This window comes from Notothenia rossii (genome assembly GCF_949606895.1).
Source record: "Notothenia rossii genome assembly, chromosome: 10".
NCBI lineage: Eukaryota > Metazoa > Chordata > Actinopteri > Perciformes > Nototheniidae > Notothenia > Notothenia rossii.
This window is the reverse complement of record NC_136908.1, coordinates 43697496-43823882: the sequence shown is the minus strand read 5'-3', so window position 1 is coordinate 43823882 and position 126387 is coordinate 43697496. Positions and strand designations below refer to the sequence as shown.

General features: G+C 42.8%; 6 protein-coding genes and 2 long non-coding RNA genes across 12 annotated transcripts; 1 reads left to right on the top strand and 7 right to left on the bottom strand.

Moving 5' to 3' along the window:
* Positions 1-21925: 21925 nt before the first annotated feature.
* Positions 21926-46756, bottom strand: lrig3 (leucine-rich repeats and immunoglobulin-like domains 3). The gene is made up of 19 exons (XM_079653638.1): positions 46263-46756; positions 40152-40223; positions 39995-40069; positions 35417-35551; positions 35106-35249; positions 34382-34525; positions 33859-34002; positions 32893-33036; positions 30499-30579; positions 29908-29979; positions 29181-29252; positions 27473-27636; positions 26498-26833; positions 26110-26391; positions 25177-25653; positions 23180-23338; positions 22953-23093; positions 22577-22831; positions 21926-22499 (listed from the first exon to the last, which is right to left on the bottom strand). The coding sequence occupies exons 1-19, from the start codon at positions 46451-46453 to the stop codon at positions 22255-22257; spliced, it is 3333 nt and encodes a 1110-aa protein (XP_079509764.1). The 5' UTR covers positions 46454-46756; the 3' UTR covers positions 21926-22254.
* A 16525-nt stretch (positions 46757-63281) lies between these two features.
* On the bottom strand, positions 63282-65626 carry LOC307022460. The gene is made up of 2 exons (XR_013803405.1): positions 63651-65626; positions 63282-63430 (listed from the first exon to the last, which is right to left on the bottom strand). It is a non-coding gene; the product is annotated as an uncharacterized lncRNA (long non-coding RNA).
* A 750-nt stretch (positions 65627-66376) lies between these two features.
* Positions 66377-67991, bottom strand: LOC307022771 (general transcription factor II-I repeat domain-containing protein 2-like; the record flags this gene model as incomplete). The annotated part of the gene is made up of 2 exons (XM_079655664.1): positions 66377-67725; positions 67901-67991. The coding sequence occupies 2 exons, from the start codon at positions 67989-67991 to the stop codon at positions 66377-66379; spliced, it is 1440 nt and encodes a 479-aa protein (XP_079511790.1).
* Positions 67992-72692: 4701 nt separating this feature from the next.
* On the bottom strand, positions 72693-76097 carry LOC307022156. The gene is made up of 2 exons (XR_013803318.1): positions 76022-76097; positions 72693-75213 (listed from the first exon to the last, which is right to left on the bottom strand). It is a non-coding gene; the product is annotated as an uncharacterized lncRNA (long non-coding RNA).
* A 10633-nt stretch (positions 76098-86730) lies between these two features.
* On the top strand, positions 86731-89372 carry LOC307021558 (E3 SUMO-protein ligase ZBED1-like). The gene is made up of 2 exons (XM_079653766.1): positions 86731-88160; positions 88354-89372. Exons 1-2 carry the CDS (start codon positions 86925-86927, stop codon positions 88885-88887), a joined length of 1770 nt encoding a protein of 589 aa, XP_079509892.1. The 5' UTR covers positions 86731-86924; the 3' UTR covers positions 88888-89372.
* Positions 89373-93437: 4065 nt separating this feature from the next.
* On the bottom strand, positions 93438-95052 carry LOC307022770 (general transcription factor II-I repeat domain-containing protein 2-like; the record flags this gene model as incomplete). Its single annotated transcript, XM_079655663.1, has 2 exons — positions 93438-94786; positions 94962-95052. The coding sequence occupies 2 exons, from the start codon at positions 95050-95052 to the stop codon at positions 93438-93440; spliced, it is 1440 nt and encodes a 479-aa protein (XP_079511789.1).
* A 10758-nt stretch (positions 95053-105810) lies between these two features.
* On the bottom strand, positions 105811-111580 carry LOC307021481 (zinc finger protein 862-like). Of its 4 annotated transcripts, none has more exons than XM_079653634.1 (13): positions 110604-111579; positions 109685-109750; positions 109331-109538; positions 109042-109227; positions 108583-108758; positions 108328-108500; positions 107774-107943; positions 107449-107687; positions 107101-107358; positions 106788-106994; positions 106328-106546; positions 106100-106252; positions 105811-105995 (listed from the first exon to the last, which is right to left on the bottom strand). In XM_079653634.1, the coding sequence occupies exons 2-13, from the start codon at positions 109748-109750 to the stop codon at positions 105816-105818; spliced, it is 2235 nt and encodes a 744-aa protein (XP_079509760.1). In that variant the 5' UTR covers positions 110604-111579; the 3' UTR covers positions 105811-105815. The 4 variants fall into 4 exon arrangements, with proteins under 4 accessions (XP_079509760.1, XP_079509761.1, XP_079509762.1 ...); XM_079653635.1 differs by having other exon boundaries at positions 109042-109212; positions 110604-111578; XM_079653636.1 differs by lacking the exon at positions 109685-109750 and having other exon boundaries at positions 110604-111580.
* A 5921-nt stretch (positions 111581-117501) lies between these two features.
* Positions 117502-119802, bottom strand: LOC307022632 (general transcription factor II-I repeat domain-containing protein 2A-like). Of its 2 annotated transcripts, none has more exons than XM_079655472.1 (2): positions 118426-119802; positions 117502-118243 (listed from the first exon to the last, which is right to left on the bottom strand). In XM_079655472.1, exon 1 carries the CDS (start codon positions 119786-119788, stop codon positions 118430-118432), a length of 1359 nt encoding a protein of 452 aa, XP_079511598.1. In that variant the 5' UTR covers positions 119789-119802; the 3' UTR covers positions 117502-118243; positions 118426-118429. The 2 variants fall into 2 exon arrangements, with proteins under 2 accessions (XP_079511598.1, XP_079511599.1); XM_079655473.1 differs by having other exon boundaries at positions 117502-118235.
* Between the last annotated feature and the right edge of the window lie 6585 nt (positions 119803-126387).

The window sequence follows — 126387 nt, the reverse complement described above, 5'->3', positions numbered from 1 at the left end:
TGAACGTGGCCTTGAGGCAGTAGAATTCATGTGACATAAGAACACAACAGAAGAGAATCATATTTATTCACAAGTTGGATAAATAGAGAAATGGTTTTAAACAATAGAATTACTGCTGGAGTGGAGCACATATCTAAACATGTTTGATACAATTAGACATCCGGAACAATATGGTGAATGTGTAAGATGTCTTTTGTTGCTAGGACTTGAGAAATACCAAGGACATGAGTAAGTCCTCGCCACAAACCCACTGTAAATCTTATTGAAATATATCCCCTCTAAACTACTGCCGTCAGAGCTGGTAAATAACTCCATGGCAAGTTTCAATTAAGACCATAACTCTTCCAGGATGCTTAATGGCTACTGTTACTGTGCTACGCCCTGACGGTTTGAAGGAATACTTCACCAGCAAAGGGAGTGTTTCTTCAAAGACTCGCCTCGAGTTCACTTGAAAAAAAAGGACATTTTCTCGCATAGGGTGAGCTAAGAATTCTATCTCGATGAGTTCAAGTCAATTGAGGTTGTGTTTCACAACAACAAAACTATATTATAATCAGAATACCTTTATTCGTCCCACAGAGGGACTTTTATTTTTTTGACAGCAAAAGTAAAGATAGAGATAAAAAAATAAAACACGATTAGAATATAAACATATGTTTCAAAACTACCACAATTCATCAAGACCTTTCTCCAACTTTCGATTTTTCATTCACCATGAAGGCATGGGACATAAAGGAGTTACTTCAAGAGTTCAGGTACGTGGGTTATTGTAAAACAAAGTGAAGTATTTGATTAAAAAAAAAGCATTGCTTTAATCAACTATTCTCTTTTCTTAAACATGCAACACATATTTTGTTCACCAGCTGCTGGCTGAGTCTGATATGTGCTGCTTAGCAGGCTGTGTACTGAAACAATGAAACTGAAAGATGCTCCAACACTCTACAACAAAAGGGGACAGTAGCACTTTACAGCACAACACGTGTATGTTAACACATATACATCTACTAATAAGGTAGTCATTACATTATTGATCCTCTATTATCAGTGCTGCAGCTGCTACCTTAATGTCAGCATTTGTTACAGAGCTGTCATCCTATCATGGCTGCAGTACTATCTTCATCCTTTAGATGGCAGTGTTGTCCACTCATCAGAGCATTGAATCCCAACTTGGAAACGGCTGCCGGTGCTGTTTTATTGATACATATAATGAAATGGATTTCACTGAGGCCTGTTCCTGGTGAGTGCTGGGTCTTAGCAGAGGTACGAGCAGGAATGGAGCTGACTTCCATTTCTCCATCTGTTTAAGAGGCAGCACCCACTGAGATGTAATGAGGATGATCCAGTGAGGGCTTCACTGACCTCTGCAGACAGCACAGGAGCCCCAGCCAGAGCACTAATGAACTCATCTACTTAATTAGAATAAGGCCACATTTTGTTGTAGCGCGGTGCAAGGACCCCCATCTGCCTTTGTGAAGTTGTAAAGTGTCTGCTCTTTAGGGGGGGGGGGGGGGATTGCTGAATTATTTAGATGGACTGAGATATTGGTATTTCTGGCTTCATTTTAGAAAGAAGACCATTCATGGTCGTGCACAGGGACGAGCTTCAGGGGGAAATATTTGACATGTGCTTCTCAAGGACTTTGGAAAGAAAGAAGTCCATGGAGAAGCTGGTCGCAATGGCATCCTTCGGCTAAGATGGTCTTTTCTGTGCCCCATCTCCAGCACTCTGGGGAAACACTTGCACAAAGAGAGTCAAAATAGAGTCCTCTCCTTCAGCCTGAGGATAACTATTGTATGATATAATATCACACTGAGCTGATGGAGGACAGAAGTGCACATCTAAAGACGGCCATCTTGGTTTAACAGCTGACATCTGAAGACAGGTTCATGAGGACTCATTTCCAGAATATTTCAAATAAGCATGACAAAGAACAAAAGACAAAATAAGATAATAATGACCTTTATTCTCCAGGAGTGGAAGCAGAAACAGAGTAAGAGTGAAACAAAAGGACAATACAATTAAAAATACAAGTAACTGTTGAAACAAGATACCACAACAACAAGGTCAAACGATGATCTATTGAATGAATACTGAATACATTTGAGTTAGGATTGTTAAATATATTTACATTTTAGTGTGTATTTGTGAGTGCAGGTCATTTGTACCAACAGTGCAGGTTTTCTATAAAGCACAGGTTACTTTTAATAAAGATATAGTTGTATAACAATAGAGGTGTTAGCATGATTAGCAGTTTAGCCTTATAAAAGCTGCAGCTGGTTGCAGTCACACTTATTGCTTGTATTATTAGTAGATAGAGTTTTATTATACTTGAATTAAAGGGAAGTGTAGTTCATTAGATAGTAACGAGCCACAGTGGGATCATTAGAATTCACAGCAGAATCCTCTGAAGGCCCTCCAACCTGACAATTACCCCCCCCCCCCAGCAGGAAGCCCTGTATGAGGCTGCTGCAGGGGGGCGTGGGTATCAATTAATGATGTGTGCTAGTTAAGAATTAATTAAGGTTTTGAAGTTGGCAGGGATTATATTTGTATCACTATCCTTTGAACAACTCTTTGGCTTGATTGTCCCAAAGCAAGGTCATCTGAATAATGCTTGGTCCACCCAAAACACAACAAGCTTTTCTCACTTTCCTTTGGATAACCCACAGTTTATATTTGTATCACTTTTTATAATTGAGATAGATAATTGTTTTTAGATAAATAAACTTACCAGTACAAATATTTCAATAGCCCTTATATAAATCATTACCTCCCAAAAGTTTGGGTTAGGGTTGTATAGTACAAGAGAAAGTCTGACAGATTTCTGCGCACAAAAAATGTTGTGCTTTTAGGTTGTTTAATTGTTGTTGCTCTGTAAGTCCTGGACTGTGTTTTTGAACATGTACCTACAAACAGAGAGGAAAGGAGAGAGCCGGCTTTCCCACGTCGTCTCAAACACAACAGTAAGTCAAGGGATTTGTGGCACTCTGAATGACGTTCATTTGGAATGAAAGGACTAGAGAACACACACACACACACACACACACACTGACAAAACACAAACCACAAACCAATTGATACTGTCAAACATCCTGTGTAACATTGTAGTCCCGGTTTTGAGTTAAACAGTAAAAATACAGAAACATACGTACAATTTTAGGAAAAACAACTATACCAAGTCAAAGTCAACTTTATTGTCAATTCCTCTGTGTGATAAAGCCATCAAAAATAATAATAAAAAAAGCATATATGTACATACATACACACACACCTGTGCATATATATATATATGTTTTAAACACTGAACAAAAATATAAACGCATCACTTTTGTTTTTGCTCCCATTGTTCATGAGCTGAAATCAAAGTTCTAAGACTTCTTATGAACAAAAAAGGCCTATTTCTCTCTAATATTGTTCAGAAATGATTCAATCAGCTTAAGGCACACCTGTACAATAACCATGCTGTCTGATCAGCACCTTGATATGCCACACCTGTGAGGTGGATTGATTCTCTCGGCAAAGGAGAAGTGCTCACTAAAACAGATTTGGACAAGTTTTTGAACAATATTTGAGAGAAATAGGCATTTTGTGTTATGTGTTACAGAACAAAGCTGCTGCTGGCTGTATGTTTTCTCCTCTCCATTATTTCTGGAAACTTTTCCAGCTCACATGAGAGGGATGGCAGACGGTCACCATTCACTGTGGATGACTTCTACAACAGTAATTAACACATGCTGGCATTTGAATCCCCACTTTGCTAATGATATGCATGCTATTAATTAGGCCTAAGTGATTAACATAACAACCGCTGGACAATGTCCTGGGGTAAGAGCAGAGCTGCTTCCCTTTCATTAACTCTCCCTGAAGGCGCAGGCTCATTAATATTTCCCAGCAGCCACCTCTGCTGACCTTGACAAGTTCTGAGTCCCTTTGAAAGTCTCAAACTCTATAGACTGAATTAAAGCTGAGGAACCTGTCGAGAAAGCAGAACAGGACAGAAATAGAAAAGAAACGCAAGAAAACAAACAAAGGAAACAGAAAACAGAAAGAGTATAAGCAAACAATAAAGAGGAAACAAGACAACATCGACCAATATACATTTACAGAATGTACAGAATACAAGAACACCCTGAAGAGAAATACAACTACCCTGAAAACTGAAATGCTGATTTCAATTGAATGTATCATGCCAATTCATTTCACATAACTATACAATAAGCAATAATACTAGTTTTAAATAAAAAAGATTAGGTTCAATTTAATATTATTACTTTCAACTAACATCATACAATTAATATATAAAAAATAGAACAGAATACAAAAAATAAAGATATACATATCAATAATGAAGGATATATATATCGATAGAGTATATATATTAAATAAACAATTGTCACACTCCTAGGTTTATGTCACGGTTTTAGTGTTGTCTGTCTGGTTATGGGTTTTGTAAGTCTGTTCATTCTGTGTTTTGTCTTCCTTCTTGTGTTTTGTCTGGTCCTCTTCCCTGTCGTTAGTTTCCCTGGTGTGTCTGATTGTCTCATCGTGTTCACCTGTTGCCCTTGTGTTTCTCCCTCCCCTGCCCAGCTGTGTCTTGTCCTGTGATTACCCTTCTGTGTATTTAGTCTAGTCTTCCCCTGTGTTCCATGTCGGTTCATTGTTTCCCCTCCATGTTATTCCACGGTCTGTGTTCCTTGTGCTGCTCGTTTGTTTTTGGATATTTTGGATACTGCCTTTTTTGCCACAGCTTTTGTTATTTAAAAAAGCTCATTTTTTGTTAATACTGCTTTTGGGTCCTACCTTTTCCACGCACCTTAACAACAATATAAATATACAAATACACAGGATACAGAATAACCCCAAAACGGAGAGCTGACAGATGTTGGATCACTCTGTGGAGCTGAGTGTTGGGATGACTTCCTATAGAACAGAATGGAGGGATGAAACCCTCTTCAATGGTCACACGTGCAGAGCACACAGCACACACAGTGACATGTGTTCTCTGCTTTCAACCCATCCTAGTACCAGGAGCAGTGGGCAGCTATTGCACAGCGCCCGGGGAGCAATGGGAGTGAGGGGGGAAGGGGGATGCCCTGTGCCTTGCTCAAGGCACTCCTATTGGTCAGTCAGAGTGAGTGACACCGTATCACATCAGCATAGAGTAGAATGGATCTGATCCTAATCAGTTGTCTTCATAGTAAGAATGATGTCAAACACAAAGTGTACAGCAGAGGGTCCCTTCAATGAGAGCTTCAATTGAGACGTCTTTAAGTCTTGGTAGGTCTGGAGACTGGAAGCTCTCCTCTTGAGTTCTTTGTCATTTGAAAGTTGAAGGACATCGGAGGATCACCTCATTCTCCTGTCCGCCCCATTTGATAGATGAGGCCTTCTTCGAGCCGAGCGGGGGGGCCGCTGGAACTTCCAATTCATTGAAGGGAGGAGTGGGAGATTGCCTGAAGGGTGGACTCCCCTCTCTGGTGAGACAATTTAGGTCAACCTCTCGTCCCCAGTCAAGATAACTGTCCTCCAATCTGAGGGCTTTGTCACGGATGAGATGTGGCAGCGTGGAGCAGCTGAACCTGAACACCCACCGGAGGATTACCGTGTGGTCACAGCAGGCCTGTGGGGGGGTGGTGGGGGGGTCTGCGACACGTATAACAGGGACAGCACAGTGGAGAGGAGAAATTTCTTTGCTGTCCGGCAACAAGAAGGTTGGCGGTTTGATCCCTTGTGTGACCAAACTATTATTACACGAGTAATACAACAGAAAGAAAACGACCCACGTTTGCTTATCATCTCATTTGAGTTTTGCCTCACAGTTTTAATTTCTTTGACTATTGTGAAGGCCTATTTTCTTTGTCCAATGTGTGTGGAAAGAATTTCATTTTACTTTGATCAACTGTGAGCAACATAACATTAAGCCATCATCAGCAGCCAATCACAGCTGAGGGAAACTGATGACTAGAAAGATAACATGTTGGAAATGTCTGTTTTAAAAGCTGGCTTAAATGAACAAAAGAAGGTCAACTGTGCCAATCTGCTAACATTTGGTTAAATGTAGGCTCTTTTATTCTTTGAGGTCCACACTGTCCACTTACAAGCAGACAAGGTTATAAACAAAGGTCACATGACCCTAACACTTAATTAAGTGTTTGAGTCCTGAGAGGAGCAGGCACACGAACAAGCTAATGTCACAGTTCCCCCTTTGCCTCTGAAATCAGTTAGTGTGCTGTTCCACCGAGCAGAGCCCGAGGAGCCACGTCTCGACTCCATCTTTTAAGTCTCAGAACAGCGGACAATGCTCATGTTGCTATTATTCTAACTTTCCGCTTAATTGAACAACGACTTAAAACGTAACAACTTGAAAATGTCTGATGCTCTCATAGGAAACATCACCTGATGCATTTTTCCATATAAATGTATATTTTTCAGTTTCAATCCACAATGTTTGGCTGTAGCGCTGTCAATGAAGGATTGTATAATATGATGTTTGTCTATGCATGTTTAATAAAGAATGTGATCTTTGATTGTTGTAGGTTCTGCAACAACTCTCTGCCCTATGCTGCTCCATCCCAGCATCCTTTGGGGGCCGACGGGCCAAATAGTTGGCCCCCGAGTTGGACTAACTTTCGGGGCTGAGAGACTCCACTGAAAAAACTTGTTTGCAATAGCTCACTACCCCTGTGGAAAAGGTGTTGCCATTGATCATCAGAGCACAACTTTACATCTAAATGAGAGAGCATGTTGCAGCTCACAGCAAACTGTCTATATCTTCTCCCTTATAAACATGTCCCTCAGCAGGGGGTTCATTATGGAGGGGGGTGATGCCGCTCTGACCTGTGTGTGATGTGGAAGTACAGTAAGCTGGATAGCGGCCATCAACCGATATCCAGCTTTTAACATGGCACCAGCACTATTGATCAGACTGAGGCAATTTATACTGCCTGAGCGAGCAGGCAATTAGAGAGTAAACAATAAAAAACGGAGAGAATTGAACCTCAACACACTCTGGTTATCTCACATAGTAAAGTAGGAGAAACACATTGATCTTTAAATGAACTTTGGTGACTCGACTACAGAAAGGAATGAAAGTGGAGTTATGTATATGTTATAGTGTTGGTCGGTTGGCAACGAGTCAGACACCTTTCAAATCTTCAAATTCACCAAAGCATGTGTGAAAGCATGATTAAGAGTCCGCATGTCTCTACTCTCTCACTGCAAGTCATTGCAAGCACAAAGAAAAGTTATAAATATTCTGTCAACAATTCCTCAGACATAAATACTGGTCTTTTATGAATTATTCAACACTAACCACTCATGTATTCCACTGCCTATACAAATAGGTTTCTCTCACTGCACCAATATATCAAATGTTTAACCTGCAGCTAAACATAGTAGAATATATTTTTCATATGGTTAAAACGCACTGCTTGTCTTGCATTGGGGTAAATATGAGCTTTGTCTCCCCAAATCCAAACCACTAGAGGTCACTCTGATGCTGCTTCCTGTTTCACACCAGAAGCCTTATGGGTAGTAGTAAGTATGTACCTTCAAATTAGCCTCAGGAACTGACAACTTTATCATAATGTAAACACAAATAAATCCTGTGTTCCCATACGTTGTCTTGTGTGAATAAGTGGATACACACACACAGAAGGCTATGTGTCAGGACAGATGGCTGATGTGTTCTCTTTTCAAACCCCAATAACTGAACAATCTGCACACATTAAAACCTAAAGTCAGACCAACTTTCTTACTAAAGTTAATTATTTTAATATGATATGCCTTCTTCAAGTTGTCACCACCAGCAATAAATCTGAGACTGCATGATTCAAGACTGTGCTGCTAATAAACGTGTGGATGGACCGTACAGCTGAGTGTAGGGGCCGGCTTCTATCTGCAGCCCCCTCTCAGGAAGAGAGGGGAAAAAAACACATCTCCAGAAACCACTTCTGATGGAAAGCGCAGCTGTTTGCAAGTTTACTCGCTGAGAGAGCATGGAAAAGTGTTGTGGCACACAGCCAGCACACAGTCACTGAGCAGGAACATGTCCCGTGAGCCTGCTGAGGCTCGGGACAGGGACAGTAAAACAGGGCTGCGTGAGGACATGTGAGTGACTAACCCTAACCCCTGCAGAGAAACGCATTTTCAATCACTGTGCAAGAAACACCAAGAGAACACTTTAAAGTGGCATGAGAAGTGAAAGGTGAATAGACAGCTTATTTTACTTTCTGTTACTTTAAAATACTTTTTCTGGTCATCAGTTATATCTTTTCTGACTGTAAATTTTTTCGAAATAACTCTACAGACTTGTACAATTTGAACCATGGGTAAGAATAAAAATGTAAAGCTGCTCTACCCAATATATTTAACCGTGTATAAATAAAAATGTATACACGGCCAACAGTTCCCTTCAGCTCTACAGATTTGTTGTGTTTTTTCTTTGTGACAAAATACAGACTTTTAGCAATTAGCAGGTGAACCACAGGGGAGCACTTGGTAGCTAACGATCCAGATATTGCTGTCATCAGTTTAGGAAGAGCAACACTTTGTCAAGGCTTTCTAGGAAGTGTAGCGCCAAAACTATTTACAGATTATCAGTGGTTGTTGTGGTCTCGTCTGAGAATGCAGAACTAAAGCCTCTCCCTTTGTCATCACATTTGACAAAATGAGACTCAATGTTTTTATTTGTGGTGTTGAAGACAGGCACGTTTTTAAATGATGTCCGTGCCAATATTTTAAAGTGACTGGATAAAAACAACGTACTCAGATGAGTTTTGGTAATTACAAACAAACAATGATAGCTAGTGCTTTTCTAAGAACAATAGAGTTTTAAATATCCTATGTTGTGGGTGTCACAGCGATGGGTGCAGCGTGGCGGTGATTAGAATCAGGTGTTTGATGGATGCAGTCTGCGCCACACATGTGCTGCTTTCACACTGGTAATTACAACATGTTCAAAAGATGTGGAATTCGCCTTTTGATGTTGGTTCTTTCAAGAACTCAACGAAGGACCATCTGGGACTGAAAGAAAGCTGCTGGGAAACACGCTCACGTTAAGGTCTGAAAATGGATCGCAGCGTGCAACCAGTTCTTTAGGGGACCTTGATGACTCTGTACTGTTCAAAGTCCTGCAAGAACACACCGTCTCTGCTAAGGCTGCTGGGAACCTTCTTGGCTAGATTTTGTATAAGGCCTCTGCAGCCGAAGAAAACAGGTAATGGTAGGGTTTCAGTATTGGTTTCTTCCAATTGGTTCCATGCAAATCCCATCAATGTGCATAAAATGATAAGCAATCGTAGTACTGTCAGTGCAGAAGAGGCACAGAGATCAATTTGTTCAATATCAGTAACATAGAATAGACAAGCATGCAATGCAAGACAGGTGGGATTCTGAGTGAGGAAGCAGGACAAACACTTCTTTAACGTAATAATCATTTCCTCCTCCTACTTCTTCAAATCCCCAAGGCAACAAGTCTGCACATGTTCTCTGGGGAGTAGTTGCAAGGCATTCTGGGAAACGGAGAAAAAGTCTAACCAAAGTGAAAGTAGACACTAAAATGAACCTTTATTTAAAAAATGATGGACAGGTTCTAAAAGAACTCTGTTCCAGAGTTCAAATGTGTTTCTTTTCATTTCATGAATTAGGTGAGTTTATTGAAATATCCTTTTCTCATAGATTAAATAAAGATATGCCGTCACACCTGACAGTTAAAATCCTCTCACGTTTACTCATTTGCCTCGATTCTGTGAGCCCTTGTCAGGAAAATGCGTAGTCCCAGACTTACAGGAACATCTGGCTGCTTTTAAGAGTCATGGACGGTTTGCCGCAGGTGGCGCTGGGCGGGGGTTCACATGGGTTATATGGGCCGTGGAAGTTTAAAAGGGTCAATACATGCAGATACACCACGACTGTGGCTGCGGGAGCTGAAGAAGGGGAACATGGAGGCATCTCAGGAAAACTCAGCGTTCTTTCCATATTAAAAAGATCTATATCATCAGTGAGTTCAAGTTATCTACAAGTTCAAGTGAGCAGAAACTCTGAATATCTCTTCAGTCGCAAACTGGAAACCCATTGTTTTCGATCGTACCTTGGCAATCAAATCAGAAAAGAAAAAAAATCACTTAAAAATGATAATTTACAATGGTAGTACTTGCCTGAAGTGAATATATCTATCTTTTTGCATTTAATGTAGTCGCTTTGGATAAACTCTTCAGCCAAATGAAATGTACCAGAAGGAGCATCAAATCTAACATTGGTGTGCTGAAATGTGACTGTTGCTCATGGTGTGGGGAAACAGCCACAAATGCCAAGAGTGTGACAGGAGGAGAAGTCTGAGGCCTGATGGTGGTGGGAATGATTATGCCCCCCCCCTCGCTGGAAAGTAATGCTCGGCAGCAATTTGTCCACCTGCACCTCTGAACAGCGGGCTTGGTAACAATTACTGGTCCAGGAAAGAAAACATTAGAGTCATTACAATAATGATAGTAATCCAGGCCAGAGACGGAGCCTCTCTCCTCCTTCTCTCTCCTCTCCCAACTTGACTTTCAATATTTCTTTTTATACAATTATTCCTCCGCCTCCTTTAAAATTATTATTACATTTACTTTGTGTATCTTTGTCATACTGTGCAATGAATATCAGGCAACTCTTTTCATGAATGCTTTGCTTTTCAAAGCCCCCTAAATCACATCTTTCACCCCAGAGACACTTAAAGTCTGTGCAGGAATATCATAGGAGTGTTACAGGGCTTCAAAGCGTTAAATAAAGCAATGCCATTAAAACACAAAAAAGAGCATGTGACAGGAGGGGGCGGTGTAGACGACAAAGGGAGGAGGCCAGCTTAGGAATCGCCTGCCAGCCAGAACTCATAACGGCCTTATTTATGTTTCAGAAAGTGAAGTGACGGTGCCAAGACATTATCCAAGAAGGCTGCTGCCATCCAGTCTGGAAAACGTTTGAAAGTCTTTGTTTGGAAAGTAGCGTAAAGATGGCTCCGTGTTCCATCTGGAGCTGAGGCAGTGTGGGAGGACGTGTGTACGTTTTCAACACAACACAGCCCACGATAAAATAGCTTATGAAAAAAGACGAATGGCTGCAGTCACTCTTCTGGGTGGGCCCACAAGCACATGACATATTAAAGCCAGTGAGGAATTATCTTTGTATTTCTCAGCGCTTTTTTAGGAGAGTTAGACTGCCATTACTCAGACATGATGTTCTCATGTTGCAAATTTCACTCTGTAAGTGAAATTGTCTGTAATAGTTTACATTTTATTCAAACCATTTGCAATCAGCTGAACCTTAAAAAATATACTAAATCAGAATGAGCTCAGCTGTGTAAATCATATTAATACTTTTTATTATATTGTATTATTACCTCTGCATGGGGGTCATGATTTCAGTTCTGTACGTTTGTGTTATGGCCTGAGACCGACAAAGCTCAGTCCTGACTCCTCCACATCTCTGTATCAGTCAGTCAAGGTTCTCTCTCTTGCCCCTTTTCCACCAAACCGGTTCCAGGACTGGTTCCGGGCTACAGCCAGATTTTGCTCTTGTTTTTCCTGTTTCCACCGCAGCGGAGCCGGCTCTAAGCACCGAAAAACGGTTCTTAGCTGACCCCACTTGGCTGCCCGGCAAGAACCAAGAACCAATACTTTGCGCTTACATCGGAGGCGGGGGGTGGGATTAACCTGAGCAATAACAACAAAATGCCGCAAATTCTGTACAGCAACACACACAACTACGAACCAGAATGGATGCCAGTAAATGCAAGCAGCAGTGGACCGCTGAAGAGACAAATGACCTCCTCTTTGGCTTTGGTCAACGCAAGAGGTACAGAGGAAGTTGGACGGCACAACGCGGTCTAAAGCTATTTTCCAGCAGCTGCAGCGGGAGTTGGCCACCGCTGGATACCACCAGACTCTGGAGCAAATAAGCAACAAACAAAAAAAACTCAAGAAAGACTACTGGGATCATTGTTGTTGTCAATATGAGGGATTTTCGCGCCGTGTGGGTGTCATAAGAAGGCACGTAAACATTTATGACGCAGCTTCACTCGAGCTCCACTCGGGCTCTGAGCAGTGGAAACACAATTAGTGTTACAGAGAAGAACCGGTTCAGCACCAGAAAAGCAAAAGAACGGTTATTGAACCGGATCCGGTTTGGTGGAAAAGGAGCATGTGTGATCACTGTTTCTTCCTGAAAAGCAGGGGTGTCCAAACTGTTTTCACTGAGGGCCACATACAGAAAAACATACTAAGGGCTGGGCCCCTCATAGAAGTTAAGTTATAAGTTAGCAAAAGCAATCAAATGTAGGTAAATTATGCTTGATACTTCAATATGCTTTAAGAAAACGAACAGCCCACACTCCGTGAACAGGTTTGAATTATTTAATTTGGTTACAGAAAGTGCTCGCAGCTCATCCCTTAAACAGAAGCCTCAGATGTTTTTTATTTAGGGGAAATAGGAAGGGAAAGCTATATTTCAAGCTTGTTATGTGAATAAGTTATTGGGCTTTTTTTATCCACTTTGATTTATTAGAAAATGTTTTCAACTTGAATTGACTAAATGTATTTGACAAGTGGACTTATAAACACATGTGTAAAATATTTTACATTTACATTTGAATTTGCTGAGGGCCGGTTCAAAATAGACCATGGATCGCAGTTGGTCTCCGCACTGTAGTTAGGACACCCCTGAGTCTGTTTGCTAACCCCTGTTGTCTTCTTTCCTGCAGTTTCCTCCCACCTGGCTCTGAATGATTGGCTGACACAGAAGCTGCTCGTTCCAGAACGTGGCCCAGTAACGTTGGTCCACATATCCTGGAGACTTGGCAACATCACTGAGTGGATGGCTTCAGAAATACTTTAGCTAACGGGCTAACTGCTAACAAGCCAACCAGCCAGAGATACGTCAACCACAATAATTCTCTGAGCTAGCTAGCTAGTCAGGCCTGTTCTCTAACGATACAGTCATGCACACACAGTTCATTCAAACAGGTATTTGTACAAGCAGCTCTTGTACATTTTCAGAAAACCAGGTATCTTTAGTGGAGCAGTTTATTGTCCGCCATTGTAAAATAAAAAGTGCAACTAACCCCCTCTCTTTGGGACTCTTCCCTTGGTGACTGATTTCAAGTGTCAGGCAGTGTCTTCATCTGTTTACATCTGTCCTGCCGTACATAAGAGTGTTCCAATGGGAGGATGGGAAAGTGCATTATGGGTACTGGATGGTGCAACACTCAACACTTCTCACTCTCAACAAGTTGAAGGTCCAGTGGTGATTGCAGTAACTCTGGGGAACACAGCACTTTACGAATAAATATATGTGCTTTATTTACTATTTAGAAAATGCATCACTGTATTGTTGTTGGAAATATGTTACCATTAATTGTATTGGGTTAACAGACACAAATACATTTTTAACTGTAATTCAAGTAATTGATTACAATAAAATGTATTCTATCATTTCATTACATCACACCTTCACATTAACCCCCCCAGCACTGTTAGGTTTACATTGCATTAGTCTGTCCCAGTTGAGTGAGCTGCTGTGCAGTGATGGTGTTGATGGGGTTTCAGGGGGTTTGCCACTGATAAGAACCCTTGTAATGATAAAAAAGATCATCAGCTTTAAAGTTAAAATATCAGTAAAGCTTTAAATGAAGTCATTTGTTATGGCTGTTAAGTTTCAGAGAGAAGGAGCCAGACCTCTCGCTCCTCCCTCACTCTGCTGCTCAGCCGGGCTGTGGGGTGGGAAACCCCCCCGAGCTGCTCTGTGCCGCTGACTGATGTCGTCATCTCTCACTGATAGCTTAACCCAACAATAAATATTGGACAGCTCAGTTGTTCTAAAAAGCTGTTTGCACAATACGGCCTGCCAGAACAAGCCTCACAGCTCACTGTGGGAAGTTTTGACTCAAACACCAGGTTGGAAATGCAGAAGCTAAAGGAGCTCTTTTATTAACAGAGATACAGAATGTGGCTTTCTGATGCTTTAACGTTTGTACATGACCATTTTCTGTTTACTTTGTTGGAGTTTAAATGCCTCGAATACTGCATGAAGATCAAATTCATCGCATGTGGAGGGACCGGCCATGTTTGACTCATTAATGACTGGCACCATGAAGAAAGCATGAGTTAAGACTTTCCAGCACACATATAAACTGCAGCTTTCCAAACCATCTTTCCCAGAGAAGCTGTTGGAAATCTTATTGAGATGTCGGCCAATAATCAGAACAAGCTGACACATTTGTCTGGAAGTGTTCTCCTCTTAGCGAGACAGTGTAGCAGCAGGTTTCACGAACACTCCCCATCAGAGGAAGGGTCTACAAAGGGCTCTTAGGATCAACAGAGTGGGAAATACTTCTTCTCGATCAGCACTGTGCCATGTTAGTCTTTCTCATCCTCATTTCTTTCTTTGCATTCATTTGCTGGAGCTGTCGACAGCAGGCTTGGCCCTGAAATTAAAAACCTTCTGTGTTTGTTTGCTCGTTGTCAGCACACGGTTTTTCCCATCATTACCAGGCAGAGTCTGCATTGCTCACGCCTTAAAACTGCAAACAGAGGGGTGGGCTGCGGGGGGGAATATCAAAATGCAGTCCTCTTTAGCCCCCATGGGAATAAATGTTTAGTTTCAGTGTTAAAGTAATACATCAGGTCTTTAATCAACAGATAACTCTAATGACAGCTGATCCTGCATCTGGTTTCAGCTGAAGCCCCGTGTGTTGTGTCCCGTCAAAAATGTTAAGTCTAGTCATGTTTCATGTTTTTGTTTTGTCATTTTTTTGTGTTGTCTCCCGCTTGCTGTTTTATTTTGGTACTCACCTTTTGTGTTTCATTCCAGGTCCCTTGACTCCCTATCCTTGTGTGTGTTTCCCGCTCTCATCAGCGCCAGCCCCGCCCCTGATTGTTTCCACCTGTGCCCAGTTACCTCTTGTTTAAATCCCCTAGCCTCCCCTTGTCTTGTGTCAGTTCGTCTTGTCCTGTCTCCATGCCAGTAGTCAGCGTACCAGCGACAAAGTATTACGACTCAAGCCTAATTTATCCCCCCGGTAGTCTTTAGTAAGTTTTGTTCCTCACAAGTTTTTGTACTTTTTTTTAACCCGTTTTCAACTCGCCAGGAGTGTTGATCCTTATTTGGTACATCCTTTTTGGAATAAAGTACTTTTTTGCATACTATACCATTGTCTCTCGGGTCGTACATCTGAGTTCAGAGTGTGTGAAGTGTTGATTCTGCAGCAGGTCAAAGGTCAGGGGGACTGACGACTGAGTGGACCGGCTTCATTTAGACTGCTTTCAATTACGTTTCTCTACACATCTAGCAGCTATGAAGTTATTCACTTACATACTTTTTTAAATATGTAAACAATATTTGACATTGTAGTGCTGCAAATGTTGACATCTCACTCTGTGTCTTTGCTATCACTGTTTGCTCCTGGCCACCCTCATCAGTATAGCTTTGTGCAATCTTTTAAACCCAGTTTTAACCACCTGCCAGAAGTGTGGAATGTCCACCAATATCACAAAAACGATCTGTGAGACATTCAGTAAAAGTTACATTTAAGGTCAGCCTGAGCACAAAGACAACTAAAGTGAGTGTGTAGTGTTTGAACGAGGAAATAATTAGGCCAAATAGGTAGGGTATTTTTTTTTTTACCAAGATTGGTAGGAAAATGTTTTCAACTTATATTTACTTATATTTAAGGAGTACAATATATTCCATAATCCATTATACTTTTAGAATTTGCTGAGGGCCATTTAAAAATTAACAATGGGCTAAACTACATGGCTGTAGTTTGGACATCTGTGCTCTACATGAAGTTTCCTTTAGCCAGTTGGAGGGGTGACAGGAATGCAGCGTCACACCGCGTTGACAATGAGCGGAAACAACCTGGAGTTCAAACCAACTCACAAGGTCAACTTTTCCTCATTTTTCTCCTCCTGTGGCTTGTAAAATATCCCCGGGGGGTCAACGCTCCACCAGTCTGGACTCATCCAGGCCGAGTGTTTGACTAAACACAGACAATTTCCTCCTCATTGGCAATTTGTTGGGATTATTCCTGGAGACACTGGAACCAGGAAGGTTTTCCTAAATGTAGCTAATGTGTTGTTACCAGTCTGATTTAGTATGAATCCCAGAAAACAAGTATTTGAGAGATAGTAGGTAAAGCTGTAAACGTTAAACAAAGAATGTCTGGGAGTCCCAGGTGCAGGGAAAAGCTGAGCCTCAGGCGGTTTGTTGCCAGTCTGCTCATAAATCTGTTCTCATCACACCCTGCAAATACACCACAGAATTCCTCAAACCTCAGAAGCTGCCTGGAAATAAAGATGTATCAGAATGAGTCCAACTTTGGGAATGCTGTATAGCAGATGTACACCCAAGGAAAAGTCCATGACAAGAAAGATTATAAAAGCTGCAGCAATAATTGATGTATAGCCTACTAACAAAAACTAAAATTACTCTGATAAGTTTAAAATGTAAACCCATAAGGAACTATCATCACATATCCCAGAACATTTGCTAGTGTGGCTTCTTTTTTATCCTAATATCCGTTGGAGACACATTGAAACATTTAGAAGCTCGGAATTTGGTGAATCCTTTCAAATTTAAAAAAGAGGTTCCTACAATTGTTAAAAGGATCTTCAGTCACCTGGATAGTAATGAGTAATGAGCCCGATTTACATTTGCAAAAATATTCAGAAAACAATTTCTCCTACATTTTCCTAAACATCATTTTGACACCAGGTGTAGGGATTGTGATGACTGCATCAGGTATCATGTGAGCCCCCCAGTTAGAGAGAGTGGTTTAGTGCAGCGCTCAGGAGTTTTGAGTGGAAACGCTTTATGCTGAGTGACAGATGCATGGCCAGCACTTGCATTTATGTAGTGCAATTTGAAAATGTCAACATTCCCCCATTCTGAGAAGCATGTATACACAGATGACACATACTGCTCAGTTCTGGGGTCTGGTCTCTTGCCAGACATGCAGATTTGAGAAGCCACCGATCGGACCAAATGTCTGCAGATATTCCGATGAGCCATCACAAAGCCCTGTGTAGGAAATGTTTTCATGTTGAGTTTCATTATTTGAAACATGTCCTGTTGGTTTTTATAAAACGTGGTGATATTCAGCAGTTAAGGATCAGTTGGATGTAATCAGCGTTAGAGATGGACACAGATTGAAGTGTCAGGTCATGTATTCAGAACCTGCCCACTTCATCGTTGTCCCTGATAGCCAGAACCTTGGTTGAATTCAATTGATACACTGGGGGTCCAAGTCAACTTGATCATGCTCACCTGGGCATGTCCATGTTGTTTTTGAGGTGTCATCTTTGATGTACATGTCAGACCACTTTCATTCCCCTCCTTGTCTGAGCCGTGCACATGTTTTTTTTACTGGGCAGTGTGACAGGCTTGATGTCACTGCTGACAACAACAATGCCCTTCCAAAAAGCCCACTACAGCACCAACATGTTCTGGGTGCCATGTGGAAACTAACCCACAGCTACAGGGGGAGGGAATGTCCACTTTGTACACAATTCTGAAATGAATAGTAATGTTGCTCTATCTCCTGAATGTGTATACAGCAAGCTGTTGATGGTCGCCATATCATATCTCATCTTTCAAAAGAAGACAGTGAATAAGCTTATTACATCATCGTTGGTTACTGCTGCTCACAGACACACCAGCAGTCTGACTGCTTTAGCTCTTTAGATGTGTGTGGAGTTAGTCACAGTGGAGGGGTGGGCAGCAGGGAGGTTCAAACAGAGAGAACTGCAGTGGGCGGGCTTTGTCTCCGTTTTACGAGCCCTCAGGTTTCCACCTGTGCTGACATGGCTGAGACTTTACAATTGTCCTGAAAGAGTTACAAGAACACATTCCAGGCTTTTTTCTTTCCCTTTTACACCCTTTTCTTTTTTTTCTCTTTTACTGGAAGGGTGCGGTGGGGGCCCCAGTTATTGTGGAACATTTGTCAGGCAGCCAGTTGCAGAGGCAGGGCCAGCCGGTGATTTATGGCAACATCTGCAAGATGCTAAGCCCCTGCTTTTAATCATTCAAAGAGCCCTGGCTGAAGAGATTGAAAGGAGATGTTCTGATGGGCTTTATGGAGTCCGTGCTGGAATCACGCTGATGGCAGCTCATGTTATATGACCGTGGGATTTTACAGCCCAGCTGAAGTAGGCTTCATCTGGTGTTTGCACCAAGCAAAAATATTTTTCTATGATTCGATATGGTCTAAATGTTCTCACCAAGCTTCAAATATAATCTGCGAATGATTTGTCCGAAGTCTAAACCAACACAATACTTGTTGGATTTCTGTAAACAGTTGGGAAGTCAAATGCAAAGTGTGACCCAAATGTCGCCACATTTGTATTTGCCACCAACTGACACTCCTCGAACTCCGCTATGTGTGACCGGGCTTCACTAATGTCTGATTTTAGTGTCTGTAATTCGTTGTTATTCTGCGTGAGTTTACGGTATATTTCTTGTCGGAGAATACAGATTTCTTCTTTCATCTCTGTCAGTTTTTCTTTAAACGTGGATAGCCGGTGTGTCGTAGCTCCTGCTTGAGCTCTTTGATAGCATGTCTGTTCTATCCTGTAGCTTCAGTGTCTCTTTTAGCTCTTCCTCGTGTGCGGAGTAGTTGGATGTTGTGGGTTTCAATGAACCGACCTGGGAGAGCTGGTTAACTCGCGCCCGCTCACTCCACCATTATACCGGGAGTACACGGGTTGCATTATTTTTAAATCTGTATTTTAGCACTGACTCAGCATATCTGCTGTAGCTCAGTGGTCATAAAAGTCAGACATCCTTCAGCAGAATTCCCGAGCTTCATAACAGAGGAATAATCTTTTTGCAAGCTGCCTATCGTTATTTAATATAATAAACATCTGTCAGCTTGTCAGCACATCTGGCAATAATGAAGGCAAATTAGCTCCACAATTCACAGTGTCTGGCAGAGAGATAAGAGCGTGGCATGCTGAAGTCATTTTCTCTGGGGTTTGGATCAGAGAGGGCCTGAGGAGCTGACCCCAGGTCAGTGTTTGTTGACGGGAACACACCAGGGTAAGAACATTGAGATTAGAGGCTGATCTGAGACCAGGGGGTAGCAGGCTCCATTAGCCGTCTGCCATTCATTGGTGGTCTGGAAGAATCGTCAACTTCCTGTCTCATTTCTCTGGACGCAGAATCAAAGAGAGGAAATTATTCTGCAATCTGGCCTGTTTTCTTTTCACTCTGGCTGGAAATGTGAAGGCTCCACAGGAGACTCATAGATCCCCAGCGCCTTTAAAAACTTCAACGCCTCTGTCCCTTTTAAGGACACAAATTATTTTTGGGTTGTAGCAATTTCAGAGACTTTCCCTAAGGAGTAAATAAACCCTTCTGAGGGGATTCACATTCACCCACTTAATTGAGAATGGTAAAGCCTTGTCTACAAAAAGGGAAACAACAATTGTTAAGAAGAGCATCTGAATCAACCACACCAGCTGCTGAACTCTGAACAGGGAAGAAACCTTTTCCCACTGTTGCATTCAAGTGACCTTGAGCAAGGCAGCTCAAGGAAGGGTTCGTCTCAGATCACAAACCTGAGTTTTTCAACACAGTCAAGGAGACATTTTGTATAAAACATATGTCTTCCCTCAACTTGCCTTACTTGCCCACCAGACTTTGTAGTTTATCGCGGTCCACCTCAAGTGTCAAAGAAATCAGCTACTGCTGGTTTGAACACTAACTGGACATATCTGAAGCATGTTCCGACCTCCTGCTTCCTGCTTCATGTCGCACGGAAGCCAATCCGCAGGAACACGAATAATAATAATAAATGCACCATGGATTGCTAAGTTCCTGACCAAAAGGTGCTTCACAGCGATGCTAAAGCACCAGAGCTGGACTTCCCCCCCCCCCACTGCTCCAGCACAGAGATTGGGAATCCCCCAATCGGCACAACTACAGAAGTATACTTTTCTGTTCTGATCTGACATCTGTTTTATACACATCTTACACGCATCAATAACTCATCATCATGCATCATTTTGCCCACACAAAGCTTTGAAAATGTACTTCCAAACAACACAATGTGCCAGTCCTATACATATCACCACAATGTGCTCAACAAGAAGGCAATCACAAGCCGCTGAGTTTATCAGTAATCTTCAGGCCTGCAGGGTCGGGGGGGGGGAGCACACATGATTTGTGCTCTAGGCAGACACAACTGGGTCCTGAGATGAGGTGAGGCAGACTGGTCCTTGAATGCAGCATCAGCAGCCTCAGCAGCAGCTGTTCTCCAGGTTTATGGACCATCTTGTCTTAATCACAGCCTCCTCAAAGAACTGGCAACACTTCCAACAAAGCCCTCATTCCTTTACAGTGGGGTAAAGGCTTCGCAACAGCGCAGCAGAGCCGACAGCCAGGTGTACTTTAACATTAGTCAGCCAGAAGGATGGGACAAAGTAACATGGTCTATGAAAGCAAATCTCCTGGGGGGGTGCATAATTCTCCAGTGAACTGCTGGCACCCCCATGGTGTATCTAACGCTCGGTAAACACAACTCCACCGAGGCAGACAGAGAGCCAAAGAAGCCTTCCAAGTGCAAGTTTCAACAGCTAGCCCGGCGCACAAGCACACCTTCTTCCCTCATGCTGGAGAGGGGAGGCCTAAAACAACAAACCGCCAGGCGAGGAGGGCTGGGGGGGTGAGAGAGAGGGGTGAGTCACACAGCAAACAGGGGGAGTTTAGCTATATTGTGCCATACTGTTCTCAAATCAATTTGTGGGTTTAACATGGATTGTATATAATTATATTAAGTATTATTTACTCATGAGCATCATTATTAAAACACTATGGTGGTTAATCTGAGATTTTTAAATAACCAGGATACAGACGATACGCTCTTTTATTAAGTAGTACTGATATCTTCTGTTTGTAGCTTTGTGAAAAGGACTTCTTCCTTCATCTGAAGAGCTAATAGTTGTTGCTAGCAGTGATAACTACTTCCAGTATTAACAGCAGATTTATATATTAGAAGTATTAGTACCAGTATTAGTGACAGTAGTGTAAGTAAGGGATAGTAGAACTCGTAGTACCAGATTTAGTACTGGCTGGCCTTATGGTCAACACCTTTGAACTCAGATTTTTTTACTTAAGTAAAAGTAACAATACTACATTTAATAAGTAAAAGTCCTAAAAGTATGAAAGTAGCAGCATTAAAGTAAAAGTACACCTTGTGCACAATGGCCCATTTCAGAATCGTCTATATATTGAGTTTCTGGGTTACTATTAAGATTATTGATGTGTTTTTATCGCAACTCCTTCTGGATCTCTTAAACTACAAATACATATCAACATTTACTTAATAATACATTTATATTTTGTATTAGCTAATGATATAAATCTTTAAAAAGTCACTAGTAACTAAAAGCTGTCAGATAAATGTATTAGCAAAGATAACAAGTACAACATTGGCTTCCAAACTGTAGTAAAGTAGAAGTCAAAAGTAGCATAAACGGAGAATACTCAGGTATTAAGTACAAGTACTTAAACATTGTTCGGAAGTATTGTGCTTGAGTAAATGTACCTTGTTAGAATCCACCGCTGTTTCAATCACAATATGGGAAATAGAGTCTTCAGCTGGCCTGATATCTTTAGTTTGAAAACATTTGTGGCACGTGATCAGCTGAGAGTGGATAAACTATCATTTGTAAATACTACCCAGCCCTACATGGACCCAGAGTGTGATACCCATCATGCTCTCTGCCTCTGTGTGGGGGCTGACTGATGACAGAGCGAGGCGTCGTTGGCGGTCTGTGGTTCTGTCTCCAAGGCCAGCGTTAACACCCAGCAGCAGAACCCCGTGCTCTGAGCTCTCTCCGTCAGACGGGGGGGGGGGGGGGGGGGGGGGGGGGTGTCAGTGAGGAGTCGGCTCTGAAGGCAGCGCTGCTTTATTGTTTACACGTGTGCAAAACATGGTTTCATTCAAAGCTGGAATAACTGAACAGGCAGGGCTGCAAAATACTCAAAAGGTAAGCAAAAATACTCTGTTTATATACAATTTACAAAATAGAATAAACTTTATATAAAAAATGTATATATTCATCTATATTCTTTAACTGAAGCTGCTAAAACGCTCCCTTTTCTTTCTCTGGAACATCACATTGTCTGTTACATTCACTCGTTGCACATTTGAGGAGTCCTTTATTGCAAAGTGTCCGTTCAGTGAGGTAGAGGTTTCTCTTTTTGGTCCTTAAACCCAGCTCAGCTAGGTGCTGGGCCTGCGCTGCGGGGGGGGTCCGTCCTCAGGAGGTCAAACGGCTGTTCATAGATGCTGTTGCTCTGCTCTGACACAGAGTCCTTGGTGAGACTCTCCTCCAGGTCTGAATCTGCGTCTGGAGCGGCATAAGGATTTTCGTGTAGAGTTATTCCGTGATGCGTCACCGAGTGCGGGCCAAAGCCTGGGTACAGGTCCTTGTGGGGGGTCCAGGGGGCCTTCCCAAACGTTCCTGAGTGAGAGAGAAGAAGTCAGAACAATGTGCAGACACAATCCAGACAGTTGGGGAATGATTATCTGAAGGCGTACCCATGAAGGTGCTGGAGGGGGAGAGACCCTCGTGAGGTTTCCCGTACATGCTGGCCTCCGCCTCCTCCATGGAGGTGCGGAGGTCAGTCTGCTGGTGGGGGGGGCCCAGATGGAGGCTGGCGTTGGGGAGCTGCATCAGGACCGAGGAGGAGCAGAGGTCAAAGTGCTCAGACAGGAAGTAGTCCTTCATTTTAGAGCTGCTCAGGCTGCCGCTGTAGGAGTCCACGTAGACGGGCCTCTGGTCCATGGAGCAGCCTGCCGGGGGGGGGGGGGGGGAGGGGGAGGGAGGGGGAGGGAGGGGGAGAAAGGGAGGAAGACAGATTATAGAGGCTGTACTTTAGGAACACTTTCTATTTGACAGAGGATGTGTCCACACCTGTGAAGACGTCTGACGGCTCAGTGGAGTACATGTTGTCTCGCCGAAGCAGTGAGCTGATTGGTCCTTGATAATGGCAGAGAAGAGGATCGATGGCTGCCTCCATGTCTGTTTCACTTCCTGTGTCCAACTGACAAAATCCTGTACGAATGAAGGAACAGTGTCATGTAGGAAAAACAGAGCAGGAACTACATTTGAGAAGAAAGCAGGATGAGCAGGTGTTTTACCGTTCATGTCTTTGGGCTGCAGGTAGAATCCGCTCAGAGATGAAGACATGTACTGATCACTGCTGCCGCTCTCCGAGGGGATGTAGCCGTCCTGCCGCTCCGCCAGCGTGCCCTGAGAGGACAGGTAGCTGGGGATGTCTGCAGGCAGGTGGGTCTCATCTGCAGCAGGAGGACGTAAAGTTAGTACATGAACTTGAAGTTGAAACAAAGTGAAAAGCAAGAATCCTGCAGGTACATTTCCTGTCTATAAGCCCAACCACATTCAGCGGTACTGCATTAGCTACACAAACCTTTGTCATCAAGTTATATCATACACATTTATTTTCATTGTGAACATATTCAGCTGCACTTGTATGATACCCTTTGTAAGTGCCATTTAGGCGTATTGTTATTTAGGGTAAATGTCTATGTTGGCAAGAAAGTTGTATATGCTTTGAATTGAATTTAAAGGTCACCTTTTGTGCTAAATCTACTTTTTCATGCCTTTTATACAGAGAGTTTCAGGAACAAAGACCCCGCCTCTTTTTGTCCTGATCCATCTATATAAAAACCTGAAAATAAGCCAGCCACAAATCACATCTCAGAGGGGCGGGGCCAGCAGCAGCTCATTAGCATTTAAAGCTACAGACAGAGAATCGGCACTTTAGGAACAGGGCTGAAACAGAGGGGGTTATGGGATGCTGCAATGATCTGTTTGGTGTTTCAGCCAAACACTACAGAGACATGTTCTGTATATATCTGAGACCTATAATATAATATATTGTTGAAATAAAATATAATAGGGGACTTTAAATGAATGTAATAATCAAGAGTAATAATTATACAGTTTTTACAGAGTTATATGTATTGTTTACACCCTATACTAGTTTCATGCAGACTGTAGTGCGCAGGTCCAAGAATTTTAAATGATGCTACGTCGGGGTACAACAACTAATCGACTTAATCGATTAAAATCGATGACCAAATTAGTTGCCAACTAATTCAGTCGTCGATTTGTTGGTGACGTCATCACGTGTGTTTTACGCGCCGTTAAGCTCACACGTTATTGGTCTTTTTATCGGTACTGGAGACATTTAAAACATATATGTCATGTATTATTGCTACAAAAACATTATATCGCAGTCTTAGTGTCGCCAACTCGTTTCTAATATGCAAAAAGACAAACAAATGCGTCTATGATGTATTTTTGATCAGACGAGATCTCTCCCGCGTCTGTGTGCGAGGGGGCGGGGCAGTTTACACACACACGCGGCTGCTACATGCAGCAACACACTGCGGAGATGGCGGAGAGAACGCGCTCCGAGGAGTGGTTAAACTTTACCCATCTCGATGCTCGTTGCCAAAAGTGCAATAAGAGTTTATCATGTAAGGGCGGTAACACAAGCAATTTGTCTAAACATTTAGCAAAAGTGCTCCACATTCAGACGGAGGAATGCACCGGGTTCGACTGTCTTTCTGGTAGCTCTGTAGCCCCCCCATCCACAAGTAACTTTTCCCCGTCAGGTGTTATGCTAGCAGCAACAAACTGAGTTACTCTTTATTTTGTTAAAGTTTCAGCTATTCTGTTTACAGTTCTGTTATCACATTATTTAATACGATTTGTTAAAACACTGTTGTTTCTTTTGATGTGAAATATTATTTATTTAATTTAAATAAAAAGCAATGTTAATTTTGTTCAAAATGTGTTTTGTTAATTTAATAATATATGTATTTTTGAATCAAGTATTCATCTTTATTGTCTTCATTGTCAGTTTCCACATGCCTAAAACAACCTCAAGCTAAATCTAAAAGTTGATGGCTAAATCAGAGCGTTTGAGAAATTGTGCAAGGCATACAGTAATAGTCCGAATAGTTGATTAATCGTTTCATTAATCGATAGATTAATCGATTATCAAATTAGTCGTTTGTTGCAGCCCTAATGCTACGCCAGTCAGACAGTGGCAGGTCTACCACTACAGCCGTAGTTATATAGTACAGAGGTACCAGCATGCACCCACCTGTGTTGGTGACGCTGCAGTCCTCGCTGCGTCTCCGGGTGTGGTAGATGATGACCACCCACACCAGGGACGTGCCCACCACACAGCACACCACAGCGATGATGACGATCCCCACCGTGGTCCAACCATCATTCTCCACTCCTGCCCCGGCCATCATGCCCCCCCCCACACCGCCCTGGACTCCGGAGTCACAGTTGGGGTTAGGGATGACGGCCAGCCGGACGTTCCCCCGCTCTGTTCCCAGAGTGTTGGACATCTCGCAGGTGTACGTCCCCGCGTCGGCCTCTGCAGCGTCCACGATGATGAGGAGCTGGTTGGCCGCCGCGAAGAAGTGGCGCTCAGTCACGACCAATGGGCTGTCGTCTTTTGTCCAGTTCAGCCTGGGGAGGGGGCTGCCGCCGGCGATGCACTGCAGGACCGCAGTCTCCCCCTTGGCCACGGTGCGATCCATGAGGGGCCGCAGGAAGGAAGGCGTTTCTGTAAAAAGGACCACAGCAGAATTATCCATCAGTCAAGATCTGATCTATCATCACACACGCCCTGCGTCCACATCTGCAAGCTCTGAACATTTTCCACAGAAAGATTCTAGCTCCATGCTGGTGCTTCTTTGGTTCGACTGCTGGAGAGTAGTAACGCACTGTCTGACGGTCACAATAGCAACTGATGCATATTTACAATTTTTTTATGAATTGACAGTTTAGCAACACCCCGTGTCTCTGGTATTAGATGGTTCATGTTAAGCCAGCCACCGAAGCTAATCTCTAATGGTCCTTGTTCATTAAAGATATTTCTATTTCTATAACATATTTGGTTTTTAGTTCCAAATGCGAACCAGTTTGAAAACAGGAACAAATGGTTTGCAATCGGGCACTAGCTACAAACTGGCCCTGGAACCGGTTTGGTGGTAAAGGGGCGATTGAGGTTTTTTCTTACCTAGAACCGTTAGCGTAGCATTAGCAGAGATAGCTCCAGCGGTGTTCTGGGCCGTGCAGCTGTAAACACCGATGTCCTCGGCCTTGACGTCCACGATGAAGAACACGTCGTCCTCCGGCATCACGTGCATGCGGCGCTCGCGTGCAGCAGGGAAGTCCGTGCCTCCGTCTTTCTGCCAGGCGATTTGAGGGGAGGGGTGACCCACGGCGGCGCACTCCAGCCTGGCTGTCGCTCCGGCACGGATACTCAGGTCCATTGGCATCTTGGTGAAGGAAGGGAGCACTGGAAAAGAAAAGTAACTTCAATCAGATCATTTAGAACTTTGAAATAAATGGACTTTATAGATCCAGACACAGCAACGTCTTGACTTCCCCCCTCCCAAACCTACTGTTGACGGTGAGTCTGGCCTTGGTGGAGTAGGAAGATCCGAAGTGGTTGGAGATGACACACTGGTACTTCCCCTCGCTGGAGAACTCCACGTCCCGCAGCTGCAGGGTGGTGGTGTACTCCGTCACCTCCGTCTCTCCCACCATGCCACCCTGCACCCTCAGGTGAGCCTGGTTGTGGATCTCAGCGTCATCCAGGACCTCGTTGTCTTTCTTCCAGGAGAAGGTCATGGGCGAGTCGCTGGAGCTGGCCGCGGAGCAGATGAAGGTCACGTTGGATCCTCTCAGAGCGGACTGCGTCTCCGGCTGCAGCGTGATCTGAGGCTTCGGGAAGTCATCTGGGGTGACAGGAAGGTACTATTTAAAAGTGACTATGCTGTAGTCAGAATCAGAATAACTTTATTCGTCCCACAGAGGACAAATGTACATTGTTACAACAAAAGTCAAGAGCCAAAAATAGCAACATATTAATAAATAGAGATAAAAATGGAAATTACACAAAATACAATTTACAAAAATACCCATCCAGGTGAATAACTAAAAGTGCCAATACAAGCTTTTTCAGCATGTGTAATGTAGTGTGATAGCAAAAGTATAACATGACTCTGTAATAAGGTTTGGAAATGGTCATTCAGCAATGTTTGGTATAATGTTTGCATTTTCTTGTCAGAGAAACAGAAATATTTCAGTAGCTCTCCATGACAGTAACCAGGAGAGCTGTTAACTGAACCCAGTACATTTCCACATCGTCTCTTCAGGAGACTCATTAGCTTGTCCAGGAGTCGGGAGGAAAATACTGAACAATCTGGGTCTGCTCGTAAATGGAAAAGCTGTGTGTGTGTGTGTGTGTGTGTGTGTGTGTGTGTGTGTGTGTGTGTGTGTGTGTGTGTGTGTGTGTGTGTGTGTGTGTGTGTGTGTGTGTGTGTGTGTGTGTGTGTGTGTGTGAAGGTGTTGCACACAGTGAATGCCTCACTTACCACACACAAACTGGTCCTGGCTGACAGAGAACACGCTGCTGCCCTTCAGCGTCTGCGGGTGGGCGCAGCTGGCGGTGACGCGGGGCAGGAAGCTCTGCTCTGCCACCCAGACAGGAAGCCACTGGAGTTGGCAGTCACACAGCAGGCTGGAGGTGTTCAGCCGCCTGCAGGGAGACAGCACAGAGCTCCATTCAACGCTCCTACATCTCTGGAAACGGCTGTTCTATATGACATGTTGTACTTCAGTAGATTATGAGGACAATTGGTTGATTAGTGAAACTAATAGTGATGTCGGAGCTGTATATTGATTTATATTATTTTATAGGTAAACATTTGTTTTCTTGTGGCTGAATTTACCTTTTATTTCAGTGTAATTTAAGTAGTTGTTTTACGATTTTTTTTTCAGTGCACCATTATGGCATATGGTTTTTCAATCATGCTAAGCACGAGGAGATCCATAGGAAAGGCCGAAGGGAAAGAATTATAACTGCATTTATGTATGATATTGGACCATTGAAATAAATGTTCCAAAGGATATTCTTGCCTGGACTTCTCAGTTTCCCTGCTGGTGCCCCAGAGGCAGTTAAGAGTTACATATTTATATTTCCTTTCCTTTTCACTGCTACAATGGACTTTAATAGTTGATTTGCTTAATTAAGAGACTAAAACTGCTAAACTGTGTGGAAAATGTGTCCAACATGCAAACCATTCAGTCTGAATAGTTTTGGGAAATATTTGAAATTCCTTTGTTTAGCAACACTGGAATCAATGCTCTAGTGTAGGGCTTCTCAAACTCCGGACCAAGGTCCGGATCCGGACCGAACTGCAAATCAATCCGGACCGAACCCTGTGTCCCATTATAAAAAAAATTAAAAAATTAAAAAATTTAAAAAAAGTATTATTATTTCTGATTCTGATGTAAATTGAAGTGGACCTATTTTGCAATATTGTAAACATATATTGTAGGGCCATACCTATACAAAACATTTCTGTTAAGTTTTTTGCTTAAAATACCAAATAGTTCACCCTTGTAGCCATGCCTCATACTGCTCATACCCCTCTTTTGCAGCCCTGTTAGAGAAATTTGGATTTTGGGTCCTTAGCTTGAAAAAAAAAAAAGAGGAGGCGGACCTAATGCCTGATAAAGTAAAATTCTGCTGTGATAAAACGCCATCCTATTCTAAACCACATCAAGGATTATTTCTGAAACAGTATGAAGCACAAATGCTTTTTCTCTTGCGGGTTTATCATAAGGTGAGTTCCTTGTTTTATTTCCTGCTTTTTAAACTAATGTGCTCGACAGTACAGGTTAGCTCTGAGTGTTAGCGAGGCTTGCTAATGTAAACAAAGACGTGGTTACGTCCAAAACACGTCAGGCATTGTTTCTGATAGCAATTTTCTTTGGGTCCGCCGCCGATTTGACGTCAGATTGGCAGCAAATCTGTATCCGCTCATTGTACCCCCGTTTTTAAAAGATTTGGGTACGGAGGAAAAGAGAGTTTTTTTACTTTAATGGTATGGATCCGGACCATTGACCTTGTATAAAATTCACAAGTGGACCTTTAACAAAAAGGTTTGAGTACCCCTGCTCTTGTGGAACCTGTTGCTGCTGCCTTTCCCAGCAGACCATAATGACTTTCACCTGGTGCTCTGTGCAACATCCACCCTGTCACACTCACTGAAGCTGTGTTTAAACAGTCCTACTCACAGCTCCTGCAGGTTCCTCATTTGAGAGAAGGCGTTGTCCTGGATAGACATGATGGCGTTATTGCTCAGATCTCTGTGGAGAGGAGAAGAGAAAGAGGACTGGTGAGACCCTGAGGAAAGATGGCGTCTCTTTCTGCCAACATCAGCCGTACTGTGAGGGAACGCTGCAACAACTTCAATGGAGAGAAAAAAAGGTCTGGGCTCCAGAACAATAAAACTCTGGGCAGGAGTTTGCTGTGTTAATCAAGAGAGGCCGAGTCTGGGCGGCTTCAGCTTGGCTGGGAAAAAACTCTAATTAGAATCAAATGCAGCTGTTGTACAAACTCTCTCTCTCTCACACACAAACACACACACACACACACACACACACACACACACACACACACACACACACACACACACACACACACACACACACACACACACACACACACACACACACACACACACACACACACACACACACACACACACACACACACACACACACACACACACACACACACACACACACACACACACACACACACACACACACACACACACACACTAGCCTTGGTGATCAATATAGTCTGGCACTACAGTAAAAATACATTGTCTTCATTCCACATGAAAGAGGAGGACTGGGAGAGGACTGAAACAAACAGCCTCTGTGTCTGTGTGATTCACCCTGCTTAGTTTACAGCTCAACTTTTGGAAACAATTAGTGAAACACGAGGCCAACTCACAGGTGGTGCAGCGCGTCCAGGCCAGAGAAAGACTTCTTGGTCACCGAGCGGATCTGGTTGCCCTGCAGGAAGCTGGGAAACAACAAAACTCTGTATCAGCTTCTAACTCTTAGGATTCAGAAATACTCACATCGAGTCTGGCATTGTTCTTGCATCACAGCAGCTCCATTTGCAACATCAAGCAAGGACAAATATAACACGATACAAGGAAAAGACATTTAACATAACATTACAATCACTGAAAAACACAACTGGTTCAAGACCCTCGAACATACATTTGATCCGGGATTTATCTCAGTATTTCATTTTACGAACGACAGGTGCACAAAGGAGTCAGTCATATTCACTGTCCAGGACACAGAGATGATGTTGTTGACTAGCCTCATGTTATTATGGTCTGCTGACCCCAGAGTGTCTCACAGGTTCACCTACAATCAGATTTGACTTTAAAGCGCTCGACAAACACTTGTTGCATTGTTGTATTGCAAAACTGTAGAACACTCAGAATAACAACTGTAAAAAACAAAAGAAGAATTTCTTATTTGCAGGAAGTCACATAGTGAGGGTGAAACACCTTGAGCAGGAACTCACAGTTTGTTCAGCTTGTCCAGAGCAGAGAAAGGGCCGTTCATGTCTTCAATGGTCCAGGAGATTTCATTATTCTGGAGATCCCTTTTGAAGAAACAAAGACAGACCACGTTGTAAAAACCCTAACCCAAAAACACAACTGCACTTACGATGTTAATAAAAACCTAATGCGGCTTCACGTCTCATGTTTGAGACTTTAAAATGATATTCAAAGCCGCTCCATGCCTCACAGGAAGTTCCTTCGTCGCCTTTGCAGCACTTTTAAAGTCTGCCATGGTTTTCTGTGTTGTATAGAAACAGTTTTACAGGGCATGCTATACTACAACATGTGTGCTGCATTCTCAGCTTCTTTGAGGATAAATATACTCTGTGTGCAGTTAGATGTGTGTGAGTTACCCTCAGAGGAAGGGTTGCCGCAGATCTCCGTCTTCCATTCAATATATAACACATCTGAGGTATTTAACACATTCTAAGGGTTGAGTTGTTTTGGTTAACCTGCAGTTTTCATCTTCAAAGACATTGCTCCTCAGAGTGAGACTAACGGATAATGTAGATATTTACTACTTACTGCCAGCAACTGCTTTGTAGCTAACTGAATCCATAAACAGAGCTAACTGAAGCTTGCTAATGTATGACCAATTAACAGTAAAAAGTAGACGGGTACTTTTTTTAATTGCATTCTATTATACAACACAATATACCAAAGATCTATTTGCAAAAAACGAAATACTTCTAACTCTGAAACACCTTACTTCTCAATATATGCAGTAGCACATGTTGTGCTGACTTCATGATGTTCACTTGTACACAACGAGCAAGCTAACGTTACTTTAGCTAGTTGGCTCGGTTAGCACATCTTGCAGATTAGTGTGTGTATGAAGTAACACACCACCTCTTTGTGTGGTAAATCGCCACTTAGCGTAGTCACAGTGTTTTACTAAGCTGACATTGTTCCTGTACTGTGAGCACAGAATTGGTTTCTCTGCCATTACTTGAGTGGATTCCTTTGTGTTTGATCTACGAACGTCAGGACGAAGGAGCAGCTCTAAAGAGCACCTGCACTTTATTTGAGGGTACGACACCAAAACCTGATGATTACGTTCCTATCAAACTCATACAGTGGCCACTGAAAGGAATATGGACACATCACACCTGCTATCCACAGAAAGGAGCAGGAAACAGCATTAAGTCACCGGTTTGGACCCCTCAGCTGCTCTAATACGTTCAAACTGTTCTTTCCTCCTCAACAGGCCTGGATATGGCCAACTGAGATTGAGGAAGGATATGTGTGTGTGTGTGTGTGTGAGAGAGAGAGAGAGAGAGAGAGAGAGAGAGAGAGAGAGAGAGAGAGAGAGAGAGAGAGAGAGAGAGAGAGAGAGAGAGAGAGAGAGAGTGTGTGTGTGTGTGTGTGTGTGTGTGTGTGTGTGTGGTGTGTGAGAGAGAGAGAGAGAGAGAGAGAGAGAGAGAGAGAGAGAGAGAGAGAGAGAGAGAGAGAGAGAGAGAGAGAGAGAGAGAGAGAGAGAGAGAGAGAGTGTGTGTGTGTGTGTGTGTGTGTGTGTGTGTGTGTGTGTGTGTGTGTGTGTGTGTGTGTGTGTGTGCCCTCAGGCTCCACCTCGCTGCACACCTGCCCTGTGGTGACCTCAGCAGCACAGCACACATTTGTTTCCATTTAACCAAAACCCCAACCAGGGGAAATGTTAAGGAGCCCCTCTGTGGAAGAGGGGGGTTGGGTGGGTGTGGGAGAGGGGGTCAGGCTGAGGAAGGGGAGAGATTTGGGGGGGGGGGGGGGGGGAGTCTGGGCTGTGCCTCTCGGAGGTTTTCTTTATGTGTGCGAGGAGACCTCAACACAGTAATCTATTTCACATCCCCAAAACAAATCGGGCAGGATATTTCCACTCAGGTAGGGGATTGATGGAGAGTGAGGGGGGGGGGCTTTTAGGGAAGGGGACCTACATATAGTGTTTCTGTTAGCTGAAAAACGTAATGAAACAGAGTCTACTTAAAGCAATAGTTTGACCTCTCTTCAAAAAGAGGATTGATACAACATGTCTGTAAATGAGAGCTTGACTTGGGACAGGATTAGCTTAGCATCGCACACAAGACCACCAGACTAACTAAGCTTGGATCTGCTCCAAGCAATAAAATCATCTCACCAAGCGTATTCATGAATGTTATAGCTCCTGTACAAAAAACGCTAAAGAGTAAAGAAAAAGCATGTTGCTAAAATCACATTTCAGATTCCATCTGTTCCATAGGGGTTGGGAGTAATAACCTGTAACTACATTCACTGCATATGATATCCTATTAATGAGTGAAGTCAGATCAGATTCACACAGGAGGTGGAAGAACACATGAGTAAACCCTTCCGCCTGGTTGTGCTTCGTTACGTGAACTTACAGCAGGTGCAGGGTGGAGAGGCCCCGGAAGGCTCCGTCTGCGATGAAGCTCACGCGGTTGTTCCCGATGTGGAGCTGGTCCAGCAGGCTGAGGCCCACGAAGCTGGACTCCTCCAGTCTGGACAGATGGTTGGAGGAGAGGTTGCTGTAGAACAACACAAATACAAACAACCAGTCAAAAACATGTAGTGATTTGGTTTTATGATAACATTCATTTTGTACGAGGTGATCAAATGTTGCTACAACACAGCAATCGTGAAAGTAAACATTGTGAGGAGCCAGGTTTTAAGTAAACTCAGATGAGAATGCATCAGATAGGTGGGCACGCTCCCAGCCGGCAGGCGGCTTGTTTACTCTCAGCTGCATGTGATAAGAGCGGCAGAAACAGGGATAAGAACAACAAGCTGTCTGAGAGAAACACTGAGCGGCCCGCTGAAGTAAACAGCAGCCACAACAAAGGGAACTCAATCTGCTGCCAGGAATGTGCTTTGGTATGGAAGAAAATCACTGGAGTGTGTGGGTAACGTAGTGTTTGACAAGGGAAGAAACTACAGTATGATGGGATTGCCAACAGGAAAAATAAGTGGTACTTCCGGAGCCGATGTTTGTGGCTCAAGTGAAGGCAGAGGGCTGGGTAATGTGCTGGCAGAGCATGAGAGATGCTGTGTGAGTGTGTGTGTGTGCGTGTGCGTGTGCGTGTGCGTGTGCGTGTGCGTGTGCGTGTGTGTGTGTGTGTGTGTGTGTGTGTGTGTGTGTGTGTGTGAGAGTGCGTGAGTCAGGAGGAACTGGAGTGTGAGGGAGGGCAGGCAGGAGTGCCCGGGGGGAGAGGACGACACAGAGAAGTATTGGGAGTTCAGAGTGTGAATGGAAAGTGAGGAGGAAATAACGAGAGGGATGGAGGGGGGGAGGGAAAGAGGGTGCAGAGGGGGGACGGAAAAAGTATGAAAGAAAAAAAGGGTGGACTCACAGCTCGCTGAGTTTCTGGCAGAACTCCCAGGCGTCGGGCCGGACCCTGCTGATGGCGTTGTGAGAGAGGTGGAGCTGGTTCAGGGTCAGCAGGCCGTACAGCCAGCCCTTACTCACCTCTGTCAGGTTGTTGTGGTCCAACTGCCTGTAGGACACACACACACACACACACACACACACACACACACACACACACACACACACACATAGTGAGACTCTATACTACATGTAAACCTCCTGTTGTGTTCCTTTCCCCCCCTCACTTTGGTGGTTCCGGTCAAATTTGACCTGTGTTTTTTAAATGCTCTTACATTAGCACAAAACATTTGTATTAAACACCCTTTTAAGCTGTTATATGTCAGACTACTGGTTAAAAATGAGCATGGTTGTCCATGTGTGCGTACTTATTTAAATATTTATTATAATATTTATTATTGAGGAAAGTAGTACACCAGTCAGATTCGACCCGAACCAGCAGGAGGTTCTGGAGGTCAGGACTTTATGCACAGTTCTTGTCAGCTTACAGGACTTCCATGTTGCTGAGGCCCCAGAAGGCCCCGTCCATCAGGCGGCTGAGGCCGTTCCTCTGCAGCTTCAGGGAGCGGAGGGCGTGCAGCCCGTGGAACGTCAGACCCTCCACCCTGCGGACCCTGTTCCTGCTCAGCTCCCTGAAACACACACACACACACACACACACACACACACACACACACACACACACACACACACACACACACACGCACACACGCACACACGCACACACGCACACACGCACACACGCACACACGCACACACACTGCCAGTTAGGTTTGGGAGGGCTTGATGCTACTGGATGGCAGTGATAACCCACTCACAATAAGTCGATAGTGGGGAATTTCTTTATCAGGAGAATCATGAATATTGTCATACATGTGGCTGGAAAATCTTTCTCGTTTCTATCGTGGTAGAGAAGTGAAAGAAGAGTCTCGATCTTAAAACACAGGACTCATTATCTGAGAGCAATGTATTATTATGTTTTCTATTTACACCCCTTATGGAACAATATGATTTATTAAATATTATAGATTTGAACTAAAGAGGATATTGAATTAAAAAATGTATGCATCTTATTGGTAATGCAATGCAAATATTTGTTTCTTAACAAAATGTTAAGGTAAAGAGATTCCAGTTTATTAGGGTATTTGATGATTGTAAGGATAATATCTTCAAAATCTAAAGCCTGATTGAGAGTCAAACGGTGAAGCTTACAGGTGCAGCAGGTGGGGCAGCGTGAAGATCTTGGCTGGGATGGAGGCCAGGCGGTTGCGGTTGAGCCGGAGGAGCTGCAGACTGCTGGACAGGTTGGTGAAGCAGCCCGTCTCCAGGGAGGAGATCCGATTGTTGTTGAGGTACCTGACAAAGAAACACAGAATAATTACATAAAGAAATGTCGTTACAGAAACAGACACATGTAGGTCCATTAAAGCACCACAACAGCTACATCTGTAAGTGGTCAGACAAAAGGATTCATTCAGATTTATTCTGCTCATTCAGGCACAAACACTCTGGGAAACACTCACAGGTTCCTGAGGGCCAGCGCGGGGAAGGAGCCCGCCTTGATTTCCACCATGTTGTTGTTGCTGAGGTCGAGTGTTTCCAGAGCGAGGAAGGGTCTGAGCTGCTCCGCGGAGACCCTGCTGATCCTGTTGTTTGCTCTGAAAACACAGACAGCATCGCTCCAATAAATGACAAAGATACTGTGTATTTGACCAGTGGCTCACACCAGCTTCATGTTTCCAGATATGCAAACAGTCAAGGCCCTCAATTAGCCTGTGGTATAAAAAGGCAAACTCTCACACGCCTGTAAGCTATAACTTACCACCCAGCGTGAAACTCTGTCAGAGGGTTTTGCTGATGTAGCATGCATATTTTAGAGATGACAAACAAATTACTCAGCATGATCAAGTCGCTGCAGTTCAAACAACCTTTGGCTTTAGTGATGTGTGATTTTGTTTATAAGGTAATTACCAACAAGGTATTTTAAAAAGTAACCTGCCAATTACTTGGCTGATGAATGCCATTCCCTCAGTGAAAGCATGCCTCGGCAGAGGCCAGCAATTTCCTGGGCTGCACGCCTCCTAAATTGCAGTGCAGGGACTCTTGGTTATAAACACAGCCGTACAGTGCCCTCTTTGTGCGTGAGACTGGCAGAGAGAGAGTGAGGGGGGGGGGGGGGGGGGGCAGGAATTCCCTCCAGTGCACCAGACTACAGGCCTGGTGTTCAGTATTCATACGATGGGTACAGTCTGCCCCTCACTCAGCAGACCTGTTAGCATTTCTCATTCATTTTCCAGCCACCTCCAAAATAAAAAACGCAAGGACAGATTCCTTGTGAGACTTCATTTGGGAGGTGGAGTTATTCATATTAAACTGACCAAAGCTGTCAATCAGCTGACTCACAGTGTAGACTGCGCTCTGAGAGTGGCAGCTGGCATGTTAAGACCGGGCTGACCATAGTGTGGCCCCCCAGATGTTTCTAGCAAAAATTGTAGAAGAAATATACAACTTTAAATACGCGATATTGTTGGTTATTAATGATATTCCTAATCCGAGTATGTTCGGTAGACTATCCTATAAACTATAAAACATACAGCAGGTGTTTGCTTTGGCCCGTACCCACCATCAAGTCACAGTTTCGGCTCTTTTAAGGGAATAATGTTAGGTGCCTAAGTTTAGACTGTTAATCGATTTACTAATAATCAACAGTTTTGATTTGAATTGGGGGTTTTTTCAAGCAAAAAGATTATAAAGACGTGTCTGTTCACACCCGGGGGGGGGGGGGGGCATTGCTGGTTAGTCTTGACCTCAGGTGTAAACTGGTTAGGTCCACATCAGACTGAGACAGCCCCACACTGCTGAGAAACAGAGATGTCTCCCCCCACCCAACCAGCCATGACCCCTCCTCCACCTGTTCACTGCTTCCTGCACACGCTTCCTTACAAACAGGCGTCTTCATTTAGAAAGTGCAAAACATTTGGAGAGCAAGCTCCTGAGCTCAGTGTAGCATCTCCCCTGGTGCTGCGCCTGAGGTCATCTCTCTAACCCTCTGCACTCCAACACCTAAAGACAGTTGTTGGAGTGCAGTAACTTCCGGGCTCCAGTAGAACACAGATCAGAGCCATGAAGACCCCCAGGCTGCTCTTTTGTTGGGGGTCTGCAGAGGGCTCTCCACGCTCCACAGGTCCCAAACAAAGCTCTGCACACCACCTGTATCTCAGTTTTCATGTTCCCCTGACTGCTTGCTGAGAGAGGGGAGGCCCCCGGTGAGAGAGAACCAGTATTTCCAGTTTCTCTCAGGGGGGAGGGTCTGCGCACTTCCTGTCTGTCGGCGAGGGATAGACCCTGAAGCTCGACTGCTGGAGGCTCTCAAATATGTTTCCATTATTCTATGAGATCCATGCAACGATGATCCCGTAGTCTTCTGTAGTGCACCTGAACACATCTCTGTGACTGCAGGGACACACACTCATACACTCCAACACACGATGTGTTTCTACATTGCCTGTAGTACTGACAAATATGGGGGTTGTTATTCAGGTTCTAGGGTCACCATATATTAGGGTACTGACAATAACCGGGATATTCCAATAATGCAATATTGATATCACTTAAATAACACACAAAGGATTACATTTTGTAAATAACTAATTTAAGACATTAAACTCACAGTAAACAAAGGTGAATTTTACTTGTAGCTTTTGTATAGATAATTCAATAATATTGTTATAGTGAATTATTTTGGTCATGTAGTGATTATGATATAGTGACAGTCCTAAAAGGTTCAAAAAGACATTTTGCTTTGCAGTATTTCTCTGTTGCTCATGCCACTTTACTGTTCCTAACCCTGTCTCCATTCAATGAGGAAGTTGGTGTCACCAGCCCTTCAGACTACAACTGATTCAACACTAACGTTACATGTGTCTTACAAACAGCCCTGGTTGAACCCCCAACACAGAATGAACTGCTGTGTAAATGTCACAGTTGATATAATCTCTACTGTTCTGGTTTGTTGCTCTCATCTTCACAAGGTTCCCATTTCCGTAGACATAGTGAGAGGTCCCCCTCCTCTAAAACTAATCAGACCTGGAATCTGCAGGTCATTTGTTCAACCCCCTGAACACAGGCGGAGGGATTTGGAGGGGGTGGGGTTTACCCCCTCCATGAATTCCTGGGAAATGGTTCAATTAATTAAGATGATCACGACTCAATCACTACCAGCTGCAGGGTTATTGCCGTTGTTTTCCCTCTGAGCTGCGAGGTCAGAGAGAGCTGCCGCTCTGTCTGACTGGCTGTTTGAATAAGTGCTACTCGATACCCGAGCTCTTTTTTCTTCAGAACCCTCCCAGCTCAGAGGTTTTGAAGGAGGGAGAGACATTCTGAAAATCACACAGCACCACCTAATCTGAAGGGGGGGGGGGGGGGGGGGACAGCCAGTGTGAATTACAATTCAGTGGGTGCTCTTTCTACATGTTGCTCTGACTCATTTGGAATAAATCCTACTCAAGTATTTACTACCTGACAACAGTGTAACAGATTCACTATTTGGGGTCTTTGTTTGATATCAAAGCAGCTCATTAGAAAAGTCTTAATTTAAATGTTTTCCTTTAACACAAAAGGCAGTGTTTGTTTTATGGATAGAAAAAGCCTTAGAGAAAGTGCAAAAAACAACACTGACCAACAAGTAGAGCAGCTCATGCATGAGAGATGACATGCATGGGTGTAGTTAGGTAGAAACTAAAGATAACAGTTTGGTCTGGTATGACAGGTAACATAGTGTATATAATAGTGTAATGTTAAACATTTCCTGGTAACTAACCTTTAAATGTGGTCTATTAGCTGAAACATTTTAGTTTTTTTAATGATTGTTTACATGTTTTCTTAAATTTCAACTCTCAAGGTTGTATATACTATTGAGAGTACACACTCACTTAACCTAGGAACATCTTGATACAAAGAGTATGTCACTTAAAACTCAAATATAAAGAAATTAGAGCCTGCATTGCTCTACAGGGTTTAGCAGGCGCAATAAACAAACAAATTGTCTGAGGACAAAGCGGCGTTGTGTTGGGTCTGATGCAGAATACTCCTCATTGCGCTGGGAGACAGACCATTTTTCCACAATGACTTCACAACGCTCCGTTCGGAGAGACATGCCACAAAGAGCAAATGTAATTGTTGAGGTTTCACAAACTAATATCTTGTGTTTTTCTGAAAGCCTGTATTGCACAACAATAAACCAAAATATTCTGAACAAGATGAAATATGACAAGTTAACCGGCTTCACCCTGAATAATCCTACAGTAAAGAATCAGTGCATTTATACAGAAAAACTGGGGCCAACTGGCTACTTTAAAGTGGAGCACCAACATATTGTCAAATCTTTAGGAACTCAGAGACACTGCCTTGATTCCATATCAACCACCAATGTGTATAATGGCTGTAGTAGCAATGTAATCACGGTGTAATATAGGTCTATTATTGGTGTTACATGGGTGCAATATGCGTTTAATAACAGTGTTATATATGTGTAATAATAGTGTAACATGGGTATCATATGGGTGCAATCTGTTTGTAATAATAATGTTGCAACCTGGGTGTAATAGGTGTTGCATGGGTGTAATATGTGTCTAATAACATTGTGATAATGGTGTAACATGGATGTATTAACATTGTTATATGGGTGCAGTGTAGCAAATTGCAATCAATTAATTTCCTAAATATTTACATGTGACCATTTAAGGGATATATTATCCATCCACATAAAAATCACCAAATTTGGATTTTCACATGGCAGATTTTCTTTCTGTCCAGCATCATGTCACTCCCTCCAGATTAAAAATACAGCAACAGCCGGCAAACAAAACGTTTCCATTAGTGTGGGTCTGTCCTCCAGCATGTGACCCGTCTGGGCATGGCTGCCATGTCTCAGTCTGCCCGTCTGGGAACGGCTCAGCCAAAACACTTTGCTCTCTCGAGGGAAGGCGGGGGGGGGGGGGGACTTTTCCCAGCTCACTGCTCTAACCGGCAACGACAACTCTGGCAAAGATTACCCAGCAGCCCAGTGTGAAGAGAGAAAGTTAGAGAGAGGCTTCACTTACAGGATGAGTGTTGTGAGGTTGGAAGCATGAGTGCCCAGGTCAGGTATATCCTCCAGTTCATTGTGGTTCAGCTTTCTGTACACATTGAGAAAAATACAATTATTTTCCAATGGAAGACATTGATTAAGGCTTTCAAATCCAGTTTTGGCATACTCACATTTCACTTAGATGTTGTAGTTTGGAAAACAAAGTGCCGTCAAGCACCCGCAATTTGTTGTGGCTCAGGTCCCTGTGGAGGAAAACAAGTCAAAATGAAGGAAAGGTATACGCCATGTGTTTGTGCGCTGCTGCAGTCTAACATTTGGTTTGACATAGCAAACATAATGACACAAATTGTCCTTTTTATTGTGCTCTGACACTGTGAGCAGAGGAAATGCATCAAGGAAAATTCTCTGTAATTAAAGAGGGAGACGGTGCTTAACACATGGTGATGAAATGAAACCGAATGGTCAGAAAAATAAGCAAGAGGCAGATTTGGAGAAAAAGGTTGGACACAGTCTCAGAAAAAACTGGGTCTAAAGAAAGTTGACTAATTAGCTTCAAAGACTGGGGGTTTGATTTCAAACTGAAGACATGTCACTCACGGACAAACTTTTGATACAGGACCAGACTGGTTCAAGTATTTTTCTTTTAAATGAAAACAGTTAGAAACCCAAACAAACTGCTTCCCATTCAAGCCCAAATGAAACAGGCTTTCCTCCAAGACTGAACAGCTCACTGTACAGGCCTCCGCTGAGAGGCAGAGCCACAGCAGACAGGCTGATAAGTTATAGCAGGTCAAGATCCTCTGAGCTGAAGGAGGCCCAAACCTGGCGAGGGAAGTCTGTACACATTCTGAGGTGGAGGTTTCCATACTGGACCGGGCCAGAACCAGACCGCTGTACCTCCAGGCTGAATACTTTCCTTTTCACGCTGCTGTTAATTTAATTATGTATATCCTACACTGCACTGTTACTTTCATTCAGGTTTGTATTATTCTGTTTGCCTTATAATGACTGTTTTTAAATGCTGTTTTATAATGTTTTTATTTGGTAAGAATAGAATAGAATCATTTAATGCCATTATACATGTACAATGAGATAATAGTAAATGCTTCTCCCTTTCAAGGGTGCCATCAAAACAAAAACAAAAGTCGCTAAAATAGTAAAGCTGCTATATAGATACATCTGGTGTCAAGGCTTCTATTGATTAAATACCAAGTTAGACTCAGAAAAACACAAACCGATGTCACATATTTAAAACTTGTTTTCTTTTGCCACTTGGATAACTTTCAGATGTATTTATATCTTAGAGAAGCCTGAGAAAGATTGACTTTTGTTGCACACATAGACATTTGTACTTATTGTCAATTGTGTTCCTGAGTAGTAGCTCTGGTCTAGGATTTCATTTTGCCAGAACCCTGTGGACCAGAGTTGGATCAGCGTCCTGGCTCTGGGGGAGACTCGTTGTGAGACTCTTGTTTTTGCGGCCGGTTTTGAAAAGAGGCCTGAAAAGCAGCTCAAGGACTCTGGCAAACGGAGCATAAAGTGGTGGAGTTATTGACGGTGCTGCGCACGATCAACGCTGCGGTGCCAGACCCCCCCTTTACCTCCCTCATCTGGAATCCATCAAGGAGCTCTGGAGGAGGGGAAGAACCTATCAACTGCTAATGTATTCACAATCCGGGAAAAGCGAGAAGGACGCCTTTCATACGTCTGAAACACCCTGTCCAATTTTCTGGGGCCTGTTTTTGTTCTTTGGTGAAAGTTTCACGAAGCACTCAACCCAAGTTTTACTTCTTAGCCTTGCTAATGCTAACCCCCCAGCCCCTGTCTTTCTCTTTTTCTTTCCAAGCATGGAGCTTTTTTGTTGTTGTTGTTGTTGTTGTTGTTGTTGTGTAGTTGAGACGATGTGGGTCATAATGGAAAGGTGTCCTATCATACTCCCTTAGATAAAGCCTAAGTAGCTCTGACACTCCCACTTCCCTCACAAAGCGCCTCTGAGGAGCGAGATAACACAGCGCTGCAGACGAGCTGCAGCCTGTTCCTGCTGCCCCCCCCCCCTCCATCTTATCAAACACTGGATAGATGGGCCGCTCTGAGAGCTGGCACTAAGTTCCATAAATGCACAACTTCCATCTTTGTGGACGAAGCCAAGACGACAGCTTTAAAAGGCTGCGAGTTAGCCTAACACATTGGTGGAATGTAACTAAGTATATATACTCAATTATCGTACTTAGGTGCTTTTACATAATTGTACTTCACTTGAGTAAATCCATGTAATGCTATTTTACACTTCTTCTTCACTACATTTCATGGGCAAACTTAGTAATACTCTACCACATTTATTTTAACACTTTTTACATATAAAAGCACATGATATGCAGATAAAAAAAGTACAAACTACAAAACTTAAATGCTCTTACAAAACAGGAACTTATAAAGAAATTAATATTATACTGTGAAACGATTCATTGTGCAGAAAGAGTACTTTTTTATACTTTGAGTTACGTTTGATGCTAATACTTGCGTACTTTTGCTTAAGTACAATTTTTAATTCAGTACTTTTACATGTAGTGGAAGACCATAGTATTTGTACTTTAACAAAAGCAAATGATCTAATTACTTCTTCCAACAATGGTCAAACGTTGTAATGCCAAAAGCTAACATAAGCTACATTATAGAAGTGGTGGTTATGTTATCTGAAGAAATTACTATGACATGTTAGTTATTGTATTGTTAATATGACAAAATGTAGCTTGCTAGCTTATATCTATTAGCTGGAGTAGCTAGTTAAAATAGCCAGGTAGAAGATAGCAGCATTAGCATTAGCTGTGACTGCTAATGTTAACTAATTCCTAATATACTTCCTGTCTATTTCCTTGGTCAAATAAATGTTCTTCTTTAAGTCCAAAAACCACCAAGTTCCTCAGGTAAATGTTTGTCAAACTTAAATAATTGAATTAGTATTCTCGTCCAGATGTGGGACTTATAAGAGGTTTCTCAATACTCAAATTTCCCCTCCTCGACTCCTCGGCCCTCCGGTAGTGACCCGGAGATTAATTTCAGCGCGCCATTTTGAAGGACATCTCATTTCTCTAAATGCACTTCGAGGACCGAGCATCGAGGAGGCTCTTTGGAGGAGCTATAACCGAGGATACACTGATGGTTCCTCCAAGGCTCCTCCACGGATGCATTTCCGAGAACGGTGGAGGCGTGACGCACGGCCGGACTTATCTCAGCCAATGACAGCTCTGCATGCATTCCCTGGATATTATTTTAGTTCTGCTTTCATCGCAACGCGATGTTTACAGTGAGAACAGCTGTGAGGTCTGTGCAGAAAGCAGAGCAGTGTGTAAAATATATATCACTCAGTATAACAGGCCTACTCTCTGTATTTGTATGTTGTAGTTTAGTAGATATCTACAAACAAAGAGTCGATATTTTTCTAAGACCATTTAGTGCTTCACATAATAAAATACACAACGGCTGTAGTCTGATTATGCTTTAGGAGCAGTAGGTGTCTAGGTGTGTGTTGTACAGTGCGTAGATGCGGCGGACAGACGGCTCACAGTTGGTTTGGTGTCCTATGCTCACTTTTAATATTTGTACAAATTTTGGCCCGTAATTTCAATTCCCCATTTCAGCGACCAGAGAGAGGGGAGGGGGGGGGGATTATATCCAGTCTCTGATTGTGTTACGTTATTATGTGCTCTCATACTTGTTTGATTCTGAAATTGTAGCCTATATAAATATATGTGTGTTTGTGTATATGTTCGCATCTGTAGCCTGTTATTGTCTCATTATACCGCACTGTCAATGAATTAAAAGTAAATATATCGAAGTCATCATGAACACATCTGTCCATCAGAGTGCTGCTGTGCCTCCTGTCATCATTAATGGACGTCTCTTTAAAATGACCACTCAGAGGAGAGGAGTTCTCATTTCTCTAACCGCTTCCTCTCTCCTCGGTTCCACTCCTCAGTCCTCTGCTCGCATCTCCTGTAGGCGGCACCAAGTCTCGAGGATAGGAGTCGAGGAGGGGAAATTTGAGTATTTAGAAACCTCTATTGAGTGCCATGTGACGCATCCTAAAACCCGGAAGTAAACTCGTTCCGGGTCCTTCGACAAAAACCAATGCAATTTCTCCATAGGATTTTGGAAAATAGCTGGAAATAAGGTCTGTGGCTGACAAACATTGAAGAGACAGATCACGTTTTGTTCAGCCGGATAATATCCACATGTCTACCCTACTTTTGTCATTCTATGATAATCTATCGATTAGAATCATAAATCTAATCGATAGATTTATGATCGATAGATTTATCTTCTCTTAAATGTGTGTCAACCACAGACCTTATTTTGAGCTATTTTCCTAAATCCTATGGAGAAATTGCATTGCTTTTTTGTCGAAGGAACCGGAAGGAGTTTACTTCTGGGTTTTAGGACGCGTCACTGTGGCACTCTATTGTTATTCAAGCTTTTAAAAAATCTGATTTGGGCCTTTTGGTAAATTAATTAGCTGTAAGATTGATCATTTACTTCCCTCTTTTCCACTAATTCATAGTTTCCCTGGACAAATAAATGTAGCCTAGTCCTAACACTCGCAAACATGTCCTCTGATGTCTCTAGACAGCCTTTATACCCTCGGAGAAACACATGAGTATTTATTGTAATTGAGTTCTCCATGTATTTACATTCAAATGAATGCACATATTGTTTTCAAATTGCTCTTAAACATAAAAAAGTGATGGGGCATTACATCTAGACATAAATATGTTCCCCAAACAACTTTCCAGACATTAACGGCTTAATCCCATTTCTTTATGCCAGGGGTTCCCAAACCTTTCAGCCCGCGACCCCCACTTTGGGAACCTCTGCTTCATGCCCTTCTTTCTCCTTCCCCCTTTTCTCTGAGAGTTTGTTTCAAGCTAATCCCAACACGCTCCTCCTTAATCAGTACCATCGCTGGCTCTGGAGTTGCTAATTCAGCAGAAATAATGGGGTGCTGGAAAACAAAGGCTCGGCGGTTTAAGGGCTTTAAGATGTGCTGGAGAGCCACTCGTAAATTAGCATGCCAGAGTGAAAAGAATTTTCCCCCCATGTGGAACTTTTTTTTCATTTACTTTGGAAGGCCGGCTCTGGTTATGAGGCTCAGGCTGGGTCTGTTTTCTCTGGCAACGTTAAATTTCCAGAGCAGCACATTTCAGAAAGAGAAAAACTAAATTCAACGGCTTCGCCCAGTCAGTGAATCAAGCACCACACAGGGCAATAAAAACCAATACTTTCTGCAGCGGAACGCAGAGCAGTAAAGATACAGCAAGAATAATTATCTGTAAAGGAGAACACACGCCATTAAAGTGGTGTTTGGTGGTTCTGCTCCAACAGGCCGAGCTCAGCCTCGTCTTCTCTGATGGAGCCAGAAGGCAAACAGGAGAGTAATGGAGATATTCCTTTAGGAAGCCGGCCAAGCTGCACACTGGCTGCCTCTGATTTATGCCGTTATGGCTCTGAAGCCTCCAGGTCTGTGAAGCTGAAACCTGAAGACTGAAGCAACACCAATCATTGCAATGTGTATACCACGCTGTCAGACCACTATAAACACCATGGATGTATTTTAGTTGCAATTCTAAGTACTTTGTGGGAGACATGAGTATGATCATTACTAATAGCGTTGCTATTACTACTGAAAACTGCTAGTATAGGCAAGATTACTACTCCTACTTCATCTATGCATCCCTACAATGATACATGAGAACGCCTGCATTTCAAAGCCCTACCTGCAGGCACTGGGGAGATTTATTCACAGGTATAACACATTAATGAAGAGGCTTCACAAAAGCACATTGAAGTGTAAAAACATACTGGAGGCTGCTGGTGCTCCACCGTGTGCCTCTATTAATCCAACATGCCGATAGAAGTCCTGATAAAGTGAATTAAAGCAATGAAGACACATGGATGGATTCATGGCTAGGTGATCAGGAATCAACTTCTTCTGTTACAGATGATGCAGAAAGCATTGCAGGAAGTTTACAAAGTCAAACATAGAATAAAGTTAGGATCTAATTTCAATCAAATATTTGTTCCTTCCATTTAAAGTTTAGTGTGGGGTGGTCTTAGTAACACCAGGTTATGTACTGCAGGAATGTGGATCATGGCATCGTTGCTGAAGGAAACAACATGTGTTCCTCACAGAGCAGAGGAGTGGAAATGCACTTCAATAATTACCAGACAAATGAAACATAAAACAATACACCGTGACAGGAATAAAGCTCTTTAACTGGACTCACAGTTGCACGGTCCATTCCGGGAGTGTTCTCGGGATTTGGCCTCTCCTCAGCCGACTGCAGTCCACCAGCTCCCCGACACACACACAGGGAGGGGGGCAGCCTGAGGGAGCCCCGGCCGCAGCCTGCAGCCCGGCCACCAGCAGCAGGAACACGGCGCAGCCCGCTGGAGAAGCCTGCGGAGGGGGACACATTCTCCGGCCAGACAGAGACCCCTCTTTACTTTATCCAAACAGCGAGGTATCCCCCAAAGTAATCCAGAGACAGGTGGTGCGGCGGCGGCAGGCTTTATATCCACTCCCCGGCTCTCCTCAGGGCGCTGGAGGGGGAATTGAAAAGAAAAGTTTCCCTCTGGAACTTGCCCATTCCTCTGCTCTCACTTTGTGCGGTGCCTCACGCTGCTGAGCAGGATCACCACAGAACGAGCACAGCAGAGGTATGCGGGGGGAGGGACCGCAGGGGTGTCTGGGACATGTAGTCCATGCTGCTGCCTCTGACTCCTGCAGGTTTGTACCATAGACTGTATAGGGTTTGTACCAGGCAGGAGAAGTTTATTCAAAAATAAATCATGTTTTAGTGCACAGGGAGAGAGCTGCTTTTGGAAAATATTTCAAAATGTATTCATTTACTTCAGAATTAACATTTGGATTATTTTTTGCAACAGAGCACATGAGTAACACACAGTTATCACCAAGAAGTGACAAAAAAAGTCATCGCACATTCAGGTAATGAAACACATTTAATTGTATTTATTTTAATATAATAATAATAATAATAAATAATAATAATAATAAATATATATATATATATATACATAAATAAATAAAAGACAACCATATATCAAGGAGAAAGGGGAAAAGAAAAGAGACAGGAAGAAAGACATTTTGAGAAGTTAATTAATACAGTATGATTATTGAAACCCCTGTATTTTTGTGGGAAAATATTCTATAAAACGTTGTACATGTTAACACACCTTTAATACTCCGTAACATTTGAAATGTAGGACTTCTACTTTTTCAACGCTTTAACGAAATATGTTCTTGATCAATCACTTTGTCCGTGGAATGGTCATTTTGTTTCCCTATCCTTAAATTGACACATTTTTTATTGCATGTTTTGTGAGCAAAACCCCCAAATATTCAGTCTTTAATCAAAAAGACTAACAATATTCACACAGGAGCGAGATTCAGTGCATATGTTGCATTTGGCTGTAACAAAAACAAATGAAAGCCTTAAAATAATAGTTAGTTTAACATAATGTCAGTTTGTATTCCATCACAGCGTGTGTGTTTGTGTGTATTGGCTATTAGAGACAAAAACACTGCCTGCTCAGGGCACTGGTTAAATAAAGCCAAAAGTAACATTTATGTGTATATTTGTCAGAAATAAACATGTTTCATGATAAAACTAAACATTGTATTACAACATTTATAATTGAATAATTCAGTGAATAGTGCTGTTAGGACAGAAGGTCATATTCCAGCTTGTTGTAGGACACAAAACGACATGTTCCCCTCGAAGACAGACTCACTAACAGAGGCTCTAAGACCTTCTACACTTGAAAGCCAACTGAAACTGTCTCATTTGCAATTTAAAAGATGTTTGCTCTTTTTCCCATTTCTACATAAAAAGTCCTTAATGGGATATTCATGCCAAGGCAGCGGTGTCAGGTTCCCTCCAGGCAAAGCGTCAAACAATTTCCTGTTGACCAAGGTCATACTCTCACTGTCCGCTGGTACTTCCTCTTCATGAGGTCATCTCATTAATCTGCTGTAACACACGGATGAAATATGTTTTGCTGTAACACACGGATGAAATATGTTTCTATGGTATGCTTTAAAGATACTAAACATGTTTTGATAATGGAAAGTGTGCTATGATTTACATTCACATCTGTATTAATTAAAAGATGGAATTCTCCCTCTTCCTAGCATCTGGTTAAAATACGCCCTAGTAAAAGAAACGAGTAGCAAACACTGATTTAAGGTTATACCAGTCTAAGCTAGTGAAGACAGTAACAAGTGTTTGGTCGCCTGTATTAGTAGAACTGTTCAGTCATAAACACGCTATAGGAACCCATTCAGCCTGATGTTCCATCATTTGAATATAAGCATGAGATTAGAGGTATATCTTGTGTTTTTTGTTAAATTGAGATGATCAAAACTTCCCAGTTTATATCTTAACAATTTTTTAATCAAGCTTCATGTCTGATGTTTTGACTATATCACATCATTTTTGTATATGGTATTAGCAAACTAACTTTGGGTTAGTTAGTTAGTTAGTTAGTTAGATAGTTGGTTAGTTAGTTGGTTAGTTAGTTAGTTAGTTAGATACCCAACAGATATATGTGACAGTTGCTAGATGTAAAGATTAGTGATTATTACATTCTGAGTAAGAACTTTCTGTGGTGCACCCTCTGTAAGGTAATCATAAGAGATTCTGAAACACGTGGTAAACACTCATAATGAACTAACAGCCATCTCATTTAACCCTGACCTCTTCTACACTACTGTTTTAGGGCGGGCTAGTTTTCATTTTAACTGGCAACAATGAACTGATGCTGTGGACAATACACACAGCAGAGTCCATCAGCAGCAGACATCACTCTGATTAAATACACATCAGTACGCTCAATTGTTTTGTCAAGAGGCTGTTTTCTGCTCTTTGTGAGGGGTGATAACCACTTCTTTTGTTGGTTTTTCGAGTAGTCCTGTGAAAGGTTTATTGGGTCAGTAACAGCTGCTCAGAGGTGTGAGACCTTTGGTTAGCTCATTCCTATTCAGAGAGGATGTGAACAAGAGGTATGTTTGAAAGATCATTCTGAATAAATTCTAACATAATAATAATAATAATTTATTCCAAAGTGGACCTGTTTTGTTTTAATGACAGCTATTTATGACGGCAGCACGTAGATTTTCCTGCTGCTCCATTTGCTCCTATGATCAGTAATGTTATTTTAATTAGAACTTGTCAATAAATTGGATTGTGCCAGAAAGGAACTGGGCTGTGCAGTATTGATTATTTTCTTTTGGGTTAGAACGTAACGGATGCTTTGAGTTATTCTCCTGAAGAACAACTTCATTTCTAATTACTGCTGTTGTGGTTACATCGTTAATCCAAACGCAGTTATTCAAGGAGCAGTTACATTTAATTTGAACAAATGATTCAACTAAACATAAGAGCTGTGTGGCGTGGTGCCATTTGGCTCACTGTTAACTCTCAGAGACGTAATTAAATCAAGTTCTTATCTGCAGCTGAATATCATGTCTTATTACATGGTTTAGATGAAAATTAGATTCTGATTCGGTCAATTTGGACACTTCAGAGGTTGTTAATACTGGATAACACACCACTGTTAAGCAAAAAAAGAAGGAAAGAGGTTTAAAGATAAAGCGTTGGACATCAGAGAAATCCACAGAAGAAGACAGACAGGAAGTAAACACCACATATAAGACCACATACACGTTTGTTTTCACCATACTCTTAGTGACGATCCGATCGCCTCGTGGCACATTATCCCTCACACAGAGGGTCTTCCACCATACTCAGGGGATCCTCGCTGCTCCTGCAGGACTCTGATGTTGTTCCGCTCCTCAGTGTGATTCTCAGCAGGGAGAAAACTAACAAAAACACAGACCTAGCAGGAATCTGGGGCAGGAATGACATTTCTGAGCATTTGTGTTGGCTTGTAGTGATTGATTAGATCCCTACAGACTCCTGAATGACTTGGGGGGATCACACCATCCCAACAGGCCACTCATCGATGGGCTGATTGCTTCCTTATGTCACACTGGAAAACAACCCCAGACAGCACAAACACCCCCCTCTGACACCATGTTTGATCCAGAGGCCAGAATGCAGATCAGTGCTCTGCTCCAGAGTGATCCACATTCCGTTTCTTCCCTTATATTCTGAAATGTCTCCTCAAAGGGCGTAGCTGGGATTTTGCTCCGGACCCTGAACACTTACAGCTCACCTGTTGCATTGTGGTCCCTCTGCAGCACCTCCTAATGATGCTTTAGAGCTCAGGTGGGCTGGTTGGTCCCGCGAGGCCTTGGATTAACAAACAATGTAAATTATCATTCTGATATGTACCGCTTAATCAAAGAAAAATACTGACGCAAGACCAAAATAACTGTTCCAATTAACAATCGGCAGTGTATTCATGAAGATCTGAAAGAATAGATGTAATATGGTGGTCATAGCCAGACCATAATAAACAGCGACATGATAATAAAACGTGTACTCGCTAAGAAGGAGAAGCTTAGTCTGTAGTTGGACTTATTCAGACCTACCTCAGTGGACAGGGCACTTTAACAACTCTGTTATGTATGTGATGGTATGTAATGTAATCTTATTCAAACAATTTTAATAAAGTTTCCTAAAGAGCAGAAACTTCCCCACAGCCGACGGCTCGTATCCCATCATGCATTTCTCCTGCGCAGTGTATACAGCGCATCAGCTCTCACATTCCTCTTCTGGTGAAATCATATTCTTTAGCCACTGCTGATTTGTTTGGTCACAGCAGCGCCTGCATGATAGATGTTTTTCTGGCTGTGAAAGACCCCCATACACCCCCACGCTCAGACAGTGTGGAGGAGAGTGGAGGTATGTGAGTTGGTCCGTCACGGTGCCAGAACCTCTGCAGTCAGAGGCTCGTACAGATGTTGGCAGTGAGCTTGCGATGAAGGCCGCCAGAAATTATACTCAGAATAGTAACAGTGCTGAAGAATGCCTACCCATCATGCCTAGCTCCAGGACAGGTATCCCTCTCTGCCAGCAACAACGCACAGAGTCAGAGTGACAGGAAGCTCTGTGTGTGCGTGATTGTTTCAATGGAAAGTGCTTGTAAAACATCGGCAGAGTGGAGTAAAATAGATTTTTTATTTATTTATTTCAATATCAAGACAGTTCTTCATTTATAAATGCTGACTGTGACATGATATTGCGACCTCTGCTTGACCTTGTGTTGACAAAGCTTTAGGTTCTGGGAGCTTTCTTTGTTGCTTGAGCCGTAGCTGCTGACAGACTTTGGGAGTAATGGATTACTGTTACTTTTTTTTTTAATGGAGATAACTTGCAGGATAACTAGACCTAGCATTCGGTCTAGATACAGGACCCTGAAGCCTGTATCTTATTTCTACTTTTTTAAACTGTAGTATGTGCTCATGTGTTTCATTTTTGGTGTATAGGCTACCGCATGAATATGCTTAATGAAAGGCAGATTTCCCTCTAAAAGAAATCACTGAGTAGAGGACAAACTGATAGAAAAATATCTTCTTTTCGAAGTTTACATTGCTCTGTTCTCTTACATTATACACTTAACTCTAGTATTTATTTGCATTGCATTAGATGTTGATGTAATCCAAAAATAACAAAGATCAGGTTGCATTACTCTTATATTGTGATACTCAGATTAGGTTACTGATTACATTTTTTGGGGGGTATTTAGTAATGGTAACAGATTTCATTTTAAAGTAACCCTCCCCAACCTGGATTCAGATGTGAAAACTTCTCAAATAAAAATGTTTATATTACCAATGGATTAAGTAACTATGTAAGAATCAACTGACTCTGCATTTTCCCTCAGCTTTACGAATAACTTTTCTACACCAACTCAGTTGTTTTACTTCAGTCTCACAGCTGTCATCAGCCCCATCTCAGGTGAACACTGTCAGACACAGTTAGCTAAAGCAGGTGGACCTGTAGCAGATACACAGTCTGATGCTTCCCAAAGAGAGGCAACAATTGAGTTTACATTGAACTTACATTACAAGGATAACCAGAAACACAAGTCTTATTCTGCTGTACCTGTAAACAAGCTACTGTTTTAACATTCTACCTATGAACTTTCAAAAAATGATCATATGTCAGTGTTGTATTATATTTCAGTTTCACCGTGGATACGTCCCTCAAAGCGTATCTGACCATGCAGATCTGTGGTATAAACGGAACAGTTGGGAGACCAGTCTGTGTTTTTACAGATTATTTTGGTACAAATGATCACAGGTAACAGGTCAGCTGTCCTTCTGTTTACAACGACTCATCTCATGTAAACTGTCTGCTGACACATCAACTTCTCAGACGAGGTCCGCAGGAAAACATGTGGAAGAATTCAGTAAATGAGACCACTGGGATTTCTGAGGGCTCATTTATAGTCGGCAAGTTTGAGCAGCAACACTGGTTTGACTTTTATACAAAACAAATGTTGCATAATTGTGTTATTGTAACAATCTGCTGTCTCTGCTTTTCTCTTACTGACAGTTGTATTTGAATGTCTCCCAAGCTGCATGGGTTTATGGGATGGAGGTCTTGCTATTAATTCAAAACAAACCAGAGACATAAAACAGTTACTCTGAGTTCATGTTTGGAGCGATCTCTCTGCCCGCTGCAGCGAGGCACATTCCAGGTGTTGAGCCACATTCATGTCCTCCGGCCCAACACAGGAGCATTGAGACGTCCGAACAGAGTGTGTGTTGTGGAGGCTGAGCCTGTGTGAGGTGGATGTTGACGGCTGGTGGAGAGGCTCTAAAGTGGCCTGTGTTAAGGTGTGCGTTGTGTGGCCACCGCCAATTACAAGTCTCAGAGGCGAAAACAAAATGTCTGCTGTGGAGCGGTCAGCTGGGATCAATGAGGCAGTGTTAGGGGGCCTTCCGCTCAGAATTAATGGGACGACTGACTGTGGTGGCCCAGACTGATTTGTCAACATGCGTCCAGTCACCCCATAACTGCACCCCCAAAAACACACTCACACACTGACACTGTCACACACCCAGCAGGAGAAACATACATCTTCGCAGCTCGTAGCAGGTTCCTAATCCTGAACTTCACTATGTAAAAGAAATCATTACTGATATCAATATGAGTTAACTAACGCCGAAAAAAAAAAAAACAGTAAACCACAGCATGGACACATCCCGCCCGAGGTCAGTATGGAAGTAATTATCTTTCAGCCTGAGGAAAAATGTGCACCTCATTTGTGACAGTTTTCATGTATTTGTTAGACTAGTGTGATTTTTATCCAATAATAACTCTCCTGCATGAGACGCACTGACCGAAATGCAGACTAGTCAGTTCAATATCCAATTTAACTTCCCAATCAACCTCTTGCCCTTTCACTCACTGACACACACCTCCCAACACACCCTGCTTCTCCACTTAATGAGTGTGTGTGTGTTTTACATGTGATATGCATGGATGGACTAATAGCTACAGCACAGTGCAGCATACCCCTTCTTTTACTGGCCAATAAGCTAAGGCTGGAGCAACACACATGTTTGTGTAACATATACAAATTCATGTGTTGGAGATGTTTTTATTAAATTATTAAGTATTCAGAGCTGTTCATTACGGTGTCCGACTGGTGCAAATGCTTATGGAAGCGTTCGATTTATGTAGCACTTTCAGTAAACCCTACGGAGCCCTGGAGGGTTCATAGAGAGAAAAAATAAATAAAACGTGGCCACGTTTTACTTCCTCGTTCGCACAAGATACCTTCTCGTGCGAACGCTTTAGTAACTCGTGCGCACGAGTTAATAAAGCGTGACTTCGTTTTGTGTGTGTGTGTGTGTGTGTGTGTGTGTGTGTGTGTGTGTGTGTGTGTGTGTGTGTGTGTGTGTGTGTGTGTGTGTGTGTGTGTGTGTGTGCAGAGCCGGCCCGACCCATTAAGCGACATAAGCGGCCGCTTAGGGCCCCGCAGACACTAAGGGGCCCCTTAGCAAAACATTTTTTATTTTGTTTAATTTTTTTATTTAAAAAATAAATAAATCTCAGTACACTGTTGCCGTGATAAGTATGTTTAATTAATTGTGTTAACATGCCTAGATTGCCTCCTCTCAAAGTCATGTATTATATTATTGAGTCAATATAGTAACCGTGCTTTACCTGAACCTCATCATGACACAAGAGAGGACGGCGGGATTGTAATTTCCCGTGTTCAGTGAATGCAACAGAGGCAAGACACCAGAACAACCAGAGAGTTGAATGGAAATAAACATCTGTCTTATTGGCTGACAGGTACCTATTCTGTGAGCTGTGACAATGTTTAAAATAAACTGTCAGTCGGACCTAGAGTTTTTGAAGATGGACATAAGAAAACATTTTCTTAAAAAATATGACAATTCTCAAGTGGTGGCTCACACAACAACCCCAGAGCCACCACTTGAGCCAGGTAAACAAGGTATATAAATGTCAGTAAACTTCCAAGTTATGCGAACATGTAAGCAAAGCATAAATTACAGCTACGTTGACGTTACTTTGAATCGCGGGGGTAAGCTAAACCGTTAGCAAGTAGCTATAGCTAGCCAGATATATTAAATAAACACTGTCATATAATCTAAATGTAATGTTTTTTAGCGTTACCTGGTGATTTCAAAGAAAGCTCTCTGGAAAATGTTGACTTACTGTTCGACATGAAGCTAGAAGCTACCTTACAGTACACAGTTGATCCGGAGTCCTGTCAGTTAAAGTGTTTCACAGTTAGCTTAGCTAAGCATCAACCTAACACTGAAATATATGGATGTTATGCAGTGTTGGGCAAGTTACTTTTAAAAAGTAACTAGTAATAGTTATAGTTACTGCTCTCAAACATTAACTAGTTACTTTATTAGTTACTAAATTATAAAAGTAACTAGTAACAAGTTACTTTACTTTAAAAATAATAACAATAAAAATACAAATGTTTGTGTTGTTCTGTGGCACAGTAAGACAATGCTTTCTGTCCTGCGCACAGTTTACATTCGACCGTAATATTTTTTGCGTCCTTTATCCCCACAAATTGAAAATAGTGGTTATATCTCCAAGTTGTAAATGCGCTGCTGCTCTCGCTGATACTTGCATCTGCCATTGTGTGTGTGTGTGTGTGCTGGTGGTGAGCGTTGCCGTGTGTGTGTATGTTAGCATTAGCAAGTGTTCGTGTGTTCGTATTTTCCCTATAAGGCAAGACCCGCCCAACTCTGTCTCTGATTGGCTTACCCTGAAATGTTACCCCGCGTTAAACAATCATCACTCCTTTGGTTACTTTCAATTTTCCATGGTGCTGTGAGAGGACATCGCTGTATTCGCCTGTAAGTTACATCCGCAGGGAGATTCCTGAAATGGTGGCATAGTTGCCACTGCTTTACATGTCAACAGCATGTTTGAACATATTTGGAGCAGTAAATGTGGCTGTTTGGCCACTGACGTTGCCATAACAACACCTGCATTTAAATATGCAACCTCTTTTTGTGACAGATTTTTGAAAGAAATTATAATTTTTCTGAATGATATTCCTATTGACAGCTAGTTTCTATGTAAACATTATGAGATGGACAGCCAGAGAGAATAAATGAAAAACAGTTATGAAATACTATATGACAAAACAAGAATACAGTTTAAGTGATTGGTAAAATATCCATAAAGAAAAATCTGTTTACAGTTCTGTTTCATATGGGTGTTGAGAGATGTATCCATAGATCTCATAATTTTTCTCTCAAAGTGCACCAGATTGATGCTTTTAACTTCAATATTAAAAAAAAAATCTTCCCGGGGGAACATGCCCCCGGACCGCCCTAGAGGAGGTGAGGACCCCCCTAGAGAAGGTTAGGTCCACGGTGTTTACATGCTTATTTATACAATATGTGTGCTTATGCTAACATCATAAGACAAAAGTTGGTTCCGTGTTGTATGTAGTGAGAACGCCCTAGAGTTAGGGGGGGCCCCAAGCCAAAGCTCGCTTAGGGCCCCCAAAAGTCTAGGGCCGGCCCTGGAGGAGTGGATTGCGCAGTGCCTATCTCCAAAAAAAAAAGCACCTAAACGACGACATGCAGAGCTACGTGAAGAGCAGGTAGACCAACTGGAAAAGTACCACCATTCAAAAGCTTTCTGATGCGGGTCTTGAAACATAGCAGAGAAATTATGAGCGTTAGTGGCCACAGGTGCGAAAGCACGAGAGCTACTGGAAGCCCAATCTCGGGGACCGGAGAAAGTGGAGGGGATTGTCAACCCTCCGCTTCGCGTCGGGCCGAACCACGCCCCTTAGCTGTGATATAATGAGCATATACCACGGCCTGTCGTGAGCTATTGGCTAAATATATCACACTAATTCATAAAGCAACTTAGACATTTTGAAGTTCTGGACCTTTGCATGGGGAGATTTTCTCTAACTGGACCTCGTTGAACTTCAGTTGAATACCCCTGCACTAAAGGAACAAATGTATTTATCAATGTGAACCTTTAAATCAGGGGCAGGGAACCTTTTTCCTCTCAAGGGCCATTTCAATTTTTACAACATTCTCCGAGGGCCGTATACAAGTTATTGACCTCTGCTTAAAAATACTAAACTCACAGATTCATTTCGCCTTTCTGTTATGCTGTGAAAAGAAAAAGCAACCTCTTAATCCAGATATTTTACCATGACTCGTGCATGCATTCACGCGCACGGTTGTGGCATGACCACCACAACAGAAAGATGGACACAAGATGTGTGCAAAAGTATTTAGTTTCCTATCCATGTGGACATGATTTAAGTGGCGGGGGGAGCTAACCTCCTCTAGGGGGGTCCGGGGGACGTGCTCCCCCGGGAAGATTTTTTTTTAAATGTTGAAGTTAAAAGCATCAATCTGGTGCGCTTTGAGAGCAACATTAAGAGATCTATGGATACATCTCTCAACACCCATATGAAATTTGTATGGAAAAGTCTAAAAATGTTATTGTGAGTTGTATATACAGAGCTTCTGGAACCTGTATTGACACATTTACAGATAGGTAGAAAACATGTTTACTAAATCATTACAAAAAATGATGTTTATCTGTGGGGATTACAATATTGACCTGTTGAATCCAAATAAGCATAACATGACAGAACACTTCATCAATGCTTTGTACAGTATGGGTTTGTATCCTAAAATTACCAGACCTATAGAATCACTTCTCATTCTGCTACATTAACCCTCTGGAGTCTAAGGGTATTTTCTCAATTTGTAGATGTTTTCTTAAATCACCTTTTAAATGTATTTCTTCTAACATGGCACCCCATGTGTTTAATATCAAAATGTTCAGGACAATCTCTGGTATTGCTATATATGCAAATTGCTCACCTTAGAGCACTGTGTGATGAGATAAGTAGCTCAAAAGCTTAACATTTGACATCCGATTTTTGGAAAATCCCCAATGGGAGTAGCAGTTTAAATGCCCATTTTTTGCACATTTATATACAACAATAAATATTTGTGAGTGCATTGAGAGATATTGTTGTGGAGGGTCATGTATATAAATCGCAAAATACATTTGTGAATCCTTCTGTGAGCATTTATTAATATTGAGACTGATCTGACTCCATACAGATGTTAAGTTCACCTAGGAATATATCATTGACTTAAATGTTCAAATAAATGTTGCTCTTCTGTCTATATCGGTCATATGATGCCCCTTGACTGAAATGTTTCCTGTTCAATATCCCCACTGATTTCCTTAACGTTCTGGGATGAGAGTCCACATCATCATTTACTCTAAACTGTAATTTCCCTCTCATCACTCACCTCAGCAATGAACCTCTCTCCACTGTCCCTGTGTTCTGCCTCTGAATCACTCTCAAGCGCCTAGATGTCAAGAGAGGTGGTGAAGTGATCATTATTTATTGAGCAGTATACTCTTTCACATTGAATCATAACAAGTCATACTGAATGTAAATACAACTGACTCTAAAGTAAGTCCCAGTCCGTGACATTAGACATTTTGAAGACTCAAAGCCCCAAGCAGTAGGTAGAATATTAGCTATGTAATGTGCACAGAAAATAAATAGTTAACTGAATACTGGGATGGAAATTGCCTATAAGCACTCAGTAAAACATAAACACACACAAAAATCTTCTGAATGATAAGTATAATTAAAACATGATGCACGTTACCACTTTGAGAGAGAGTACCTCAGTTAAAGAACTCAGAAAATAATCTCTTATCGAACTGAGGCTCCAGTCAAACACACTGACTGCGTCTCTACAGTACATCATGGTGTTTACATGAGCACAGCGCAGGGCCGTGGGAAGTAGGGGTGCTGAGGGTGCTGCATTACCCCCTGGTGGATGACAGGGGATCTGCACTTCTACAAGATATAATACTAATAAACCAAAAAAAAAGAATTTTCAGCCTTGATGTAACAACATTCATAATTAAGTAAAGATAACACCCTTTTCAACCCGGTTACATTTTCCATTTGCCCTGTACGATGGGCGCTGTAGTGATGAAAGTGGGGGATGTTGGCTTCAGGCGCCCGCAGCTCACAGCCAAAGTGAGAGAGATAGAGAGAGGGGGTGCACCGGTGCCGGCGGGGATTGTTGTTAGCTTCGGTTGCGCTAACGGATATAAGAAGCTGTTTCTACAATAATGTGGAGGGAGAGTTCTGTCCTGTCAGACTGAGAGGCTCAGTGAGGTAAAGGACTCTAAGGGTTTAGATAGTTCACTTTAGTCTAAATTATCTCAGTGAGTCTCAAACGTATTGATCACAATTATGTAAACAAATATTTCCAAGGCACACCTTTATAATTATTAGGATAAATAAAAACAGGTTTGAAATCATTCCAATGTATAGCCTACTATAGGACAGTAAACCAAAAATATCGTTTAAAACTGGAGAGATTTAAAAATATGCATAAATAAATGTTAACTGGTAAAATAAGATATGAATGAACAACAAAAATAAAATAAGTTACATTTATTTGTTATTGGCTATAGAAGGTTATTGAAAATGTTCACATACTTATTTGATTAATAAAATGCAAACCGATCTTTTTCATATGGGTGTTTAGAGTTGTACCCCCTAGATCAGTCTCTAGTGATTGGGCACTCAAAGTGCACCAGACTGAAGCATTTTACTTTAAAATGTTAAAAATATCTTCCCGGGGGGGCACCCCCGGACCCCCCTAGAGGATGTGAAGTCCACCCCCCAATTAAAACATGTTATAATACTAAATACATTTGAAGCCTGTTACGGCTGCTGCCTTCCTGGTCGTCTGAGTGTTTTCAGCTGTGTGTGTTCTATGTAAATGAGCTGTGCGGTTGCCCTCCCGGCATTGGCTGCCATCTCCTGGTCCGCCCCTGAAGATTGCGATTGGAGCACACCGGGCCCGACGCACTCCAATCGCAGCGCACAGCCGGCGCACACCGTTTGGAGATGACTACAAAGCTTGGGGACAATCATCATTCTGGAGGCTCTGTATGTGGACAGATGCCTCTCGCTACTTGCTTTTTGTTCTGGGGTTAAACTTGTGTGATCAGTAGTCCCTAGAGTAGGTTAGTTAGAGTGTAGAGTAGCTTAGTTAGTATTTAGAGTAGTTTAGGATTCTGTGACGGTTGCCTTTAGTTTAGCTGTGTTTTTGTATAGATTCTTTGTGTTAGGTGTACCACTTTTAAAGTGAGGTTTTGTTTCGTTCTTTATTTATTATATTAGTATTTATTTTCCCTGTATGTCTTTAGACTCACCTTTTAGAGTCCTCCCTTAGTTTGGTTGCCCATTTAAACTTGCGCCTTTGTGGCCTCTATGTTTGTTTTTTAAACCGGTGTTTTTGCTCTTTTGTTTGTTTCAGGCTGTTTGCCTGCCATTTTGTTCACCTGTTGTGCATTAAAACCACTTATAATTATACCAATACCAATCTGGTTGTGTTATTTCCCTTTGGTTCCCCTAGCCCAATAGGGAACGTAATAAAGCCTTTTTATATAAGCTGTCCACCATGTCAATATGTTTCTCTTTTAATAGTGTATTGGTCTTTTGTAGAGGTCTTTCATTGCCAGCTAAAATCTTGCCTATAGGGCAGCACATTGGTCAGAACCAGCCCTGGTGTCATCCCCACAGCACCCCCCATTTGAAACATGTTCCCACGGCTATGGCAAAGCGAGATTGGGTTATTCATGTTCCCTGTTTACATGATAAATACTAGTAACCTGGCATTTCGATGCCTTTTCTCATCTAAACTATTCAGTATTTGTATCATGACATAAAGACGAAACTCCTCTCAAGAATTGAGACGCTTTTGCCGCCGCCGCCGCCGCCCTCACTGTTAACTGATTAACTGCTACCAGCTGATGACTTACTTTCCTCTTCTTTGAATTTTTTTTTCTTATGTCCATGTTGTCTGGGGGAGAAAACATAGCAAACCAAGAGATCGTCAGCTTTGATTTTCGCTGTATTAACAATGTCCTGAACACTTGGTGGGTGTGCCTTACCTCCGCTACCGGCATCGCTTCATACAACAGATCTGAGCTGTCCAACTATGACAACACTCCTTGAACATGCGCGCGCTATACACAAGTTATTGAGCCGTTTCCGCTCTACATCCTGAACTCCTCCCTTCGATGCAATGCACTTCCGTTTTGGCGGACTGGGTTTGTTTTACTAGCTAGCTCCGTTGTGCCGACAAAGCACTGATATCGCAGAGACAAAGAGGATATAACAATTACAACATGAAGAAAAGTGGTTCGGGAACTACGTGTGCGGTAGTTGGTTGCAATCACTCGAGAAAGCACCTGAACGAGTGGTTAGATAGAGAGTGCTACGACCACAAACCAGCACCCAGCACCCAGCCATGTTGTTCATTAAATACAGATAAACACAACAAATACTGCATGCATTGTATTTTTTAATATTATATATGAATATTTTCATAGTGATGTAATTGTGTGGGCTGCTTTTATATTTTAATTTGTAATACCTGTTAGGATTAAACATGTGATCTTTCTTGTTGAAGCCATTTCTTTAGTTTCCTCTCAACAATTAATTAATTCAGTGTTATTTATGTACAGTATGAGCTTAATATGAATGATGAACTGTGTTAAAAGAAATTGTAGCACTCTAAGGAACATATGAAATGCAATAATGCAATAACAGTGCAATAATGAAATTAAATTACATCAAACTTTATTTTCACTCAAACAGTACAGGCACATATGATATATTGCACAGCATAAAGAGATCATGTAAATTGTGCATTATGTAAACAACAGACAACTGTTGGCTCCTGTGGGCATGACCTAAATAAGGCAGTTTATTTTGGTTTTATGCTGGGCCACGTCGTCATGTTATCCTCCCAGTTTTGCACTGAATTCGGGTGGGGGAGAGTAACGCCATCTCCAGTCAAAGAAGTAGAATCGTGTTCCCAAGCTAGCATCACTGTTAGCATCGAAATCGCTGTGTTTACACCAGTGCCCGTCTGACTGTTTACATCGGTTTACACCGACAGACGCTGTGCAAAAGACTTCCGGCGGAAATGAAGTGCATTTGTGTAGGGTTATGGCGCTACCCGTGTTTTGGCGCGTAAACTTGTCTATAGAGAGGCGAAGTCCTGCCCATCTACTTCCGACCCATGGGACCCGGAAGCGGAAAATTATACATTGAAGTCAATGGAGAGAGAAAAGTCATCTTTCGATCCCGTTTGAATTGTGCCACGAATGACACATATGATGTTTGTCAAATTAAAAGAACATTTTGCAAGTCAAAAAAATAAAAATGTGTCGTAAAACTGTGAAGTTACAATTTTTTTTGTGTGAAACCGCTCAGTGAACTACAGGTCTCTGGTCTCGCACAATACGCGTCACCATCACAAAGATGGCCGTCACGTTAGCAAATTTCACCTGTTTCTTTCAGAATGAGGCGAAAAAGTATAAAACGAGGTGAAAATCACTAAAAGTCTGGGCATGTTGAGAGCTGTACATACACAAAAGGGGAGTTAGTCGGTTCTGTAAGGGCCAGCATGCGGGACTGGCTTTACAAGGTTTCAGTGAGTAATATGAGTGCAAATTTTAACGTTAATGTCAGCTAGCTAACATTAGCTAACAAGGTACACTAACGTGTTTTGTTTTAGCAACTAGTTTTCTCCTTAAGAAGTTTGTGGTCTCTGTGTATGCTGTGGATAACATTAGTGTTCACAAGAACAAGATACACTCCCGTGTTTTGTTTTAGTTGCTCTTCAGATTGAAGCGGCCAGTTTTATATCGACTATATGTGTGATCTCCTTTTACATCTCGTTGTGTCATTTGAGTTTATTTGCTGTGTGTATATTCAAGGATTTTGGTTATCTTGTCAATTTGTTTGGTTATGTAGGGACAGCTTTGTGTGACTCCCTCTGGTACACTGGTATGTGTTGCTTTTCCTAATGTAGAGAGCATTGATTAATTAATAAACTACGCACTGACTCTAGATCCTGACCAAATCCTTTTTTGTTGATCAAATGTTTTTAAAAAATGTATTGTATATTATATAACAGCTGCACATCACAGACCGGAGTCTCTGCTACTCTGGACCACGAAGGAGGCGATCATCATCCCCATCCCCAAAGACCCTGCATCGCATGGAAATCTCCTCCTCCTGGAACAATTCTAGACCCAGCATATGCTCCCTGTGTTGGCCAGTAGAGAGGAGGACATTTAAATAAACATACTCTTAACACCCTCGGACTCTGCGTTGTGTTTCGTATGTGTGATGGGGTGTTATGCAGAGGGTGAGGAAAACAGGACACAGCAGATTGGGATTGTGGTGGAGATGCTGAGCAGTTATTTAATTGTTGCATGTAATTATTATTATACTGCGTGCTTCTTAGTTATTCCATCTTTTGCTGTAACATGGATCTGTATGTAACTCTATATTTACTTGTTATCTACCACACTTCCTTCTACATCATACACCATCATTATACATGATGGTGTATATAGGATATATATATTTGTATACATATCTGTAAATTGTATAATTTTATTTTTCGTATTTGGGATTTCTCTTTTGTCCACTCAAATACACTTGGCCCTTTCTCTTTTCCATGTGGAAAATGGCAGCTGCATATTCTGCTTTTCTCATCTGGCTCGCTGTCTGCTCGTCTACAATGAGACAAATTATATAATTAATTACTAATAATCAATTAAACCTGTTATTACCAATATTTCACAAATTCTTCATGTAAACTTAAGAGCAGAGCTGTATGTTGAGTGTCAGCTTTGCTTGGTTCATCTTACTGGGGGGCAGCTACATGGATGTCGGTGCAGTCCACAATAATTTTGCAGTTGAAGGCAGAATGAATTTATTATTGACTCAGAATGAAGCACAACTTCATGTCATCCAATACATTGACTTTATTTGTAATTGTGTAAAAAAATATGAATATTGATTAGCAAGCAGGACCTGCAGGAACAGAGAACGGTGATGGATGGAGCTGGGAAGAGAGAAGAATAAAGAAAACAGATCAACTTTATTATCGGATATTAAAAATTCAATTTCAAAACAAGTTGCCGCTCCTACAGTTTTTTAGTATGTAAAGATGATTTCACATGACCAATGCAACATATCACACTCAATACATGTGTGTCTCTGGGGGGTGCATTGTGCCTTTGATGTATATAAATAATATACCATAACCAAATACTATTACGTACAGTGGAAATCAGGTTGCCAGAGCAGGTCAGTGTGTATGTTCCTCAGGGTCTCAGCAGTTACAGGTGAGGTAAAGAAAATAAAAGAGAAAAAGGTCAGTAACAACACTTTAAAGTAACAACACTGAATAATTATCTCTTTTAATAATTTTCTCTCAGTAATCACTCAACTACTGTCTTTCCAACACACAGATTGACTCACTCTCACTATCATCACAATGAAACACGTCCAGAAGAATGTCATGCAAAGCTGCCTGCCTTCCTTCCTTCGACTCTCCCTGAACTGCCTGATCTTTTAATGTTCAATGTTAACCATTTGTGCAGATAGCATTAAGTAGAAAAGATTGCTGATGGTAATGTGGTGTTAGCCTACCTCCCGCCACCTTAGCACCTGGTGGAGGAGGCGATAGGCTACTCTTCAAATGTTTCACAAAATACTTACCATCATGACTACTCTTACTGTTTAACATTTTGGTTTACTTCATGTTAAGGCTAATACAAATGACAGGGCTAAGTAATGTAATGTAATGCTAGCTAACATGCTCGCTACTAGCTAGGTAGCTAACTTGACTATGTTCCATGCAAAACATGTATATTACCTGATATGTTTGGTCCAACGACTCCTGGTCCTTTCATCAGACGGGAAGCGATAGAACGAGCAAGTGGTATGATCACTTTTGTGATTACAACCTGGTACAAAGCACACAGGCATCTTGTAAAAGTGAATTTATTGGAGCAATCTCTTATATTTATTGGAAGGAATAAATCAGTCTTCTTCTTCTTCTTTGGTTTAATTGCGAGATCTTCTTCTTCTTCTTTGCTTTGCGAGTCGCAACCAGTCTTGGAGCATTATCGCCTATGACGTCACTTACGCGACCCCGAATGCATTTGGGATTTGTAGTCTTTCTAGTTGCGTATTTTTCATAGTCTTACATTTCAACAGTTTTACGACAAACTGTGACTTTTTTTACATGGAAATGATTGTTTAAGATTGACAAACATCATATGTGTCATTCGTGGCACAATTCAAACGGGATCAAAAGATAACTTTTCTCTCTCCATTGACTTCAATGTATAATTTTCCGCTTCCGGGGTCCCATGGAGGCTCCCGGAAGGGGAGGGACTTCGCCTCTCTATTACGACTGCAACTTGGTTATTACAACCTCTCAAATCAGTCATTACAACTTGACGAATCTGCTCTGTGGCAGTATAAATCGACGAATCTGCGGTCTTGACTTTTGCTACACTTCTTGCGATAAATGTGTCGCAAAAGTAATTTTCACCTGTAGATTTGGTGGGAGAGAGGGGGGTTGGAGCGAAGGGGCGGAGCTATCAGAATGACGAGGCTCGGGTGAATGGAGACTGCGGGGCTAACGGTTTGTGTCACTACCAGTCCGCTGACATGGCGCGTCAATCAACGGTAAGTTTTGCACATTACTTGCCCAGTATTAATTTGAATATTATTATTGTGATTGAGGATTAAATCCGCTTTGAAGACCACCGTTTTATATCGTGCAGTTTAGCGGCAAAATAACATCAGTTAGCCAGCTAATGCTAGCTTTGTTGAGTTTATGCTAGCTAAACAAGTAGTGGTTGTAGTCTACAGCAGTAATTACTATATGATAGCCTACTGCTTTGGCACTAACGGTTGACAACCGTTAATGAAAATAAAACCAATTGAAATGTACTGAAATAATGACAAGTTTCATAATTGTCTTGGGCTCCTGCTGTGTTTTTAAAGCCTTTGTAAATTATCCATGCTATTTTCTATTTAGCTAACGTCGAAGTAGTGTATGTGAAATCAACCTCACAATAAGATGTGTTTATATTACAATTATTAATGTCATATTTCAAGATGATTATATATTACAATATGGTTGGTTGAGCTGTAGTTCATTATTGAGCTTACACGTTAACGTCAGTCATATCTGAAGAACAAACCCAAACCTTGTTTTTTTAAATTAATTGTATTACCAAATTGATATCAAATAAACAGTAAGCATTGGTAACACAACTTACAAAGTTACAGTAAAATAAAAAGGACCCTGATTCGGAATATACACAATCCAACATGTTCAACAGAAGATAATCAGTTATATTGTTTGTACACATGGTACTTTACATATACAGTATATCTGTTTGTTTAAGGCAGGGGTGTCAAATTCAAACTTACTGAGGGCCATTCTGACGGTTGTGAATAAAATCAGGGGCCATGACATTCATTACAGTGATTCTTGTTATGGTTACAACTCATATACATGACTCAGAGATAACGTCAATGCAGCCAAACTGGCGTGTTTATTCACAATCAAACCAAACACATGACTGGCGAGAACCTGCCAGGAGAGGGCACATGGATGACAGGACCATAACAAATATGTTTAGAACTAGGCTAGCAGGTGGATTAAATAAAATAAAAATAGTGTGTTCCCCCTTCATATTTGTGGATAATTCTTTATATCAGCAAAATAAGATGAAAGTGCTGTCAATAGCATCAAGTGCAAAACCAATGCTGTTTTTAAAGATAATAATAATTAAAAAAAAGAGAAGTGCACAATTAAACAAACTACATTAGCAGTCTAGCCTACAGTAGGTTCAGTTTATAACAAAATAGTTCACAATTAAACAAAACCATTAGGACTACTACTGTATCTTTCAACACAACAAATGTTTTCTGTGATAACACAAAATAGTCAGTGCAACAAGGCCTATCTGAAATGCATTGTAGTTTAACTTTTACCAGACACTCTGCACCTTTTCTTACAGATGATCTCATCTATTCTAGGCTTAATGTCCTTTGCTGTGGCCACTTTCAATACCGACGTCAGATGCTGGTCAGTGATCCGGGATCTGTGGGATGTCTTATTCAAGTTCATTATAGAGAACATCTGTTCGCACGAGTAAGTGCTCCCGAACATGGACATGATGTGTGCAGCATGAAGACGCAACTCTGGCACAGATTCAGGGAGGAGAGGTGCAAACTCAGCAGCCCCGACTGACTGGTACTGGGTCTTCAGAGCGCTGTTACATTGCAGTTCAATGAGTTCCAATTGCAGGTGCTCAGGGGCAGTGTCGACATCAATTGCAAAAGGATTTGCGAACAGGTCAATGTTGAATTTCTGTGATTCAAAATCAGCAAACCTCCTGCTGAATTCCTCTTTGAGTGTGTTCAGTTTGTCAGCATACACTTGGGTCGGGAGTGGAATGGTGACGGTGGCGCTTATTGTTTGACAGGTAGGAAAGTGGGTCAAATTACCTCTACGCATCTGCCCCTCCCACAGACGCAGTTTCAGTTCAAATGCCTTCACGGAGTCCCGCATCTCTGTGATCAGCTGCTTTCTTCCCTGGAGTTTCACATTCAGTGAATTGAGGTGCTCAGTAATGTCACACATAAACGCCAAGTCGCCCAGCCACTTTTCATCCTCAAGCTCGGGGACGGGCCTCTGTTTGCTTTCCATGAAACGAGCGATCTCAGTGCGGGTGTCGTAAAACCTCCTCAGCACTTTCCCCCGACTCAACCAGCGCACCTCTGTGTGATAGGGCAGATCCTCTTGCACGGAGTTCTCCTCCTCTAAAAGAGCCCTAAACTGCCGATGATTCAAGCCCCGTGCACGAATAAAGTTCACAGTTTTAGTCACAACAGTCATGACATGTTCCATGCCCAACACCTTACCGCAGAGGGCTTCTTGGTGGATGATGCAGTGGTAAACTACCAAGTTTTCTCCTGTGTCCCCCATCGCCTTTCGGGTCAAACCGACCAAACCCCGAACTTCCCCGCACATCGCCGGTGCACCATCCGTTGTCAGTCCAACAAGTTTACTCCAGGGTAGCTCCATCTTGTTCACGCTCTGCTCCACTTGGGTGAAAATATCCTTTCCCGTTGTTGTCCCGTGAATCGGTTTCACGTCTAAAAGTTCCTCAGTGACGGACAGCTGACTGTCAACCCCGCGGATGAATATGGACAGCTGGGCTGTGTCCGTCCTGTCTGTACTCTCATCTACAGCTAGTGAATATGAAATAAAGTCCTTGGCTTTTGTTTTTAGCTGGCTCTCTACATCGGAGGCCAGTTCATCAACCACTAGCCACAGTATTACGGGACAGGCTGATGTTTGAAAATGCCTGCTTCTTGTCAGGGCATACAAAGCTGCACACTTTTTCAAGGCAGTCTTTAATAAACTCTCCCTCGCTAAACGGCTTGCTAGCCTTTGCGATTTCCTCTGCAATAATAAAACTTGCCTTGGTAGCAGCCTCACTTTCACTACTGATGCGGGTGAACATGCTTTGCTGATGTTGAAGGTTGCGTTTCAAGTCTTTGGCTTTCTGCAGCCGCTGCTCCATGGACATGTTAGCATATTGCTCGCCATGTTTCGTTTCGAAGTGTCTGCGGATGTTATACTCTTTGAACACTGCCAGCGACTCTTGACATACGAGACACACTGGCTTTTGTTTTAATTCACAAAACAGGTATTCAGCTTCCCACCTCTCCTGAAAATGTTGATAATCTTTGTCTACTTTTTGTTTTTTCGCCATCGTTTGTTTATGCTAGCTTTCAATCTCCTTTGCAAAGCGTACCTTCAGAGAAGGTTACTCGGCCGTTACTGACGTAGTGAGACGTGCGACAGCGCCCTCTTGTGTTTCAGCGTTGCATTGTCACAGACACAAGCTCGCGGGCCACATTAAATTGATGACCAGGATTGACAGGAGGGCCAGGTTCAATATTGCAGAGGGCCATGTTTGGCCCGCGGGCCTTGTTATTGACACATGTGGTTTAAGGTGTCCAGGTGATGCAGGCAGGCTGGACCAGAGAGTGAAAGACAGAACTGGACTCCTCACAGCAGTGAACTTCAGCACAGGTACAAATACAATTTTTTCATACTGTACAAAGAATCAAGAAATATATTGGTTTAAATAAATGAAGTATTGACTTTAATACAGGACCTCATGAAAGACTACACACGAAGTGAGGATACCCGGCCCGGAGGAAGCCCGGGGTCCCCTTCTGGAGCCAGGCCCAGAAGGAGGACTCGTCGGCGAGCGTCTGGTGGCCGGGCTTGCCACGGAGCCCGGCCGGGCACAGCCCGAAAAGGCGACGTGGGCAACACCTCCGCTTCTCCGTCCCGTGGGCCCACCACCTACGGGAAACAGCGATGGGGTCGGGTGCGCTGCCAGAAGGGTGGCAGTGAAGGCAGAGGGTCTCGACGGACCAGACCCGGGCGACAGAAGCTGGCTTTGGGGACGTGGAACGTCACCTCTCTGGGGGAGAAGGAGTCGGAGCTTGTGCGGGAGGTGGAGCGTTACCAGTTGGATCTGGTTGGGCTCACCTCTACGCACAGCGTCGGCTCTGGAACCTTACTTCTGGATAGGGGTTGGACTCTATTCTTCTCCGGAGTTGCTCAAGGTGTGAGGCGCCGGGTGGGTGTGGGGATACTCACAAGTCCCCGGTTGGGTGCTTTGTTGTTGGAGTCTACCCCAGTGGACGAAAGGGTCGCCTCCCTACGCCTGCGTGTTATGGGGGGGAAAACTCTGACTGTTGTGTTTGCTTATGCACCCAACAGCAGTTCAGAGTATACAGCCTTCTTGGAGACCTTGGAAAGAGTCCTGTATGGGGCTCCTGAAGGGGACTCTTTAATCTAGCTTCAACGCACATGTGGGCAATGATGGAGACACTTGGAGGGGAGTGATTTGGAGGAACGGCCCCCCTGATCTGAACCGGAGTGGTGGTTTGTTACTGGACTTCTGTGCTAGTCATGGATTGGCCATAACAAACACCATGTTCGAACATAAGGATGCTCATAAGTGTACGTGGTACCAAAGCACCCTAGGCAGAAGGTCCATGATCAATTTCGTTATCGTATCATCGGACCTGAGGCCGTATGTTTTGGACACTCGGGTAAAGAGAGGGGCAGAGTTGTCAACTGATCACCATCTGGTGGTGAGTTGGGTCGAGTGGCGGGGGAAGCCTCTGGATAGACCTGGTAAGCCCAAACGTGTAATTCGGGTGAACTGGGAACGTCTGGAGGAGGTCCAAGTTCAGGAGGCCTTCAACTCACACCTCCGGCGGAGCTTTTCGGGCATTCCTGTGGAGGTTGGGGACATTGAACCAGAGTGGTCGGTGTTCAAAGCCTCTATTGCCGAAGCCGCGGCGGGGAGCTGTGGTCTCAAGGTCCTAGGTGCCTCAAGGGGCTGTAACCCTCGAACCTCCTGGTGGACACCGGTGGTCAGGGAAGCCGTCCGACTGAAGAAGGAGGCCTTCAGGGATTTGTTATCCCGGGGGACTCCCGAGGCAGTTGTAAGGTACCGACAGGCCCGAAGGGCAGCAGCTCCAGCCGTGGCCGAGGCAAAGCAGCGGGTGTGGGAGAAGTTCGGAGAAGACATGGAAAAGGACTTTCGGGCGGCACCAAAGTTGTTCTGGAAAACTGTTCTGTTTCCCCCACCTCAGGAGGGGGAAGCAGGGAACCATCCAAGCTGTGTACAGTAAGGATGGTACGTTGTTGACCTCAACTGATGGAGTGTTAGGGCGTTGGAAGGAGCACTTTGAGGAACTCCTCAACCCGACAATTCCGCCCTCTATGTTAGAGGCAGAGCTGGAGTATGACGGGGGATCGACACCAATCTCGTGGGGGGAGGTCACTGAGGTCGTCAAACAACTTCACAGTGGCAAAGCCCCGGGGGTGGATGAGATCCACCCAGAAATGCTGAAGGCTCTGGGTGTTGAGGGACTGTCATGGTTGACACAGTACCGAAGGAGTGGCAGACCGGGGTGGTGGTTCCCCTTTTTAAAAAGGGGGGTCAGAGGGTGTGTGCCAATTACAGAGGCATCACATTACTCAGCCTCCCCGGGAAAGTTTACTCTAAGGTACTCGAAAGGAGGGTCAAGCCGACTGTCGAACCTACGATTGAGGAGGAACAATGCGGATTCCGTCCTGGTCGTGGAACGACGGATCAGCTTTTTACTCTCGCAAGGATCCTGGAGGGGGCCTGGGAGTACGCTTATCCAGTCTACATGTGTTTTGTAGACTTGGAGAAGGCGTATGACCGGGTTCCCAGGGAGTCACTGTGGGAGGTGCTGCGGGAGTATGGGGTGAGGGGGTCTCTACTCAGGGCCATCCAATCTCTGTACTCCCAAAGCGAGAGCTGTTTCCTGGTCCTCGGCATTAAGTCGGACCCATTTCAGGTGAGGGTTGGGCTCCGCCAGGGCTGCGCTTTGTCACCAATCCTATTTGTAATATACATGGATCGGATTTCGAGACGTAGTCGTGGGGGAGGGGGTCTGCAGTTCGGTGGACTAAGGATTGCACCAGTGCTTTTTGCAGATGATGTGGTTCTGATGGCTTCATCGGTCTGCAACCTTCAGCACTCACTGGATCGGTTCGCAACCGAGTGTGAAGCGGCTGGGATGAGGATCAGCACCTCCAAATCTGAGGCCATGGTTCTCAGCAGGAAACCGATGGACTGTCCACTCCAAGTAGGGAATGAGTCCTTACCCCAAGTGAAGGAGTTCAAGTATCTCGGGGTCTTGTTCTCGAGTGAGGGAACAATGGAGCGTGAGATGGGTCGGAGAATCGGAGCAGCGGGAGCGGTACTGCAGTCGCTTTACCGCACCGTTGTAACGAAAAGGGAGCTGAGCCAGAAGGCAAAGCTCTCTGTCTACCGCGCCATTTTCGTTCCTACCCTTTACCTATGGTCATGAAGGACGGGTCATGACCGAAAGAACGAGATCGCGGGTACAAGCGGCCGAGATGGGTTTTCTCCGCAGGGTGGCTGGTGTCTCCCTTAGGGATAAGGTGAGAAGTTCGGTCATCCGGGAGGGACTCGGAGTTGAACCGCTCCTCCTTCGCGTCGAAAGGAGCCAGTTGAGGTGGTTCAGGCACCTAGTTAGGATGCCACCTGGGCGCCTCCCTAGGGAGGTGTTCCAGGCATGTCCAGCTGGGAAGAGACTAAGGGGTAGACCTAGAACCAGGTGGAGGGATTATATCTCTTCGCTGGCCTGGGAGCGCCTTGGAATCCCCCAGTCAGAGCTGGTTGATGTGGCCAGGGAAAATAAAGTTTGGGGCTCTCTGCTGGAACTGCTACCTCCGCGACCCGACCACGGATAAGCGGGAGAAGATGGATGGATGGAGGACTTTAAAACACTGATGCATATTCCATTAACCAATACTAAATACTAGATTACCTACACATCAGTGAAGTTGAGGTTTTTTTCCATGCAAAAGGTTACATTTATTTTAACAAGCAATATTATTTTGTCAGCTTTCTAATTGAATGTATTGAAGGCAAAGCTATTTAACACATAGTGAGAATTGCTACTATTTATCTCTTAATATTGTCTTTAAAAACGTGGTAAAAGTTATTCTTTCAGTGAGACAACAGAACAAGCTTCTACAGTTGCACTAAGTTTTGATAACAGTTAAATATTATTTTGAAAATAAAATATATTTCAATGTTGATGAATTTCATACTGTTCATTCATAATCTAATTACAATTAAAAAATAATTATATCTACAGCCCCTAAACACACAAACACACCTCTTTCATAAATAATACACTTGTTCTGTAGTAAAATGTTTTATGTTTCTTGTCATTTTTGTTAGGAAAGGACATGCCTGAAAGACACAACATTTTCTCCTTCTCTGAGGGTCAAGAAGAACATCCAAGAGGAACATTAAAAGCTGATGTTATGAGATTTTAAGACCAGTACAGGACATTCACTAAGAAACTACTTTTATTGTGAAAACAAAGATCTGCACACCGAATATTTCTGTAGTCTATCAGGACCATCATTTGTTTGTGACGCTGCTTGCACCTCAGAGAAGGGTGGTTATAGTCAGGCTTATAAAGTGTGGCGAAAAACATAGTCAGCTGATGGGATGCATTTATTTCCACATCTACACTCCATCAGCTGATTATTTCTATTTGCCTCACTTTATGAACTTCACATCACTTGTACCGCAGAGTTTGCAACATCACAAATAAATGGGGCCAATATTCAGTCAGATGTGAAAGTGGAATCTAACATTTTCAGTAAGAATAACGGACGAAAGGAGTGCAAATACAAATACAATTTATTGAAATGTGAACCAAAAGTTAATCAAAAATGTTTTAAATAAAAAGCACATATGGACAGAAGGTGTAAACCTATTAAATGTATAAGTAAACACATTTAGTCAAATAAAGTGACAGACTACACTGTAAAATATTACCATGATTTCACAATATTTAGCTGTAATATTTTACAATAAATTACTGTTTTACCACTTTACAGTCTTTACCTGTAATGTAATAATACTGGAATTTTTTATTTCACAGTGAAATCAATACAGGCGCAGTTAATTACTGTGAATGTACAGGATAAATGATTCCCAGGATTTCACAACATGTTACTGTATTATTTCACAGTAAAATACTGTATTCAGACCATCCTCTGTGATAACACAACAAATTACGTGATTTTCTTGCTTTTATCGCTCTTGCTTGCTTTAAATACTAATTTCTTTCTTTGGTGCAGGTTTTACTTAAATTGAAAGGGGGACCGCTGCATCTGCCTTCAAATAAACGATGCAGCATATAAATCTATGTAAAATTTAAATTATTGTCTTGGCTTATTGTTTACAGGTGCTTCCATTAATCCTGAGACGGGCACGAAAGGCAATTTAAACCCCCATGTCAGCACATTCTTCAGAAAAAGTGTTGACTTCGAGTGGATGTCTGTGTAGACATGTGTTAAGTGCTCCCCTCCTTGTTTTCTTTTCTGTCTCCCTGCTGCCCAGGTGCACCTGGTCTGCCCCTGGTCTGCCCCTGGCTCCGCCTCTGCCCAGGTGCACCTGGTCTACCCCTGGCTCCGCCTCTGCCTAGGTGTTCCAAATTCCACTCAGCCGTGTATATATAAAGACTGAGAAGCTGGAGGAGAAGGATGTCTCGCCTATCCTAACGCCGGGAGACACTCTCCTTAGAATACCTCTTTGCCATTTTGAGCTGTAGAAGATATTTTTGTGTTTATGTTTAGCCTGGAGGACCTGGTAGTCCAGTTTTTGCGTCTTTTTTTGTTTCCCATATGGGTTTATATTTGATTTCTGGTTAGGGGGGGGAGCTCTGGGTCCTACGGTCCGTGGTGTGGCTGGCTCGGGTTCCCTCCTGTTTTTTCCTTTTGGCCAGTCCTCCAGACCTCTTTTTGTTTCCCGTTTCGCTTGTGTGAGCAAACGGCTGATTATCAATAAATGCTCGTTACCAAGTAGCAGTTATTGCGTGTATTCTTCCATGTTGCGGGTCTCAGCACGAGCCACTACCGCGGAGTAGAGGTTGGGGCCGTAACAACATGTCCAAGACACTGTGAAATGTACTGTACAATGGAGTAATAAAAACTTAAAGGGGACCTATCATGCAAAATGGGGACCTATCATGCAAAATGCACTTTTGTACGTCTTTTATACTTGAATATGTGTCCCCGGTGTTCCAGGGAACTCACCAAGTGTCAGAAAACACAACCCTCTTTATTTTCCTCCATATCCAAATCTCTAAAAAAGGGGCTGCAACGGATCTGATACAGACTGATCCAGATTTGAACACTTTTATGTCGTCACAGAAGTTGCGCTACGGCTATTGGGCCAACTCCATCAATCAGGAGGAGACAGCCACGGACATTGCCGTTCGAAAGCGCTGGAGACGCTGTAGTACAAATTTCAGGCCACCAGATGGTGCTGTTCTCACTGAAACCGAGCATGAAAGGCAGTGTTAAATTGAGCAAAATGAGGAATGGATAAAATGCATGATCTGTTTGGTATTTTGAAAAATAAAAAGTATAAATATGCCTTATATAGGTATGGTCCTACAATATATTATTCAAAAATAGCATGATAGGTCCACTTTAAAATTGGCTTTTTCTTTGTTGATTGAGCTGATTGAATTGTGTAGTTATGGTAAAATCAAAGTTAACTAGTCAAATGTACAATATATTATCATATTATTTACATTTGTATATTTACAGTAAATTACTGGCTAATGTGTTGCATTACTTCTACAGTAATAGTGTGAAAATACAGGTAATTACTGTAATTTATGTACAGCAAGTTACCATAATACCACAGCTCTGTACTGCTATATCACAGTAATTCCATGGGCATGGCAACTGTAAAGTCACAGTATTTAGTTGTACTTTTATTCTAATTTACTGTATATCTACAGTAAATTACTGTGAAATCCATGCAACTAGTAGCCAGTAATTTACTGTAATTTGACAGCCAAACCTTTTACAGTGTAGCTGTGTAGTTTGTATCAGCTAAGCCCAGCATGGGCTCCCCTCCATCAGGCCTGGTCCTCCTCGCAGAGGAAAGACCCTCATTCCTCTCCAAACCAACAGACAGGACGTCCATCACACGGAGGTTTCTCTCTGAAGTCTCTGCAGCTCTCTGGACACCACGCTGTCTCAATCCATTCATCACACGGAGGTTTCTCCCTGAAGTCTCTGCAGCTCTCTGGACACCACGCTGTCTCAATCCGTTCATCACATGGAGGTTTCTCCCTGAAATCTCTGCAGCTCTCTGGACACCACGCTGTCTCAATCCGTCCACACTGAATATGAGGGGGGGAAAAGGAAAATAATAAATGCTTGAGACAATAAGAAATATAAAGTTGACTGTTGAGTGACTCAGTTTTTTTTAGATTGTTAATACTATTACTGTATAACTAATATCCCAGGTTAAGAGGCACCTTCAAATAAAGATTGGTCTTTAAATAAATGTTGTCTCTTGAATTGTTTGTCTAAAGTCAAGGATCTAGAACTGGTACTTAGTTTTAATGATATAGTCTGGTTATTATGCTGTTTGGAGGAGGCCTCACAGGTAAGAGCACTAACTAGCTAACATCACATGTACCTTAGCTTGACTTAAATGTATTAAACATATAATTAAGTGATGGCAAAATATAAATAACTAATGTCATGCAAACATATTAATATTTGCTTGATTCCAGAGTTGAATTTAGCACAATTGCATACAAACGTCAAGGGATTTTAAGATTCTGAAGTCTTCGTTCTAAATAGAAAATAGCATGGATAATTTACAAAGGCTTTAAAAACACAGCAGGAGCCCAAGACAATTATAAAACTTGTCATTGTTTCAGTACAGTTCAATTGGTCTTATTTTCATAAACAGTTATCAACCGTTTGTGCCAAAGCAGTAATATATTAATTACTGCTGTAGACTACAACCACTACTTGTTTAGCTAGCATAAACTCAACAAAGCTAGCGTTAGCTGGCTAACTGATGTTATTTTGCCGCTAAACTGCACGATATAAAACGGTGGTCTTCAAAGCAGATTTAATCCTCAATCACAATAATAATATTTAAGTAATACTGGGCAAGTAATGGGCAAAACTTACCGTTGTCAGCCATGTCATGTCTTGTTGCCATTTCAGCGGACTGGTAGCGACACGAACTGTTAGCCCCTCAGTCGAGCCTCGTCATTCTGATAGCTCTGCCCCTTCGCTCCAACCCCCCTCCCTCCCCCCACATCTACAGGGGAAAATTACTTTTGCGACACATTTATCACAAGAAGTGTAGCAAAAGTCAAGACTGCAGATTCGTCGATTTATACTGCCACAGAGCAGATTCGTCAAGTTGTAATGACTGATTTGAGAGGTTGTAATAACCAAGTTGCAGTTGTAATGGAAAATATATTTTAAAAATATGTATTTTTCTGCAAGTGAACATTTCATAACTAAGTTCATTTTTTTTCTACAAGCTACAAAACTTTTTTTTTTCTTCTGTGACTTCAAATTTGGTTCACAGTTACGTGGATATTTTATAGTGTAAGTGTAAATGTATGCACACAAACTCAGATTTATTTTCTGCATGTGCTCACATCAGGTTTTACACGCTCTCACATTTTGCACCACATCTACCTTCATAGCTGCCCTTAAAGGCAATGTGAGCATCCATTCCCATTGGATAACGGAGAATTGTACATCCGGAAGTAAGTATTCCCCTTACTGTCGATTGATTTTACAGTGATATCTGCACTACTCATCGACTAAAAAACACCAGATTATCCTTGTTAATTACACAACATTGATTGGTTTAAATTGTGTGCAATGCTTTTGTATTTTTCCACTTTGATTCGGAGAAACAAATGTTTTTTTTCGGAGTAAAGAATGGCAGAAGACACTACACTACCCAGAATCCCCAGCTATCGTTTAGGACTACACCATGTGCTCTGTTTGACAAGCCCCGTGATTAGTTCTCAAGCTCTGTAATTGGATGTTGGAGTGGCAGTGCGCAAAGTTTACACGCATCAAACAGCACTTTGAAATGGAAGGAAACCCATCGGGCACACTATCCAAATCAAGACTCGAACGTGTCCTACCCCCCCCCCCCTTAGGTCACAGGCTCCTCCAACAGTGCAACACAATAAAACAGATACACAGAAAATACAGTGCAATTAAATTCAAAAAGTAAAATAGTAAAAGTAAAATAGTGCCATCAGAGTCTATATACAAGTGATTGGAATATGATATATTATACAAATAATTTCTAATAATAATAATAATAATAATAACTTTTATTTATATAGCGCTTTTCAATAACCCAAAGTCGCTTACAAAAAAAAATTAAAAGTACAGAAAGGGGGTGAACAGGCAGAAGACAACATATTGGACAAGAAAATTGAACATGAACATTACATGAACAGGCAAAGGACAACACAGGGGGGGAGCAAGCATAGGACAACGAGCAAAAGACAACATAATGGAAAAGAGGAAAGAAAAAGTTGATGAATGTATGAATAAGAGATGCAGCGTGGGGTGAATAAGAGATACAGCGTGGGGTGTGAGTGAAGTCAGTGGGTTGGGGGGTAGGGTAAGTTGAAGGCTTGGGAGAAGAGGTATGTTTTCAGCTGGGTTTTGAAGGTAGACAGTGTGGGAGAGTGGCGGACAGATTGGGGGAGGGAGTTCCAGAGGCGGGGTGCTGATCTGGAGAATGCTCTGTTGCCAAATGTTTTGAGTCTTGATGGTGGTACTGTGAGGGAGAGAGTGGAGGAGGATCGGAGGGCTCGGGGGGGGTTGTAGGGGATGAGGAGGTCAGAGAGGTAGGGGGGGGCTAGGTGGTGAAGGGCTTTATAGGTGAGGAGGTAGTGTTTTGAAGATGATGCGTTGTTTGATGGGGAGCCAGTGAAGAGAGCGGAGAACGGGAGTGATGTGTTCACGGGTCCGGTGTGGGTGAGGAGGCGGGCAGCAGAGTTTTGTACCATTTGGAGTCTATGGAGGGAATGGGAGGAGATGCCAGTGAGGAGGGCGTTGCAAATAGTCGAGGCGGGAGGTGATGAAGGCATGGATGAGGGATTCAGCAGCACGGGGGGGGAGGGTAGTGTTTGATTTTGGCAATGCGGCGGAGGTGGAAGTAGGAGATCTTGATGATGGAGCTGACATGGGGGTCAAAGGAGAGGGTGGGGTCCAGGATAACGCCAAGATTGCGTGCCAGGGGGGAGGGGGTGATGGTCGAATTCTCAATGGTGAGTGAAATGGGTCCTGTTTTATTGAGGGTTGATCTGGTGCCTATGATGAGTAGCTCTGTTTTATCACTGTTGAGTTTAAGGAAATTGTGAGTCAGCCATGTTTTTATTGAAGAGATGCAGGTTTCGATATGGGTGAGGGGAGGGTTGTGAGGGGATTTGGTGGTGATGTAGATCTGGGTGTCATCGGCGTAACAGTGGAAATCAAGGTTGAGGTTGCGAATAATGTGACCAAGGGGGAAAAGATAGCAGATGAAGAGGAGGGGGCCGAGGACTGAGCCCTGGGGGACCCCCTGTGTGACTGGGGAGAGGGCGGATGTGTGGCCAGAGAGGGAGATGAATTGTTGCCTGTCGGTGAGGTAGGAGGTGAGCCAGTCGAGAGCGGAGCCCTCAACACCTGTTGGCGCAGCCTTTGTAGGAGGATTGAGTGATTCACAGTGTCAAAGGCTGCGCTGAGGTCTAGTAGTAGCAGGATGTTGAGGGCACCGGAGTCTGCAGAGGAGAGGAGATCGTTGATTACTTTGACCAGGGCTGTTTCAGTGCTGTGGAGTGGGCGAAAACCAGACTGGAGGGGTTCATAGAGGTTGTTGGACTGGAGGTGGGTGTGGAGCTGGGTGGCGACAATACGCTCCAGTGTTTTGGAGAGGAATGGCAGGTTGGAGATGGGGCGGTAGTTGGAGAGGTTGGCTGGGTCAAGGGTGGGCTTTTTGAGGATGGGGGTGATGGAGGCAAGTTTGTAGATGGAGGGAACAAGACCAAGGGATAGAGATTGGTTGAAGAGGGTGGTGAGGTGGGGGATGAGGACAGGGAGGCAGGCCTTAGTTAGGGTCGTAGGGAGGGGGTCAAGAAGCAGGTGGTTGTTTTGGATGAGGTGATGATGGCTAGGATGTGGGAGGAGTCAACAGGAGAGAAGGCAGTGAGGGGAGGGAAGGGCGGGTGGACTGGGAGAGGAGGGGGGGCGTGGGGGTTGGAGGAGATAGTGGTCATGGCAGTTAGGGAGCTGTTGATTTGTGAAACTTTGTTGTTGAAGGCGAGGAGGAAGGAGTTGCATAGGTCAGGGGAGAGGGTGGATTGATGTCAGGTGGCTGGAGCAATTTATTGATGGTGGAAAACAGGATGCGGGGGTTCCGGTTGGTGCTGTTGATGAGGGTGGAGAAGTGGGCAGATTTGGCGGCTTGGAGAGCATCACGGTAGGAGGAGATGTGAACTTTATAGGCTTCGGACGTGGACGGTGAGGTGGGTTCGTTTGAACAATCTTTCAAGTTGACGGCCGGTCTGTTTCATGGTACGGAGTTCCGGGGTGTACCAGGGGGCGGGGTTGGTGAATGAAACAGAGGAGGTTTTCCAGGGGGCCAGAGAGTCGAGGGAGTCAGAGAGAATTGAGTTGAGTGTGGTGGCATAGTCGTCAGGGGAAGAGGGGCAGAGTCGGGCGGAAGGCAGAGGATATGAGCTGGGAGAGCCGTGAGGGGGTTGACTGCCTTGATTTGCGGTAGGAGATGGTGCGTTTTTTGGGGTTGTGGGGGGAGGGTAGAGGGGCGGAGAAGAGGATGCAGAGATGATCAGAGAGTGGGAAGGGGAGGGGCTGGGGGTTAGATAATGGTAGAAAGGAGGAGCAGTCTAAGTCCAGAATGTGCCTTTGGTATGGGTGGGGAAGTCAATGTGTTGGGTGAGGTGGAAGCAGTCAAGGAGGGAGAGGAAGTCAGATGTCAGGGGGGCATTGGGCTGATCCATGTGGATGTTGAAGTCGCCGGTAAGTAGGAGGTGGGAAGATAGAGAGGATGCAATGGTGAGTAGTTCAGACAGTTCAGAGAGGAAAGAGGGGTGTGGCTTCGGGGACGGTAGATTAGAACAGTAGTGATAGAGTTGGGGAGGGAGAAAGCAAGGTGTTCAAAGGATGAGATAGGTGGGAGGTTGAGGTTCAGTTCAGTGATGTGTAGGGATTGTTTGTGGAGAACAGCGAGACCACCCCCGCGCCCGGAGAGGCGGGGTCTGGCAGTGAAACTGTAGTTGGAGGGAGTGGCTTGGTTGAGAGCGTAGAAGTCCAGGGGCTGTTGCCATGTTTCACAGAGGAGAAGCAGATCAATGTTATTGTCCAGTAGCAGTTCATGTATAACAGGTGATTTGTTGGAGAGGGAGCGGCAGTTCAGGAGTGCGAGGGAGATGGATGGTGGAGCAGGGGAGGGGGTACAAAGGTTGTTGAGGTTGGCAGTGCGGTGGATGGGGATGGCGGGGGGGTGGGGGATAGTCCAGAGTGAGGGGATGGGTGAACCGTCAGGGAGGTGTCGGTTGCGGGGGAGGCCAGCGCCCCGGTGGATGTAGCGGCGTCGGCGGAGGATCCCAGCGGCGCTAGCTGCGGTGGCAGTAGCAGCAGGGAGACGATGGTTGTTGTTGAGGCTGTGGAGGTCAGCAGCAGTGTAGATGAGAGGGCGAGAGGTTGGTGGTGTAGTAGGCTGAAGCAGCGGGAGAGATAGTCCAAGCAGCAGATGAAAGGTAGCAGCAGATGAGAGTAGCCAAGGTAGTGTATTTGCAGTGGTTATTAACTGATTGGCTAGGAGTTGGTAGGCAGTGAGATATGTGAAAGCAGCAGTGGACCAGGTGTTGGAGTGAGTGATGCGTGTGGTGTTGGTTACCCCAGACCGTCCCTGCGGCACCATGTCTGGACCTAGCTACCCAACAGTAGACGAGCTGGTGGGGAGTGGAGGCTCCCCGCAAGAACGCCGGCTGGGCAGCCAGACAGAGTGAGTGTTGTTGTTGTTGATGTACGGCGCACAACTAGGTCGGTCCAGGTTGGCACAATCACCATCACAAAACACACAGCGTACTCACCCGAGTCCAGAGCAGCGATCAACACACCCAGAGCCAGGAAAAACAATCCAGTGGTGTAATCAGGTAGTCCAATTGTGACGGGAGCCAGCTGTTAGCTTCGGTGGCTAACGTAGCATACAGACCGGGTAATCAAGGTGACGGAGTGGAGCCAGCTGTTAGCTTTGATGGCTAACGTAGCATACAGTCCAGTAGTGAGGGAGCCTATGAATGGAAACGGAGCTGGAGAGATGCACAACGGAGTGAAGAGCAGCCTTGGATCGGCGAAAACCAGCATAGAGACCCGTAGACAAAACAAACAAACATCCAGAAACAGTCCGGGGGTAGAAGCGGCAGTCAACAGACAAGACGCCAGCGTTGCTCTAGCACCGGAGGGACAGACGTGACGTGACACGACAGCTCTCACACAGGGGGGAGAGCAGCTAAGTAGCAGCCAGATGAATGTTATGGACGTTGTTTCAAAGTTCAGGTGTTTAATAGTCTTCTGGCCTGCGGGATGAAGCTGTCCCTGTCTGGTGGTTTTAGTCCGGATGCTGCTGTACCGCCTGCCAGACGGCAGCAGACAGAACAGTTTGTGGCTGGGATGATGGGGTCTTTTATCATCCTGAGGGCTTTCTTTAAGTTAACCTGGTATTTTTACTCCACTACATTTATTTGAGTGACTTTACAGATTTTGATTAATGATGTGATATATAAACAACCCTTAAATCAGACTTTAGTTGCACCTGAGTAAAATTCAGGGAAAAGGTGATTGTCAAGTGCCAACAATCAGGAGAGATATTTGATAGTTGGTGCTTGAGAAGACTAAACATTTATCTGCAGATCCCTATAAAGCATATTCATTACTCGTTATTCTATAATTGTTCATCAAAAACTGTATATAATGGCTATTTTGCAAATCCCTTTAAAGATTTCAAGATTTTCAAAAGTTTATTGAAATATCATATCCACAACTAACTGTAGTTATGCAATGATGACAAACTTGGGTCTTAGGTTCCTCAACAAGAGATCTATCAATATGTGTGTACCTCCACCATTAAACTGTCATATTCTGCACATTTCTTATTCTATCCATACATCTTATATAATAAATATAATATTGGTTAAAATAAGTGCCTCAACATAGTTAACATTGCAGGAAAGTTGATTGTCCAACCCAGTTTCATAAAAAAAACGTGTAATAACTACGTTGGTCCACAACTTGGGACGTAGTATTTCTACAAAAACGCCTCTGAAATTGTAAGATCCCTACGTTTTTTTTTCACCATTCATTCCAATGGCTGGCGTCTATGTCACGTGATCTTCAAATTTCTCCCTGCAGAAAAAAATAACATGGCCGAACTTCGTTTTTATTCTCGTGGAAAATGCCTATTTTAAGGTTAGTTTGGCCATTAAAATGCGTTTTGATGTCATTTGATGCGAGAAATATGAGTTGTTATTTCAGATTATGTGTGCAGTGGATGTACATGATCTTTAGTTTGCTAGTTATTACGAAGATTACTTCAGGAAATTGTGTCTATACAACGTTTTCATTGTTCATTGTGGTTGCTAGGGACGCTGCTATCAATATTATTTATGTTATGTTGTGTAACTGTTTAATGGTGTTATCTTTATTGCTACCCCCTTCCCTGTCAATTTATAGTGTTGGTCAACAGCGCAAACGTATTAGTTTAACAAAATCTGCATCTAAAATTGCTCCAAATATGTAATAACGTGCTTAAACCAGTAGGAGGTGCGGGTTAAAAAGCTTTCAAGTTTACAGTGTTAACAAAATAAAATATATTGCTGTTTCTGGTTTAGTTTACGACGGATATATTTTGTTATTGTTTTGATATTTGTAACATAAAAGCGATGGAAAAACCCCACAGCAACACAGAAAAGATGGTCTTAACATGACCCAGCGGTCTAGTAGTTAATAAAAAACAATAATATCAAAACAAATTATTACTACTAACTTTATTGTGAAATTAAAACAGAACGGTAAAAGAATAGTTGCCGGTCTATTCTGATGCCCGATCTCTGTAGATCAGCGGTTTTCAAAGTGTGAGGCGCACCTCCCCTGGGGGGCGCCAGAGAGCTTCAGGGGAGGACACAAAAGAACGAGAAAAAGACGAGTAAAGTGACACTTGCCCACTTGTGGCTGTCTGTGGAGACCGAGTTCCCCCACCTCGCCAAAAAGGCTGTAAAAGTGCTCATTCCCTTCACCTCCACCTACCTGTGTGAGTGCAGGTTTTCCGCATTGACTTTGATCAAAACCAAGTACCGGTAAAGGCTGCAGCCAGAGAATGATCTGCGTTTATTCCTGTGTGCATCAAAGACGCAGACTCATTGTTCCCACTAAAGTAGGGTCGAGTGTAATAAGGAGGCAAAGTTGACGTTCAGTGTGTTGCCGGGAGCAAATAAGGATTTATCCACCATGTTGAAAATGTTAAAAAATATATGTCTTGAGAACACGGCGTGCGGAAATATACGGGTCGTGCTGCAGCTAGATGTGCCTGTCCTCTTTAAGAAGGTGTCGGCGACTGACATGCAAGGAAGAACGGCTGTCCACAGGCTGTTCCAACTTTAACAACTGTATTAACTTCCAGGGTAGTGAATTGAACATGCAATTGTAATTGGGTGTGTGGTATATTTTCATGCACGGACACGCATGTTCCACAACGCACAAACTGAACAACACTCAATTTTCCGATCGCTACCAGTGTCCTTGTGATCTTGTTATAATAACAACTGCACGTTACTGATGCAATATGGTTGAGACCATTCGGGCTTATTCTAGAGGGGTGCAAGGAATAGTCCAAGTAGTGGGGGAGTTGTATACAATATGTTTAAAACATAAAAATAAAAAGGTTTAAAAAAGTTATTGTTTAATGTTTTAAGGAGGTGACGCTACTCAGCCAATCAAATCGGTGCAGTCAGCACGATAGATTCAAACACACACACACACACACACACACACACACACACACACACACACACACACAGAGACGAGACAAGAGGAGAGAAACAGTCGGAGTAATTTCAAATGGCGAAAGGTAGACAGCGAAAACAGAGCATTTAATTATATTTTCTCTTACTGGACCTATTTGAAATGCAATTGAATACCCCTGCATTATAGCAACAACAACAATAATAATAATAATAATAATAATAATAATAATAACAGCAATAATAATTGGGAGGGGGGGCGCGGCTGTTCTTATGTTCTCTGAGGGGAGGCTCACCTACCCACACTTTGAAAACCCCTGCTGTAGATCAATAAAGAACTATGACAGATGTGTAATATTTAATGCAGCCAAACAATTTATTACAATGCATTCATGTGATGACTTTCAAAGAGTAAAGCAAGCACTGCTGAATAAAGTATGATTTTATCTTTTACGAAACGTTTTTTTCTTATGGAATGCAGTTGGAGGTCAACCAATCACAGAGCTTGAGGACTGATCACGGGGTTTGTCAAGCTCAGCACATGGTGTAGTCCCAAACGATAGCTGAGGATTCTGGGTAGTGTAGTGTCTTCTGCCATCCAAAAACTCAGAACAAATATTTGTTTCTCCGAATCGAAGGGGAAAAGCATTGTACACAATTTAAACCAATCAATGTTGTGTAATTAACAAGGATAATCTGGTGTTTTTGAGTTGATGGGTAGTGCAGATATCACTGTAAAATCAATCGACAGTAAGGAGAATACTTACTTCCGGGTGTAAAATTCTCCGTTATCCAATGGGAATGGACGCTCGTAATACAATAAAGGGGACATGATCATTATCTTTTAAATAACGTTAACTAAAGGGAACAATCTATTTGACACGGCTGAAGCTCTGGCCTTCCTTAAAACTAATTTAATACAAATCACAGTTGTATTACACACAATGCACAGTTTTTTGAGAACAAAAATTCGTAACTAATGTAATTTTTACATTCTGACGAAAAATAAAAATGATTATGAATACAAATAAAATAAAATAAGCCTCCTGTGAGTTACTACAAGTTATAAAGTAGATTTTAAAAACGTTTTATAGAATAAAAGCTCACTGCGGGACGTTGTAGAAATGCGTGTGTGCACCACGACAAAAGAGCCTTTTTTGTGTGGTGCCGACTAGTGATGGGAATTATGGCTCTTTGAAGGGAGCCGGATGTTATGGCTCCGTTCCTTTCAAAGAGCCGTTCAAAAGAGCCGTTTTTTATTTAAAGGAGGTGGGGTTACTAGGTTTATCTGCGAAATAATCACAGGGATAATGATTGACTGTATTGCCAGACCTAATGTCAATAATCTGCATTGTAAACATGACACAAGGTGGTGCCATATCCATGTCATTCATGTCAGTAATACTAGGTGTGAAAGCGACTATTAATGAACTACTTTAAATTGACCCTCTGTATGTCAATAAAGTTGCCTTGCCTTGAATGAAATTCACGCAACTCTTAATTAGATAGGCTACTGTGTTTTTAAGTGGCGATGGAGATTATTTGTTGACCCTGCTTTAAAGGATATTTTGCCTTTACAAATGATGCGCTTCACTGCCTGGGTTTTGGTTGAAGTGCATCGAAGTGCTGCTGCGTTTTCGCGTTTGGCTCGTTTTCAATCCAAAAAACACGTCGTCTACCTGTCCTGTACCACTTGTTATGACTTCTCTCTCTTTCTCTCTTTCTCTCTCTCTCTCTCTCTCTCTCTCTCTCTCTCTCTCTCTCTCTCTCTCTCTCTCTCTCTCTCTCTCTCTCTCTCCCTCTCCCTCTCCCTCTCCTCTCTCTCTCTCTCTCTCTCTCTCTCTCTCTCGCTCTCTCTCTCTCTCTCTCTCTCTCTCTCTCGCGTATTCCGTTAAGACCCACCCCATCTCACTCCTTGTGCTGAAACCTATGGCTGAAACATACCAGAGTAGGCAAAACACTCTCACTCCATAAACGTCCAGGAGCGACGGTTGGTCAGGGTCCCGTGGTGTGCAGTTGTGATGCTCCTAGGCTCCTTCAGCTTCATAAAGGGACGCAAATAGCTTTTGTAAAAGATTGTTTTTGTAACATTAACAGTATTTTAACTGTTACCTTTGACCTTTGTTAATGCAGTTTAATTGTAGGATGTTTGGAAAGGATGAGAAGGTATTCTGTCTGCGTTTGTGTTGGTTTTGGAGACGTGTGACCTGTTAAACTGTGATCGACTAGATGGCCTTGATCTGGGAGACGGAGATAGATTGCTCTTGTCTCCACCCACATATCTGGGGGGTTTCGCGGTACTTTCCTCACTCGAGTAAAGTACCGGAGAATGAAACCTAACTTTGACTCTTGTCAAAATTCTTCCCTTTTATCAGGTATGTAGATAGTACAAAACCATAACAAATTGGGCCAAACTATAACATAACATGTGTAAGGAGTGTTTTAAAGTGGTTGTGTGAAATATTGAGTGTGTTATTATTACGTTTTATCAGCTTGGGCTGATGTGTGTGATAGCCGACAATGTGTGTAGTAACGTCTACATGGTTACATGAACAAACACTGCGTAGCATGCATTTGCCGCCATCTTGTGTATTGTGTATGGACACAATTATATGTAATATGTTGTCAATTATATAATCTTATCAATGATATTGTGGTAATTAAGAAGTTTCATGATTGAAATACAGTGTTAATAGCCAAGTTTTATGTGCTATTGAAAGGTGTTGCATTTGTTGACTGACTCGAGTAAAGTACCGGAGAATGAAACCTAACTTTGACTCTTGTCATAATTCTTCCCTTTTATCAGGGGCGTAACACTTTCAACTAGGGATGTTAACGGTTAATCGACTATCGATTAATTGTCGAAAAGAATTTACTCGATTAAATTAAATTAATTGTGACTAATTGAACATTGTAATCTAAGACCGTTTCCCACAGGACGTACTTGAACGTGACCCGAGATTCTCGCGAGCCGCTAGAGCTAGACCTGTCACAAACTTGAAGCGGCAAAAAAACTAAAACAAACAATGATGAGGCGGTCAAAACGGAGTGGAGTGTGGGAGCATTTTAGATTAATTAACGATGAAAAAGACGCACAATGCAAACTTTGCGGTGCTACATTTAAATACAACAGCTCTACAAGTTCGTTAAGATACCACCTGAACAACTTGCATGTAACGTTAGCCATTCCGTCGCCTTCACAACCTACAATTGCTGCTGTGCTGGGAAGGCGAGTATGCGACCAAAGAAAAGCAGACGGCATTACTCAGAGAATTTGCGGGATGATTGAAAGAGATATAATGCCAATTAGCACCACCGAGGCCGAGGGATTTCGGGAGCTGATACAATTCATGGAGCCAGGATATAACATCCCTTCGCGAGCGACCGTGACTTCCAACTTGGAAGCACGCTACGAAATTAAGAAGGCTAAGCTAAAAACATGTTTGTCCGCGGCTAATGTGGCTCTGACGACGGATTGTTGGACAGCACTGACTACAGAAAGCTACATCACGATTACTTGCCACTATATTGAAAACGACTGGCAGGTAAAGTCGGCAGTCCTTCTTACGGAGAGCTTATCCGAGAGACATACAGCTGATAATTTAGCTGCCAAACTGAACCAGGCTGTGGAGTCATGGGGACTCACCGGCCGTGTAGTAGCCTGTGTGCACGACAACGCTCGGAACATTGTTTCAGCAAACAACCCCGCACGAGTCAGTTGGAAATCAGTGTGTTGCTTTGCTCATACTTTAAATCTGGCCGTCAATGACGGATTCGCTGCTGCTGGTGTCAACCGAGTAATTGGAGCTGCTGGCAGGCTGGTCAAGCACTTCAATCACAGCACACCAGCAACGAAAGCGCTAGAAGCAAAACAAAGACAAATGCAGCTACCAGCTCATCGGCTCATTCAGTCCTGTAAGACCAGGTGGAACTCTGTACATGCGATGTTTGGCAGACTCGTAGAACAGCGATGGGCCGTGTGTGCTGTGCTAACAGACCGTTCAGAGACCAAGCTTTCAGATGCGAGGACGCTGGAATTGAGAGACGACTTCTGGCAGCTTATGGAGGACATAGCGCCAGCACTAGAGGCTCTCCAATGTGCAACTACTGTAATGTCAGCAGAGACGGAGGTATCCATATCCAACACGTACCCCATCACATTTAGTCTGATTAACACGCATCTCAAGATGGCAAATGGAGACAGCAACAGAGTGGCGGAATTCAAATCTAAAGTGCGCACTTCGTTGGGGGAACGGATGAAGGTAAGCTATGGCCATTAATTAATTAAACTCTTCGATCACATTTGAGCTATATAACAGATTATGGGGTGAATCACTTATCACCAACACATTGTCACAGTGTAAACTGCGTTTTTATGCAGTTGTACCCTTGTCATGTCAAACCTTATTAAATAAAACTCTAATGCTAGCTTTCTCCTTTATTTAATTTTAACAGGTTGAGTCTGAAGACCTCACATCAACAACACCAATGATAGCAACGATGCTGGACCCACGGCATAAGCACCTGGGATTTCTAAGCCCAGCAAGCAGGATCTCAGCTAATACCAAACTGCTTGAACTGGCTATGGAAGAACATGTGGACTCCACATCAACAAATGAAGCCACCACTGGAGATGATGTGCCAGTCCAGGGAGCTACACTTCAGAGACACACTTCTGCTATGACTCTTCTACTGGGTGAAAACTATACCACCAGCAGCAACGATGACATTAAAGAGGAAGTGGACATGTTTCTGAAGGATGCCTCACCACTCCTTGATTCCAGTCCCACAGAATGGTGGAAAGTCAATGAAGGAAGATTTCCGAGGCTGGCAAATGTGGCACGACGATATCTGTGCATACCGGGCACGTCTGTCCCATCAGAACGTGTATTCTCAGCAGCTGGCCTGACTGTAAACAGGCTGCGCACACGACTTACTCCTGACCACGTTAATATGCTTATTTTCTTGAACAAAAATAGAGGGGTCTAGGTCAGGAGCCTATTCAAAACACATTGAGACAGGAATGTTTTTGTTTCAGGAGAGGTAGCCTATATCTTCATTTGACTGTTCTAAGGGTCGCCCTCTAATGTTACTGTCACCTTCCTCAGGGATGATTTAAGTTGTGTTCAGAATATATTTGAAGTTTCCAGGGCTAGTTATCTTACTGTTACCTTTCTCAGACCAAAGGGGATTATAAATGCTGCTGCTAATGTTTCAAGTTTTACATATGTAGTTAACCAGATTATAATGTGTAGGCTTAATATTGTGTAGGCTAGGCCTACCCATATTGTTTAGATTTCTATTTAAAATTAATTTTATTTTGCTTAATGTTTCACATGCGACAGGTGAGCCAGTGCACAATTATTTTTTTATGTATTTGAATTTTCTGTGCTTAATTTATTTTGTTAAACTACATAAATGCCATTATCTGCACATTATCCTAACTGGTACAATAAAACATCAATTGTGCAATATAGCATGCATTTTTATTCAGTAAATAAGCAATATTTAGCTTTTTATGTTAAAGACACTATCGATACAGTGAGAAATGTACATTCTCAGGAAAAAAGCCGTTTATATCAGTTAATCGTTAATCGATCGATAAGGTCAATCAACTAATGATTAATGAATTAATCGATAATTTGCATCCCTACTTTCAACTGATTGCAATGTATTCCCATCTGCGGCGGGATTTGACGCTCATGGAAGCACGGCATTCGTTTGTGTCGGCTGCCCTTAAAGGCAATGTGAGCGTCCATTCCCATTGGATAACGGAGAATTGTACACCCGGAAGTAATTATTCCCCTTACTGTCGATTGATTTTACAGTGATATCTGCACTACTCATCGACTAAAAAATACCAGATTATCCTTGTTAATTACACAACATTGATTGGTTTAAATTGTGTGCAATGCTTTTGTATTTTTCCCCTTTGATTCGGAGAAACAAATATATATTTTTCTGAGTAAAGGATGGCAGAAGACACTACACTACCCAGAATCCCCAGCTATCGTTTAGGACTACACCATGTGCTCTGTTTGACAAGACCCGTGATTAGTTCTCAAGCTCTGTGATTGGTTGACCTCCAACTACATTCCATTCATTCCAATGGCTGGTGTCTATGTCACGTGATCTTCAAATTTCTCCCTGCAGAAGAAAAAAAAATGGGCAGAACTCCGTTTTATTCTCGGTGGAAAATGCCTATTTTAAAGTTAGTTTTGCCATTAAAATACGTTTTGATGTCATCTGATGCGAGAAATATGAGTTGTTATTTCAGATTATGTGTGCAGTGGATGTACATGATCTTTAGTTTGCTAGTTATTACGAAGATTACTTCAGGAAATTGTGTCCATACTACAACGTTTTCATTGTTACCAAGGTGGTTGCGAGGAACGCTGCTTTCGATATTATTTCTGTTATGTTGTGTAACTGTTTAATGGTGTTATCTTTATTGCTACCCCCTTCCCCGTCAATGTATAGTGTTGGTCCACAGCGCAAACATATTAGTTTAACAAAATCCACATCTAAAATTGTGGCATAGATACATTATTTTCCCGTGTGCAATTCTCCATTTACTCAACAATAACACATAATTATCCTTGTGTTTATTTATTTGTTTGATTAATAAACACAAGTTGGAGTCCGTCAGGACCGAGGGTCAGAGCAGCTAATTTGCTTTAGAGAATATTACACCCGGAAGTAAGTATTCTATCCGCTTCGCTTGACAAACCCTGTGATAGTCCTCAAGCTCTGTGATTGGAGAGTGTGCTCCGAGGGTTACGCCGAGCGTCGAACAGCACTTGAAATGGGATGGAACCACGGCAGACTGTCCAAAACTGGATTTGAACGGGTCCACCCTGTCCCCCCCTCCCCCACCCCGTCCCCAGAACTACACATGCTGGCTATTGTGTTTCCCAACATGTTCTCTATCTATGGCACGGGAGTTGTAGTTTCAAAAGACGTTTTCGTTTTTCCCATAATAAGAAGTTGCCAGTATTAAACTGTGTACATCCCTGGAGGTTTAGGGGATAGGAAACACTCAAATTTAAAACATATAATTAATAAATGGGTGAAAATTGCTTGTACCCATAATGGGCAGCATTAAGATATATACCCACATGCCAGCTAAGGTCAGAAGAGCTTTATTTAACAGCTGGTCTTATGTCTGTGACCCCTCCTGTTGTTAATTGATAAGCCTGAAACGCACTTGTCAAGGTTCAGAGGCAAATTTTGTAAATATGGCAGCCATCGATCATGTTCAGATAAGATATACTTTATTGATCCCAAGTTGGAAACATTTGCGTTACATCAGCATGTGTAACAGTTTTAAATATGCAGTGGTGTTTATTTGTAAATCATTTAGTATAATCCCACAAATTCTGTGTTTTATATTTAATAATTCAGTGTTCTTTATTTATTGATTGTTCAATACCTGACAAGGCCAGAGATGAAATATCTACATACATCTTATAAGAGTATAATACATACAGTATGTATAATATCACTTAAAATAAGTGCTTCAACATAGTTAACATTGCTGGAGGTATGCACAAATATTGATAGATGTCTTGTAATGCACTATTGAGGAACCTGCGACCCAAGTTTTTCATTAATTGCATAACTACACCGTTTGTGTATATGATATGTCAATAAACTTTAGAAAATCTTGAAAGAGATGTGCAAAATAGTCATTATATACAGTCTTTAATTAACTATTAATAGAGAATAACGAGTAATGAATATACTTTATAGGGATCCTATGAATATCTAATAATACAAATAATGACATTCAATAACATGCTTTAACCACTAGGTGTCCCTTTATATCAGCTGTGCACCTTTATGGTGTAAATACAGCCTATCTACAGAGGTAGCGCTTCATTTCAGACAGTTTGAAACGCGAGGGCCGTGATTGGTACGTGATCTGCCCTCGCTCAAGGGAAAACCTCCAGCTTGACTTGATAGATAAATGTAATTATAATGAAGCCAGCTGCAATGGATCATTGATCCACCAGGGGGTGCAGTGGGGTTCCACACAGGAGCTCATGTGAAATAAAGTCAGATACAGTACGCTGGATGTACAGCGGAACTTTGTTAAGATCCATATGTCACGGATATCATACTCTGTGCTAAATAAGAAACATGTAATCATTTACAAAACATCACCATGTTGTTATTTAAAAAATAATGTTGTTTAGTCGAAAAAAACGAACAGGAGGAAATGCAGCCCGGCTCTCGATTTTTAATCCTAATTTAATCATCATCTTCACCACGATCATTTATGTTTATGTTCGCCGAATTTACATGAAATCACTGACACATATGAATATACTGTATTAAACTTCATTAAAACATTATTAACGTGCCTAAACTCAGTAATTCACTAAAAATATTTATATTTTAATGGAGGCAGATCAGGATCCCGACGTGTAGCGGAGGGATCTTGATCAGCATGAAGGGTGTTATTTTCCAGATAAGGAACAAGTCCCTGCAAATTAACCCGCTTATTACATGGCCACATTCTCAACAAAGTAACGACATGACTCCCAATATTAATTGAAATGCTTTTATGGATTTAGAAAATGTTTTTATTGATTTAAAAAATAGTTATATGTATTGATTTAAATTTTGACATGCATCCGCTAAGAAAAATAGTCCGTTGTTACCGTTTTTTATACAGTCTGAATGAAACGGCAGCTCTCAGCTGTGTATTTACACAACTAATGGCCCATCAACCACAGCTCTCTCCCCCCCTCCCCCCCTGATCTTTCTTCTCCAGCAGCTAAATTAACTGTAGGTTACTCTGAGTGACAAGTTTACAGATAGTGACAACACCATACAAGCTGGTGGGTTGAAAGTGTAACCCACATTAAAACATAGTAAGCATAAATTCATTCAAAAGTGATTTCATTAAAGGATACACGTTAAAATTGGTCAATGATAACATTGACCAATCCCTTTAAAAATACAATAAATAAAAGTAGTATGACAAATTACAAGGTACTGTTCCTTTAAGGCAGGGGTGTCAAATTCAAACTTACTGAGGGCCATTCTGACGGTTGTGAATAAAATCAGGGGCCATGACATTCATTACAGTGATTCTTGTTATGGTTACAACTCATATACATGACTCAGAGATAACGTCAATGCAGCCAAACTGGCGTGTTTATTCACAATCAAACCAAACACATGACTGGCGAGAACCTGCCAGGAGAGGGCACATGGATGACAGGACCATAACAAATATGTTTAGAACTAGGCTAGCAGGTGGATTAAATAAAATAAAAATAGTGTGTTCCCCCTTCATATTTGTGGATAATTCTTTATATCAGCAAAATAAGATGAAAGTGCTGTCAATAGCATCAAGTGCAAAACCAATGCTGTTTTTAAAGATAATAATAATTAAAAAAAAGAGAAGTGCACAATTAAACAAACTACATTAGCAGTCTAGCCTACAGTAGGTTCAGTTTATGTTTATGTTTTCTGTGATAACACAAAAATAGTCAGTGCAACAAGGCCTATCTGAAATGCATTGTAGTTTAACTTTTACCAGACACTCTGCACCTTTTCTTACAGATGATCTCATCTATTCTAGGCTTAATGTCCTTTGCTGTGGCCACTTTCAATACCGACGTCAGATGCTGGTCAGTGATCCGGGATCTGTGGGATGTCTTATTCAAGTTCATTATAGAGAACATCTGTTCGCACGAGTAAGTGCTCCCGAACATGGACATGATGTGTGCAGCATGAAGACGCAACTCTGGCACAGATTCAGGGAGGAGAGGTGCAAACTCAGCAGCCCCGACTGACTGGTACTGGGTCTTCAGAGCGCTGTTACATTGCAGTTCAATGAGTTCCAATTGCAGGTGCTCAGGGGCAGTGTCGACATCAATTGCAAAAGGATTTGCGAACAGGTCAATGTTGAATTTCTGTGATTCAAAATCAGCAAACCTCCTGCTGAATTCCTCTTTGAGTGTGTTCAGTTTGTCAGCATACACTTGGGTCGGGAGTGGAATGGTGACGGTGGCGCTTATTGTTTGACAGGTAGGAAAGTGGGTCAAATTACCTCTACGCATCTGCCCCTCCCACAGACGCAGTTTCAGTTCAAATGCCTTCACGGAGTCCCGCATCTCTGTGATCAGCTGCTTTCTTCCCTGGAGTTTCACATTCAGTGAATTGAGGTGCTCAGTAATGTCACACATAAACGCCAAGTCGCCCAGCCACTTTTCATCCTCAAGCTCGGGGACGGGCCTCTGTTTGCTTTCCATGAAACGAGCGATCTCAGTGCGGGTGTCGTAAAACCTCCTCAGCACTTTCCCCCGACTCAACCAGCGCACCTCTGTGTGATAGGGCAGATCCTCTTGCACGGAGTTCTCCTCCTCTAAAAGAGCCCTAAACTGCCGATGATTCAAGCCCCGTGCACGAATAAAGTTCACAGTTTTAGTCACAACAGTCATGACATGTTCCATGCCCAACACCTTACCGCAGAGGGCTTCTTGGTGGATGATGCAGTGGTAAACTACCAAGTTTTCTCCTGTGTCCCCCATCGCCTTTCGGGTCAAACCGACCAAACCCCGAACTTCCCCGCACATCGCCGGTGCACCATCCGTTGTCAGTCCAACAAGTTTACTCCAGGGTAGCTCCATCTTGTTCACGCTCTGCTCCACTTGGGTGAAAATATCCTTTCCCGTTGTTGTCCCGTGAATCGGTTTCACGTCTAAAAGTTCCTCAGTGACGGACAGCTGACTGTCAACCCCGCGGATGAATATGGACAGCTGGGCTGTGTCCGTCCTGTCTGTACTCTCATCTACAGCTAGTGAATATGAAATAAAGTCCTTGGCTTTTGTTTTTAGCTGGCTCTCTACATCGGAGGCCAGTTCATCAACCACTAGCCACAGTATTACGGGACAGGCTGATGTTTGAAAATGCCTGCTTCTTGTCAGGGCATACAACGCTGCACACTTTTTCAAGGCAGTCTTTAATAAACTCTCCCTCGCTAAACGGCTTGCTAGCCTTTGCGATTTCCTCTGCAATAATAAAACTTGCCTTGGTAGCAGCCTCACTTTCACTACTGATGCGGGTGAACATGCTTTGCTGATGTTGAAGGTTGCGTTTCAAGTCTTTGGCTTTCTGCAGCCGCTGCTCCATGGACATGTTAGCATATTGCTCGCCATGTTTCGTTTCGAAGTGTCTGCGGATGTTATACTCTTTGAACACTGCCAGCGACTCTTGACATACGAGACACACTGGCTTTTGTTTTAATTCACAAAACAGGTATTCAGCTTCCCACCTCTCCTGAAAATGTCGATAATCTTTGTCTACTTTTTGTTTTTTCGCCATCGTTTGTTTATGCTAGCTTTCAATCTCCTTTGCAAAGCGTACCTTCAGAGAAGGTTACTCGGCCGTTACTGACGTAGTGAGACGTGCGACAGCGCCCTCTTGTGTTTCAGCGTTGCATTGTCACAGACACAAGCTCGCGGGCCACATTAAATTGATGACCAGGATTGACAGGAGGGCCAGGTTCAATATTGCAGAGGGCCATGTTTGGCCCGCGGGCCTTGTTATTGACACATGTGCTTTAAGGGATCTCTGCTCACCACCAGGCACGCGCAGCGCAGCAGGAGAAAAGAGAAAACGGAGCAAGACGCAGATGAGAGGAGCGGAGTAAATTATATTAAAAGTGATTCAAAGTTGATTTAAAAAAGATAAAAAATACCATCCACACGGTCGGGAAACCCAGTAGACGTTATAGAACATTAACTAAAGGTGTTTTGGTGAGTCAAACCTTTTCATAGAAAAGTTTTGTATGAGTGATTTAATGTTAGCTTCATTGTTAGCATTTCATGTTGTTGAACTGTAAGGGAAGCTATGAACATGGCTTGCACTGTCAGGTATTTTTTATTTTGTTTGGCTGAAACTACGTGGCTTTAATGTGTATTTTACAAGGGGAAATATGTGTTATTTTGTGTGAACAGGATAAATGACACGTGTAGAGGAGAGTAAAGCTGCCATTTTGAGCCCCATTATAAGCTGTATTGACAAAAGAGCTAAGTTTGCAGTAGTTTTGAAAATGTAATTATATAATTTATATTGTTAGTTTATATTATATTTATATTCTTTCATGACCTGTCGTGCAGGTCAAGTTTTTTGGACTGGATAAGAAAGTTGATCGCGAGTGAGAGGACAACACACACACACGCTCTGATACAAATTGGCGAGCCAGCCAGGAGTGGATACAAATAAAACAGATTTAAGATTAGCGATCAGAGAACAGATAGAAGCCTTTTCATCAATATGGATGAAATTCAGGCATTAGGCGTCAAAATACCTAACTCGCTCTTAGTTAGTGGCCTAACAGACACAAAGACAGACGAAGAGCTTTATGACTTCTTAAACCAATATGGCTCGATTGAGAGAAGAATCCCAGTAGACCTGCCCCAGGCTGGATCCAGCCTGCAAATGATTGTAGAGTTTACATATGGCACAGCTGTACATTCACTGTTGGACATTTTGCCATACAAACTTGCAAGCAAGACTCAGACAGATGTTGCTTTTGATATCAAAGCCTTAGCAGGTGTGTACATTTCTACAGTTGGCCAATCCACTACACAAACGTACCTTGAGGAATTGAAGAAAATTGCAAAGCACAGTGGCAAAGACCTTGCAGAGGTGCTGAGAAAGGAGCTCCATCACATCAGTCAAACTGTTGAACAAGAGGATCGTGAGAGTCAACATGATGATGCTGAAACAAACCGTGAGGAAAGTTTCAACATTGTAACACAGGTGAGTCCACAGCCTAGTGTTCTTCCTCCACAAAGTGTTCATATCCCTGAGCCCAGGTTAGCATCATCTCAACAACACACCAAAGAAAAGACTCAGCCTACTCTGAGCTTCACTGATCTCTATCCATCTGATCTGCAGAAGGTTGTTACTGAACATATTGCGTGAAGACTCTACAGCACAAATGCATGCTTCATTAAGACTCCGACCCTTCTCTGGACGCTGCCCCCGTCCAAACAACAAAGTTGACTATGAGACGTGGCGCTCTAACGCAGATTTCTTTTTGAGAGATGCTCAACAGTCAGATCTTCACAAATCACGAAGAATACTAGAAAGCCTCTTGTCACCTGCATTTCACATAGTGAAACATCTAACTCCTAACTCATCCCCATCACTCTATTTGAACATTCTAGACTCAGCCTATGGCACAGTTGAAGATGGAGACGACCTCTATGCCATGTTTCTAAACACGCTACAAAACAATGGCGAAAAATCTTCCGCCTACCTTCAACGACTACAAGTAATGCTGAACACCACCCTCAGGAGATGTGGAGTAAAAGCAACTGATCTGGACAGCCAGCTCCTGAAACAATTTTGCAGAGGCTGCTGGGATAATGCTATAATTTCAGAGCTGAAGTTAGAACAAAAGAAGCAAACATCACCTACCTTTGCAGAGCTCCTCTTGCTGCTTCGCACTGGGGAAGACAAAGCAACCCTAAAGAATGCCAAATGAAACAATACTTCGGTGTATCAAGACAGAAGGTGTCCTCACACTTCCAAGCTGCTTCTTCTGAGTGCACAGGAGAATGCAACTCATCACCACAAAGACACAATGAGTCAAGATCTGAAATGGAAGACCTGAAAAAACAAATAGCTCATTTGCAGTCTCAGCTGACACAGATTATACTCAAAGATGACAAAACCAGCTCAAAGAAAGCAGATGCCACTACCAAATCTTCAACTGACAGGACTAAACAGAAGAAAACACTGCCCAGCATCCATGATAACAATAATAACAGACATAGTAAACAGCCAAAACCCTGGTACTGTTTCAGGTGTGGCGAAGCCGGACACATATAGCCCCAATGTGAGGCTGAAGCAAACCCCTCTCTCGTAGCCTTCAAAAGGAAACAGTTGAAAGAGAAACAGATGGAATGGGAGATGAAAAATGGTCATCCACCATCAGATTATTTAAACTGACACCAGCCATTATTGAGGGACCAATGGAGGTTGAGAAACAGATTAAGAGTCCCAAAGGGAAGCAACGTAAATGGTTAGCATGTTCTAACTTGAAACAGAGAGCTATAACCATACCAAAAGGGCTCATTGGAGCTAAAACTACTGCACATGTGACAATTGCTGAGAAAGACTGTAACTGTTTGTTAGACACAGGTTCGCAAGTAACCACAATTCCCAAATCATTCTACGAACAGAATCTATCCAACTTACCTATTGAGTCTTTAAACAACCTACTTGAAGTAGAAGCCGCTAATGGCCAAGATGTCCCCTATTTGGGATATGTTGAAGTTAATATCACATTCCCTAGGAGTTCCATTGGCCTTGACTTTGAAGTGCCCACTTTAGCTTTGATCGTCCCTGACATGCAGTCAACCCTGTCAACAGTTTTGATACGTACTAACACCCTTGACACTCTTTATGAGTTGTACACAAGTGCAGCACTTCAGAACTCCCAGTCATTGTCCTATGGGTACAGAGTAGGCTTGGGCGGTATCATTTTTTTCATACCGCCACACCTTGCTGACATCATACCGTGGTATACGGTATACGGTATGACTTGGGTCGACTTGAGTGAGGTGGCGTTTGAACGGCGGCAAATAGATGTTTCGAACGGTATATTATATGTTCGGTGTAAAATGCAGCCCGCATTTCGAGATCGGATACAGGGCGCGTTTGTAGATGTCCGACGTTGTTTCCATTGTGAGCTAAGTTAACAATATATCATCATAAATAAAGATTTATTATTCTGTCAAAAATACTTGAACGTGTCATTGCCTCACAACTAAAATCCCACCTCAGATCCAATGACCTCTTTGAGCCATTTCAATCCGGTTTCCGATCAAAACACAGCACAGAAACAGCTCTTCTGAAAATCCCAAACGACCTCCTCCTCTCCTCTGACTCCGGCAACCTGAACATCCTCATCCTCCTCGACCTCACCGCAGCATTCGACACCATCAACCACACCATCCTGCTGTCCCTCCTCGAATCATCACTCAACATCACTGACACTGCACTCTCCTGGCTGAAATCCTACCTCACCGACAGACATCAGTTTATCAACATCAACAACTGCACCTCCTCCAATGCTCCTCTGTCCCAAGGCGTCCCCCAGGGTTCGGTGCTTGGCCCCCTCCTCTTCATCCTTTACATGCTCCCCCTTGGCAAAATAATTAGTCGCCACAACCTTCAATTTCACTGCTACGCCAATGACATCAAACTTTATATCTCAACAAAAACCATCACCCCCACAACACATTCCACTCTCACCAACTGTCTCTCAGAAATAAAAGCATGGATGCAAACAAACTATCTCCAACTGAACAGTGCCAAATCAGACATCATCATCTTCGGCCCCCCATCCCGTATCAAAGACATCCAGAATTTCAACTTCACCATTGACAGCCACACTCTATCTCCCCCCCCCTCACATCCGCAACCTCGGAGTCATTTTCGACATTCAGCTCAAATTCAACCACCACATAAATTACATCACCAGGACCGCCTTTTTCCACCTCAAAAACATTGCCCGTCTCCGCCCATCACTCTCCTCCTCTGCTGCTTAAACCCTGATTCATGCATTCATCACTTCACGACTCGACTACTGCAATAGCATCCTCTCTGGCAGCGGTTTTCAAAGTGTGAGGCGCGCCTCCCCTGGGGGGCGCCAGAAAGCTTCAGGGGAGGCGCAGCGTGAGACACAAAAGAACGAGAAAAAGACGAGTAAAGTGACAATTGCCCACTTGTGGCTGTCTGTGGAGGCTGTAAATGTGCTCATTCCCTTCACCTCCACCTACCTGTGAGAGTGCAGGTTTTCCGCATTGACTTTGATCAAAAGCAAGTACCGGTAAAGGCTGCACCCAGAGTACGATCTGCGTTTATTCCTGTGTGCATCAAAGACGCAGACTCATTGTTCCCACTAAAGTAGGGGTGAGTGTAATAAGGAGGCAAAGTTGACGTTCAGTGTGTTGCCGGAAGCATATAAGGATTTATCCACCATGTTGAAAATGTTAAAAGAAATATTTCTTGAGAACACGGCGTGCGGAAATATACGGGTCGTGCTGCAGCTAGATGTGCCTGTCCTCTGTAAGAAGGTGTCGGCGACTGACATGCAAGGAAGAACGGCTGTCCACAGGCTGTTCCAACTTTAACAACTGTATTAACTTCCAGGGTAGTGAATTGAACATGCAATTGTAATTGGGTGTGTGGTATATTTTCATGCACGGACACGCATGTTACACAGCACACAAACTGAACAACACTCAATTTTCCGATCGCTACAAGTGTCCTTGCGATCTTGTTATAATAACAAGTGCATGTTACTGATGCAATATGGTTGAGACCATTCGGGCTAATTCTAGAGGGGTGCAAGGAATAGTCCAAGTAGTGGGGGAGTTTTATACAATATGTTTAAAACATAAAAATAAAAATGTTTAAAAAAGTTATTGTTTAATGTTTTAAGGAGGTGACGCTACTAAGCCAATCAAATCGGTGCAGTCAGCACGATAGATTTAAACACACACACACACACACACACACACACACACACAGAGACGAGACAAGAGGAGAGAAACAGTCGGAGTAATTTCAAATGGCGGAAGGTAGACAGCGAAAACAGAGCATTTAATTACATTTTCTCTTACTGGACCTCTTTGAAATGCATTGCCTCACCCACACCCGCTCCCGAGACCACATCACTCCCATCCTCCAGAACCTCCACTGGCTCCCCGTCTGTCAAAGAATCCACTTCAAAGTCCTCCTCATTACTTACAAAGCCCTCAACAACCAGGCCCCCCCCTACCTCACAGACCTGCTGCACCACCACACCCCTTCCCGCTGCCTCCGCTCATCAGAAGCCAACCTCCTATCCATCACCACCCGCACCAATCACCGGACCTGGGGGGACAGAGCCTTCTCCGTCGCTGCCCCCTCCCTGTCGAACTCATTCCCACAACCCATCAGAGACTGCACCGACCTCACCACCTTCAAAAAACTCACAAAAACTCCCATCTTCAATCTGGCTTTTCATGTGTGATTGTTTTTGTATTATTTGACTTTAACTTTAACTATATATTTATTTGTTGTTCCTTTCTTCTCTTTTCTTCACTATTATCTGTAAAGCGTCTTCGAGCACCTGTAAAAGCGCTAACAAATTAAATCTATTATTATTATTATTATTATTATTATTATTATATAATACCGTCATACCGCCCAAGCCTAGTACAGAGTGCTTCTCCAAACCCTCAAACTGAGACAAAGACAGGAAGTGGACTCCAGCCCAGGAGTTGTGAGACTGTCTGGAAAAGACCCAGAGACTCTTGGCCCTGGTCAGACCAAGGTGGTGGAAGGATCAGTCAGCTGCAAAATACCCAATGCAGGAAAGTGGGTGGTGATCGAATGACCAAAAACATCCTCTTTGCCAGATGGCATAATGGTCACAAATGGGTTAGCAAGTCTCCCACCCAGACTACCTCGTTGTGTACCATTGATCCTCGAAAATGAATCGGACCACGATATCACTATCTCCCCAAAGAGCGTGATAGCTGAAGTCAATGCTATTCAAAGTGTCCAGCCTGTCACTCACAACAACTCGGATACTCAAACAAAACCTGACCAAAAACCAAAGAAAATATTTGACTTTGGTGAGTCCTCAGTTCCCAATGAATGGAAAGAACGCATAACCGAAAAACTGAACTCGATGTCAGATGTTTTTGCACGGAATGATCTCGACTTTGGGCGCACTGACAAATTAAAACACCACATAAAGCTCAGTGACGAAACCACATTCAAACACAAAGCGAGACCCATACACCCACAAGACATCGAAGCTGTGCGTAAGCATCTCCAGGAACTTTTCAGTGCTGAAATCATTCGTGAATCAGAATCCCCCTTCTCTTCACCGATTGTGGTTGTCAGAAAGAAGAACGGTGATGTCCGACTCTGTATCGACTACAGAAAACTCAACCTCCAAACAGTGAAGGATTCATATGCCTTGCCAAACCTGGAAGAGTCCTTTTCAGTGTTTAACGGGTCCAAGTGGTTCTCAGTATTGGATCTAAAGTCTGGCTTTTACCAAATCGAGGTGGAAGAGTCAGACAAGCAAAAAACTGCATTTGTCTGCCCACTTTGATTCTTGGAATTCAACAGAATGCCTCAAGGGATAACAAATGCCCCTAGCACGTTTCAGAGGCTCATGGAGCGTTGCATGCAGTGGTGTAGTGGGGATTTTTTTACTGGGTGGACGGGGTGGTGGGTGGACGGGAGACACTCGCGCTCGTGAACTGTCAACGGGGGTGGGGTGGGGGACACCTCTGTGTCGCCTGTCAGCGCAACTTACATGATGCCGTTTAGACAATATAATAATAAAGGGCGGTGCCGGCTATCAGCGAACCGATCCGGCCTTTCTGCTCAACTATCACTCAAATGCGGGACATAGTCTCAATGTGTGGGACGCGGGACAAATAATAAAAATGCTGTGTGTGCAGTCCCGCACAGTGCGGGACACCTGGTCACCCTACACACACGGTTCTGCCCCTCACACACACACGCTTCAAATCAAGTTGCATAAATTCTTGAGCTACGTTTTTATTATAATTACTGTGAAATCTGCCTATTATGTTTTCGTCATTAATACAACGAACACACACTTGCAACTGATAATACTGGCAATGATTTTAGATGTATTAGACTATTAAAAAAAGAAATCATGCTTCAAATAAGTGGGGGTACGGCGTACCCCCGCGTCCAACGCCCACTACACCACTGGTTGCATGGGAGATTTGAATCTCGAACAAGCCCTTGTTTTCATTGATGACGTCATTGTCTTCTCGTCAACACTTGAAGAAAGGTTATTAAATATACTCACAAGGTTGAGAGAGTATGGCCTGAAGTTGTCTCCTGAGAAGTGTAAATTCTTCCAGACGACTGTAGAATATCTGGGCCACATTGTGTCAGAAAAAGGCATTGAAACAGACCCTGAAAAGATCGCCTCACTCAAAACCTGGCCAAAACCAAACAACTTGAAGGAGCTAAGAACCTTTTTGGGATTGTGCGGTTATTATCGCCGGTTCATAAAAGACTACTCAAAGATTGTGAAACCTCTCAATTCACTGCCGGGTATCCACCTACACAGAAAAATCAGAAGTCCAATGTGAAAACAGAGAAATATCACAATCCTAAAGAGGTATTTGGTGAGAGATGGACAACAGAATGCCAAGCTGCATTTGAAACTATAATTGACACGTTAACAACAGCTCCAATCCTTGGTTTTGCTGATCCCAAGTCACCCTACGTCAGGGCTATTCAACTACACATTCAGTTGGGCCAGATTTTATAACTACAAAATTCAGCTGGGCCAGACATTCAGCGGCCTGTAAAAAGCAGGTAGTGACACATTTTAAACCAACACATATTACTGCGATGAAAAACATGCAACTTTTATTCATTGTTCATCTAACAAAGGTAGGTCAAAAAGTGCATAAAAACATAACAAATTAGCATTAATTTAACAGAATCTGAAAAAAAAGTGCACAGTTGTAGCATTACATTTGTTTGCTTTAGAAGTCAAATATTCAGGTTATGTTTTTTGAACCAGGCACATCACAAAGTGCATTTACTGAATACAATAATAGCAGTCTTAATAAATGTCCTCACATACAAAAAAAACAGCTAAAGAGCTCCAATGCAACACAAAGAGGTAGTACTGTAGCAATACTATTTTTTCACTTTTCAAGTAATAACAAAAAAATCATACGTTTTGGTCACATTTGACCCAGACACATTACAAAGTGCATTTAAATGAATACAGAAAGAACTGTCAAACCCTTCAGTGCACAAACCCATAACAAGGGATAAGGGTAACTATATGAATGAATACTACACTACACGTCTACTATAGTAAACTAAGTGCTTACTATCACCTCATTTGTGATTTGTCATCGCTGACTTTCTCAATGGGAGAAGGGACATTTTTTGTTTTGAAGAAGAGCAGTGATTTTTGGCTCATAGGATGTCAATGCAATCCTAAGAAATTGGTGAAGAGTGCTGTCAGTCAGGGAGCAGCGAGTGCTACTTTTGATTGAGTTCATGTGTGAAAAGCTTGATTCACATGTGTATGTTGATCCAAACATACTGAGCACACAGATCGCTACTTTCTGAACGTTAGGGAACTGCTGTTTTTTGACATCACTCCAAAACTTTGCTGGCCCGTTAGTGCGCTGCATGTCAATAAGTTCCAGTGTATATTTCCCCTTGTCGATGCAGGGGACCGCTTCCTTTGCTCTGGTTGATACGTCCCCCTCTATTGCAAAAGTTAAGGGGTCTCTGGCAAAGCCCATCATCACCTCTGTGGGCAGAGCAAGTCCATCCAATCGACCGGCAAAGTTCTCTTTCAACCTCGCAATGAAATCTGTCATCACATCCGTGATTTGTGCCGGAGATGTGATGTGTTTGGGGAGCGTCGGAAATGCAGTATCCGACCCGTGCTCAAGTCGTTCGCGAAAAGGTCCAGCTTGACTTGGATCTGCTCCACAAGATCAATGACCGTTTTGTCTCTGTTTACGCTTCAGAGTTGAGAGAGACATGTTTTAGAGTTGCTATCATAGGACCGCCGTTACTAGCTCCACTAGATGCACTTTCAAAAAACGTGCTGCGTTGTGGTTTGGTGGTATCTATGCAACGTGGAGTGTTGCGTTCATGGTCTGTACTAGTGTAGAAATTTGGCTACGGGAGGCTGGGCCACTCGGGAGTTGGTTCTGGGCCGCATCTGGCCCGCGGGCCGCCAGTTGAATAGGCCTGCCCTACGTCCTACACACAGATGCAAGCACGATAGGACTAGGTGCTGTCCTGTATCAGGAACAGCAAGGACATAAACGTGTCATTGCATATGCGAGTCGTGGCTTATCACCTTGTGAAGCCAGATACCCAGCACACAAATTGGAGTTTCTTGCCCTTAAATGGGCAGTCACAGAAAAACTCCAAGACTATTTGTATGGAAGCCCATTCCTAGCTGTTACTGACAGCAATCCATTGACCTACGTCCTCACTTCTGCCAAGCTTGACGCCACAAGCTACAGATGGCTAGCCGCTCTGTCAACTTTCGACTTCCAACTGCAATACAGAGCAGGGAAGCAGAATCAGGACGCAGATGGGTTGTCTAGAAGGCCACACAGTGGATTGGCAGATGATCATACAGTGTTTCCCCTAGGATGGAGTCATAGCAGCGGTGCTAAGGCACCCAGCAAAATGTGAGCGCGGCGCGCATGGACATTTTAAGTGTGTGCGCGTGCGAAGTGCTTCCCGCCATTATGTTTCTATTTGTCTGCCAGCACAAGAAAGACACATACATCATTAAAGGCTTCAAATGTATTCAGTATTGTATGCACATAATTGGTGGTTGGACATCACATCCTCTAGGGGGGTCCGGGGGTATGCCCCCCCGGGAAGATTTGTTTTTACATTTTAATATAAAATGCTTCAATCTGGTGCACTTTGAGCACACAATGACTAGAGACTAGATCTAACTCTAAACACCCATATGAAAAAGATCGTTTTACATTTTAATAATCAAATAATTGAACATACCAATAAACTACCATAGCCAATAACACATTTTATTTTTGTTGTTCATTTACATCACTTTCATCAGGCAATTTTTTAGTTTAATATCAGGTGTCAAAAGAGCATGGCACCTAGTAATGAATGTGCCAAATGTCTCCACTTCGTTCCACTGCCCCAGTGACTTGAATATCTTGGGTTCTGCCAAGGGGTTTACTTCCTTAGTTTTTCTCTCATATATCATTTGTCCTGCCTTGTTTCTTGATCCATATATGTTTTCTTTATACTCTATACATAAAATGATGTTTTTTTTTATGCTCTATACATAAAATGACTCACTCCATTTAGTGATGATGGCACAGTTGGCATCCTGCCTGAGAGCACTTTATTTTTCTGGGGGTCTTAAAGAATAGCTCTAAGGCTCTCCTAAAGGGAAAGTCTCTGGTTGGGGGGCCATTGATGCTCAATCGCATACAGGTGGCAAGGTGTTCCCCCTGCAAGCGATTTCTCAAGTCAGTCTTCACCTGTAAATACAAACATAATAATCAACAGACGAGTGGATGTGGAGCCCATGGGGTTGAGATTTGAATAAAGTCAAATAATGATATCACTTGTTCAAGTATCCTACCCGGTTCAATGTTGAGAAATCCCTCTCACAGTTTACACTGGAAACTGGGATGGTCAGGCCAATGGCAGCCAGCTTGCTCAGAGATGGGTAAAGCAGCCCCCATTCACCCACCTCTGATGCCAGTTCCTGCATCACCTGCTGCTGATCTAAGTCCTGAAACACAACATGAACATCAATCCAGGCTATAGAACTCCTGAAAAGGAATGTTACTGTAATTCATTATGATACCTTGAATGGCTCAACTATCAGCTGCTGTTTAAAAGAGGACCATTCCTGCAGCACCTCATTACAGTCAGCCTGTAGAAATTTGCCGGCAAGGAGCTGCACATTGGCCTCATCTCCAGTTGCTGCCTGAGGGCTCAGCGCATGGAAGGCCCCTAAAAGGTCCAGATTCTGGAACCTCCTCTCCAGGCTCTCCAGCAGGCCATCGAAATATGGATCCATCACCTAACCATAACAGCAACAGATTATTAAACTGAAACTTGTGTCCATATTCAAACCACTTAATAGGCATCTAGTATTAACAGGATCCTCCCTCTTAAGCACCTTTTGTATTATTGTTTGCTACGATTGCACTTTGACTTTAGCTCTAGATTATGCTCTTAGTCGCTTGTTTAGAAAGGAGATACACTTGTGAGTTCTGGTGAGTAGAAGCGTCTGCTAAATGCTAAATCCAAAACAAACATACCTGGCTCCTGAACCGGGCCCAGAGCTCTTCCCTGGTCAGTCCCTTTCTTGTCCCCCTCTTGTTCCTCTCCTCCTCATGGACAATACTGTAAGCCCCAAGTCCCGCAGGGTTGTCCAGGTCTGCGTGGAGCTTTGAAAGGAAAGACCCTGGTGGCTGATGGTCTCCAGCATCTTTAATTGCTCGGAGGCAGGCCATTGTCACAGGGACCTAATAACAAAGACAGAGTAGGTGTAAATGCAGCAGCAGCAGATATCTGGTTAGTATGAGCAGTGTATGGACAGTGGTGTCAAAAATAAAACATTGGAAAGTATACCTGCACTTTCAGAGCAAGGAAGTTGACATTTTCCTTCTGGAACAGCCTTGACAGCCTGCTGATATGTGGCAGCACATCTGCTTGCAGGTAGACCGATGCCACAAAGCGGTAGGTGGCCAGAAAGCCATACAACCCCTTGGCTGTTGGGCATTTCTTATGCTCCGTCTCCTCAGCCAAGGCTGCCAGGACAGCGGTCAGGTTCCGCTGTAGGTTGGAAACAGCCATGGCTTGCGAAAGCCAGCGTGTGTCCTTCACTTCCTAAAAATATTTAGAGCCACAAGATGAAAGCATATTAAGTCATATCAGGTGCCTCCAAATATGGAAGATGTTTTTTCCCTTTTAAATTACCTTCACTTTCAAGTTATCCAGGCCCAAGCACTCTGCTGCAGCCTGGAGTACAGCTGTGCGATTCGCACTGTTCCTGAAGTACAGGTGTAGCTGCTGTAGAAGGTCCCTGAAAGAGTTCATGTAAGCCACTCCTGATGAGGCGTCCTTGCAGCACAGGGCGAGGCGGTGTGCGGCACATGCAACCGACACCATCCATGGGAAGGTGTCCTGTAGCTGCTTGGCCACTCCATTCACTCTCCCTGTTTCAGGACAAACATGTTTTATGTCATGTTTTAGTTTTTAAGCTGCAGTGAATATCAACCTTGTTTTTGTTGGTAGTTCATACCAGTCATAACTGCTGCTCCATCTGTCCCCAGGCCATAAATCCTCTGGGTGGGAATGTTCTTTTTTGTAAGGATCGTTCTTATTGCCTTGACTATGGTGTCAGCTCTGCCATCGCTGACTGTCACCAGGTCCAGAAATTGGCTGTAAAGCAGCCCATTTTTGTCCATGTATCTGATGAACATATTAAACAGTCAGACTGACTCAACAGATGTAGGTCTTTGGGATAAGCCTTATTTGTTTATTATTACTACCCAATCAGTGGCGGTGGAATATGTTGTTGCCCCGATCAGATTCAATCCAGACTACGTGAAAGAACAACAAGCTAGCAACCGCCAACCAACTGTGATTGGTTTAAAGAAATAGAGCGTTTCCCCCGGAGCCCCCCTGTCCCCGAGTGGTAATGAGTCCAGCCAGACTTTTCTTCAGCGCTGGCACAGTGTAAACGAAGTGTGGAGATAGGTCTGGCTATGCAAGACTATATTAAACATAATAAAGACACGTCAATCAAAATTATTTTAAGTCTTAATTGTTGTCATTCTTGGAATAAAATTATACCTAACGTGAACATCGAGCTGCTTCTTCACAGACACATCTGTGGTCTCGTCCACCTCAAGCCCAATTGCCACAGAAGCACTGATGTTTGCCAAGATAGGCTCTTCAACGACAGTGCCCAGGATTTCTAACATCTCATCGATGATTCGGTGAGATGTGTAGTTGGTCCTCCCGATCTTAAAGAAAACAAATGCACTTAAGATTAAATATTGCACACTTTTTTTGTGATGAAGTTGATTAAAGAAAGCATTAACTTACCTTTAACTTCTCAAAATACTGGCAGCCAAGTAGTTCTGCGAGCTCCAAAAGGTCAGCATAGTTCGTATGGTGAGCATGTTCTTTTTTCGTGAGGTGGTAGAGGCACTTAAAACCACCAATCACCGCTTCGTGTTCAAGGGTGATAACTGGGTCAAAGGCGACCAGCACTGAGGACCCTGTTGAAAGGTAAACAAAAATAAAAATAAAAATGGTAATGTATTATAGCCTACTGTGTTGTTTGTACTATGTTGACCTGCTGAGGGACTGCAGATGAAAACTAGCTTAGGTCTACTAGCTAAATCTGTCACATTTACATTGATGTAAAACCTGATATGTTGATTAATGTGCATTCTTTTCTTTAAAATAAATAAACTGAAAAAAATAAACTAAACCAGAGAGTTTTGTGAATAATAAGCTAAAAATAAGATACAGTAGGCCTACAGTATTAGTGAATTTTACCTTGAATCAGTGCGGCGTGTGCCTTCACACTCTCTTGATGGTGCCGAGTGGCAGCATGCTTATCAAGGTAGTCGCTTCGGAAAAGCATGCACCCAACCTCAATAAATGGCCGTGTAGACACCCCCCGCTTCGGTGCTTGCTTGTGTTGGCGGCACAAGCGGCAGAACATTCCTGTCGGGACAAGATCTTTGATATATATTTATTTTCTTTAAGAGGTTTTGGCTACTGTATGATCGTTAAAACATCTGAGAGATCAAGCCCCTAACTGCTCCATATGTTAGATTCTCACCATGGTTAGCTATGTTGTACAGCCAAGGTTTGAACCTCGGGTCCTCCATCCACCCTGGATCAAATCCTGATTGCCGGTGCCTTGCTCTTTCTGATCCTCCTACCTCTGACCCTCTGACAGCAGCAGCAGCTGCACCTTGCTCCTCTCTTCTATCCTGACCTGCTCCTTCACCTCCTCTGCTCTGGCCTACTCTCATCGCATGTCCTGTCTAGTACGAGATATCAGTCAATACAATTGTAAATTTAAACAACTACTTAAAAACGATTTCCCAAAAAGTGTGTATCCATTTGCTCCCCTTTCAAAACATTGCTGCCAGACAACAGAGACCCACCTCCCTAACTTCACCCAACTAACCTCCTCCTCATCACCACGATCATCACTTCTCTTTCGTTTGCTGACAAGCCAGCCTTTTAAACTCATCTGAAAATAACATAAGATGTGATGAACAATCTATTACACTGGGTGTTAACTAGCTTTATTACATGGCTTAGTTGAATACTCTATTCTGATTGGTCAATTCAGAACACGTGACACGTTGTTAATCCAGAACAGACAGACCGCTGTCAAGGACTTATTGACCGTTGTTAAGGACGCTTACAAAGAACTTCGGTCGATTTAACTGTATACAGTATGGCCGAAAAGCAAACTGCATGCAGTTTGCTTTTCAAACTGGGACAAGAAAAACAGCGGAGAATTAACGGGGCAGAAACCCTCCTTTTTACGCAACGGTCCAGACATAGACATCAAACGGCGACACATATTCAGTTGCCAGTTACTTTGGCATTAGGGCAGGGATATCTAGATACTTTCCAAGCTTTGACATAATGAATTGTGCTACTTTTAAAGCAAGCAGCGATGTTTTCAAATCTGTAATCAGAAAGCTCCTCAAAAACGCTATCAAAGCAGTTCCTGCCGTTGCTACGTTAGTTCAAACAGTAACAAAGGACTATTTTTCTTAGCGGATGCATGTCATTTAAAATAAATAATAGCGTACTATTTTTTAAATCAATAAAAACATTTTCTAAATCTATAAAAGCATTTCAATTAATATTGGGAGTCATATCGTTACTTTGTTGAGAATGTGGCCATGTAATAAGCGGGATAATGTGCAGCGACGCGGTCATTATGGGGAAAAGAACACCCGACAGGCTGATCAGGAGCCCGACGCGAAGTTAAGTTAGCTAGATGTAATTCATTCTTAACTGTAGGCTTTTATCAAAGTATTAATTTACTTAATCTAAATGTAACAACATTTTAAATTATAATAACTTACATTTATGGCGTTATGACCTTCTTCTTGAGGTGATTGTGTCCAAATAAAGTTATGTCTGCTTCAACTTGCTGTTGTCTGTCTTGTCAGGCAGTTTTCCTTCAGCTCTGAAAATGACAGCTTTCCCGCGTATCGGTGGCTCGAAGTTGCCGCGAGCGCTAGGGGGCAGCACTTATAATTCTTTTAATAAAAACAATTTTTTTTTTTTTTTTTTTATCTGCTGCCCCCTAGCAGCGGCGCGCATATTTCAGCAGCGGCGCAGCATATAGGGGAAACACTGTCATATCTCAGAAAAAGAGATGGAGAGGATACGGCAATTTGCTCAAAGGCACTTGTCTGAAAATGAAGAGTCTTGCTTGATTGCTGAGAGCACAGTCAAGGCCATTTGTGATAAGCACCTTGTCCATAACACCATCAATGGTGAACATGCAGAGGAATTGTCTGGTACCACCTTAGTCCTATCTCTAGCAAAAAATCCAAACGCCATACCAGCAAGCTATGAAGCTGAGGAACAGTTTGGTGGCTTACCTGTCATTCCTCATCTCACCGTTGCTGAGCTGGTTGAAAAGCAGAAAGCTGATACCTGCATCAGGGAAGTAATCCACCAAATAGAGTCTGGAGAAAAACCCCCACCCTCTATCAGAAAAGAACTTCCTGAAATCTGCCTGATGTTGAGAGAATGGAACCGACTCGAACTAATAAATGGTATATTGTACCGCAGAAGACAAGAAGGTGCACGCATGTCTTATCAACTTGTACTGCCGGAGGAGCTGAGGCCCTCTGTACCAATGAGCCTTCATGACGACCTTGGCCACATGGGCATTGAACATACTCTGGACCTGGTCAGAGCGCGTTTCTATTGGCCTAAAATGTCAGCCGATGTGGAGCAAAAAATTAAAACTTGTAACCATTGTGTACGCGGAAGTCTTTACCTGAAAGAGCAGCACCACTTGTGAACATCACTGCTACAAGGTCACTCAAACTTGTGTGTATGGATTTCCTCTCTGTAGAACCAGACTCGAGTAACACTAAAGATATTCTGGTCATCACAGACCATTTTACTAAGTACGCAGTGGCCATCCCAACCACGAATCAGAAAGCGCAAACTGTAGCTAAGTGCTTATGGGGAAACTTCTTTGTGCACTATGGCATCCCTGAAAGACTTCACAGTGATCAAGGTCGGGACTTTGAGTCTCGAACAATAAAATAACTGTGTGAGCTCATTGGTACCCAGAAAATCAGGACTACTCCATATCATCCAAGGGGCAATCCCGTTGAACGTTTCAACAGAACCCTACTTAACATGCTGGGAACTCTTGAGAATCAAAAGAAGTGCCATTGGCGAGAACATGTCAGACCTTTAGTACACACCTATAACTGTACTAAAAATGACGTAACTGGGTTTAGCCTAGGGGTGGGCGATATGATGATATATATCGTCGAGACGATATTAGATCTCCACGATATGCCTTTTCAGAGATATCATATCTATCGTGATAGTGCACCAGGAGGATTTTCACGGCGGCCATGACGGCCTGTTGGGCCGTGAAGCCCCGAAAATAATTGTACGTCCTACGGCCACCATGGCCTGCGTGCCCCTGATACTGTTAAAATCTCGAAGTTGCTTTAAAAGCGTCAGAACAGTGGTTTCTGAACTGCGTTATGCTGCGTTCACAACGGACACAATGCGAATATTCTCACCCTAACCGCTGGAGTTTCACCGCGGCTGTCAGCTGTGTTTACTCCTGTCATTCAAACGGGACGCGCTGGAGAGGGGGCGGGGCTTATATCCATGTAAATACTATGGTGGAAACCAACTACGACAAAATGAACCTATTTTACCGTGATTTAATTGTAATACACGTTTCAAAATGATGCCGAAGTAACTAAATACTGATAACAGTTAGTAAAAACCAAGCTGTCTCGTCAGGATTCAGACAGTATTGCACTTCATTTATTGTCGATTCGGTTGGCTTATATTTCATTTTATCAATCAGGTAATTATATTGTTTTTCCCTTTTGAAACAGATCTTCAGTTATGTTAAAGTCTTTGATTGCACTTCAAGTCTAAAGTTTACATTTGAATTGTTTGGCACTGACTTTTCCTTATTGATGTTTTATGTTTAACTTAGTTATGTTTTACATATGTATGTTTTACTCTTCTTTTCATGTTTTATTGATGTTACATCACTGCTAGTGCTATCTAAAACAGAAAGTGAATTGTTATACTGAGAAACTGTGCCTTGAATATTTTATTTTATTTAGCAAGAGAGTGCACTTTACCTGGTGAAGAAACCAGTGTTAACGTTTGTTGTGTAGGGTGTTGGCCTACCTACTTGAACACTGAGGAAGCCATATCAAAATTCCTGTTGAATTGTTCATTCAGGGATTCATTGCAGAATTAAAACCAGCTTGAAATGGTATTTTGGTCTGTTACTCCTTTTTATTTCAGTTATTGTTACCTTGTAGGTGGTTGTACTGTTAAGTAACTTAAAAAATAACCATAATAACCAACATGAAAAAATATTGTGATAAATATCATCTATCGTGATACTGCTTGAAAAATATCGTGATATTATATTTTTCAATATCGCCCACCCCTAGTTTAGCCCTTACGAGTTAATGTTTGGGCGACAGCCTAGATTGCCAGTCGATCTGGCATTTGGCTTACCTGTTCATCACCAACCAGATTCACACTCTCAGTATGTTCAAAACCTGAGATCCCATCTCGAAACAAGCTACAGAGTTGCTTCTGAAAATGCAAAGAAAGTAGCAGATCGCAACAAAACAAGATTCGATAAACGTGTCGTTGAATCTAGTCTAAAAGAAGGTGACAGAGTCTTGGCATAAGCTAGCGGACAAATGGGAGACAGACGTTTACATCATCCTAAGACAATCTGGAGACATTCCAGTTAGGCATGGGCGGTATCATTTTTTTCATACCGTCATACCTTGCTGACATCATACCGTGGTATACGGTATATGACGGTATGACTTGGGTCGACTTGAGTGAGGTGGCGTTCGAACGGCGGCAAACATTATTTTTTCGAACGGTATATTATATGTTCGGTGTAAAATGCAGCCCGAGCCGGTAGACGCTCGCAAAGTGCCGCGACGTGCACGCAAGTGCAAAACAAGGGCTGTGTACATGACACATTGTGCAAATGGCACATTTTGAGATCGGATACAGGACGCGTTTGTGTAGATGTCCGACGTTGTTTCCATTGTGAGCTAAGTTAACAATATATCATCATACATAAAGAATAAAAAAAAAAGATATTGGATATGCCATATCGTATATGGTAGGCTAATGCACAGTGTACATGATATAGTTCTTAAATCATCCCTGTTGTAATAAATTCGTTTCATTTAAATTTTTTCCCCGATCAATTAAAACACAGTTGCAACTTCTATATGTTTCAGATAACTTTATTTACACACATGCAAACACATGTTCAAATGTTCTCAACGGAGAATGAAAATTACTTGCCTATTAATAAGGGCAAAATAGTACAAATGGCACTTTTGGCTGAACAAGCAAGATAGAAAAATAGGGCCCGCCTAATTATACAAATAAAAAGGCTGAATAACTTAAACTTAGGCCCTAATTAAAAATGAAATCCCCTTAGCCTATAAATAGGGCGGTTTGTAGCCTAATATTAAAAACAATAAATCAATGGCATAAATGTTCTCAACGGAGAATGAAAATAAGGGGAATAAACTAGGCTGGAAATAATTTAGGCTATGAGGACAGCTTAACTTGGCCCGTCGGCCGCCGCCTGATAAAAAGGCTGAATAACAAAAAATGTAAGCCTACAAGCAGGCATATGGGTTGTAGCCGAATATGAAAAGGCAAATCAAATTCACATTTGGCGCATCTATCTCGCGGACCTCAATCTAGGTTCCTTGCTAAAAAGACAAGCATATTAACTTTGTCTGGCTTTATTTGTGCGCGTTGTGGTGTCACCGTGTTCCCTGCGGTGCTGAAAATACGCTCAGACGCTGCACTTGACGCACATATGCAGAGGTATTTGCGGGCCACCATGGAAAGCAACGGGAAGCGTGTCTCATTTACTTTCCACCACTGAAGCGGGTTTTCCCCCGTATCGATTGCGTCCTCCTGTGTGTAGACAACCAGCTCTGCGTGTGCTCGCTCCACTACAGTGAGGACTGGTCTCGCTGCAACCGCTCTCCTTGCCAGCAGACTGGCCAGCGTTGCTTTCTTCTTCTTGGCCGGCTGCTCTTCTCCCGCATCTTGTTGCGCAAACGTGCTCTCTCCTTCCTCCACTCTGATTTTAACTTGACTCGTCTGCCTTCCCAGCACTATCATATCCTTCTCAATCTCCCTTTTTGTCTCATCCAAATTGCTGTAATATTCACGGTAGCGGGGGTCTACAAAGGTGCAGTTTCGCAGCAGTTTTTGCACAGAGTCATTGGCATATTTGGCCTCCAGCTTTGCCAACATCCCCGACTTCAGCTGAGCGGTTAACTCCACATCACTTTCCGATGGAGCCAGAATGTCCTCCTTTAGGAGTTGGAGAATGGGGAGGATGGATGAGCTGGTCACATACGCATCACCCGACAGCGCATCTGTGAATGTGCTCACTGGTTCTAGTCCCTCGTTGACCGCTTTAAGGACATCAACGTCTTGCCATGTCAGGTGGATTGATGCCCGTCTGTCATCTGCCAGCACCTGTCGAATGGCTCGAGCTTGCTCAATGATCCGACTAATCATTTTTTGCCAAGCTTACCGTTATGAGACTATGCTCAGGTAGTCCCAACTCTTGCTGCTTTTTTTTTAGTTCCCTCTTTCGTGGCCAGCTGTGGGAGAAGGCGGCTATGATGGTTCGGCATACTCCAAATGCCCTCTCAGTCTTATGTTTCTGGTCTGCCAGTGCATTTGTTACGGCCAGGTGAAGGTTGTGCCCAAAACAATTAAGCCACGGCCACTTAAGGTTTTTCGTTATTGCAGCTGCGATATTTGCTGCGTTGTCAGTGGTAATTGCCGACAGTTTATTGGCATCTAAACCCCAATCTGTGAGTGCATCGCGGAGGGCTTCACTGATGTTATCGGCTGTATGGTTTTCTGGGAAAAAGCTGGTTTGAAGGCATTTTGATCCCCGTTCCCAGTCAGATGTTATGAAGTGCGCTGTCAAAGACATGTAGGGTACCATGTTTTGTGATGACCACATATCGGTTGTTAAAGCATAGTTGCCGGGCTCCATCACAAGCGATTTAACTTCTTCCCGAACTTTATTGTGCAGGCTGGGTATGGCTTTTTGAGAGAAATATTTTCTTCCGGGCAATTCATATTGAGGATCCAACGTTTTGACCATATCACGGAAAGCACTTTTCTCTACGGTACGAAAGGATACCATATCTTTTGCTATATATCTTCTTACTGCCTCCGTGCACGTTTTCCATTTTTGGCTATCTTTTTTGTACTTTGTTGATTTAGCAAAAGCACCCAATATGGTTGGTTGACTCGTGGACTTGGCTGCGGTAACGTTGCTCTTTGAGGATGTCTTCAGTTTCCCAGCAGTTATTGGGTGATGCACTTTGAGGTGTGAATGGAGGTTTGACGTGTTACTCTCTTTTGCTGCAACTGTCTTATGGCAAATAGTACACACAGCTTCGTCGGGGTTGACTGGCTCACCTTTTTCATTGGGAGTAAAAGCAAAATAGTCCCAAACAGGCGCAGAGGCATTTTTCTTTTTCACCATGTCTCCGAGTTCGGGGCCGGCAAATGCTGCCGCCATCTTGCTCAGCTCAGCTCTGTGCTGAGCTCTGAGAGCGGGAAAGACGGACTGCCCTCCCCTGCCCTCTGCTGGCGCGTGCTGTGCATTACAACCAATGTCGTCCCTATCAAAACTCCGTGTCAGTGTAATAGAATGAAACGCATCTGTGATTTGGCACACAGTCTGTGACGTCACGGTATTGAAAATCATACCGACGGTATTTCGAAATACCCTGGTATACCGTAATACCGTCATACCGCCCAGGCCTAATTCCAGTATATGTTGTGAGGCCTGAAAATGGAAAAGGTCCACAAAGAACCCTACACTGTGACCTTTTGCTGCCATGTAGTTTCCTTCCTTTAACCCCAGTGGAAGATGGAACTAACACACAAGGGTTCCCAAGACGGCCAAGAACTCGACAGCAACCAAGACAAGAAAGCTCTGATGGAGCTAATGAGAACGAATCCCAATCTGACCCAGATGAATATTATCACGATGGTCACAGATACCTAAGTGTGGAGGCTGTAGATTTCAAAAATCTTCAGATGTAGCCAAAGCTTTCCCTGAAGACGGGCCTGTGGAAATCTCTGATTGTGACTTATCTGCTAGAGACCCTGCAGAAAGCGACCTACCTGATCCCTGGGGAAACAGTCCACCTGCTGGACAGAAACCAGTATACCTTACAGGTCCTGAGTGTCCATTCACCAACTCAAGCAACTCCGGAGAAGAATGAACATGAAAACAATATCAATCAATCTGAAACGGAAATTGAGAAAGAAACCCTCAGAAGATCCATCAGAGACTGAAAGACCCCTAAAAGACTGACTTACCCTGAGCTGGGAAATCCATTAGCTATGATAGTACAGTCTTTATTTCAGAGCCTTACTGAAGTCATAACAGATTCACTCATACAACCTAAATTAGAAACACAAAGAGTCCTGCCAATATAGACTTCTAAAACAATGCACAGGGACGTGCATTAGGTAAAGTGGGGAGGATGTAACCCACATTAAAACATAGTAAGCATAAAGTAATTCAAAAGTGATTTCATTAAAGGATACACGTTTAAAATTGGTCAATGATAACATTGACCAATCCCTTTAAAAATATAATAAATAAAAGTAGTATGACAAATTACAAGGTACTGTTCCTTTAAGGCAGGGGTCACCAAACTTTTTTCTCTGGGGGCCACATTATTGTTCCTGACTGTGATGGGGGGCCGGGGCCGAGTCAGCTCATTGTGTAGAAGAGATTACTAGCCCGGCACAGCCATCCCCACTACTACTTCCACACTACTATATCAACACTTGATTCCTGTCACATATTTGTTTACCATCTTTACTAGTGGTTTACAAAAGTAGCAATTGAGTCTTCACACTTTGCTTTAATTTGAAATACCACAGATATTCCATTTATTTGTTTTCTAATAAAAATAACATCAAAGCTGTCAAGGTAAGAAACATCTTGCCTAGTTGAGGTGACACTGGCAAAGGTGAGTTCAAAATTATAAATTATAGGTAGGCCTGATGATGATGATAATAATAATAATAATAATAATTGTGTGCAGCACTTAATAAAGGTCAAATAAATAGGCCTATAAAATAAATAAATAAATAAAAAACATCAAAATTATAATAACATGAGTAGGCTAATAGAACTAGCCAACTCTTATGCCTATCCAGGTGAGCATGTTCAGTTAACATTTTGTTTAGGTCAAGGTGAAAAGGACATGAGCAGTGTAGGCTCAAAACTAAAGCACAACAATAATACAGAATAATGGCAATCAAAATCAGTAGCCTATATGTAGGTGAGCTGGATTTGTACTTGTTGATGAATTGTGCTGTCTTTGGGATGGGGTCAGCAACAGCAATCTCCTCTCCTCACTTCAGAGTGCCTTCTGGAGCCCTGGCATGGAGGGATGACGGATTGAACACAAGAAGCACCATAGTCAGTAAATGGCAAGACATGCTGCTGTCTGCTTTTCTCTGTGACATAATTTTACAACATATGTAGCAAATTAAAAAGAGCCTTCACATTTCATATTTATAGCCATTAAAATCAGTAATTGTTAAAATCAGTGTGCTTACCGTATCAGTGTGAACTGTGTGTTTGCTTCTGGCTGATGAGAAGTTCAATGTCTGGTTGCAGTCTAGTGGTAGCCAGTCTCAAGGTCTGATGCAAGTGTTTATCTGTGAGTCTGTTCCTTGTTGTATTCTTGGTTTGCTTCATGCGGGAAAAGGTTTGCTCACAGATGTAGGTGCTGCCAAAAACTGTGGACATCTTCATTGCATGCTGTTTGATGTTTGGGTAGGTTTCCCCTGGGAGCGAAGCATAGAACTCAATGAGACTGTCAGGCTTGAACGCATCTTTAAGGATATCACAATTCTGCAACTCGGCTAGTTCAAACTGAAGAGAGGGATGGGCATCATTTATGTCGGCAGCAAAGGGGTTCTGGAACAAACGTATTGCTTTACCGTTGACATGAAGCTCACGGAATCGCACACTGAACTGCCCCTGCAGCATTTCCAGTGCATCCTTGCACTTTTCGACTGGGAACGGGACAGGTGGTTTCTCAGCGCAGTAGCTCTGGGTGGCAGGGAGATGCGTAAAGTCCAGCTTTTCGACCTGTCTCACAAGCAGCACTAGTTTGACCTCGAACGCTTTGATGTGGGAATACAGGTCACTGATTAGCTTCCCTTTGCCTTGGAGCTGCACGTTAATGTGGTTCAACATTTCAGTCACATCTGTTAAAAATGCGAGGTCCCATTTCCATTCTGGCTCGGTCAGCTCTCGTACCGTTTCACCTTTAGACTGCAGGAAGGTGTTGATTTCGGGTAGCAGGTCGTAGAAACGGCACAACACTTTGCCTCGGCTTAACCACCGGATTTCTGTGTAGTACAGCACATCCTCGTAGGCAGACTCAAGCTCGGAGAGGAAGGCCTGGAACTGTCTGTGTTTCAGACCATTTTTTCGGATGTAGTTGACACAGTGCACAACCACCTTCATAACAGACGCCCACTTCAAAACTTTGCAGCATAGGGCTTGCTGGTGAATCAGACAGTGGACTTGTAGTGGGGGGGTGAGACCTCGTTCCTCAAATTCGCTGTTCAAGCGCCCTACTAGCCCCCTTGTCGTGCCAACAATACTAGGTGCACCATCCGTAGTGATGCTGGCAAATTTACACCAGTCTAGACCCAACTCTTCCATTGTTTTGCACACTTGGACAAAAATATCCTCTCCTGTTGTAGTTCCTTTAAGGCTTTTTAGTGCTGCCAGCTCCTCAGACACTTCAAAGCTTTCGCTAATCCCACGAATAAAAATGAGCAGTTGTGCTGTGTCCTGCACATCATTGCTCTCATCCATGGCCAAAGCAAAAAACTTGAATTGTGACGCTTTCTCGTTCAGCTGCTCATAAACGTTGTCCCCCAATTCTTCTACTCGCCTGGTCATAGTAGTCGCGGAGAGACTCACACCGTTGACTCCCTCTCTCTTGTCGGGACACACCTCCTCGGCCACAGCAAGGATGCATTTTTTAACAAAGTCCCCATCAGTGAAGGGCTTCCCATGGGTAGCTAGTATGTGAGCTACCTTGAAGCTAGCTCGAACAGCAGCGTGGTTTACCTGGGTTTGGCGAATGAATGTTTGTTGTTGTGCTGCCAGTCCGCCTTTCATTCTGCGAATTCTGTCTGCTCTTGCTTGCCCTCGCAAGCTAGCAAAGTCACTGTGGCGGGTTTCGTGGTGACGACGAAGATTATATTCCTTGAAAACCGCCACACTCTCTTTACAGATAATGCAAACAGCACGGTCCTTATACTGAACAAATAAATAGTCGTTGGTCCACTGTTCTTTGAAAATTCTGCACTCTCTATCAACTTTTCGTTTAACGTTAGCCATTTTTGCTGTCCAGAACACTGACAGTTCTCTACGCGTGCGTTGTCTGTCACTCACTTGATCTCCAAGATGTCGGGTGATGACAATTCGGCAAATATAGTGCATTTTATTTTATAACTAAATATAATTTTTTTAACTGAAACAAAATCAACAAAATACCAAACGCAGACATGTTATTATTTTCCAAAAATCAATTTGAAAAAAATAAGCCATGACGACTTTTGGGGATTTGCCTCATAGGGCCGGTTCAAGTAGTGGGGGGCAGAGGGGGTGGGGGCCGGTCAAAGGGGGGTGGCGGGCCGGATCCGGCACCCGGGCCGTAGTTTGGTGACCCCTGCTTTAAGGGATCTCTGCTCACCACCAGGCACGCGCAGCGTAGCAGGAGAATAGAGAAAACGGAGCAAGACGCAGATGAGACGAGCGGAGTAAATTATATTAAAAGTGATTCGAAGTTGATTTAAAAAAGATAAAAATACCATCCACAAGGTCGGGAAACCCAGTAGACGGTATAGAACATTAACCAACGGTGTTTTGGTGAGTCAAACCTTTTCATAGAAAAGTTTTGTATGAGTGATTTAATGTTAGCTTCATTGTTAGCATTTCATGTTGTTGAACTGTAAGGGAAGCTATGAACATGGCTTGCAATGTCATGTATTTGTTATTTTGTTTGGCTGAAACTACGTGGCATTAATGTGTATTTTACAAGGGGAAATATGTGTTATTTTGTGTGAACAGGATAAATGACACGTGTAGAGGAGAGTAAAGCTGCCATTTTGAGCCCCATTATAAACTGTATTGACAAAAGATCTAAGTTTGCAGTAGTTTTGAAAATGTAATTATATAATTTATATTGTTAGTTTATATTATATTTATATTCTTTCATGACCTGTCGTACAGGTCAGGTTTTTTGGACTGGATAAGAAAGTTGATCGCGAGTGAGAGGACAACACACACACGCGCTCTGATACAAGATGGCGAGCCAGACCCACGGACTGCTTTGATCTTCGCACCAGTGAGAGACAATAGCAATAACAAGAGACAATAGCTGAACTCACTGCCAGAGTGGTAGGAGTATTGAAGACATTATAAGGTTGGAACTGGATTTAAATTGTACCTGGATTTAAAGAGACACTATATATTGTACTCTAGGTTTTCATTTGTCTTTTGATTTCATTGATGGTACAATTGTGTTTTTTTCATTGAATTTGACATATTTTACCTGTGAAAAGGGAAAAGAAAAAGAGTTAACTCAGGATATTGAAGAGATTAAAATAGGAAAAATCTATAAATAATACTTAGTAGACCGGTCTAAAATAAAATAGGCTATTTTATTTTGTTCATCCTATATGGATACCATTTACTAAGTCACAGAAATTAGAAAACAAGGGAAAGGTGAAATACTTACCTCTGATTATACTGCAGAAAATATTCATTGTCTATGTTTAATGTTTTGTCTATTTGTCTATTTCGTCAGTAAATTGCCGGCTGTTCTATTCAAACCACCTGGTCTCTGGTCTAATTAGATTACCTGTCTATCCACTCTAGTAGAACCCAGAATCCTTCTAGTCAGATAGCATAGCACAAGATAAGAAGTGTTACAAAAGCAATACGGGAGGTAAAAAGAACTAGAATAATTGTGATTTATTTATTGTGGCTTTTATGTTTTTAGGTATAAAATGTTATATAATTCAGGCTTATAATGCACCCTTCTCTAAAAGCCTTCAACAATGACTATATTCATTGTAATTTAATAAATCCTTCCAACACACATTGTAAAAAATAGCCTACTGTAAGTTAAGAAATCATTCCAATATGTACATCTTCTGATGTAACAACAATAACATTATAAATAGTAACATAGCTGAACATGGTATTGCACATTTAGCTTTGAGTGTTACTGACCTGAGATGTTTTTATTACATGAATTAAGGTGACTGAGGCTTTTTAACATAGACAGAGCACAACTGAAACATAACATCTGAAACGATGCAACAACATAATACACTTTTTGGGGATGCAGCTTGGGATGTGAGGAGTGAGGGACACGGCTTAGAATGGGTGTGTCGCCTACTGTCCTGCCAGTGTTGGCAGGACAGGAGAGTGTGTGCACCAGTCTGCCTTGATCTATGAATTAATGTCGGTGACACTCACTGCTGCCCACAGCTGCTTTATTGAAGGAAAACCTCCTTCACTTCATGAAAGTGTTTTAACCACACACACCTCTACACACACACACACACACACACACACACACACACACACACACACACACACACACACACACACACACACACACACACACACACACACACACACACACACACACACACACACACACACACACACACACACACACACACACACACACACACACTTGACATGAAATCACTGACAAATATGAATATACTGTATTCAACTTTATCAAAACGTTATTAACGTGCCTAAACTCAGTAATTCACTAAAAATATTTATATGTTAATGGAGTCTCGTCGGCAGATCAGCGTATCAACGCGTAGCGGAGGGATCTTGATCTGCATGAAGGGTGTTATTTTCCCCATAATGAACAAGTCGCTGCAAATTATCCCGCTTATTACATGGCCACATTCTCAACAAAGTAACGACATGACTCCCAATATTAATTGAAACGCTTTTATGGATTTAGAAAATGTTTTTATTGATTTAAAAAAGAGTTGTATGTATTGATTTAAATTGACATGCATCCGCTAAGAAAAATAGTCCGTTGTTACCGTTTTTTAAACAGTCTGAATGAAACGGCAGCTCTCAGCTGTGTATTTACACAACTAATGGCCCATCAACCACAGCTCTCTCCCCCCCTCCCCCCCTGATCTTTCTTCTGCAGCAGCTAAATTAACTATAGGTTACTCTGAGTAACAAGCTTACAGTTAGACACAACACTGTCATTGCAAGTGACCCTCAGTTAGTTTACTTTTATGTTCAACTGCTAAATTCGTTACTGATAAAAAAGGGCTTCTACTGTACCTAATTACCTTAACACTAGAACCGCCAGAGGTTTTTGTATAGGCCTACCAAAAACCGTCAAATCCCGCTATTAGAATGCAATTTTTAACAACATGGGTGCTACATAACACACTTTCAGGAAAAGTCACGGACTGGGAGACTTTAATATTTTATTGAAAAAAAGTTACATTGCACACACACAACAAACATCACACAAATTGACCCGATTGGCAGTTCTAGTGTTAAATAAACTCACTAATTAATCAAACCAGTTCAATACGCATTATTCTTATTCTTATCATTCTTTATGAGCGCAGAAATAGTCTTAAAATCAGATCTGTTTTTTAAATGCAGCTCTGATCACCTACGATAAATGTGCCACACCTAATCGCTGGCCATTCAGCCACAGAGCTCCCTCAATACAAATCAAACTGTAGACGGTGTGAAAGCACCTATTGTTTTAAATAATGGTCGGAATGTGACCTGTGAGCCTTCTGAATTACCGTGGGACAGCACATTCTAAACTAAAATGTTCAATCAATAAAGTAACATCTTATCTTATCTTAATAATATCTTCATATTAATAATCATAATAAATCATACAGTATGTGTCCGAAAGGGAGCAGGAGGAAGCAAACACAAAAATATAAGCAAACGATTGTAGAGGTAAAAGTATGAGCATAACAAATAAAGAAGTGTAATGTAAACATTTACATTATTATTATGATTATTTAATATATAAAGACTATATATTATTGAATTACAAGATTAGATATACTTTAGTTGATCTAAAATATTAATGTGTTCAAATGCTTTTCAAAACACAACTGAAAGTCCATGAAACTTGTCTTTCTGTATTTGTGAATGAAGCGCCAACTCCTGGTTAAAACCTGAAATAGAAAATCTGGCAACGCCCTCTTGGAAAATAGTGGGAGGGCTTAACATTCCTCTATACTGTTCTTTGGCAGGTCGTAGGCAGGAAGCTGTAAGCTGTAGTCTGAAATGAGGTGCTACATCTGTACCAATTGGATCAAATATCTGGGTGTGATCCTAGATAACAAACTGTCCTACACTGCAAACATTGATGCTACAACCCTCTGCTGCAGACACAAGCTTTACAACATCAGGAGGATACGTCCCCAGCTGACCCAGAAAACAGCGCAGGTTCTGGTCCAGGCTCTCGTCATCTCACGCCTAGACTACTGCAACTCCCTCCTGGCTGGTCTACCTGCATGTGCCATCCGACCTCTGCAGCTCATCCAGAATGCAGCTGCTCGTCTGGTCTTCAACCTTCCTAAATTCTCCCACACCACGCCGCTCCTCCGCTCATTTCACTGGCTTCCGGTAACTGCTAGAATCCACTTCAAGACACTGGTACATGCGTACCATGCTGTGAATGAATCTGGCCCTTCCTACATCCAGGACCTGGTTAAACCGTACACCCCAGCACGTGCACTCCGCTCTGCATCGGCCAAACAGCTCGCTGAACCCGCACTGCGAGGGGGACCCAAGTTCCCATCAGCAAAAACACGTGGGTTTGCTAACCTGGCTCCAAAATGGTGGAATGAGCTCCCCATTGAAATCAGGACAGCAGATAGCTTGCTCATCTTCCGGCGCAGACTGAAAACTCATCTCTTTCGACTCCACTTTGAGCGATAGAATTACTAACAAAGCACTTATATACTAACAAAGGACTGGCTTATCTAAAGCCAGTTGAGTAGCACTTGAAATGTTTGGCTCTATGAAACCCTGATGTACTTACTTATGATTCTGTTTTCTTCAAGGTTGTATCTTCCTGGTCTAATGTACTTATTGTAAGTCGCTTTGGATAAAAGCGTCAGCTAAATGCAATGTAATGTAATGTAAATATAAAAGTCACCCGAATTAGTGTTGATACTGCAAGGAGACGTGTTGTGTGAAAACAAATGTAAGATGTTGTTTAATTGCTGATATATTTATGATCCACGTCACGTTTTCAGTGTTGGCGGCAGTTCCTCACGTTTGTGTCAAAGTCTTCTCATCAGGGCTCTATAAATAGAGAACTACGGCAGATATGTAATATTTAATGCAGCTGAACCGTGTATTACAATGCCGTTATGTGATGACTTTCAAAGAGAAAAGCAAGCACACCCGGAGTAAAGTATTATTTTATTTTAAAAAAATGTTTTTGGTCTGTTTCCGGTATTTGTTAATGACGAAAATAACGTATCTATGCCACAATTTTAGATTCAGATTTAGTTAAACTAATGCGTTTGCGCTGTGTACCAACACTATACATTGACGGGGAAGGGGGTAGCAATAATAATAATAATAATAATACCACCATTAAACAGTTACACAACATAACAGAAATAATACTGTATCATAGCAGCGTTCCTAGCAACCACCTTGGTACAATGAAAACGTTGTATGGACACAATTTCCTGAAGTAATCTTCATAGTAACTAGCAAACTAAAGATCATGTACATCGAATGCACACATAATCTGAAATAACAACTCATATTTCTCGTATCAAATGACATCAAAACGCATTTTAATGGCCAAACTAACTTTAAAATAGGCATTTTCCACCGAGAATACAACGAAGTTCGGCCATTGTTTTTTTTCTGCAGGGAGAAATTAGAAGATCACGTGACATAGACGCCACCCATTGGAATGAATGGAATGCAGTTGGAGGTCAATATGGTGTAGTCCTAAACGATAGCTGGGGATTCTGGGTAGTGTAGTGTCTTCTGCCATCCTTTACTCCGAAAAAATATTTGTTTCTCTGAATCGAAGGGGAAAAATACAAAAGCATTTGCACACAATTTAAACCAATCAATGTTGTGTAATTAACAAGGATAATCTGGTGTTTTTAGTCGATGAGTAGTGCAGATATCACTGTAAAATCAATCGACAGTAAGGGGAATACTTACTTCCAGGTGTACAATTCTCCATTATCCAATGGGAATGGACGCTCACATTGCCTTTAAGGGCAGCAGACACAAACGAATGCCGTGCTTCCATGAGCGTCAAATCCCGCCGCAGATGGGAATACATTTCAATCAGTTACAAGCTATTTGCATCCCTTTATGAAACTGAAGGAGCCTAGGGGCGTCACAACTGCACGCCACGGGACCCTGAGCAAGCATCGCTCCTGGACGTTTATGGAGTGAGATTGTGTTGGAGTAGGGGCGGG

What these genes read in the sequence shown, in the direction of transcription:
- LOC307021558 (XM_079653766.1), top strand. Translation starts at nt 86,925, where the DNA reads ATGATGAGGCGGTCAAAACGGAGTGGAGTGTGGGAGCATTTTAGATTA. An exon ending in CGTTGGGGGAACGGATGAAG is followed by an intron (nt 88,161 to 88,353) that starts GTAAGCTATGGC and finishes TAATTTTAACAG; the next exon opens with GTTGAGTCTGAAGACCTCAC.
- LOC307022632 (XM_079655472.1), bottom strand. Translation starts at nt 119,788, where the DNA reads ATGACCAGGCGAGTAGAAGAATTGGGGGACAACGTTTATGAGCAGCTG.
- lrig3 (XM_079653638.1), bottom strand. Translation starts at nt 46,453, where the DNA reads ATGTGTCCCCCTCCGCAGGCTTCTCCAGCGGGCTGCGCCGTGTTCCTG. An exon ending in CTCTCCACCCTGCACCTGCT is followed by an intron (nt 30,580 to 32,892) that starts GTAAGTTCACGT and finishes TTTCTTCAAAAG; the next exon opens with GGATCTCCAGAATAATGAAA. An exon ending in TGCTACGCTAACGGTTCTAG is followed by an intron (nt 25,654 to 26,109) that starts GTAAGAAAAAAC and finishes TCCTTTTTACAG; the next exon opens with AAACGCCTTCCTTCCTGCGG.
- LOC307021481 (XM_079653634.1), bottom strand. Translation starts at nt 109,750, where the DNA reads ATGAGTTTAAAAGGCTGGCTTGTCAGCAAACGAAAGAGAAGTGATGAT. An exon ending in ATCGTGGTGATGAGGAGGAG is followed by an intron (nt 109,539 to 109,684) that starts GTTAGTTGGGTG and finishes ATCTCGTACTAG; the next exon opens with ACAGGACATGCGATGAGAGT. An exon ending in TGGAGCAGCAGTTATGACTG is followed by an intron (nt 107,688 to 107,773) that starts GTATGAACTACC and finishes GTCCTGAAACAG; the next exon opens with GGAGAGTGAATGGAGTGGCC.